Source organism: Gorilla gorilla, chromosome 11, assembly GCF_029281585.2.
Source record: "Gorilla gorilla gorilla isolate KB3781 chromosome 11, NHGRI_mGorGor1-v2.1_pri, whole genome shotgun sequence".
Lineage (NCBI taxonomy): Eukaryota > Metazoa > Chordata > Mammalia > Primates > Hominidae > Gorilla > Gorilla gorilla.
Genome location: NC_073235.2, coordinates 89,589,862 through 89,734,040, shown reverse-complemented (window position 1 = coordinate 89,734,040; position 144,179 = coordinate 89,589,862). Strand labels below are relative to the sequence as shown.

At 36.2% G+C, this 144,179-nt stretch overlaps 1 long non-coding RNA gene and 1 other non-coding gene across 2 annotated transcripts; one reads left to right on the top strand and one right to left on the bottom strand.

Annotated features, from left to right (window-relative positions):
- Positions 1 to 43,451: 43,451 nt before the first annotated feature.
- LOC115933809 (U6 spliceosomal RNA) lies at positions 43,452 to 43,558 on the top strand. Its single transcript, XR_004069663.1, has one exon. It is a non-coding gene; the product is annotated as a U6 spliceosomal RNA (small nuclear RNA).
- An 11,657-nt stretch (positions 43,559 to 55,215) lies between these two features.
- Positions 55,216 to 123,248, bottom strand: LOC129532141 (uncharacterized). Its single transcript, XR_008677772.2, has 4 exons — positions 123,151 to 123,248; positions 86,673 to 86,748; positions 56,817 to 56,876; positions 55,216 to 55,281 (listed from the first exon to the last, which is right to left on the bottom strand). It is a non-coding gene; the product is annotated as an uncharacterized lncRNA (long non-coding RNA).
- Positions 123,249 to 144,179: the final 20,931 nt, after the last annotated feature.

Below are 144,179 nucleotides of genomic sequence, written 5' to 3'. Positions count from 1 at the left end.
CACAAATGGTTGTTGAATAAATAAATGAATGAATGAATTCAACTGTTTCACCCTACTGCTTCTGCCAAGGTCGCCAATATTCTTTTACTTTTTGGTCTCTGAAGAATTTACTAAATCTGGTGACTTGACTTCATGAAACTCTCCTCCTTAACTTCTAAGACATCACTGAATTTTTGTTTCCCCATCTACTTTTGTGATCATTTCATCACTGTCACCTTTACTGACTGTTCCTCTTTTACACATCTCTTAAATGCAGGTTATTTACTGGATTCCCTTGCTCACCTCCTCCAATTATAGTCACTCTCTCTGGGTGATCCAAATCAGTGTCATGGCATCAAATATCACACTTATATTAAAGAAAGAGAAAGAGAGAGGGAAGAAGGTAAGAAAGAAAAAGAAAGAAAGAAAAGCAGGATTGGCTGTTGGAAAAACCAACCTAATATCCCAGTATCATCTCATATCAATATGTTTAAAATAGAACTATATACTTTTCCTACTGATATTGATCTCCCCCAGTATTCTACATTTAATGGTTGTTACTGTTTTCTGTATTTGCTTAAGCCCAAATTTTAGAAATCCTTTTACATTCCTCCCTTTTCCAGAGTATCTATGTTCAATTAATCTCTATAACTATTAATTTTTTCTCACTAATGTCTGTCCTGTCTTCCTTTCAACTGCCTTAGTTCAGTTCCTTAGAATCTTTCACTTAGAGCATTATTTCTCCCTCCTATCTGAACTCCTCTGGCTGAGGTTTCCTCTCCCTCTGTAGATACTCACATGCTGCCCCTAAATGTAATATTCTTTACCCAGATCATTTCACTTTTCTACCTAAGACCTCTCTGCCTCACCATCACTGTAGTGTAAAGCTTGAAATCTTTAGCCTGGAATGTTAGGTCTTTTGTAACCTGGTCATGACTTATTTCTCTAGTCACCATTTCTCCCTTTAGAATTTTGTGCCAAGCACACTTAACTCTCTGTTCTCTGAACACACCACTCGCTTTCAGAACACAGTGCCTGGAATATCCTGCTCTACCTCCTCCTCTTAAGAAACCGTTGCTCATCATTCAGCAGCAGTTCAAAAGTACCTCATCCATGGCCTTTCCTCACTCCCTAGGGCAATTAGTTGTTCTGTTTTCTTCTCCCGAAGGACTTGTACTCACACAGTGATTATAGCAGTGGTTACATGTGATAGTAATAATTGGTTTTGATATCAATATTCTACACTGTACTGTTTTATTTTTCTGTCCCTCCATCCCAAATTTAATAAATGCACAATAATTTGAATTTATACAAGCATCAATTAATGTTACATGTCAGAATTTTATTAAAACATCCATTTAAAATTATCGTATATCTTCTTTCAGCTTAAAATTATAGTGATCAATGTAATAATGATTTACACTATTTCAAAATGCTGGTAAATCCTATGTAATTTTAATTAAGATAAATTATTTATTTAAATAACTTATTTTTTAAAATAATCATATAATTTGCATGAGTATGCTAAGGTTTATCAAATCAAATTTCATCTCTTACTCTAGATCTTGGGATTAGTGCTGCAGGCCTTCATAGTAAGGCCATTAGTTATGATTTCTCTTTTTATTGCTATGTCTACAAATTACAGGTCTATCCATGTATTTTTTAAATATTTAAATATGATTTGACTTGAAGATTATAGATATGTGATAATTATGTTATAAAAAGTAAATATTCCTCAAGGAAGAATCTATTGGCCTCTGTTAGTAAAATCTATGACTTTAGTAACGGAGTTTTCTGAAGATATTATGGATTTCAAATATCTCCTCTACTTTCTTTCCAATTTCCACCTCAGTGTACTAGGAACAACCATAATTAGCTTCTATTCTAGCAATTACAAAATTTTTCCTGGTTTTGGTAATCATGTTTTCTTTAACTCATTCATTGATTCATTGAGTTAATGGAGTAAACTCTTTCAATATCTGTACTGTGAAGGTCCTGAAAGAGATGCAATTCATGGTGATTAAAGGCCACAGTGCACCTCCCATCACAGCCGTTACAGACTTCTCACATCAGGTTTCTCCCCTTCCCCCATCCCCTCCCCTCCCTTCCCCTCCCCTTCTCTCCTCTTCTTTTCTTTGTTTGTTTGGGATGGAGTCTCAATCTGTCACCCAGGCTACAGTGCAATGGCATGCTCTTGGCTCACTGTAACCACTGCTACCCGGACTCAAGCCGCCTGCCTCAGCCTCCCAAGTAGCTGGGATTACAGGCACCCAGCTGTAATCAAAATACAAAATTAGCCTAGCTAATTTTTGTATTTTTAGTATAGACGGGGTTTCACCATGTTGGCCAGGCTGGTCTCAAACCCCTGACCTCAGGTGATCTGCCCGCCTCGGCCTCCCAAACTGCTGGGATTACAGGTGTGAGCCACCACGCCTGCCCCTCACATCAGGTTCCTATTGGCCAACAGATTTTCAAGGGGTTGTGTTACTAAAAACACATCATAAAAGATTTTTTGTAATAAACAAGTTTTAAATGAAAAAAGAAATCAGTATACTGAGTATCATGAAAAAGAAATAAAGTAGGGAATTCAGTGGATAAAATAGCTAATAAATAAATGTAGTATAAAATTTCCAAAGAGTATATAGGAGGAGATTTGGAAAATATTATTTATGCAATTCCACTATGAAACTGTCTATCTGGAAGAAAGGGCAAATTTCACAAATTCAATAAACTTTTATTTGAAATGTATAAATAAAAGGAATTTCTTTTACTTAATTTTTTGCCCCCAAATGATGTGTTCTCTGATAGTGTGAGTGTATATGAAAGATACCACCCAGAACTATAATATAGAAATAGTTAACCAAAATTATAATTTTCAGGTCTATTACAATGAACACGATCATCATACTCCTTCATCCTGTGGTTTCTATAGTTGATTTATTTTGCCTCTAAATATGTATTTAGGTAGAAAGGTGAGAAAGAAAGAATATTTGTTTAAAAGTGTTCTTTATGTGGGTACCATGGAGAGACTATAGGATTCACATTTTTTTTTTTTTATTTGAGACAGGGTCTGACTCTGTCACCCAGGCTGGAGTGCAGTGGCTCCATCACCGCTAACTGCAGCCTCAACCTCCCAGGCTTATGCGATCCTCCCACCTCAGCCTCCCGAGTGTCTGGGAATACAGGAGCACACCACCATCCCTGACTAATTTTTGTAATTTTTGTAGAGATGGGATTTCACCATGTTGCCCAGGCTGGTCTCGAACTCCTGAGCTCAAGCAATCCACCCACCTCGGCCTCCCAAAGTGCTAGGATTAAAACGCAATTTTTTTTTAAATGAGAGGAAAGTAAATAACATTCATCAGATTCTCAAAAGGACCCATAATCACCCCAAAATTTAAGGTCCTAAAAAGCAGGGGGTGGAAGAGAGACAATGAATGAGATCAGAAAGGCCATAATTCCAAGGTAATAATTAAGAGTACTTTTGAAGCCCAAAATTAAAAATAAAAAGAATTCTAAAATAAAAGTTTATTAAAAAATTAATTGGCTCTCTAAAACTTTGCTAAGTGTTTTGTTTAATATTTGAAATACAGATAAGGGTATAATTTAAATAGAGTATTTATAATTTAAGTGTTCAATAATAGCATTTGCTACAAACAACTTTTGGGAAAGTTAGTTTTAAATCTACACCTAACAAAATCATCTCAGTCAAGACTGGCCTTGTGTATTCATACAAACTTTACACTGAAACCTGATTTTAGGATGCCTAAAACTGTAATTTGTATTGGATTTACTATTGAGGAGAATTATATATATATATATATATATATATATATATATATATATATATATATAATATATGCTTTACACATATGTGTGTGTAAATACATACACACACATATCTCTCCTTTGCTCATAGAGACTGTACATAGATCAACAAGATGTTTCAGAAACAAAAGCAAAGACATTAAAAACCATTCACCCATGTCATCATGACCTTATTTTCCCAAATGATTTAGAAAAAGTGCTAGTCAAATCAACTGCAATAATATTTGCATTAAAATTATTCAGTCATTTTTTAATATAGCATATGAGCCATTCTTCTTAGAGTTTTGAGAGCTTACTTAATAAATGAATTACAGCTCCTTTTTACTGAAGTCACTTCCTGATAAACAGCCAACATGAAGAAATAAATAAATATAAGGCAGTTTGTGAATTCCAGGCTTCTTGGCTAGTCATAATTGGTGTGTTGTTATCTTGGCTTGGGGACAATAGTTGTAATTGCTTTTTTCTAAACAGCTGAATTCAATCCAACCCAGAATGTCATAAGTTTATGGATCTGTTATGTAAAAATTGAGATTAGCAAAGAAGACAAATGCAAGTGGAATAACATTTTTTAAACCTTTCCTTTTTCTCCACCCTCCATTCTTGTTTCATCAAATTGGAATCATCCCGACTTTAAAGGAAACAGGGTGAACTGCACTTTCCCAGCCACTGTTTGTCCATCAAGTTAAATAAGTACATATGTAGCTAGAAAATGTCTTTCCTTTTGCATATGTGGCATTTTATGCATATTAAAATGTGAATTAGTTTGCTTAAAACTATGGTTACTACATCATTATAAATATATCTATGTACCACTATGGTAGATAAGTTTCTAAGACATATTTTAAATATGTCATAATTATTACATATCTTAAGTTAGAACTTTACTAGATTTGAACAAATAAAAAATTGTTGATCATTATATTGCCTTCTTTCAAAACAATATTATTAATTCAATGTAAATTAAAATTATATTTATAGTATTTGTTACTGTTCAAAATGATCAATAATCCTGATGAATTTTTAAATTATTCAATTTATAAAAGGAAATTGAAGAAAAAAGAGGGGTGTATGCTGAAGTAGAGAGAAAGAGAAATGTCATACACATAAGGAAAAATCTGAGAACATCCAGGTCTTCAGCAACAAATTTCAAATTTCAAGTATAAGAGAATATGCAGGTTAAGTGGAGATTTTTTAATAAAAGGACAAATGAGCATTGATGTGAAAAACAAAGCCAAAACATTGTAATGTGACTAACACTTTCACCAGGAATTCTTCTAATAGGATAGATAAGAGGGGGCAAATGAACTCAATTTTCTCTCAAAGAAATACACAGAAATATTTTGCAAAAGTTCGATTATGAAAAGAGTAAAAGAAGGAGGAGATAGGGAAGACTGAAATTTCATGCCAAAGGGCCTGGACAGATGATAGTTAAAATCACAAAAGAGAAGGGATAGTGAGAGAACACTGAAAAGAAAACAGATGGTCTGAGATCAAATATTGATAATCCATAGCAGAAAAGTTATTACTATTCATTATAAAATTATAACATGAGTATAGTGTATTCTGTGTCAACAACGTTTTTATTTGCATGTTGCCCCATTTAAGTTGGTAGGCAATAGGAATGACTACACAAGAGCAGTGAAAAGCTGAGGTCAACCAAACAGTAAATTATAATTTAGACAGGAAAAAATTAGAGAGCATTTAATACCATTTATTTATACTACTCTGTGCTCTGTACATGATGCTAAGTTTTCTAAATCTATCTTTTAAATCTTCACTATAAATATTTTTTAGATAGGCATTATGACTCCACTTTGCAAATAAAAAAACTGAAATTGACAGAGCTTTTGTAACTTTCTTAACATCACATAACTAAGAAATAGCAGAGGTAGCATTCATCTCAGATGTGACTGCATAGAAACACTTAATATATTAAAAAGTCTTAGTTCAATAAAAGCTGAGATATCTTTCTGCAATAGTAAAATTCAAATGTCTTGGCCACTCATTCCCCTTTTAGCACTGTACACTTTTTGTTAAAAAGTAAATGAATCAAAAATATCCTATAAATTCTATGAACTAAGAAAAAGATACAGTTAGGTAAATTCGCTTATTTAATGTGGTCTATATTTTAGACACTCTTCTAAGTACTTTCCAATGTAATCTTCACAACTTCTCTGATATTACAATAATTTCATTCCTACACTTGTCTTTGCAATACTCAAGGTCTCAAAGACAGAAGTAGGACACAAGGTCTGCATATTTCTCTCCCCTCAGATGGAGGAAAGTGACAATAATAATAGCAGCTAGCATTTTGTGTAATGCTTCTATATAAGATGTATCCTAAGCACTCTACATACATTAACTCAGTCAATCCTCACAATGACATTATAAAGTGGGAAAAATACTATGATCTTTATTTTATCAATGAGTAAAATAAGGTATAGAGTAGTCAAGCAGTTTCCAGAAGGTTACAGAGATGAAAAGCAACAGATCCAGAATGTGAGTGGAGGTACTCTGGACTAACTGTTCAAGTTAACTAACTAGCGTTAGCTAATGGTCTCAACCAACACAGTCTCAGAAACATGCTGAGGTCTGGGCTACAGAAAATGTTCATTTAAAGAAACAAAACACAAGAACAGGATAAAGAGCTACATTTCTACTTGTGCCCCACTCCCTACCAACAAAACCAAACAAAGTACAGAGAAAATTTACATAAGCTTCTATTTATATTTTACACATTTTTTGAAGTGTATGAGGGAAAAACAGATTTTACAAATATTAAAACAAAGAGCAGTTAAACTAAAAACACAGCTAACTCTTGTTAATATTTTTATATCTAGCACTGAAATGACAAGAAAGACTATAAGAATTTCTAATTTTACGTGTTCCAATCATGAATTTACCTAAATATTCAGACAAAGAGAAGAGGAAGAGAAGATGTTCTTTCGTTTGCTGGTGAAGTATGAGAACTATAGTTCTGAAAATACAAGTATCAATGAAATGTATACTGTTTATAAATGCCACATAAAATTAGTCCAGGATTTTTTTTTTTTTTACTTTCTGAAGGCAAAGGGGTGTGGTTTTGTGATTATCTCTATGCTTTTCTTTAATTAATTGGGGCTTCTTCCTTGTGGTGCAATAATGATATAAAAATTTTGAATCACAATTTTACATGGGTATAACCAACACATTAAAGAACGACCGAATTCTTAAAAAATTGTTTCTGCTAAATTCAGACTGACAATTGAAACATAGTATATAACATCTGTAATTTCATTTATAATTAACGCTTAGGGTCCAAACAAATATCAGACAAAGCAACACTGCATGCATAACCATTCAATTCTTCCCTAAGTCAGGTACTGTGAGAAGTTCCCTTAATGTGATTAATTCCACAGAATTCATATTAAAGTTATTCTGGTTTTAGCAGTTACTAAACTGAACTAAACTATCTTTCATCTCCTGCACTTTGCACATGACCACTAAACAAAGCAAATTCCAGAGCTGATAACATCCTTATTCTTGGCTGTCTCTATTTAAGTAAAAATATTTTTCTATAGATGATAACATGGCTTTCTCGGAAACACCAAAAATAAAAGAAAGCTGGTAATAGTATCTATGCTTTATATGAAGGAGAGTCTTTCTTTCACTCTCTTTATTTCTCTCTATTTCTGTTTCCATTTCTCTGTCTCCTGAAATCTACTATGGTTTAGTAGATCTTACATTTTGCCAGTGTCAGATTTTGAAACAAACATAAAGAATATTTCTTACATTCTTTGCTATGATCCTAAAAAATGATTTTTTTAACCTACATTAATTTATAAGTTAACTCATACTTTTACATTTATAATGTATTTGTATTAGTCTGCTTTTATGCTACTAATAGAGATATACCCAAGACTGGGTAATTTATAAAGGAAAGAGGTTTAATGGACTCACAGTTCCACATGGCTGGAGAGGCCTCACAATCATCGTAGAAGGCAAAGGAAGAGCAAAGTCACATCTTACATGGTGGCAGGCAAGATAGCGTGTGCAGGGGAACTCCCCTTTATAAAACCATCAGATCTCATAAGACTTATTCACTATGATGAGAACAGCAAGGGAAAGACCCACCCCCATGATTCAATTACCTCTCACCAGATCCTTCCCATGACCCGTGGGGATTATGGGAGCTATAATTCAAGATGAGATTTGGGTGGGGACACAGCCAAACCATATAAGTATTACTTTCAGGTTCTCTTTGGCAAGCCATCATTTGTAGGCTAAAGAGTACCCTTAGGATATGTTTCATGTGGTTAATGATTTTCTTGAAGATATCAAAGAAGCTGGATTTTATTGATATACCCATTTCATTAACTGACTCCTTATGAATTAGGGCAAATATTACTTCCTCAGAGCAATCTTTTCAAACACCTTCTTTAATGATTCTTTCTGTCCCTCTTTCTCATCCAGTTACTCTCCATTGTATTAGCCTGTGTTATGATTTGGCTCTGTATCCCCACCCAAATCTCATCCTGAATTATAATTCCCAATATTGGAGGTGGGGACTGGTGGGAGGTGATTGGATCATGTGGGGGTGGGGGTTCTAATGGTTTAGCACTATCCTCCTAGTACTGTCTCATGATAGAATTCTCATGAGATCTGGTTGTTTGAAAGTGTACAGCACCTCCCACTTCACTCTCTTCCTCCTGCTCCAACCATGTAAGAGGTACTTCCTTCTCCTTTGCCTTCCACCATGATTGTAAGTTTCCTGAGGCCTCTCGATCCATGCTTTTTGTACAGCCTGCAGAACTGTGAGTCAATTAAACATTTTTTCTTTATAAATTACCCAACCTCAGGTAGTTATTTATAGCAATGTGAGAATGGACTAATACAGAAAATTTGTTTTCTTCAATCATTATTATTTTTAATTCATTTGCTTATATGGACTGTTTGCACCTACTAAAATGTAACCTCCGTAAGATCAGGGATATTTTCTGTCTAATAATTGCTGTTTCATTAGTGTCTCATGATAGGAGCTCGCTTGAGCTCATGAATGAATAAATGAATGAAAATACTAATTATTGGTGACTATGATGTGGAATATTTATTTGTTTTAGGTATCTGATATCATTCTTATTTGCTGCACATCCCCATAATTTTCTACCTATTATCTTGTTTCACCAATTATTGGTGGCAACTTGTAAAGATATGCCAGTCAAGTAAAGTGTATGAGCATGAAACTAAAAATCAATATAACGAATTGTGTTGTTCTAATGGAAAACACTAAAAACTTCATGTATTTATTTATTGACTCAACACTTATTTATTGACTACTTCATGTCAGTCAACTTGCTAGGTGCTATGGTTACAGTATGTATAAAATAGATAAACATGCAGAGAGTGTATAGCTTTATGGAGCTTAGAATTTGTTTTGAGAGGGGTGGAATATAACTACCAATCAAATAACTAACATTGTATAGTATGTTATAGAAGGGGGAAGATAAGTGGTGTCTTACCTTACCTAGAGAAAGAGGAAGGAGGCTCAATAAGGCCTCTCTGTGGAAGTTATACTGAGAATCAGCTCTCAGTCAGGCAAATCAGCAAGTGAGAGGCAGTAGGCAGATTGTTCCAATAAGGGGATCTAAATTTGGAAATTCAGTTAAACTTGAGATCTACTAATGAATATACCCTGAATAATAAAACAGCTTACTGTACGTATACTATATTACATTAAAATATTTTCTCTAAATGATTATGCATAGACACAAGTGCATTATAGAGAACCAAAATAATTTATTAGTAGTATCTTCCAACTATCCTACAGAAGAAAAAATGTTTATAAGTGTGACTTAATCCTTTTGATCTCTTTGTGCTATTATGATAAGGATCATCTAATGGTATAATTTTAGAACATGAAGCATACTTTTATTAGCAGGAGGTCTCCTGTCTTCAGAAATGGATCTGTTTTCATTTTCATGAAGGGAGAATATTGACACATAGAATTCCCACAAAGTTACAGGAAATCAGAGAATTCTCATTGACAGTTTATCAAGAATAATCATTTGGACAACATTGGGTTAGGAAGATAAATGCTTCCCATTTTAGGTAGATACCTTAGCACAAATTGCCAATAAAGCACTATGGCCTGCCGTGGTCATTTAAATGAGTCATTTCTACTCCTTTGTGTTACCCCTCTTTTCATAACCAAATGGTTCCAAGACACCAGTAAGATAACATTAGCAACATGGACAACTTTCATTAAGGGATTGTCCTTCTGGACATCATTCAATGAAAGATGTCCACATTGCTAATATTATTTAAATCATTTAAGTCACCACGCATTTGAATCACCACAGCAGGCCATGGTCCTTTTTTGACAATTTGTGTTAAGGTACCCACATAAAAGATTTCTTTTAATGAAATAAACTAATATTTTAATAACAAAATAATTGTTTTACTATTCCTAATTATGACTTAAGCAAACAAATCCATTCTCTCTTATTAGAAATTATCATAGATTTCAGATCATTAGTAACTCTTACTATGAACTATGGGAAAAAATGGAGACAAAACTTTCAAATTTTGTATTTTAGGTTGTGCATTAAAATGTGGGAATATTCTTGTCTAAAGAAATACAAAATCTGAAAATATACTATGATAGTAAATATAGTTAACATTTTTCTAACATATATATTTCTTTTTCACTTTAAACGTAGTTGAGATTTTAACACAAGAAAACACTGAAATAATGGATATTTTAATATTGAAGAATTCAACCCAGATTTTTACAAGAAAGATATGCTTCCTATAAGGCAGAAGTGTTCCATTCCCATTCATATTGACTAAATATAACGTAAGATATGCGCTAGTTCAGAGAGTCATATTTTGTTTAAAAGAGAAAAAACCTTTAGCCTTCATCTAGATCCCTATAGTATAGCAGAAAAAAAAATTAAATATTAGTATAATTATGAGATATTCTTCCCTTTTTGGCATTTTATGATAACCTTAGAAAAACCTAAAGACCACAGTTTTTTATTTAAATGCACATATTCCTCTAAAGTGTATGAAGTGAGATATTTTTTCTCCCGAGAACACTTTTGTAAGCTTATCTTCTTCATCCTTTGTGGTACAGATAAATAGAGGCTTTATAATTTTTCCTTTCCTTTTGGCTTGGAGAACTGGGGCACCTTGCAAAGATTTGCAGCTGGCAAATCTTTTCTTAGGTTAATGAATATTCATCACCATTTGCAAAGATAAAAAAACCCTCAGTTCTTTTAATGCATAAGAGAGTTTGTCTCATCCCTAATGACTGCTTCTTGCTTTTGAACACTGAGTTACACTGGTAGAGAATTAATGAAAGAAAACTTCCCTACAAAGTATAGACAGAAAAAATGATTGAGTATGAGCCGTTGCAATTATAAAAACCATTTAATAATTTAATTTTTTAAAATTTTACAGTTGTAAATAATATTCTGTTGTTCTAGAATTTTGTTGTCACTTACAAGTACAGTGTATTGCATTAACATTAATAGGTATTCATCTTAAAATCACTTGAACGAATTCTGAAGTAGACTAAAAAATGCTCCCTTTGGACTTCAGCAGAAGAAACTAGTAGAAGACCATACCCTTAATTATTGAAATTAAGGTGTGCTTCATTGTCAACATCACCAGAATTTAATGGCAATTAATGTTCTTATTTGCTCTTCTGAGTAGAGTCACCAAGTTAATTATAATTACAAGTGTAAAACAAGAAGCTTTTAAAAAACTCTTACTATGTGGATATTGTGTCTAACATCATTAAGGTTTTGGCTAATGGTATTTTTGAATTAAAAAAAGATAGATTAAAAAACCCACTGCTGTAAAATAAAATTAAGTATAATCTCATTTAAGGCAAACAAGAATAACAAGAGAAAACAAATATTTATAATTAATTTCTCATTTGATTGCTTTGTCTTTTTTGCCATAAGGTGTTTTATATTACAAAGACAAAATCATTCCCCACTGGGATGTTGGTTCACCTAAAATATACAAAATGTAGTATATATTAAAAGAGAAAATTATAAAATTTTAAGTGTTTACTTAAAAATATGACCAGGTTATTACAATTAAAATAAATTACATAAAGAAGAAAAATGCATTTAATTATAAATACAAAAGATTGATACTTAACCATTGTATATAAGAATTAACTTATTCTTTTATGTTCCTAACATCTGAAGCCATTAAACAATTCTTCAGCATATCGTGCTCAATTATATAGTAATTATTTAGAAATGTTATGAGGCTGTTAACTGTTACACACACATACACACACACACACACACAAAGATCTTTAGACTTTCCTGAACAGTACAACAACAAACTATTTTTGTTCAGACACTTTATAGTGGGGGAAGCTATTTTTAGAGTGAATCACATCCTGGTCTTCAAAAACAATGGGATAAAACTGGATACTAAATACAAGGGCAATATTTCTACTCTGAAAAGGAAATGTGTGTGTGTGTGTGTGCACACATGCTCGCAAGTGCAATATCTTTCCAAAAATCTGTCAATGATTGACTGAATCCACTATATATTTTACAATCTGTTTTATCACCTGTGTACTATGCTTTCACATGATTCAAAGTTATTTGTTTTTATTGCTTCTCCTGAGTTCTTTCATAAATAATGTAATTCTACCTATTAGTGGTTTCGTTTGTTTTGAAAGTATAATTCTTGTTATTACCAAATTAAGAATTATTACTGTGTACAAATAATACACACCAACAGTATGTTTACTACTGTCATCCCATTTCTCCTAAGCAACACTGAAATTTCTTTTAAAATCTTAGAGAAGTGTGCCCTTTACAAAAGGAAAATAGAATTTCTGTAAATCAAGTGGTCTGAGACAGCTTGCAAACAGATGGGAAGTTCCTGCTGCTTTTGAACTTTTGCCATGCAAAGTTAGTACACACAGAAAAGCACTCTTCGATGCTCACTTCTTTGTGTTTTCTTCTAAATGGCAATGGTGTTGTCCAGATGTATATTCTAAATGAATTTGCGTTTTTAAAAAATACAAAGAAGTCTTGCCAAATCATAGCTTTAAAAATAATACAGATTGCAGTGAATGGCTGTTTCTAAGGTCAACATGACGTTCGTAATTTTTACTCACTTTATCCTCCTAGCAGAAAAAAAAAATTAAATTACTATATAAGTTGTTAATGGAAAGAAACATATGTTTTTCTTTCTTCAGGTTAGTTTTCCCTGTTTATTTAGGATTGTGTTGCAATGTTAAAGATATACTTCTGAAATTAATAGAAAATATAATTTATTATGTCATGGTCTTTGGAAAACTTAGGACATAAGTATAAAATACTTTTGCTCCAGTTCGAAACATTTCTTCAAATGTTTACATACTGGAAGCAGAAATAATAAACAGTACATTTTCAGAGTTTATGTTAGCCTTAATTTGTCAACAAAATTGCAGAAATATTATACTTGAACATTTTATACTTTAGCATACATTCATAAATGTATTGTTATTAAAATGGAAAGTCCTTTTAGGAACAAAGGGCAAATTTTGATTATGCCATTTAAAAATCTAAATTATATGGCTGCTTTCCATATAATCACTGAAAGCATTACAGACTTGGTTAAAACAGAAAATATTAGAAAAAAATTTTGGGGTACACTATAATAATTACTTTTTATTAATCTCAGAACTTTATGTTATATCAGCTAAAACCAAAATCAAGCAAAATATTCTTCAAGAGAAGAATGAATCCATAACAATTTATGATATGCTTTTTTTTCTTTTCTTTTTTTATTATACTTTTAAGTTTTAGGGTACATGTGCACAACGTGCAGGTTTGTTACATATGTATACATGTGCCATGTTGGTGTGCTGCACCCATTAACTCGTCATTTACATTGGGTATATCTCCTAATGCTATCCCTCCCCCATCCCTCCACCCCACAACAGGCCCCGGGTTCTGATGTTCCCCTTCCTGTGTCCAAGTGTTCTCATTGCTAAATTCCCACCTATGACTGAGAACATGCGGTGTTTGGTTTTTTGTCCTTGCGATAGTTTGCTGAGAATGATGGTTTCCAGCTTCATCCATGTCCTATGATATGCTTTTAAAATATAGATATGAAATTAAGCAATGGCTTCAGAAGGTTTATTTTTGGTACTTCAGTGGTTAAAATAATATTTCTCCACAAAGCCTTTCAACCATGATATTGGTATATGGGCTCTGTTATTAAATCAGTTAAAATGAGTAAGAGATTGCATAAAGCTTGCCTTCAGTAAGTAGTTCTCCTAACTTTTAATTTTAAAAGCAATATTAATTTTCTATCTTTGAACCAATATTAATATTAATTTTATATCTTTGAGCAATATTAATTTTCTGTATTTGAAGCAATATGTTTTAGACATGCTACTTCACTGAGCACAATATACACTGATTAAAATTTAAGAAAGAGAAATGTAAACAAGTGCAATAATGATTAGAAAGCACTGAGTGTGACTCAAATAATTCAGAGAGTAATCCAATAATTAAAATAACCTACAAAGTAAATATTTACATTTTGTGAGTGCCAAGGGAAAAACGTGTTTATTAGTAAAAAAGAAACCAAAAGGTTTTAATCTGGTAGGAGCAATTTTCTCTTTTGTCATTAGGGCTTTGAAAATAATAAAGAGAGGGCAGGGGAGAAGATGGATAGGTAAGCACTTGTAATGTGTATTTTAATTGTGGCTTTCTGATTATGCCCTTGTGCAAATATTATTAAAACAGCAGAAATGTTTAAAGTCCTGAGCATTGGCAGTTTTTTGACAGGCTTATGGGAGCGATAGAGCTTCTTAGGACTTACTTCCTCTAATAATAAGGCCCCAATTCAAAGAATCCCTCTGTCATTGCAATACAAAAATACTTGTGTTAATTTTGGCTGTAATGATCACTTTAGTTACAAGTAGACAGTGAACTATAATTTGGTTGCAAAATGTTATGCTCTATGACAGTGCAAAAAACATATTCATCTATACTGAGGTAAGTACTAATAACATACTCATTCAACAAAAATGCTGGAGAGCCAAAACACTATTCTACATTTACCTTTGGAAACAACCTCACTACAAGACGGGGAGAAAAGATGTATCAACCAAAAGTTTAATACAATGTTTTAAATTATACAAAGGAAATATATAAAAAATGCTGTAAGTGCATCAAATAGGAAGAAGGCAGTAAGACTACAAACAGCAATGTTATTAGTAGATCATTCTCAACTTTAAATGCCATACTAATAACTTTGGGCAATGAAGAAATATCAAAAGATTTGTTTTCCAACGGGACAAATCTCTTTTAGCCATGTGAGTTCTCACACTGATACTAGGCACGACAAGTCATCTTTAGTCAGGAGGAATGCTATCCAAGACTTCAGAATTAATCCCCACAATCCCATCCAAAAGCTATCATGTATCCAGACTCTCAACCTGTCCCCTAATTCTGGCTTCCTGCTGCTCTCCTTTTGCTGTGATACTTGGACCCTGCTCTTGGCCTTTGTTCTTTAGACTGAAACCTTAAAGACTCTCCCTCTACTCAACCTGACACTCCTCATGCTCATCTAGACTGGGTTATCTAAGAGTAGTCTTGGCTCTGGTCTCTCCTAGTAGTTCCTTCTTTGAGTATTGTTTCCCACACACAGTATCTAGTTATCCATGCCATGGAGAATTGTTTCAAAGATTAAAATGTGATAATGAGAGTGAAAACAATACTGCTTTTATATTCTTATAAAATTTTATATATTATATTGGCTACTGCCCTTGGTACAAAGACAGTGGATTAGTTTCTTGGTTCTCCTACACTTCTCTATTGCTAAATGTTGCACTCACTCTCCAGGGGTCTTTAGTCATACTCTTCATCTCACATCAGGGCACTTGGTCAAGTTCAGATTTTTGGCCTGGGCTGCACTTTGCTGCCCTCTTCTGATACACAATCATTATGCTTTTGATTTGACAAACTAACCAATTTTCAGATCTCTGTGGATTTAACTCTTTTCAGGTTTCTACTATCTATCACCATTTTTAATATTCCTGCCTATAGCAATTATTGCTCTTTCTATAATATTTAAGCAGGCTGAAGATGAATACTTACAGGATAAATTACTGTAACTGCCTACATTTAAATTAATGGCAGCAATAAAAGTTGTCCTGTGTCCATGATTATCTCAACTATGCCAAATTATCAGAAATGATCAATAACTAAAGGAGGATTCAAGTTAAAAGCATAGCTATACACTAATTACCATAAAAACATATTTTTCTTATTTGTTTGCAATAAAACCTTCTGATATACCTATTTATTCATTCATCTGCTCAACAGATATTTATGTTTGTTTTGTATCTGCTACTATCCTGTAGAATGGATACTTTATTTATTCATTCACTCAACAAAAATTTATGTTTGCTATATTTCTGCTACTAACCTGGAGAGGCACTGACTGAAATAACTTACAGTCTAGCGGAACAAATATTTGCATTTCAAAAAGTGGTACTGGGCGTATGTGAACACATTTTAGAAGAAGACTAACTGTGCCTGCAAAAGTCAGAAGAAAAAGCCTTTCTGCGTACTTATAGTATATTATCAAGAAAGAATGGAAGATATGAAAACAGACAAAGGAGGGAAAATCATTCTGGGTGGAAACAATGGCAGATTCAAAGATATGAGGGCATGACATGGAAAGAAATTATTATTTAATGACTATTACACAGAAAAAAATTCTGAGAAGGACAAGTAATAAGGCTGGAAAGAAAGACATGAGTCAGATCACAAAGCTACTTAAATTCTTGGTAAAAGATCTTAGATTTAAACCTGTAGTCAATTAAACAATAGGCAGCCATTAAAAGAGTTTTAGTACAAGAGTAGCATGGTTGAAATTGCATTTTGGAATTAAATATCTACTTCTTGACTTATGTACTGAAGTAGAGGATGACATGACAGTGGCAATTAGACTAGGGTTGCCAAAAGCAAAATAATTAGGACACATTTGGAAAATATCTTGAGTTTTAAGTAGAACAATGTAGAAAGCCATAACAAGATGAGAAACCAGAAGCAAATATTGTATTTTGACTACAGTGCAATAATGAACAGGAGATTTAGAGCTGTTAAAAAAATGCCATGTTCAGACATATCCATGTAGTTTTCTAAATTTCAAAGACACCAAGAACATTTCAGACATTTTTCAAGTCAGAAGATGTTCCTAAAGCTTATCTTATATGACAGTCAGCTGTTCAAATTCTTCACATTCCCCTTTGCCTACTAAAATTCAGGCTTTCAGTATTTAGACTTCCCTAAGATCTGTTCTCATTTACTCTCTTACTATTTCTTTAAATATTTTATGTCAGCCAAAGTGGATTTCATTTCCCCCTAAAATCACTGTGTTTTTTTGTCCTTCTCCTCTTCCAACCCCATTAATTTAATTTCTATCAATGTTTATGAACTATTTTAATTTTACTGCTTTCTTTAATCTTTTAGTTATGCCTGCATATGCTCTATCCTTTCTTGGTGTTGTCATGCTAGCTTGATTATTCTCTGTAAGATTCTTAACATGTTTAAGCTGTATCTATAGTTCTTTTTGTGCATTTCTGAGCCCTCTATCCTGATACTAAAATGTACTTGAAAATATGCTTCATATGAGTTACTTGTTTTTCAACTACTTGAATTTTCTGGCACAAGTCTGTGTCCAAAAGAATTCTCAAAAAACAATAACAAAGTGATAGATAAAAAGAAAAAAGTTGTGGAAGGAGGCAAATTACTGTCTAGTTTTAAATAATTCTGAACAATAAATCAATATGATGAGGTTAACGGAGAAAATAAATCTCTTTGTTAGCTGGAAAGTTTCATTGTTTTGACTCATAAAACCTCATTAGTCAACAATTTTCTGGTATGTAAAATCTCACGTATTATATAATTCTGGCCAAGTAGAGTAAATGAAATTCAAGGTGAGTTATGTAAGATTACCTTGGAAGCAGAAGCATCAAATCATAAGTGTCCTATGAGGAAACCATGTATAACAGATTCCATGAGAGCTCAATTTAAAAATATGTTTTTGCTATGATGAAATGCTATAGCGCCATCTTTGATGAATGAACACAGAAGCACATTCTCATACAAGAACAAGAAAGCCCTAGAGGGCCATCAAGTCAAGCTGATGTACCATTCAGGCACTGTTTTTCTTATTCCCATGACATCTATCTCCTGCATTCTTGATCAGCCCCAGTAACAGAAGCTCATTTTGCTGAGACATATCTCTGGGCAGTCTAGCTGAAGCTATTTCTTCCTCTCTCTCTCTCTCTGCTATTAGTTAAGAGTATTTTGGTATTTTATTGCTCTTTTTTTTCCAGACAGTGTTATTCAGTTTCTCATCAGTAACTCGTGTACACCAAAACCATCCCCATCTTTCAGCTTGATGAGAATTGACTGTATTCATCCAAGGGATATTTACAAACAAATGCTTGACAGTTTTAAGCCACTAAACTGTTATACTCTACACCTGTGTTTGAACTTTAATTACTTTGTAACTGTGGGACATATTTTAACAGATGAAAGATGAACAGATCTTCTGATAATTAATTTAAGGCTATTTATTTATCAGATCTCTTATCTGAAACACCAAGTGATAAAAGGCTGAACTTTTCGTCAGTAGAAGATAGGACTGCACAATTTTTTAAATAAAAGGTGATCACATTGATATGGTTTGACTCTGTGTCCCTACCCAAATCTCATCTTGAATTGTACTCCCATAATTCCCACATGTTGTGAGAGGAACTTGGTGGGAGATCATTGAATCATGGGGGCAGTTTCCCCCATATTGTTCTCATGGTAGTGAATAAGTCTCACGAGATCCGATGGTTTGATAAAGGGAAGTCTGTTTCCCTTGGCTCTCTTTCTCTTGCCGCCACCATGTAAGATGTGCCTTTCACCTTCCATCATGATTGCGAGGCCTCCCCAGCCACGTGGAGCTGTAAGTCCAATAAACTTTTCTTTTGTAATTTGCACAGTTTTGGGTATGTCTTTATTAGCGTGAAAACGAACTAACATACACATGTTTTGCAAAAATTTACATCCTCACTAATAAATCTGCAAAATAAGCATGGAATTTCAAATTAAGTATATAAAACAATATTATACATTAATTATAGATTGATATAAAATTATAGCAGACATAGGAGCGATAAAAACCAAGCTCTTAAACCGAGGCGGGCGGATCACGAGGTCAGGAGATCGAGACCATCCTGGCTAACACGGTGAAACACCGTCTCTACTAAAAATACAAAAAAATTAGCCGGGCGTAGTGGCGGGTGCCTGCGGTCCCAGCCACTCGGGAGGCTAAGGCAGGAGAATGGCGTGAACCCGGGAGGCGGAGCTTGCAGTGAGCCGAGATCGCGCCACTGCAGTCTGGGCGACTGAGCGAGACTCCGTCTCAAAACAAAACAAAACAAAACAAAACAAAACAAAAAAAAACCATCTCTGGGGAGAGACATAAATGAGGAAACTTTAAACTGCATCTCTTATGTTTTAATTCTTAAAAATGAGGCAGAGATCTAAAGCAAATATGACCAAATATAAAGTTATCAAAACTGAATATTTTGTAATGAAATGGCTTCTATGTATTAAAGCCACACTAACACCATTAAGTCTTTTGCCTCTTTTATTTTATAGAATAAAAACTGCAGCAGATAGGTTAAGTAAGATAGCCCAAATCGCCCAGCAAATAAACACAGAACTGGGCTGGAATGCAAGCATTTTGGCTCCTGAAGCCATGTTCTTAGTTACTACATTACACTAAATTACATTTTTTTATTTATTTATTTATTCAATTTTTCTTCATGCTTAATGTGGCTCTTAAAATATACAAAAACATAGAATAATCAGAATATAAATTAGTTTAGAAAGTTCTTTTTAAAAAATGTTTACATAGAAGCTTTGAAAATTTGTGCTATGATTTGTGAATAGATAGAAGGTTAATATGGACATTTGTAATGACTTTCATTCTCATGACATAAATTAGGCACTGTTTCACAGAAGTATATCTTTACAAGACGTGAAGAGTAGGAGCTTACGTATTTTAATTAAAAATGTCTAAATTCTGATTATTTAACAGGTTGATGCAGCCATCCTTTGGATTTAGAACAACTAGGGTATTTTTTTTCCACCCTGTTTATCTCTTAAAAACAATGGTTTGAGATTTTTCTCAAATGTCAGGGTAGGAATGAGGGGTATGATAATTACATGTTCCAAATCCAGAAGGTTAGATATTTCTGAATTATTTTAATGATGCCTTAATAGAAAATTGTTCAAATATATTTTTACCTGTGGTATGCAGTTGATTTAAACATTTGGAGTAATGTATGAAATTAATAGTAGAATGACTCCTTATCCTTAGTACTCCTCTACAAAATTTCCTTTCCACTGATATCCCACCAATTCCAGACACTTCAGTAGCCATAAAAATCCAATCTGTCTCCTATTCTCAGCATGAATACCATGCTCTTATTGGGCTCCCCATCTCTGTGTTAACATTTAGAACGTGCCTCCAAGCAGAAAACTGGATTCTGGGGTTTATCTCATTTATTTCCTTTATCTTAGGTATTATAGCTTTGCAACATTTTTGTTCAAAATCTGAAAACAGTTATTTTATACATTTTCTCCATCTTTTTAATTATTAATGTTGGAATGCGAATTTAACTATTTGTTATTTCCAGAAACAGAAATTGCCATTGTACATTTGAAATGATCAGAAAATATGCATCCTTGATACATGTCCACTACGTATAAATATATATGTAACATTAAATTGAAATTTATGGAATGATCAAGAGTTCACTAAGTTATTTTTATAACTACTGTCTAATCTTGGGCATATAATATATCCATTAGTTTTATTTTTTACTTTCTTTTATGGATTAAGATTCTTAGCCTTTCTGACTGGTGTGAGATGGTACTTCGTTGTGGTTTCGATTTGCATCTCTCTGATGATTCATGATGATGAGCATTTTTCATATGCATGATAGCTGAATGTATGCCTTCTTTTGAGAAGTATCTGTTCATGTCCTTTGTCCATTTATAAATGGGGTTATTTGTTTTTTGCATATTGATTTAAGTTCCTTATAGATTCTGAATGTTAGACCTTTGTCAGATCCATAATTTGCAAGTATTTTCTCACATACTGTAGGTTGTCCCTTTACTCTACTAATAGTTTCTGTCAGAATGGCTACTATCAAAAACTTAAAAAATAACAGATGCTGGAGCGGCTGTGGAAGAAAAGAGAACACTGATACACTGTTGATGGGAATATAAATTAGCTCAGCCACTGTGGAAAGCAGTTTGGAGATTTCTCAAATAACTTAGAACAGAGTTACCATTCAACCTAGAAATCCCAGAACTAGGCATATACCCCAAATAAAATAGATCATTATACCAAAAAAAAAAAAAAACCACACACACACATGCACTTGTATGTTCATCACAGAATATTCACAATAGCAATGACATGGAATCAAACCACATGCCCATCAATGGTAAATTGGATAAAGACAATATAATACATATATACTATGGAATACTACACAGCCATAAAAAATGAAAATATATCCTTTGCAGCCACATAGATGGAGCTGGAAGTCATAATTCTAAGTGAATTAACATGTAAATAGAAAACCAAATACCTCATGTTCTTACTTATAAGCAGGAACTAAACATTGAGAACATACATACATAAACATGGGAACAATAGACACTTAAATACCAAGAGAGAGAGGGATGAAAGGGAACATAGGTTGTAAGACTATCTATTGGGTACTATGCTTACTACCTGAGTGCAATATACCTATAAGAAACCTGCACATGTACCCCTGTATCTAAAATAAAAGTTGAAGAAAAAAAGATTCTTAGCCTAAAGTAGTTAAATTATTTGCCCAAGACCACATAGATGGGATTGAAACGTAGGCATTTAATGCTAATTTCTGTGTTCTTCCAAAATTGCATTATGCCTTCTTAGATGAAGAATGTAAAAAAAATTCATCTAGAGAATTAAGGAACATCTTCCCATCCACTCAAAGCTTTAGGAAGCTTAGACCTCAAGGCACATACTCATATTTCATCAACAGGTTTTAATTCTGACAGGCAAAGCTACAGGAGCCATCTGGAAAAAGAAAAGAAATTTTCCCACCCGTAGCTCCCCACTGACTTTAATATGACCCATGAATACTGTTAACAAATACCAGCTGTCTTCCCCACACAACATTTCACTCCTATTTGTTTGTCTTAGTTTTTTGCAACTATTTAAGGAGGAAAAAAGCATTAATCATTGACATCCTGACATATTGAACTAAAATAATTAGTTGGATTTGCTTTGTTTTGAGCTCTTCAAAGTCACTTGTATTCTTTTACTTGCAAAGAGTTAGAATTATCAGCCAAAATAAAAATAATAATAAATACTAATAATATATGATAATTGTTAAGGTTTAGGAAACAGCATTTCAGATGCAGTATATTATTAAAAATATACTATAGTTACACATAAGAGAAGTCATGTACCAGAATTACTGAATAATGACTGGTTTTCTCTTAGAGTTTTATTTACTAGATTAGGAAAATAAATTTTTGTCTCTTGGCATATATTTGTAAAGTTTTTCAAACTGTTTATAACAGTTTCTTTGTCTGTAAAATGAGTGGGTTGAATCTTTGAAGTCTTTCTTGTTTTTCATAATTCCATCAAGAGGTTCATCTCTATTGAAGGCAGTGTGCAGGCATCAGTGCATCTCTCACCTGCCCCTGGAACTTTTCCTAGGTAATACATGGATGGCCTAGGATTCATTCAAAAAAATCCGGACTGAAGTATCCTCTTTTCTCTTAGGTAGTCTTTTGCTCTGGGGAAAGTTGTTAACTATGTATGAGAAAACTAGTAATATATATTGGTTTCCTTATTGGGAAAATGAGAAGAAAATAGCTACTTTAAAAATAGATTTTAAAGAAGAAACAAATACATGAGAAAATACTTTGTAAACTTTGAAGTATCACACAAATGTGAGGAAGTCAATATAGCAGTAATTAAGAAAAAGAGAGAGAGAATAGTTTAAGCTAGGCTACACAGACATGTCATAGCAAAATGAACTTCTGTTATGAGTGCTGTTTAAGAATGCGAAGATAGAATCACGAGAATAAAAAAATAGTGCATACCAACAGGACAATGTTGACTTGCTCTAGGAAAGAGGTCATACTTACACTACTACCTACAATTTTATTAATTTTGTGATAATTAAATGTCATTTTGCAAGACTTACCCACCTTTCGTACATGTCAAATAACTGAGTAAAATTGAAATATGATTGTTATTCTATATGCATCTTTCAAGTTTTCAATGAGGACACTCATTCTGCAATTCTAACAGGGAAAAGGCATTGTTTTTAGTTTGTTTTTCAGTAGGGAGAGTCATTTCAAAAGCTTTTACTTAATCTTTCTTTCTTTAATAGCTCTCACTCCACAGAATAGGAAGCCATGTGGGTATTGTGTCAGTTATTAAATATGATCTTCCAACAATTCAATGCAGATAGGGAAAATATCCACAGGTTGCTTCCACGGACCCACTAGGTTCACTATAAGATGGAATTAGTACCAATCATTATTTATTTCTGTCACCAATAACTCCTCTGTCTGACCAGGGGGCCATAATTATGGCTCAGATTCCCAGTGAGTAAGGTCAATTCTAAGCCATTTTTTCTAAAACTCCCATAAAGGTCTGAGTATTTCCATTTTCTAATGCACAATAATTCTGAAGAATGGCCATCGGTATCTTCAGAAAAAGCACTGAGGAAAATTAACAGTACATACTTGTGGTCATGTTTCAGGTCTCTTCTCTAGGTTACTGTCCTCACCTTCATTCAAGAAGTTCTAAGTCTTTGTACTGGCAAATGAATGTAAAGGGGCTAAGTTCTTGAAACTAAGTCAGAGGCTATGCCTGTTTTAATGACTCAAGTCATGTCATGTTTAGAGTTATTCTTTAATATAAATCAATAATATTTTTGTATATTGTCCATATATTTCAGTCCCAGAAATTGAACAATTAGCCAGTGCCTCAGGAAAATCACTCTGGTCATTACCCAAGTCCTTCCCTTCATGGTGACTATGCTACTGTGCTCAACTTGTCTGTTCGTTAAGCACTACCACTCAGTCTTTCCCATTTCAATCATTTCCACTGAGAAAAAGTAATAAAATGTTTAACTGGATTTTGCATCACTACCCAAATTTCAGAGAGCAAGCAATGCAAAAGTGTCCAAGATTTTTCAATTCACTGGTAAAGAGAATGTTCTCTTGACCCACTGTGGGACAGGAGGAAAAGTGATACATGTTAAATTTATTCTAACATCTCTATCACCATAAGTCTTTGGATGTGGGATCTAAGCTTCATTAAATATGAAAAACCCTTGAGTCAAAGTTTGTCAATCAACTAAGTACAGTTTTAGAGCCACTCCTAGCTGCTTCTTAAAATAGAATTTCTATTCCAAGAATTTCTGTTCAGTGTACTAATATTTATAAATTTGATGCAAATGTTATGTTTTACCATCTTTGGTCTAATATTATGAGAAAACTCCCATACATATTCTTCAAATTTCTGCCAACAAAACCTGAGATTTTATTTTTTTTTTTCAAAAATCAGTGCAATTACACTGTGTATAAGTGATCTCTTCCCAGGTTAGATTTTCATATAAAAACAATTGAATTGTTAATTCAATTTTTTTGTAAATTTTTCATCCACAGTATCAAACTTTTAGTATAAATTTTATTTACAGCAGCCTTGGGGCAATTCAAGAAAATAAATAATTTTAGGGCAATTCCAGAAGCACTCTGGTTGTTTGACAACAACTTGAGCTGATTAAAATATTCAGCTTGACATTTTTCCTCCATAATCTTTCCAGTTAAGTCATAGGCAGCCACCCTAATGCTCCATTTATTCATTATTTACTCAACTATGATCAAGAGCAACAGACCCTTGACTTTCCAAAATTTTGTCTTCAATGGGCACTTCATACCAGATAACTACAGCAAACAACGTGAATGACTATTTTGCTACTGCCTACTTCTGACTACCAGCTTTCAATGTTTCACTAGCAATGAGGTTGTCTCTGTATTTAAATTCAATTAGATAAAATCACAAATCCTAGATGATTATCATTGTAGATATGTTTCCTGACCTCATTCTTGATACCAATAACAATATCAGTCAATGTTCCGTTAGGGGGGAAACAAAGTTCCAAAAATTTTAAGTCTTGAAATTGGTTACAAAGCTTTTCATATTGTTGAAATACCAAATGGTAAAAATGATATGGGAAAAGCCAACAGGAGTAGAAGGACTTAACCCAAAGTTCAAGAAACTGTTAACAAGTCTGAGGCTGATTTACTAGAAAGCTGCTATTCCCTCTGTTCTTGTTGGAGGAACATAAGAATTTCTCATTTTATGAACAAATAACTGCCCTTTGAGCAAGATATCAGGGGCCTGCACACCCACTGACACTGTGAAAACTGTCACCAATGTGTTGGAACCCAAAGTTGCTCTCAGTTATCTGCTCAGGCCCACAGTCCCACAGGATAGCATAGTGGAAGTTGGAAGGAAATGGTTCTTCTTTCCTTCCAATATACCATCAGTGCCACCTATAAGTTTAACCTAACAGGAAGCCAGAGAGCATAAAATTAGTTTTCAGTCTTCTAGTCCCAGTGATAAAAGAGTATAAGTGGACAAGGATAAACATGAGCGATAAGACACTATTGGGCACACAGAGAAAGAGTAATTCTTAGCTGGAATTTCATAAAAATCTTGTCATTATTTCCAGTATATCCAAATAGTCTCACTAGTGTTGTATTCAGATACTACTATCTGTGTACTAGTAATATATGGGTATATTTAAATCTCAAAAGCATTTAGTAGTTCTGATTTACAATTACTATAAGTATCATTAGGTGTGATTGCGGCTAGTATCTGTGGTAAAAGAGAACTGAGTGAGTCTAGTTGCCTGGGAAGTTGAATCACAAGCCCTTTGTGGAGAACTAAAGACCTTGTTAGAGAAATGAAGGTTTACCTTAAATCATGCTAATCTTTAGTATACAGATGTATTTTCAACAGTGACTGCTATTCACAAAGACTAAAGAAGTAATATTTAGCAGAAATTTTGTCAATGAGGTTTGGACTAGCATCTTTATAAGTGATGTGAAATAATAAGAGACACTAGATTGGATGATCTAAAATTCGTTTGCTTTAGTTTCTTATTTTTCCACTTATTTCTTTAGACATAACTGTGGGAATGGTACTTTTATCTATTAGGAAATGAGGTCTTGCAACTGCAAGAAAAAAAATTACTGGGTGGAAAAGGACAGTCACAGTGAAAATTAATCAAAGCCCAGAAAATTAAAACTCTAAGAAATAGGTTTTTGGAAGAAGTAGTGTTTCTTTCACTGGAATTTCATCTTAGTCTCTAGGTTTGGAATATCCCTATGGAAGTTGCCTGAAGCTGAGAGAGCCTGGGGCTTCTATAACAAGATAAACACCTTTTTGAAGGGAGACCTCTCCCAGTGTGGTTTAAAATCATGTCATGGCTTTTGGACAGCTGACATGAACTGACTAGTGTCCCAAAAAGGCAGAAACCAAAAAGCTTTTATTTTTTGTTTGTATTACATGTTCTCTGTGTATCCAGTTCATTCCAAATATTTCTGAGCCTTAGCTGGGGTCTATGACAGACTAAAGCATGAAGGAACCAAAGGAAGCCCAGTAATATTCACTGGGCTCAGGGTCTATTATTTTCCATTGATACAGTGGAAATGGAGCTTAGAAAATACATTTCTATATTATCTCTGGTATTTTATAAATGTATCAGGTGTGGGGCTATTTTTGTGAACCTGATTGTTCTTGAGATTTCTGAATAATGGAAGGCATAAGAAACAGGATTAAATGAATCAAATTTGGATGTGTTGAAATGGCTACACCCATTTCAGTGAAAGTAACCCATGATGCAAATGCTGTAGAAGGAATCTGGACCACCCAGATATCTGAGCAAAAATCTTTTAGAGATAGACAAAATAAGACAGTAAAAGAGAGAAGAGCAATGGACTTTGGTTACTTTGGGATTTTACTTTATCCAGAGATGAGAAGTTTCATTTTAAGGACTTTAGCATCTCTGCGTGGTATCTGGAAGTTTTTCAACTTTGCTGTTGAGTTGGAGTGGTACGAATATAGGTGATCATAGCCTTTTGGGTTGGGGTGTATAATAATCTGTTTTCACAAATGCTTAGACATGGAGTTTACTGGCACTGGTTTAGCTGAAACTAAAGTGATAATGTGTTTCCCATTCGCTGTTACTCATTGTGCTTCACTTATTTGGAAAATGATGTCAGGAGAGAGGGAACTGGCAAAGCAGGACTTAGGCATATCAGAGATCTAGTCAAACCCTATCAATCACCATCAAACAGTACACTTATACCCAACAGTTAACAGTAATGAATTCTGCTAAGAGTTCAAAGAGGAGGAAAGTTGAAGGTAAAGCAGATTACACATTCAGAAATTCGTTTCAGTAGAGAAGTGATAATAAAAGACAAATTAAAGAGGTACATAAGTTATAAGAAAGTAGAAACAAGTCTATTAAAAGCCTTCATTAAGAATAGAAGTTTATGTAGAATAAGATTACAAAGAATGGCAGAAAGAATGAAACTTTTTCTTTTTTTTTTGCATGAAAACTTTCAAAAACATTTTTGGTTTTAGAAGAGAGACCCAGAAAGTGAGAAGTTTAATATGCTGATGAGAAGATACCTGGTCTAACGAATGCTTGAAGAATGTATTGAAGGAATTCATCAAAAGATTATTCAAAATCAAAAGATAAGCAATTATTCTTTAAGTTGGATGAAGGAAAGGAGAAAAAAACACACAGGGTAATGAAGGAGAGAATAAGCACCTCATTCAGCAAGGAATTAAATGTTTAGTGCATGAAACAGTTTTAACTTTTAGAAGTGTTAATATGGTCAAGTATTATTAGTTAAATTTCCTTTATAAATATTATTATAATTACTCTCTCCTTATTAAGGAAAAATTGTAATGGACAAAGTTTGAGTTATTTTTATTAATTTGATAAATTTTGAGAAGCAAAGCATTAACTCATACTACAACTTTTCTTGGACACTGTAAGGTTAAGAAAGGGAAAAGATATTCTGAACAAGGGTTTTCTTATTACTCTTCAGATTAAATAAATCCCAGTATCCCTTGCTGTAACACAAACAAATCGATTTAAAGGAAGATGGTTATAAAGTAGAATTGAGCTTCCCATTTTATAAACACATGACACTGCACTATTCACAACAGTCATGTTTTTCAAATTATTTGTGCTTTGAAAAAGTTTTGGGCAACATTTATTTTCTGCACACATCATGTATAAGCAGTATAATTTTGCTTATGATTTACAAAGTACTAATTTATTTCAAGAAAATAATGCATTTATAATAATTCAGTCTTATAAGAATATATTTTCTGTATAGTATTATTAATTACAGAGCTCTCCCATTCTAACCTAATTCCCTGACCGTGAGGTAGGCACCATTATCATCAGTTTGCAGATAAGGAAATGGGAATTGTGATGGTTAATACTGAGTGTCAACTTGACTGGAATGAAGGATGCAAAGTATTGATCCTGGGTGTGTCTGTGAGGCTGCTGCCAAAGGAGATTAACATTTGAGTAGCGGGCTGGGAAACACAGACCCACCCTTAATCTTGGTGGGTACCATCTAATCAGCTGCCAGTGTGGCCAGGATATAAAGCAAGCAGAAAAAAACGTGAAAAGGCTAAATTGGCTCAGCCTCCGAGCCTACATCTCTCTCCCATGCTGGATGATTCCTGCCCTCAAACATTGGACTCCAAGTCCTTCAGCTTTGGGACTCAGACTGGCTTCCTTGCTCCTTAGCTTGCAGATGGCCTATTATGGGACGTTGTGATGATTTGAGTTGATACTACTTAATAAACTTCCCCCGGCTTTTTTTTTTTTTTTTTTTTTGAGATGGAGTCTCACTCTGTGGCCCAGACTGGAGTGCAATGGCACAATTTTGGCTCACTGCAACCTCCACCTCCCAGATTTAAGTGATTCTCCTGCCTCAGCCTCCCAAGAAGCTGGGATTATAGGCACCCACCACCACGCCTGGCTAATTTTTGTATTTTTAGTAGAGACAGGGTTTTACCATGTTGGCCAGGCTGGTCTTGAACTCCTGACCTCAGGTGTTCCACCTGCCTTGGCCTCCCAAAGTGCTGGGATTGGAGGCATGAGCCACCACGCCTGGCCACTAAACTTCCCTTTATATATACATCTATCCTATTAGTTCTGTCCCTCTAGAGAACCCTGACTAATACAGATTTTGGTACCAAGAGTGGTTCTAGAGGAACAAAATACTAAGGATGGAGTTCTTTCGTTGGTCTTGGGGTTTTTGGAGCTGGCTGCTTAATATGATTAGACCCCAAAATGCTAAGGGCTCCACCTCTAATAGTGTGGAGAAACTAATAGTCCTTGGTGTGAACTGTTTAGAGAGTTATGCCAAATAAATGCATTTGACACTCCTGATTCACTGCTTGTGAGAGGAAAGGAGTTTAGTGACTCTATATATAATACCTTTGACTGTATGTAGAAAATGAAGGAACATAATGAAGTTGGTTGGTTGCTCCTAAGTTCACTGGACAAAGTGATGAAAGAAAATGAACTCAGGGATTCTAACTCCTGGCTTCAGAAGCAGATACTGAGCTTCAAATCTTCTAGGATTGCCCTGAGTCTTATCTCCTGTAGAGAAAGAGCTGAAATTGTGGAAAGGCAGACACAAACTCTTATCATGTGAGTGGCTGACCTGCAATGAAAGGTGCATGCACAGCCTCACCAGGTGTCTGTTGAAGTGAGGGCATTGATTGGAAAAGAATGGGACCCTGCAACTTGGAACAGGGACATGTAAAAGGATTCTGATGAAGCTGGGGACACTGAGTTTTTAAACTACGACGAACCATTTCTGCCAGAACAAACAGCTTCCCCATCCCCAGTAGAGGCAACATCCTCTCCAACTCATGCTGCCATCAGACTTTCCACCCTTGTCTAAGGAGATAAACTCTGTGTTGCCTGAGGCAACAGTGATGGCCTCCCCTGAGACAGTTATCAGGCAAGATAATGTTGATTCTCCTCAGGAGCCACACACAACACCCCTGTTTGCTTCTAGACCTATAACTAGACTAAAGTCCCAGTGGGCCCCTAGAGGTGAGGTGCAGAATGTGACCCATGAGGAGGTGTGCTACACTCAAAGAACTGCTTGAGTTTTCAAATTTATATAAGAAGAAATCTGGAGAACAGGTATGGGGATGGATATTAAGGGTGTGGGATGATGGTGGAAGAACATAGAGTTGGATAAGGCTGAACTTATTGATTTGGGCCCACTAAGTTGGGATTCTGCATTTAATGTTGCAGCTTGGAGAGTTAAAAAAGGTTCTAATAGTTTATTTGCTTGGTTAGCTGAAATATGGATTAAAAGATGGCCCACATGAGTGAACTGGAAATGCCTGATATCCCTTGGTTAATGTAGGGAAGGGATCCAAAGGCTTAGGGAGATTGGGATGGTGGAGTGGATTAGTCTCTTTAAACCTACTTATCTCACCTGGGAAGGTCCAGCAGATATACCCTTGACCAATGTTTTACAAATCTTGAAAGTCAGAATGGAAAATAATATATTCAAAGTGCTGAAGTTAAAAAAAAACCAAACTAGCAAATTGGAATGGTATGTCTGGCAAAAATTTCCCTCAAAAATGAAGAAGAGTGGGAGTCAGAGCAAGATGGCAGAGTGCAAGTCTCCATTGATTGTCCCACTCAGAAGGACACCAATTTAACAACTACAAAAGAAATGCACCTTCACAAGCACTAAAATTCAGTACTCACAGTATGTGATTTTAACTTCATGTCACTGAAAGGGGCACAGAAGGGGAAGAAAAAAACAGTTGAACCTCCAATATCATCCACCCCCCACAACCTCAGTTCTTCACTCCTCCACAGTGGTGGCATGATGTGGAGAGCATTTCTGTGCATTGGGTTAGGGAATATTTCCAAATTCATTCTATGAATCCAGTATTACCCTGATACCAAAACCACACAAACACACTTCAAAAAAAGAAAACTACTAGTCAATGCGCTGTTGAATATTTATGCAAAAAGCCTCAACAAAATACAAGCAAACTGAATTCAACAATACACTAAAAAGATCAGTTATCATGATCAAACAAGACTTATCACTGGGATGCAAGGAAGGAAGGTCATTATCATGTATCATGATCAAACAAGACTTATCCCTGGGATGCAACATACACATATCAATTACTATGATACATCGCATTAACAGAATGAAAGACAAAAACTATATGATCATTTCAATTGGTGCTGAAAAAACATTGGATACAATTCAACATCCTTCATGATAAAAATTGTCAAAAAAACTGGGTATAGAAGGAACATATCTCAACATAATAAAAGCCATATATGATAGACCCCCAGCTAGTATCATATTGAAAGGGGAAAATCTGAAAGGCTTTCCCCTGACGTCTAAAACGTGACAAAAGTACCCACTTTCAGCACTGTTATTCAACACAGTACTGGGAGTCCTAGTTAAAGCAATCAGACAAGAGAAATAAATAAAGGGCATCCAAATTGGAGTGGAAGAAGTCAAAATATCCTTGTTTGCAGATAATATAATCTTTTATTTTAAAAAAACCTAAAGACTCCACAAGAAAACTATAAGAACTGATCAATTCAGTAAAGTTGCAGGACACAAAATCAACATACAAAAATCATAGCATTTCTGTATATTAATGGTAAAAAAATAAATAAATAAATAAATAAGAGGAATCCCATTTACAGTAGCCACAAATAAAATAAAAAAACCTAGGGATTAACCTAACCAAAGAAGTGAAAGATCTCTATGATAAAAACTATAAAATACTGATGAAAGAAACTGAAGTGGACACCAAAAGGTAAAAGATATTCCACGTTCATGAATTGGAAGATTCAATATCATCAAAATGTCCATACTACCCAAAGTAATCTACAGTTTCAGTACAATCCTTATCAAAATACCAAGGACATTCTTCACAGAAATTAAAAAAAAATCCTAAAATTTATATGTAACATCAAAAGACCCAGAATAACCAAAGCTATTTTAAGCAAAAGGAACAAAGCTGGATGAATCACATTACCTGACTTCAAATCTGGTGCTACAGCAACCAGAACAGGAGGGTATTGGCATAAAAACAGTTACACAGGTACCAGCATAAAAATTAAAAACACACCAAAAAATAATATAAAAAACCAAAGAAATAGAATGGAAAACCCATAAACAAATCCACACAGCTACAGTGAACTCATATTTAACAATGGTGCCAAGAATATACATTGAAGAAAAGATAGTCTCTTCAATAAATGATACTGAGAAAACTAGATATCAATATGTAGAAGAATTAAACTTGACCCCACTCTTTCACCATATACAAAAATCATATTAAAATGGATTAAAGATGTAAATATAAGATCTCACATTATAAAACTACTATAAGAAAACATTGGGGAAAATCTCTAGCACATTGGTCTGGGCAAAAATTTCCTGAATAATACCCCACAAGCACAGGGAACCAAAGCAAAAATGGAAAAATGAGATCACACTAAGTTAAAAAGCTTCTGGACAGCAAAGGAAACAATCAAGAAAGTGAAGAGACAACCCATAAAATGGGAGAAAAAAATTGCAAACTACCCATCTGACAAGGGACTAGTAACAGAATACAAAAGAAGCACAAACAACTCTATAGGTAAAAGTCTAATATTCCAATCAAAAATGGGCAAAAAAAGTGAATAGGCATTTGTCAAATGAAGACATACACATGACAAACAGGCACATGAAATGATGCTCAAAGTCACTGAACACAAGAGAAATGTAAATCAAAACCACAATGACATATCATCTCACAGCAGTTAAAATGGCTTATATGCAAAAGTCAGATAATAACAAATGCTGGGAAGGATATGGAGAAAAAGGGAACTCTTGTACACTATTGATGGGAATACAAATTATTATAACCACTATTGAGAAGAATTTGAAGGTTGCTCAAAAAAGCTAAAAATTGAGCCACTATATGATCCAGCAATCCCACCGCTGGGTTCCTACCCAAAAGAAAGGAAATTAGTACATGAAAGAGATATCTGCACATCCATGTTTGCTGCAGCACTGTTCACAATAGGTAAGATTTGAAAGCAACGTAAGTGTCCCTCAAAAGATGAATGAAAATAGTACTCTAAAAGAAAAGAATTAGATCCTGTCATTTGCAAAAAACATGGATGGAATGATGGAATGAAAAAGTATTATGTTAAGTGAAATAAGCCAGGCACAGAAAGACAAACGCCCTATGTTCTCACCTATTTGTTGGATCTAAACATCACAGTAATTGAGCTCATGGAGATAGAGAGTAAAAGGATGATTACCAGAGCTGGGAAAAGTAGTAGGGTAAATCAGTAACAGAAGGAAAACTGAAAAAAAAATAAATGTGAGGAAATTAAACAACATACTCTTGAATAATGATTGGGTCAAAGAAGAAATCAAAAGAAAATTTAGAAAATATCTTGTATGTAACATCAAATTATATGTAACATCAAAAGACCCAGAGTAACCAAAGCTATTCAAAGCTAAACAAAGATGAAAGCACAACATATCAAAATTTATGGAATATAGCAAAAGCAGTACTAAAAGAGAAGTCACAGTGATAAACACCTACCTAAGAAAAGGACCAGCCTGGGGAACATAGCAAGACCTTCTCTCTACTAAAAATTAAAAAAATTAGCCAGTCATGGTGGTACACACTTGTATTCTCAGCTACTTGGGAGACTGAAGTGGCAGGATCACTTGAGTCCAAAGTTCTAGGTTCTAGTGAGCTTTGATCATGCCACTGCAATCCAGTCTGGGCAACAAAGTGAGACCCTGTCTCCAAAAAGAAAACAGGAAGAAAAGAAAAAATACATAAAACGGCAAATTAAATTTAAAAAACTAAACACAAATTTAACAGAAGGAAGAAAATAAAGATTAGACTTATATAAGTAAAATAGAGACTAAAAGAAAATTGAAAAAAATAATAAAACCAAAAGTTGAATTTTTAAAAACATAAAAAATTTAAGAATGCCTTAGCTGAACTAAGAAAAACAGAGAAGCCTTAAATAAATAAATTCAGAAATAATAGACATTACAACTTAGTCTACAGAAATAAAAAGGATTATAAGAGACTAGCATGAATAATTATTCTCCAACAAATTAGATAACCCAGAAGAAATAAATTTTTAGAAATATACAATCTACCAAGACTAAGTAATGACTAAATAAAAATTGAACAGATCTATAACTAGTAATTACATAGAATCAGTAATAAAAAATTCTCCAACAAAGAGAAGCTCAAGAACTGATAGCTTCACTGGTGAATTCTAACAAATATTTAATAAACTAATGCCAATTATTTTCTTCCAAACCCTTTCAAAAAATTGAAAGGGAGAAAACACTTCCAAACTCATTTGATAGAGCAAGCATCATCCTGATATCAAAGCCAGACGAAGCCACTATAAGAAAATTACAGGTCAATATCTCTAATGAAAAAAGATATACAAATACTCAACAAAATAGATCAAACTGAATTTAAGAGTATGTTGAAAGGATCACACATCTTGATCAAGTAAGATTTATCCCTGGGATGCAAGGATGGTTCAACATACAAAAATCAACATGATATACCATTTTAATGAAGAATTTTTAAAAGTCACATAATGATATAAATAGATGCTAAAAAAAATTTAACATAATTTAATACCCTTTAATGATAAAAAAATTCAACAAACTAGGAGGAGAAATAAACTAGTTCAATGTAATAAAGGCCATATATAAGAAGCCCACAGCTAACATCAAACTCAAGATTAATTCTGAAAGCCTTTCTTCTAAGATGAAGAACTGTCCTTCTAAGATGAAGATGCCCACTCTAGCCACCTTCATTCAACAGGAAGTCAATAGGGGAAAAAAGGCTTCTCAAAAAAATAAATAAAATTGCCCCTGCTGCTCTGCCAGAGCACACTCTCCTACAGTCCCCCAACACCATTGTGTTGGCATGCACAAGCAGACCTATCACCCTGCCCTGACTTGTACACACTAGCACGCACCCCACCACACCCGCCACTGTTGGTGTGAGTGCATGGGCACAAACACCATTGCCACTCTTGAACTGGCACTCACAGATGCTGCTACCTGGCCTTGGTTGGTGTCCTACCCAGTTGATGCTTGAAGACCCTGCCAGGTCACCACCACCACTAATGCACAGATGCTGCTGCCCAACCCCATCAAAGAACTTTTGATGATATCTCCCATTACAGTACAGTTGACATAGAGGAGAAACACCTTGACCCCTCCAACTCAGCAGGTACTTAACCCGGAGGGGCCAGAGAACAAAGCTTTGGGCTGGTACCAACCCCTCAAAGTTAAAGCATACAACCTAGGAGTACTCAGCTGAGCCTTATCCTCTGAAATCTTCTTGAAATGAAGCCAGTTGACTGAACCCACTTTATATGACAGTCACTCCCTCAAGGGTATCAAAGAATATAAAAGCAAAATCCCTATCCAAAGGACAGCAACTTCAAAGATTAAAGGAACATCAGCCCACACACAAGAAAGAACCAACACAAGAACTCAAGAAACTAAAAAAGCCAGAGTTTCTTCTTACCTGCAAGCAACTGCACTAGTTCCCCAACAATGGTTCTTAACCAGGCTGAAATGACAGACATAGAATTTGAAATATGAATAGGAATCAAGATCATTGAGATTTAAATGAAAGTTGAAATCCAATCGAGGGAATCTAAGGAATCCAATAAAACAATATAAGAGCTGAAGTGGAATATACTCATTTTAAGAAAGAACCAAACTGATCTGATCGAGTTGAAAAACTCACTATAAAAATTTCATAATGTAATCAGAAGTATTAACAAAATAGACAAAGATTAAAAATCTCAGCGCTCACACACAAAAAACTGGCTCTTTGAATCAACTCAGACAAAATAAAAATAAAAATAAAAATAAAAAAGAACAAATGAAGCCTCTGGGAAATACAGGTTATGTAAAGACCCCAAGCATACTACTCATTGGCATCCCTGTAAAAAGAGGGACTTCGAAAACATATTTCAAGATATTGTCCATGAAAACTTTCCCAACTTCACTAGAGAGGTTGATGTTCAAATTTAGGAAATGCAGAGAATCCCTGCAAGATACCGTATGAGATAACCATCCTCAAGACACACAGATATCAAATCCTCCAAGGTCAAAATGGAAGAAAAAATTTTAAAGGCAGCCAGAGAGAAGAAACAGGTTGCATGAAAGGGAGCTCTATCAGGCTAAAAGCAGATTTTTCACCAGCAACTCTGAGCCAGAAGACATCATGGGCCTATACTCAGCATTCTTCCCCTCACCAACTTTATAATGGGATTACATATATTTTTTTCCTGTTGAGTTGTTTGAGTTCCTTGTAGACGATGGATATTAGTCCTGTGTTGAATGAACAGTTCGCAAATATTTTCTTCCTTTCAAGAGGTTGTCTCTTCACTCCGTTGATTTTTGTCCATATGCTTTTTAGTTTAATATAGTCCCATTTATCAGTTTTTGTTTTTGTTGCCTGTGCTTTTTGAGGTGTTAATCATAAAATATTTACCTAGAACAATGTCCAGGAGAGTTTTCCCTGTTTTCTTCTAGTATTTTTATAATTTCAGGTCTTAAATTTATGTCTTTAATTCATTTGAATTGATTTTTGCATATGGTGATAGACAAGGTCCAGTTTCATTCTTCTGCATGTGACTATCCAAATTTTCCCAGAACCATTTACTCAAGAGGGTGTCCTTTTCCCAGTGTAAGTTCTTGTTACCTTTTCCAAAAATCAGTTGGCTCTCGATGTGTGGCTTTATTTGTGGGTTCTCCATTCTGCTCCATTGGTCTATGTGTCTATTCTTATACCAATATCATGCTGTTTTGGCTAGATAGCCTTGCCACATATTTTGAAGTCAGGTAATGTGATGTCTCCAGTGTAGTTATTTTTGTTTAGAACTGCTTTGATGATTCAGGCTCTTTTATGATTCAATATGAATTTCAGGATTTTTTTCTGATTTTGTGAAGAATGATGTTGGTATTTTGACAAAGATTGCATTAAATGCATAGATTGCTTTGGGCAATATGGTCATTTTATTGATATTAATTCTTCTAAAACATGAGCATCAAATCTTTTTCCATTCGTTTGTGTCATATTCAATTTCTTTCATCGGTATTTTGTGGTTTTCCTTATAGAGGCCTTTCACTTCCTTGGTTAAAATTATTCCTAAGTATTTTGTTACTTTTTCGTAGCTACTGTACATGGGGTTTCTTTCTTGATTTCTTTGTTGGCTAGATCGTTATTTTGAATATAGAAATATTACTAATTTTTTACACTGATTTTGTATCCTGCAACTTTACTGAAGTCATTCATCACAACTTCAGTTTTTTTTTTTGGGTGGAGTCTTTAGGTTTTTCTAGATATAATCTAAATATAAATAAATATAATTAGAAATGGCAAAGGAAACATTGCCACTGACCCTGCAGAAACAGGAAAACACCCTTGGAGACTATTACAAACACTTCTATAAACACAAACTAGAAAACTTAGAAGAAACGGATAAAATCCTAGAAACATGCAACCTCCCAAGATTGAAAAAGGAAGAAACTGAAACACCTAACTGACAAATAACAAGTTCTGAAATTTAATCATAACAAAAGGCCTATCCACCAGAGAAAATCTGGACCAGATGTATTTGCAGCTGAATTCTACCAGACAATAAGGAAGATATGATATAAATTCTATTGAAATTATTCTAAAAAACAGAGCAGGAGGATTTCCTCCCTAACTCGTTCTATGAGGCTAGGATCATTCTGATACCAAAACCTGGCAGAGGCACAATGAAAAAAGAAAACTTCAGGTCAATATTCCTAATGAACATAGATGGAAAAATTCTCAACAAAATACTAGCAAACTGATTCCATCAGTAATTCAAAAAGTAATCCCCCATGATCAAGTAGGCTTTATCCTTGGGATACAAGGTTGATTCCAGATATGCCAATCAATAAATGTTATTGATCACATAAACAGAACTAAAAACAAAACCACATGATTATCTAAATAGATGCAGAAAAACTTTTGATAAAATTCAACATCGCTTCATGTTAAGAACCCTCAACAAAGTAGGCATTAAAGGAATATACCTCAAAATAAGAAGCATCTATGACAAACCCACAGCCAACATCATACTGAATGGGCAAAAACTGGAAGCATTCCCCTTGAGAACCGGAACAAGACAAGAATGCTCACTCTCACCACTCCTATTGAACATAGTAGCAGAAGTTGCAGCCAGAGCAATCAAGCTAAACAAGGAAGTAAAATGCGTCCAAATAGGAAGAGAGGTAGTTGAACTATCTCTCTTCACAGATGATATAATTTTATATGTAGAAAACTCCATAGTCTCTGCCCAAAGCTCCTAGATCTTTTAAACAAATTCAGCAAAGGTTCAGGATACAAGTGTACAAAAATGAGAAGCATTTCCAAACACCAACAATATCAAAGCTAAGAAGCACGCATGCACACACACACACACACACACACACACCAGAAATAGAGCTAACCAGGGAGGTGAAAAAGCTCTATAATGAGAATCAAGAAACACTGCTGAAAGAAATTAGGAATGACACAAACAAATGGAAACACATTTCATTCTCATAGATAAAAAGAATCAGTATCATTAAAATGGCCATACTTCCCAAAGCAATGTACAGATTCGATGCTATACCTACAACAATACTGATTACATTTTTCACAAAATTCTAAAATGCATATAGAACCACAAAAGAGCCTGAATAGTCAAAGCAATTCTAAGCAAAAAGAACAAAGCTAAACCATCACATTACCTGATTTCAAACTATAATAAAAGGATACAGAAACCAAAACAGCATGGTACTAGTACAAGAACAGACACATAGACCAATGGAATAGACTAGAGAAGCTAGAAATAATGCTGCACACCTACAGCTGTCTGATCTTTGACAAACCTGACAAAAATAAGCAATGGAGAAAGGACTCTGTATTTAATAAATGGTGCTGGGATAACTGGCCAGTCATATGCAAAAGATTGAAACTGGACTCCTTCCTTATACCATATACAATAATTAACTCAAGACAGATTGAAGACTTAAAGTTAAAACTAAAAACCCTTGAAGACAACTGTATTATTTTGTTCTTACATTGCTATAAATAAATACCCAAGACTGGGTAATTTATAAAGGAAGGAGGTTTAATAGACTCATTCCACATGGCTGGGAAGGCCTCAGGAAATTTACAATCATAGTGGAAGGGAAAGAGGCACGTCTTACATGGCACAGGTGAAAAAGAAAGAGAGAGAGCACATGTAGGAGGAATTCTCAAATGCTTATGAAACCATTAGATCCCATGAGAACTCACTCACTATCATGAGAACAGCATGGGGGAAATTGCCTCTATGATCCAATCACCTTCCACCAGGTACCACCCTTGACATGTGGGAATTATGGGGATTATAATTCAAGATGAGATATGGGTGGGGACACAGAGCCTAACCATATGAATAACCTAAGAAATTCCATTCTGAACATAGAACCTGGCAAAAATTTTATGATGAAGATACTAAACATAATTGCAACAAGAAAGAAAATTGACCAATGTTACCTAAATAAAGAGTTTCTGCACATCAAAATATAAACTATCAACAGAGTAAACAGACAACTTACAGAATGGGAGAAAATATTTTGCAAACTGTGCATCTGACAAAGGTCTAATATCCAGAATGTATAAGGAACTTTAACAAATTTACAAGCAGAAAACAACCCCTTTATAAAAAAAAAAAAAAAGGACATGAACAGACACTTCTCAAGAGAAGGCACATGTGGCCAAAAAGCATTATGAGTGCTCAGCATTACTAATCATTAGAGAAATGCAAATCAAAACCACAATGAGATAGTATCTCACCTCAGTCAGAATGGCTACTATAACAAAGTCAAAAATTAATATATGCTGGCAAGGTTGAAGAGAAAAGGGAATGGTTATGTACTGCTTGGTAGAATCTAAATTATTTCAGCCATCATGGGAAGCATTTTGAAGACTTCTCAAAGAACTTAATACAGAACTACCATCTGACCCAGAAAATGCATTATTGGATATATATCCAAAGGTAAATAAATTGTTATACCATAAAGACACATGCAGGTGTATGCTCATTGCAGCATTGTTCTCAATAACTAATACATGGAATCAACTTAGATGCCCAACAGCGATTTGATAAAGAAAATGTGGTACATGTGGTACCTATACAGCATGGAACACTATCCATCAAAAAAAAGAATACCATCATGCCTTTTGTTTGTAGCAACATGGATGCAGCTGCAGGCCATTTTCCTAAGCGAATTAATGTAGGAACAGATAACCAAATACAGCATGTTCTCACTTGTAAGTGGGAGCTAAACATTGGGTACATATAGACAAAGAAGGGAATAATATACACTGGGGCCTATTTGAGGGTAGAGGATAAAAAAACTATCTATCAGGACTATGCTTATTAGCATAGTTATATGGGTAAGTTGCATGTACACCAACCCCTGCAACATGCAACTTACCCATATAACAAACTTGCATATGTGCCCCCAAACCTAAGTCCCTGTTTGCAGATGACATGATCTCATATACAGAAAACTCTAAAGACTTTTTAAAATCCTGTTAGAAATAATAAACAAATTCAGTAAACTTTCAGGATACAAAATCAACATACAAATATCAGTTGTATTTCTTGCAACAAAAAAAAAATCTAAAAGGGAAATTTAAAAAGTAGTCCTATTTACATTAGCATCCAAAAAGAAGTAATTAAAGGTAAACTTATCCAGGGATGTGAAAAGCTTGCATATTGAAAATTACATAATATTGTTCAAAGAATAAAGAAGACATAGGTAAATGGAAGGACATACTGTGTTTGTGGCTTGGAAGATTTAATATTGCTAAAATGTTCTTATTACATAAAGCAATGTACAATGTCAATGCAACCCCTATCAAAATCTCAATGACTTTTTGTTCAGAAATAGAAAAAAAATACTAAATTTAATATGGAAACAAAGAATCCCATAAAGCCAAAACAATCTTGAGAAAGAACAATCCTGGAAGCCCCATACTTCTGAAATTCAATACATATGACAAGACTATAGTAATCAAGAGAGTAGTACTGGCATAAAGATAGACATGTAATCCAATCAAATAGAATAGAGAGCCCAGAAATAAACCCACACATGTATAGTCAAATGATCTCCAACAAAGATACCAAGAATACACAATGGGGAAAGGATAGTCTTTTCCATAAATAGATTTGGTAAAGTTGAATATCTACATGCAAAAATGAAAATGGAATTTTATCGTATGCTATATGCAAAAATCAAGTCTAAGTGGATTAAAGACATAAGACCTAAAGCCATAAAACTCCTAAAAGAACAGATGAAGGCAAATCTTTATAACACTATATTGGCATCAAAAAGTTGGATATAACATCAAAACCACAAGCAACAAACACAAAAATAGACAATTTGGAATATGTCAATCTAAAAGTTTATGTGCAACAAAGGAAACAATCAACAGAGTGAAAAGGCAACCTACAGAATGAGAGAAGATATTTCTAAACTGTATAAGTGGTTAATATCCAAAATATACAAGAAAACCATAAAACTTAATTAAAAATACACAAAATAAGTATATGAATAGACATTTCTTCGAAGAAGACATGCAAATGGCAACATGTATATGAAAAGATTCTCAATATCACTAATCAGCAAGGAAATGAAACTGAAAACAATAGTGAGATATCACCTCACATCTGATAGGATGGGCATTTAAAAAAATAGAAAATAACAAATGTGGGATTTTTTTGTTGTTTTTTGTTTGTTTGTTCATTTGTTTTTAACAAGATGAAGATTAGAGGCTTTTATCAAGTTTCAACCACTTGGAAATAGCAAAATACTATGTAAAGATCAAGCCTGTGAGCTTCAATTCAAGAAGGAAAATGAGAATTTACCAGAAGAGCAAAGGACACTTCAGATCCCAGGGAGGAGAAGATGGGAAAAGAGTGTTCATCTGAGAAAAATCAGCCCTCTTCCTAAGGCAATAGAGAGTTTCTCCCAGTAAACAGGATAATATATGTACCAATCTGCATTAGCTGCAGCCAAATCTTACCTATAAGTACCACCTACTGGCCTGGAGGTTGAATGGCACAACACAGTAGAAAATCTGCTGACACAAGCGCACAGCACTAGAGAATGAGATAAGCTTCCTGTGACTTCTGTCACCCTAGCTCCACTAGAGGCTATGAGCCTGCCCACTTGTCCCATACATCACAACTGGAATCAATATTTGAAAAAAACACCACAAAAGGCTATCTGTAACTAAGAAATTTATAGAGACTCTTTGCTGCTGAAAGTACCGAGAACCAAAGCCAAAAGACCCTATACAATATACATTATATATATATACATATATATCCTTATATATGTATATATATGTCTATATATATGTATATATATGTGTGTGTGTATATATGTGTATATATATATGTGTGTATATATATAAGCAGATGAGATTAGGAGCCTATTTTTAGTCTCTTTATGTATAAAAATCACCAGTCAAGGATTTCATATCTTACCAAACAAAGCTTCAAAAATGAAGCAAAACTAAAGTCTCTCCCAGACAAATAACTACAAAGAAAATGTATTACTATTAGACTAGTCAAACAAAAATACTCAAAGAATTTGTAACATGGAAACAAAAGGATGATATTCACTATCATAACAGGATACATAACTACAAAGCTCACAGCTCTTATAAAGCAATTACACAGTTGAAACTCCAAGGCAACTAGCTAGCAACACTATGACAGGAACAAAACCTTTCATATCAATATTACTCTTGAATATAAATGGCCTAAATGCTTTACCTAAAACATACAAAATGGCAAATTGTATTTTAAAGAAAAAAAGACACGACTTGCTACCTACAAGATAGTTACTCTTGGCTAAATACTACAGACAAAGTAAAGGAGTAAAAAAAGACATATTATGCAAATGGAAAACAAAAATGAGCATGACCAGCCATCTTCATATCACGTAAGACAGACTATAAACCAATATCAGTAAAATTTATAGAAAGTAGGATATTAGATAATGATGAAGGGTTCAATAGAAGAAGAAGATTTAGCTATTCTAAATATATATGCACCCAACATTGGAGCATCCAGTTTCATAAAACAAATACTACTAGACCAGGAAAACAGATTCATAGCAATAAAATAATAGTGAGTAACTCAACACCCTACTGATAACACCAGATTATTGGGGCAGGAAATCAACAAAGGAACTCTGGACATAAGTGACTATAGAGCAAATGAACCTTACAAAATTGATGTACAAAAGTCAGTAGCATTTTTAATACATCAATAATGTTTGGTGCTCTCTTCAGTAGCACATATACTAAAATTAGAATGATACAGGAAAGATTAGCATGGTCCCCGTGCAAGGAGAATATGCAAACTCATGAAACTTTTCCTATTTTAAAAAAGTAATATTTGGGCTGAGACCCAAATCAAGAACTCAATCACATTTACAATAGTCACAAATAGATGATATACCTATAAACACATTTAAGCAAGGAAGTGAAAGATTTCTACAAAGAAAATTACAAAGCACTGATGAAAGAAATCATAGATGACAAACAAATGGAAAACATTCCATGCTCATGGGTTGGAAGAATTGATATCATTAAAATGATAACACTGCCCAAAATAATCCACAGAGTCAACACAATCCCTATCAAATTACCAACATCATTTTTCATGGAATTAGAAAAAAACAGTCCTAAAGTTCATACAAAACCAAAAAAGAGCCCAAAGAGCCAAAGAATTGCTAAACAAGAAAAACACATCCAGAGGCATCATATTGCCTGACTTCAAATTACACTACAAGGATTTAGTAACTAAAACAATGTGGTACTGGTACAAAAAGAGACACATAGATCAGTGGAACAGAATAAAGAACCCAGAAATAAAGCCACATACCTACAACCAACTGATCATCAGTAAAGCTGACAAAAATAACAAATCTGAAAAGGACATCCTATTAAAAAAATGTTGTTGGGAAAATTGGCTAGCCATATGCAGAAGAATGAAAATTGACCCTTATCTCTCACATTATACAAAAATTAAGTCAATATGGATGAAAGACTTAAAAGTAAGACCTGAAGCTATACAAATTCTAAAAGAAAGCTAGAAAAAACTCCTCTGGAGATTGGTCTAGGCAAATAACTTATGATGAATACCCCAAAATCAAATGAAACAAAAATAAAAATAGACATGGGATTTAATTAAACTAAAAGCCTTCTGTACAACAAAAGAAATAACAGAGTAAACAGACAACCTACAGAATGGGAGAAATACTTGCAAATTATGCCTCTCACAAAGGACTAATATCCAGAATCTATAAGGAATTCAAAATCTCAATAAGATACAAACAACAAACCCCATTAAAAACTAGCAAAGACATGAACAGATATTTATCAAAAGAAGAAATGATAAGTGTAAAACAAACATAAAAATTGTTCAACATCATTAAACATCAGAGAAATATAAGTTAAAACCACAATAAGATATTATCTCACAACAGTCAGAATGACTAGAATTAAAACTCAAATATAACAGATGTTGGCATGTATGCAGAGAAAAGGGAATGCTCATATACTGTTGGTGGGAATGCAAATTAGTTCAACCTTTACGGAAAACAATATGGAGGTATCTCAAAGAACTGAAAATAGAACTCCATTCAACTCAGCAATTCCAACACTGGGTATTTATTCAAAGAAAAATAAATTATTGTATACAAAAGACACCTGCACTTGTATGTTCATCACAGCACTATTCACAATAGGAGAGTCATAGAACCAACCTAAGTGTCTATCCAATGGTTGGCTGGATAAAGAAAATGTCTGTGTGTCTGTGTGTGTGTGTGTGTGTGTGTGTGTCACATTTAATATGGCATATCACATCAATAAATGTTGGTATTTATTGATGTAATATACATATATACGTATATGTATTATATATATATTAAATACCATGTACACTCACACATACACACACACACACACATACACACATAAAATGGAATACCACATAGCCATAAAAAAGAATGAATGTCCTTTGCAGCAACATGGATGGAGCCGGAGGCCATTATCTTAAGTGAACTAGCTCAGAAACAGAAAATCAAATACCACATGTTCTCATTTATAAATCAGTGCTAAACAATGGGTGCACATGGATATAAAGGTGGAAGTGATAGACACTGGTTACTCTGAAACAGGGAAGGGTGGGAGGACAGGGAAGACTGAAAAATTGCCTATTGGGTACAATATTCACTATTTGGGTAATGGGTGAATTAGAAGCACAATCTCCACCAGCACATAACATAACAGTGTAACAAACACTCACATGTAATCTCTTTATCTAAATTAAAATATTTTAAAAAAAAGAAAAGAAAAGAACAAGTGTTGCTGAGGATGTGGAGAAATTGGAACCCTTCTGCACTGTTGGTGGGAAAGTAAATGGTGCAGCTGCTTTGAAAAACAGTACTAAGTTTCCTCAAAATTTTAAAAATAGAACTACCATATGATTCAGCAATCTCACTTCAAGGTATTGATCTATATGAATTGAGATCAGGGTCTCAAAGAGTTAGCTGTGCTCACATGTTCATTGCATTAGTCATAATAGCCAAGATGTGGACTCAACCTAATTGTCCATCAACAGATGAGTGGATAAATAAAATATGGTAAATATATACAATGGAATATTATTCAGTTTTATGAAGGAAGGAAATTCTGTCATATGCTACAATGTGAATGAAACTTTAGGACATTATACTAAGTGAAACAGGCCAGTCACGTAAGGAGAAATGTTGCATGATTACACTTACATGGGATATTTAAAGTAGTCAAACTCACAGAAACAAAGTAGAATGGTGGTTGCCACGGCCTAGGAGGAGAAAGAAATGGGGAGTTGTAAAATGTGTGTAGAGTTTCAGTCAGGCAGAATGAAAAAGCTCTAGAGATGTGCTGTGCAACAATATGCATTCAATTAACAATACTGTACATACCGTACACTGAAAATTTTGTTCAGAGAGTAGAATTCATGATATGTCTTTTTTTTTTAACTACAATAAAGAAGTCATGCGAAGATGTGTGTTTTGTCCACTGTTCCCTTCATGGGCTTGGGCCGTGGCTGCCAAATGTTAGGTACTCCATGTATATTTCCTGAATGGACTGATGAATGAATGAACACACATCCTGGCCCCAAAGCCAACTGAGACTGATAAAATCTCAAAGTACAATTGCCTTCTTAAGTGGCTGGTGGTGTGGGGCTCATAAGAGTTTTAAATCCAGACAAACCATGTTTTGAATCTGCCTTCTGACCCTCCTCCTCTGGGTGACCTTGCATAAGAGTCTCTGGAGCTGTTTTCTCATTATCTTGGGGATAGTAACATGTATCTCCAAATGTGGGACAAAATCCTACTGGATGATATGCATAAAGCTCTGAGTATGCTGCCCTGCGTGGAGTACATGCAGCACTCCTCAACCCCTTAAATACGAGAATTATGTTCTCCATCACCATCACCATCCACATTCTCATCAATAAGCCTGCAACACCTTGCCCCTGATGACAAAGCTCTGTATTCACATGATCTCACCCAATCACTGTAGCAGAAACTCTAGAGAAAGAGGGGCCAAGGTGGCTCCTTTTCTCATTTTAAAAGCACATCAGCTAAGACTATGGGCACATTGACTCAGCATCACACAGGGAAAAGTAGCAATAGGTGGACTGATGGATACCAAATCTCATGATTTTGTTCCAGCTTCATGTCTCAATCTCCCCTCTTACTTCCCCTCCCACTAATCCAACTACCACCAAATGCTGTGGACTTTACCTGCTAAACACCTCCAGAGGCTTCTACCTCCTGGAGCAGGCCAGCTCCTCTCTCACCTGGCCTCCCGCCTTCCTACTACGTATTCACACTGCAGCCTGCAGGACCTTTCCAAAACATGAATCTCACCGTGCCTCTCACTGCCTAGAATCCTTCATGGCTTCATGCTGCTCTAGGGTTAAGACCTTTGCATGGCTGGCAAGGGCCTCGGCATTCTGAGCACGAATTGTATCTCCGACTTGTCCTGCATCTTGCTCCTGATTGTCTGTTGGATTTATCTGTATGCATCTCCCACTGGCTACCAGAAAAATGAGACTTGCCTAATGTACCCCATCAGAGTGCAGTTGTGGGCTCACTGTACACGCATGGGCTTGCCTGTGAGCTCCTTCATTATATCTTTCCTATGAGGACAAAGCCCAGCCAGGCTGGTTTACTACTAGATAGAACAGTACCCAGCATACAGCAGCTGCTAATTGTGTTCATTGAATACATGAATAGATGAACACATAAATAAGTGAAAGCATACATGGGCACATGCATATATACTTCTGCACTTGGAGCCTCTGTGCAGGCCTTGACAGGGCTTTTCCTGCAGCTGACAAGGACAAATTCCAATACTCAGGCTGGTCTCAGCCCCTACCCACACCTTCTTCCTTTACCCTCAGACCCATCCAGCTCCTTTCTTCTTAAAGACAGCACACAAATGCCTGGTTGGCATTTGTGGTTGGCTGGGCCCCATGTTACCTGAGTGGAATTCTGTTCCATGACAGTAGTCCCTTGGGAGAAATCCAGGAGAGCAAACTGCACAGGAACAGCTTCCTAGAAAATTGTAAGATTTGAAAGTTCTTTTAATGAATTAAATGGAGAAGAAAACTCCCGAAGATGGATAAAGCAGTGAGGACTTTCATCACCCTTCGGCCTTTTAAAATAAAACTACTTTTTAAATTGTGGTAAAAAATATACATAGCATGACATCATCATGAACCATTTCCAGAACTTTTTTATCTTTCAAAACTAAATCTCCATACCCATGAACCATAACTCCCTATTTCCTCCTCCCCCAGCATTCTACTTTCTGTCCCTATGATTCTGACTATTCTAAGTAGCTTCTGTAAGTGAAATCATACAATATTTGTCCCACGGTGTCTGACTTATTTTACTTAGCTTGATGCCCTTGAGGTTCATCTGTGTAGTACCATGTTGTCAAAACTTTCTTCCTTTTGAAGGCTGAATAATTCTTCCTTGTGTGTGTATATCTCATTTTGCTTGTTCATTCATGTCAATTGCAATCCACACTTGGGTTGCTTCCATCTTTTGACTATTGTGAATAATGCCGCTATGCACATAGGTGCACAGATACCTGTTTGAGCCCCAGATTTCAATTCTTTTGAGTATATACCCACAAATGGAATTGCTGAATCATGTAGGAATTATATTTTTAATTTTTTGAGGCACACCATTCTGTTTTCCACAGTGGCTGCACCATTTTACATTCCCACTAATACTGAAAAAGGGTTAAAATTTCTCCACATCCTCCCCATCACTTGTTTTGTTTTTACAATGGCAGCCATCATAACAGGTTTGAGGTGGTGTCTCAATGTAGTTTTGATTTGCATTTCCCTTATGATTCATGATGTTGAACATCTTTCTGTCTGCATTTTTCATTCTTTGGAGAGATATAAAATAAAAAGTCCTTTACCAAGTTAAAAAAAAAAAAAAGGTCATGTTTACTTCATGGTGCTTTGTATGATTTTCTTTCAATCATCACTGATGATACTTAAAGATAAATTATTATTTGTACTCTCCAGTATGTTGCTTATACTTTCCAATTTTTAAAACATTTAAAACAGCTAGATTTAATGACCTATCCTAAGTTTTTTTGTTTTTGTTTTTGTTTTTTAACAGAGCAACTCATTCAATCTATTTACACCAGTTTTTTTCTTCCTCTTGTTAACTTCATAATTTCTTACTGACATTGACCTCTCTCACACAATACTTTTATACTCTACTTACTTATTTATAATGTTTATGCTGTTATAAAATATGTCTATTGTCAACGCTTGTAAAACATATTTTATCTACATGTCAAAAAATAACTCTTGCCTATTTCACACAAAGAATATTTTTGTATGGCATTGAAATTAAGTTCTCATATATTCTCAAGCTTGACTAGGGAATTGTTTCTTCCCATTTAACTTCTTGAACTTATAGTATGATGCGAACCTTAATCTACTGAAGTATATATTAAAAATTAGGAAAAACAGCTCTATTACATTCTTACGAATGTTATCAGAAATGTCATCACTGAAACTTCAGGAAAGAAAGTGACAGATGATAAAGGCCTACTGATATAATCCCCACTCACTATTTCCACTCACACCCCTTCTCTCTCTCTTCAGCTCTCCTATTTCCCACACCAATGTGCCCGTCCCCACTAGAAAAAAGGGAAGGCTTTCAGTGAAAGAAATGTAATGTAGCTAGCCATTGAAGGAACCAGGAAGACTCAGCCCTGCACTATCACAAGGAAACAAATGTGAGAAAAGATAAGAAAACTCAGTGAGAATGCAGTAGGAAGAACCAAAGAAAATTGTCTAAGCAACAGAACAGGACAAGAAAACATACTTAATAGGAGGAAACAGGCACAGTTCTTGAGCAGTGAATAATAAGAATTAGAGGCCATCTAGGTTTCTGATTTTGGAAATAATGTTTTATAGAGTAAAATCTAAAACAGAAAGCAATCATTATAAACAATTTTCTTCCCTCCAAAAACTTTTCACTGGGCACTCTGCGATGCTAATGTCGTAATTACTGCCTCTAACTCTGCACCTCATTCACAAGTGTTACCGGCAGCACATGCCTTAAGTGAGCCTCAGAGTGTAGTTTTCCTTGCAGCCCTCCACCTCACCCCACAACAGAATAGTCACACTCTGAAGTTCCATAAACACAAGGCTGGGGAAATTGCCTCAGCAAAAAGTGCCTGCTCTCCAACCTACGCTGTCAGTCTAACAAATGACCATGTTACAGCACCCTCGTTACATTATCCCTCTACCTGTGCTCAAACACTAACCCCTCATACATCCTTAACGATTTTGTTGCAATAAGTATCCTTCTTCTTCATGATTAATTCCTCTTTTCCTCTTTCTTTTCTTTTTTGTTTTTCTTTTCTTCTTTTTTTTTTGTGTGTGTGACTATTTCTTTTGGAACTGGATCAAGCAACAAACAACTCCCTCAGTTTTATGATTTCCTATAACATATTCCCATCTGTTTCCGTTCCTCAAAGTTGAGCATCTTGAGCTTTCTACATGCATTGTCCCTTTTTCTTATTCAAATCTCCATGCATTGCAGTCCACCTTCTTCCCCACTACAAAGAAACTACTTTCACGCAAATTTCCAGTGACTGCCTGGATTCAAAGTGCAATGTACATATTTAATCACTCTTCTTCTTTTCCTTCTCTATGACTTCTCTTTTCACTTCTCATGATGTCATTAAAAAATAGCATCTTGGAACCCACCCAGCCCTTGATTTCCAAGACACTATTTTCTATTATTTGGGTTTTTTGTTGTTTTTCTACTTAATATTATCTTTGATTTGTTTTCCCCAACATTCTTTAAAGACAAATGTTTTGCTCTTCTATCCTTAGTTTTTTTTTCTGTTAATTATTTACATTCTCTCTGGCTTTAACTAAAATGTGTACACTAATGATTTCACATCTTTTTTAACAGTATAGAAATTTTTTTCCAAAATTTAGAGCTGTATTTCCAAATTCCTGCCATACTTCAACACTTGGAAGTAACATTCATGCTTAAATTCAGCATGGCTAACACTGAACTTGTCATCTCCAATCCTGTTTCTATTTCAATTGTCTTCATCTTGGGTAATTGCATCATCTACTCATCTAAGTTGAAAATGATCCTCAATACTGTCTTTACCAAATCCTTCCCTCAACCATGTGTTATTAAGCCCTGTAGATTCTACCTCCTAATTATTGGACCCCAGCCCTGCTGCTTTCAATCTATCATCAATTTATTCTTAATGTTTTTAAAAAATCATGTTGAAAGTAAAATGAAAAGGGTTTTTGTGTAAATACCTCCCAGGAGCTCTCACTATTTGTGAATCTTCAATTCATTTAATACTACTGAGTTTCTAGCTTCTTAAATCTTTAATGGATGAGAAAAGCAACCTCTTTACAAGGTTAAATTAAATCATGCATACACAAGTGCCTGCCTCTGGGTAAACTCTCAACAATATTATTATTATCATCATCATTAACTTTACTGCTATTATTATGACTTACCCTGTTTTAAACCCATGGAAGTGCTACAGATTTTCTTTCAGTGTTCTTTATCATCTAATTACGAACTTCTCTAGCCTCATTTTCTTATGCTCTTTGACAGAAGCCCTGCTTTTAGTGAGGTGCTTTTTCTTCTTGTTTTTCTAAAATAACTACTCAAATTCTTGTTCTTCTTACATAACTACTGGAAAATCTGTCAAAAACTCATTTCAAAAATTACTTATTCCAGAAGGACTAACAAGAAAAGATGCACAAGGAAACATTGCAAAGAGACAGAATTTTACAGAATATTGAGACATATCTTAATTGGGGTGGAGGTTTCACAGCTGAATGTCAAAAGTCATCAATCTGTAGAGTAAATGTGTCCATTTTATTATATGTAAATTACACCTCAATACATTGATTTCAAAATGATTTCATACAGAACCTCTTCAGTAACTCCTTTCTTCCCAGGCTGAGATATGTGACCATATGTGAGTGTCCAGAGTGCATGCATACAATCTCCGCATAACACTTATTCTATTTTCATCTTATTAAGTGCCGAACTTACTATGAATCTCCCTATAAATTATAGGACACTCTTTTCTAAATCTTTAGCTCCAGCATCTTGTATAAGACCTAAACACAGCAGGACTTCAAAGCATGTTTATGGAATCAGTGAATTAATAATTACACATTGAGTATTTTAAATATGTGTTACCCACAAATGTCCTTTACTTTCATACTTTTGTCAAATTAGTACTCATTTTTCAAAATTCCACTTGGGCATCTTCTTCTACATGAAGACTTTTCTATCCCCTTCCTTGTTACAGTACTTTCCTTTTTCTTTTATTTCAGCTTTTGTATATGGGGCAGCTTTGGGGAATGGTTGGGGAATTATTAGAATCTGTTATCAGAATACTAGGATCAACAGAGATGAATACAAGAATTAAAAGAGGAAAATCCAAGTAAACAGCTTAGACTAGGATAACCTGAAAGTTGAAAAGAAGTTAGGTAAAGTAATGCTTTAACTTAAGGCTATGCTATCTTACTGGTAAGTGTATTATTGGTAAATAATTTACTCAGCTGACATTTTAGGGGTGTGAGAATTAGGAAAGACTGATTCATATTATAAATTCAGATTGAAATTTGGTAACATTGTAGAAATATCTGAGTAAGCATTTATAATTGATTGAAAGATTAAGATCACATGTTGTGTGACATATCTAATTCATACAATCAAATATTAGAATGTTGCACATAATTGCTAGTTAATAACCACTTTATTTGATCATAAGATTAATAATCATATTAATGTTTTGAAATTAAAAAGTTAAAATATTGCATATTGCATACAGGACTTATTTTCACTTTGTGGGAAACAAACAAGTAAGGATCAGTTAAGGACTGTCATCCATTCATTACAAAGAATATCTGTGCAGCACTGAATACCAAGGACATCTTGAACTGGGAAAACTGTGATGAGAATATGGGACTACACATATCAACTGCATGTCACTTCCAAATATACCAAGAACCTTGACCAGAAAGAACCATAATGCCCACTGGACAGAGGCACTTACAGGGCGTATTACTAATAAATACCAGCCTACAAAGTACCAAGCAGTGTGATCCTGTAAGAAATACATCCCTACCAGCAGGCAAGGCTCCTGGGGTTATAGATGGGCTAGGGGGACCATTTTATAAACATGAAGAATATAATGTCAAATGACCTGGCCTCAAGGGAACATATAAGTAGTCATGTGACTGACAGTTTGCTTTAATAACCCAATCACATAAAGTATCTTTATTCTAGAACTAGGAAGAGACACAAAATCCAATATCCAATATATTCTCCCCTATATTATATATATATATATATACACACACACACACATATATTTATACACACACACACACACACACACATATATATATAAAATGAATTGAGTGGCCAAATAAGTTGTAAATGAATAAATGATGCATAATATTGGAGAATAGCTCCTTGTGTTAGAGAAGATAGCTATTTTTTTATTTTCCAACTTTTATTTTAAATTAAGGGACACAGGTGCAGGATGTGCAGGTTTGTTACATAGGTAAACATGAACTATGGTGGTTTGCTGCACAGATCATCCCATCACCTAGCTATTAAGCCCAGCATCTATTAGCTATTCTTCCTGATTCACCACTCCTCTCACCCCACCCCGTCCTCCAACAAGCTCCCGTGAGTGTTGCTCCCCACTATGTGTCCATGTGTTCTCATCATTCACCTCCCACTTATAAGTGACAACATGTGGTATTTGGTTTTCTGTTCCTGTGTTAGTTTGCTGAGGATAATGGCTTCCAGCTTTATCCATGTCCCTGCAAAGGACATGATTTTGTTCCTCTTATGGCTGCATAGTATTCCATGTTGTATATGTACCACATTTTCTTTATTCAGTCTATCACTGATGGGCATTCCATGTCTTTGCTATTGTGAATAGTGCTGTATGGACATACAAGTGCATTGTGCATGCATGTTTACACTAGAATGATTTATATTCCTTTGGGTATAGACCCAGTAATGAGATTCCTGGATCAAATGGTATTTCTGCCTCTTTGGGGTCTTTGGGGAATCACCACACTGTCTTCCACAATGGTTGAACTAATTTACACACCCACAAACAGTATAAAAGCATTCCTTTTTTTTTTTCAATAACCTCAAACACACCGGTTGTTTTTTGACTTTTTAATAATAGCCATTCTGATTGGTGTGAGATGCTATCTCATTGTGGTTTTTATTTGCATTTCTCTAATGATCAGTAATGTTGAGCTTTCTTTCATATGTTTATTGGCTGTATGTATAGAAGACAGAATTTTTAAAATCTCAAATGTACCAATTATTGTTTATTCCAAGCCTACAGTTTTTCCTAAAGGAAAACCTCTAGATCTCCAATCAATGTAATTTTAAATCATATTTAGACCCACATGATCCAGCCTGTACCACAGATTGAACTAAATAAAAATGGATAAATCATCCAAAGGCAGCTAATCCTCAGATTTAACAGTCATCTATGATGTCTAGCATGGAAGTGAGATTAGCCAATAGGATTATCAGGTTTGAACCTGACTTGTCAAATGAAGGCATCAAGGTATTTGATAGATGCTGAAACTGAACAGTCATTAGAAAGAGAATACAGAGTGAGGGGATAGTTGTAAACGGCTTGATAAACTGAAGCTATAAGAGTATCAAAATTATAAGTAAGAAAACTAATGATATAGAGAAAACTACAAAGAGGGTAAAAAAGCTCAATGGTAAACACAGGAGTATGGAAATGTGCAACTATGTCTCAGTTATTTTAAAAAGCCACCAATTCTAATATCCATGGGCAGCTCCATTCTAATAATCTGTTTTTGTGTCCAGCTTTTTCTGGCTTCTCCATTTATATGTGTCTTCCCAACAACCCTATAGTCTCCTAAATTAATTAAGACATAGCTTCTTGAAACAAACAAACAAACAAAAAAGCTATACATTTTAGGCATCCAAACACACAGTTGCTGACTAATGCCATATTTATATAAAATATAGAAAAAAGTTAACTTTCTAAGAAACAAAAATTGTATTTTTATAGAAATTGTCACCCATTATCATTATAGTATTTTAAGCACAGATTTTTTTAATCCACTGAAGAAAAATTACAGCGAAACCAATTAACTCCCATTATTTCCTTTTTCTACATGACATGAAAGTCTGCACACAGAACTTTAACTTTTAAGTCTCAAAGATAGTCTCTTCATTCTTTTCATTTAACAAAAAACAACTAAAGCTCTTGATATAGCCAGAGAAAAAACAATACTGTGAATGCCAGTGTTCACTATGAAAATCTTGCTTTAAGGTACAAAGATATCAAAGATCAGTATCATATAGCCAATATAATTCCTAAAACTTTGCATTCACAATTTTGTAAGGAACAGAAATTCTTATGATACATTCACCTAGTATATCACGCCAGATTGAATATTTCTTCCAGTAATTTCTGTGTATTTAGGTATTGGGATACCTAAAATAAAACAAACACAAATGAATATCTACTGTTTATACACTTCAAAAAATCAAGGAACAAATGCTTCTTATGTTCGATACAAATTCCATTGTATACATGTGTGATATCCTGTTCCATGACACAACTGGGTGGGATCAGGGAATTATACAATAGGTTGTAATCATTTTATCTGGGTGCTCTCATTCACTGGGTCAATGCTATTTTTTTTCCCATGAGAACACTCTATAGCAGTAAAGCACCAAATGCCCTCGCCTCTCCTGACTAAAATACAAGGTATTTACAGTGTAGGCCATATGTTATCCTTTTCACAGAAAGAAAAAGATACAAAGTTTAGATCTTTCAGAAATAAATGGTACAATTCCATGTCCTAGCCACTGTATCTGTGGAGCTTAGGAGGTCTTGCCCTCATCCAATCACTGATACTTTGCTAACTTCTTCTAAAGCATTATGCCAGAAGATACCATAATAAGTATCCTAGACTTCTGGAAAAAAAGGAAAGAAAGAAAGAAAGAAAGAGAGAGAGAGAGAAAGAAAGAAAGAAAGAAAGAAAGAAAGAAAGAAAGAAAGAAAGAAAGAAAGAAAGAAAGAAAGAAAGAAAGAAGGAAGGAAGGAAGGAAGGAAGGAAGGAAGGAAGGAAGGAAGGAAGGAAGGAAGGAAGGAAGGAAGGAAGGAAATTTAGCCCTAGAAACAGTTTATTTGAGCTGCTGTAGCCCTTCTAATCTCTTTGCACCACCCCTGGGCAAATGGTATACTTGTTTTACTATCCTATATCTCAAGGAAAATTCTTCTCCAAGCTTTTACGTGCTTTAAAATTTGTCTCCACTTCCAAGCTCCTCTCTCTCCATACTCATCTCCCTAAAATACAAAGTACTTTCTTATATTTTATTATTCACTTGTCCTAAGGGTGAAATTATCAGGCCATGTGAGTTGGAGCAGCTGCTTTTTATATATTTGGAGGACTTTTTTTTAATTAATAGGTCCTGAAAACCCTCAAATTACAGCACACAGCAATCCTTTTTACCAAGCTTAGCTAACTCAAATATTAAATAAATAGATAGTAAAGAATGGAAAATTATTTTTGTTTTGTTTTGTTTTAAGGAAATAAATCTTTTTCTGCTTCAGATAAGGCAACTACATGTTATGGTTAATTCTCTATCTTATTTATCTTTTGAACCTATGTATTTCTGGGACAATGACTGAACATCTCATTGGAAAATAATAAATAAATACAATAGAACAAATTATATTTTTCCAACTATCAGAGAAATAAAATTACCAAACATGCATGGCTGTTATAACACAAATGAGAGTGAAATAATTATAGGTTCAGAAAGAGTGAACACTAGTATGCTTATTTAAAGTGTATTTAGAAAATATGACCAGCAAGTTAAAGGTACAAGTTTCCGGATATTATTTGCTTGTGATGATTTCAAAGTAAATCATCCTTACCCATATATGTTTTTACAGTCAGCATGAATTTTGGATAAAAGCTCTGATATAATGAAATGACTTTTAAACTTTCAGAAACTAACCTTTCGGAGTCACTGTCAGGAAATACGGGTAGCTGTTAGATGGAGTCTTTGTGCACCAGTCTGTGAGAAAGAAAATTCTTATTTCCACCAAAGAACAGGTAAAAACCTTAAAATATTTCTCATGAAATGCTTTAATGCTTTCAACTGTCAACCCAGAAGAAGGTATTCAAAAGAAATTGCGGAAAATAAATGTTTTATGAAACATAAGGAAGAATACAAAACATCTCTAATTAACATGCATAAGTGCTTGATAGTCACCGTGTATAAGGCAAGCTCATGTAATGGTTGGATAGTTATTCATACATTTGATCAATCATGCCTTTCTCATAATAAAGATAAATCCTTATTGTTGATTGAATAATCTGGTTATAATATTGGCATAAATGGTAATCCATATATTAAATGAAAAGAAACACCTTAATTAAGCCACTATCGCACAGAGCTTTTTGAGGTCACAGGTCTTTTTATTTGCCAATCATATTTGTTAGTCAAAGAGGAAAATAAAATTTTTAAATGTGAAAGCAACATTTGTTTTTCCCAAGGAACTATACAAAAAAAAGTGCCCTCTGATAGCCATGTGTAACGAGAGAGAGAGAGAGAGAGAAAGTGAGAGAGTGAGCAAGAGTGAACTAAAACACTTCTTTAGATAAGGCACAGTACTTGAAAATACAGTCATGTATTGCTTAACTATGGGGATATGTTCTAAGAAATGTATCATTAAGCAATTTTGTAATCATGCAAATATCATAGAGTGTACTTAGAAAACTTAGATAGTTTAGCCTACTATATACCCAGGCTCTGTGGTAGAACCTATTGCTCCCTGACTACTATCCTTTAGATCATGTTACTGTACTGAATGTGGTAGACAATTATAATACAATGGTAAGTATTTGTGTATTTAAACATATATACATCTAGAAAACATATCGTAAAAATTGTGGCATAAAAGACATCATAAAAATTGTGGCATAAAAGATAAAAAATGGTACACCTGTGTATTAGTCTGTTCTTGTGTTGCTATAAAGGAATACTTGAGACTGGGTAATTTATAAAGAAAAGAAGTTGAATTGGCTCACAGCTCCGCAGGTTGTACAAGCTGGCATCTGCTCAGGCTTTGGGGAGGCGTCAGAGAGGTATTACTCATGTAGAAGGTGAAGCAGGAGCCAACATGCCACATGGTAAGAGTAGGAGCAGAGAGATGGCTAGGGGAAGAACCACACACTTCTAAATAGATCTTGCAAGAACTAACTCGCTATTGTGAGGACAGCACCAAGCCATGATGTATCTGCCCCCGACGACCCAAGCACCTCTCACCAGGCACCACCTCCAACACTGGGGACACGGGATTTGGGTGGGACAAACATCCAAACCATATCTACTTCATAGGGAACTTACCATGGAGCTTACAGGACTGGAAGTTGCTGTGTGGGTGAGTTGGAGAGTAAGTGGTGAGTGAACGTGAAGGCCTAGAATGTTACTGTACACTACTGTAGACTTTAAAACACGGTATACTTAGACTAAGCTAAATTTATGAAAAATATTTTTCTTCAATAATAAATTAAACAGCTTACTGTAACTATTTACTTTATAAACTTTTCAATTTTTTAACTTTTGACTCTTTTGTAATAACACAGCATAAAACATAAACACATTGTACAGCTGTTCAAAACTATTTTCTTTTTTGTATTCTTACTCTATAAGCTTTTATCATTAAAAAAATTTTTGTTAAAAACGAAGACAAAACTCCACACATTACGCTAGGCTTACACAGGGTCAGGATCATCTACATCACTGTCTTTGACTTCCACAGCTTGTTTCACTAGAAGGTTTTCAGGGACAATAACAGGCACAGAATTCTCTTTCCCTATGATGACAATGCCTTTTTCTGGAATATCTCCTGAAAGACCTATGTGAGCCTGTTTTACAGTTAATGTATTTTTAGTAAGTAGGAGTACACTCTATAATAATGATAAAAAGTATACTTTAGTAAATGCCAAACCAGTAACATAATGGTTTATTATCAAGTATTATGTACTATATATAAGTGTATGTGCTATTATTTTATAGGACTGGTGGCATAGTAGGTTTGTTTACACCAGCATCACCACAGACATATAAATGTGATGTGCTACAGTGTTACTGTGGCTACAATGTCACTTGGTGATAGGAATTTTTCACCTCCATTATAATCCATGGAAACAGCATCTTACATGTGGTCCCTCATTGACTGAAACTTTGCTGTGCAGTGCATAAGTATATAAATGAATATACTAATTGCTTCCCCTAGAAAATATGCTTTGTCTATGTTGCTATTAATAGCAATCTTGCCTTAAAAAAAATCTGTGTTAAGGAAGCCTCTCTTGAATTTAATAAGGTTGGGGGTCCATAATACAATAATCTGAAATCAAAAATGCTCGAAAATTTTGGAGCATTTGACATGACAATCAAAGAACATGTTCATTGCAACATTTTGGATTGGATTTACAGATCTGGGATGCGAAACTAGTAAGTACAATGCATGCATTCCAAAATACAAAAACAAAAATCTAAGATCTGAATCATGTCTGGTTCCAAGCATTTCGGATAAAGGACAGTCTATGGATACAGTGATTAGTCCTATTAACTCTATAATAAGAGGAGCTATTTGAAATTTTTAAAACTTTGCACTTGCAGATATACAAATATTGGGTTAAAACACAAAGCAAAAGTATCGTAATTACATAGTCTTTAAAAAAAATTTATTCTCAAAATTTGAGACTATATTAGCTTAGCACCAAACCCTTTCTGCCTCACCCTTCTGGGTAGTGCTGTTTCCTTATTGAAAAATGTTTTTTGACCTTATCTCATAAAGTCATGTTAAGATATTCTCAATGAAAAAATGATTTCACAACTATTTATTTTTGATAAACTTTACGCATTTGATATTATCTGCTTCCTTGCAATTTTGTTTTATCAAAACAGTTTATATGAACCTAGGATCAATATTTACATTCACCAAATTTTTACATACTTCATTTTAGATGAAATCAATTCAGTCATTTGGCATTTACTTCCAAGGCACATTTTGTAACATTAGCTGAAGATGCGTTTTATTGCCCTTCGATAACTAGATATAAACTGTCACACATTTGAAAATTCATCCTAATTAGCTTAGAGTTATATCTTTTTAGCTTCTAGATTCTATTTCACAAATATACTGTAAAAGTTAATAAAGTATATGGTTTTAAGGTCAAAATATTAACTACATATATAGATATATGTATAACTTTATGTAACATACATGTATTAACTGTAAAGCACTTTACAAACATAAATTATTAGTATCATATTTCCTACTCATCAAAAAATATCAAAATGGTTGCATACTTCAATTTGTTTTAATACTCTGAAGAAATTTTAAGAAAACAAATTTATTGGATTATCTCTTCAACAGTTCTCTAAACTTTAGTGAGTCCAAAATATACCTGGCAGGCATCTTAAAATGCATATCTCCAGGCCAGACACATAGACATTTAGATAAGCATGTCATCTATGGGAGCAATAAATCTTCATTCCTAACAAAAATTATAAGAGAATTGAGTTATAGACATCCATGGACCTTAGTCAGAGTATCACACAAGAATACAAAGTAAATTTTCTAAAAAAAGTATGTTTTTTAGTTAGTTTAAGAAACTTCTCCAAAGCTCAGAAATGTTAAGAACCATTGCTAGCATAACATAAATTCTATGAAATATGTCAAGCACATTTGTAAATATAAAGGGAATGAAATAACCTATGTGTGGTATGCTGTTCATTTAATCCTCAACTTCTAATTATTTATAATCTTGTTTTAAAGAACTGTACATGTACAAGAAGGAATTATAGCACAGAGCAAGATGGTATAAAATGGAGTGCTAACTTGGATATGATTAGGGAATAAATTATATTATATGCACAACAAATATGCTTGAATTACATTAACTTTGAATAATCAGTGAAGACTTCATAAATAGAAATTGATCTGGACTTCAAATAGCTGAATGGCTTTCTGTAGAAGAAGAAAAAAGAAAAAAGTGGGGCCAACGTGAAACACACGAAAAGAAAAGGCTTTCCACAAGAACTAGAAAAAATAGAGTAAAAGAAATTACGGCTTAGAGCAAGAAAGATCAATAGTTTGTGAACACATGAAGCCATTCAAACAGAAAGGAAGTTCACTAATTAAAAAAGAGTATTACAAGTCCTACAGAGACCATGTAAACAGAGTACATATTAACATACCTGAAATGATGGATAGCATTTGTGTAGCTAAACATATATACATCTAGAAAAGATACCATAAAAATAATAATCATTTGACTTTAGGAGCTGGTATAGTTTGACTTTAGGGGCTTGTATGGTTAAATTCAAAATATTAATTTTCCTCTGACTTTATATATAATTTTCCTCTGATTTTAATAATGGGAGAAAGCCTTTGGATGTAGAAAACAACAACAAATTAGAATACTTTTCTAGTGTTCATTGACTTTAAGAGTTAATGGATTAGTTAACTGCCACCTTCCCAGATCTATTGTAGAGATTCTACCTTGAGTAGTTTTTAAAACATAAGCCTTGAAGAAATATGCCTTTAAAAGTAAAGCTTACAAGGCTGAGTTTGGCTGGTATGCTCTAAAGCAGTGGTTTTCAAAGTAAGGACAAATGGGGCTTCTTTCCATTGCCTCGGGAAGCATTGTCTGTTGCTAGTGATATGGTTTGGCTGTGTCTCCACCTAAATCACAACTTCACATCTTGAATTGTAGCTCCCATAACTCCCATGTGTTGTGGGAGGTACCCTATGTGAGGTAATGAATCATGGGGGTGGGTTTTTCCCGTGCTGTTCTTATTGTAGTGAGTAAGTCTCACAGGATATGATGGTTTTATAAAGAGGAGTTCCTCTGCAAACGCTCTCTGTTTGCCCGCCGCCGTTTAAGATGTGACTTTGCCCCTCCTTTGCTGTCCGCCATGATTGTGAGGCCTCCCCAGCCATGTGGAACTGTGAGTCAGTTCCATTTAAACCTCTTTCCTGCTTGCAGTGAGCTGAGATCGTGCCACTGCACTCCAGCCTGGGTGACAGAGCGAGACTCCGTCTCATAAATAAATAAATAAATAAACCTCTTTCCGTTATAAATCACCAGGTCTTGGGTATGTTTTTATTAGCAGCGTGAGAACAGACTAATACAATTAGTAATATTTAAATACCATAATTTTTAAAACCCAAAATATCTACCTTTATGTTAGTTACATAAACTGACAACTTTTTTTTTCTTTTTTTTTTTTTTTTCGAGATGGAGTCTCGCTCTTTCGCCCGCCCAGGCCAGAGTGCAGTGGCACAATCTTGGCTCACTGCAAGCTCCGCCACCTGGGTTCACGCCATTCTCCTGCCTCAGCCTCCTCAGTAGCTGGGACTACAGGCGCCCGCCACCACGCTCGGCTAATTTTTTGTATTTTTAGTAGAGACAGGGTTTCACTGTGTTGGCCACTGACAACTTTTAAAAAGATTTTTAATTAAAACATCCTAGACCTGGAATTTCATTATCAACAGTGATACTGAGTTGTGACTCTGCAAAGTATAGAGAGTATGTGAAGATATTAGGCAAGGTCCCTGCTTTTGGGGGATTAAAAGACAAAATATATAAATTAGTTCTCAGTCATCTTTTCATCTCCATGTTTTGGCAAAAGGTAGTCACTCAATAAATATTTATTGAATGAATAAATGGTGACTAGAAAGACCAATAATAAATACAAAGTACCACAACCCAAGTGTAACTAAATTATAGACTCTGTAATTCTTCATTCTATCTAGGCTGTCAATACTAGCCTCAGGAAAGTAATGTAAGGTATATTAGACTCCAAAGGGGGCAAAGGACTTACATCAATGGCAGAAAGAGAAGAGAATTTTAAGGGAACCTCTGCAGGCAAAAGAGTTCAAACAAACAGCCAGCCAATTTGGCTGGAGCAAAGAGTGTACTAAGGAAAATGGTGGAAAATAAATTCAATGCGTTCCCTAAAACTATCTAAATATTTTACCAAAAAGCAGTTACAGACAGTCCTCAGTTCATGAGTTCACCTTACAATTTTTTGACTTTATGATGGTGCAAAGGCTATATGCATTCAGTAGGGACCATACTTCCAGTACTCATACAACCACTCTGAATTTCATTTTCCGTACGATAGTCAATAGATTACATGAGGTATTCAGCACTTTATTATAAAATAGGCTTTGTGTTAGATGATTTTGCCTAACTGTAGGCTAATGTAAGTGTTCTGAAGACGTTTAAGGTAAACTAGGCTAAGCTATGATGGTTGCTAAGTTAAGTGTAATAAATGCATTTTCAACACAGCATTTTCAGCTTATGACAGGTTATGGGATGTCAGTTCATTGCAAGTCGAGGAGCATCTGTATATTTATTTGAAAGATTTTTTTAACTATAGTATTTGTCATTGTTTTAAATCATATAATGTACTTTGTTTTTCTCAAAGGGACACTGAGCAAGCATGTATTTGTTTTGTTTTGCTTAGTTATGTTTCTTTTCCTAAGTACGCTTGAAGTACTGAGTTATAGAGCTAGATGGAAGTTGGACTGCAGAGGGTTTTGAATAATAAATCCAGGAATATGATAAGATCCTTACACAATAGGGAACCATTTGAGGGGAATCTTGTTGATAAGATTATTCTGTGCCAATGGATTTGTTAAAGTTAGTGCTTTTATAGTGGTGGCAAAATGGATCCTTGGAATGGATGAAGTCCAATGTTTCAGAACATGTTTCCAAACATGTTTACATGTCATTATTTCTGGCCCAATATGTTTAAGACACTCAGGTGAATATTTGTCATTCTCCAATGACAAAAACTGTTTCCCATTTCAGTAATTTTAAATTTCAATAAAATATTAAAATTTTGGCCACAATAGAAACCTAAATTAAATGAGAATAGCCGGTTTATCTTTCAGCTATGATGGAGTTGACTGTAATCTTAGCAACCAAAGGTTGCATCTGAAGAGACATATCTCTAGATAAACTGATTTGCTGAGATGGCACAATATTGTTAACAAACATCATATAAGGGGTAAATAAGAAAATGAGATCACGAAGTATTGTTAATAAAATTATTGTCTTGTATCTTTTATATGGTATTTAAAAAGAGCATAATTCATTACAATGTTTTCCCCATTTACTTAAAGAACAGTAACATTTGATTTAACCTTTAAGTGTGTGTATATATACATATATATATACTTATATATAAAATTAAAAAAAATTTTAAATAACCTACTACAATTCCCTTTGTGCTAGAATATAATTCCCTACTTTCCAAAATTATCATTCACTTCAGAACATATTTTTGCCAGGGTATTCTCTTTATTTCCAAATACATGACCCACAGAGATATTAATCCTCTGATGGTAAGTCAACATTAGAATAAAGGGGAAAAAAAGGAATTTTTCTCAAATGCATATTTTCTACCCTTTTCCTAGAGAAAGAGCTTTGTCTTTTTTTGCTTTATTTTTGTTCTATTCATAAATACTACTACAGTATTTTCTTTGTAAAGCAACTTCGTAAATATGTATAAATGAACTGAAAGAACTTCCAACTACTCCTCAGACTGATGTAGAACTTCAAATTTTGCTGTAAATCATTTTTAGAATATGATTAAATTAAAGTAACCCCTCAGGGGAGAAATTTAGTGGTCGTTCACCTAAATAATTTTTTGTGAAGGTCAGTAGCCAGAGAAAGTTTAAACTATAACAAAATAATTGTATTGAGGTATTTTTATAGGACTTAAACATTTTGAATATAACAGTTTTGAAATTTTCAAATTTTGAAATATACTATGTAGACTATAAAGTCAAATCCTCATTAATTTGAGAGACAGAAATCTAATACAACTTTTAATAACATAAATTTTATTTTGTCATTTTAACAATTCCTTTACACTGATTAATATTATTTTAGATATGGAATCTTTTTAATATAACATAATGCATGACTTTAAATTTTTCATTTCTTAAATCAACCAGTTTTTGTGAGCACATCCTAGATATTGGACACTATGAATGATACAATTAGAAGACATTGATTTAGCCTTCAAGAAACACCAAATCAAGCAGTGGAAATTAGAAGTTTACTAATAACCACGAGTCAAGTCAGATAATTATACCATTAAATGAATGTAGGTAAAATGACACAAAGATTAGAGAATGAAATTATCTTCAACTGGGAATCAGGACAATTTTTTTGAAAGAGTTGATATCTGAGATGACTATCGAAGGTGAAACCAAAACAATTGGGGATGAAGATCATTTCATAGAGGACAGGAGAACAGAGGCAAAAAAGAAAACATGGAAAGATGGAAAAACATACAGGGAACATAAAGTTATTTATTTGGGTTTGAGAACTGAATTCATAAAATGCATTCTCATGCAAGATGAAATTGGAAAAATTGGTTGGAATTTGATTTTGGATGGGATAACTACATAATCTAAAATAGGACAACTTTGAGAGTAAAAGGGGCATGGTTAATAATTATACCAGGGCAACAGACAGACTGGAATAGACTATCTCAAACATATCAGAGTGTATGGATAGGCTATTTATAGGAGGTCTTTAATCCCAGACTGGTGTGTTTAGACTTAGTTTTATAGGCAATGAGGACTAAAAAAGTACTGATATATATCTATAAGTTGCTTTAAAATGAAAATTGTATCTAATGGGAAAATCAAATAATCATGAAGAATAGTTAGGAGTCTATGGAAGGTAATCACCACTCTTTCTGAATATAGCATATTCATAATCTATTATATAACATTGATTCCATGGAACGTTTAGTAGCAATGGGTAATAACTAAAACAGATTGGCCAAGAGTTCAAGAAAGTGGAATTACTTGACTGAAATCATTTCTATCCCTAACAGACATTTAACCACTATATAGGATATACAGGAAACTACCTCATTTTTGTTTTCAAATGTTTTCAAATGAGGTAATTTTCTGAAACCTTGGTTTTAACATTCTTTCTTGCCCAATATAATTTCTCAAAATTTAAAATGTGTTAAAGTGGTATAAAAATTTATCACTATTTAACCCATTTATTTGAAGGCTAGTTATAAAAGACAAAATTAGCACCAATGCCCCAGCCTGCTTTCTTGTTTCTATAACTACTTGCATGGTATTTCACTGATATACGTATGTCCTTCAAAATTCTAAGGCAGTTCAGCTATTGAATTTTACATTGAATTTTCTGTTCATCTATATTTGCTTTTTGTAAAATGTTTTGGGGCTTTGTACAGAAGAGACACATAAAATTGTAGATACCTGAAAGCAAAAGAAATTTGACTCCTTTCATGCCTTGCATGACTGCCCACCTTATTAAGATATTGAGTAGCTAATTCTTGTGAGAAGCCATTTGATCTATGATTAAAATAGTTCATGAAAGGAACCTAGTAGTACAAATGCAATTCAAAACCACAAGAAATTTCCTCTAATACTAAAAAGTAAATATAGATGTTATATAAAACTGATAATGCATAAAAGGAGAACTATAAACACCTAAACAACTATGAACTATATTTTTCACACAAAAAAATTAATTTGCTCATTTTACAAATTCTGAAATTTTAATGCATTATTGACTTATTCCAAAAAAATAGCAACAACAATGAAATTTTGAAAGGATAAATAGCTATTCCTTGTTTAATAAAAAATGTATGAAAACTCAATCTTACAGTTTACAAAAATACTTTGTACCTGGAGCAAATTAACCTTGAGGATAAACTTCAATTATTGTATAAAAAAGTGCTGTTTTCACAGATCCTAATCTATAGAATATTTAAATAATGCAATTCACATGCTTGATCTAATAGACATATATGGAATAGTCTACCCAATATCTTGAGAATATTCAATTGACTCAAACAAACTTGAAATATAAAGTTGATCATGAATAAGCTATAAAACAAGATTTAACAAAATTCAGAGAATTGGTTTTACAAAGAATCTATTCTTTGCCCATATGCAATGGTTAGAGCCCAAAAACATGATATTAGTATGTAGTTTTAAAATGCATGAAATAAAAAATTTAAAACACTCCTAATTTAATTTCATTTTGGAAAGAATAATAGACTGTCAACACTAATAATACAAAATAAAAGAAATCAGAAATTATGTACAATTTACATAAGTTGTCAAATAAAAATATTAATTTATTAATTAAGAAATAAAGATTACAACCAGAACACCATTTTATGCTCACAAGACAAGCCAAAATTAGAAAGTCTGATAATACCAAATATTGGTATCAGCTACAGAGCCACACTCTGATAAGCTTATTGTGTATATTTACATTACTGCTTAATATCATGCTCTGACATTATCTATCACATTTCATTGATTTTAAGATGCATCTTATTTTTGCATCTCTGTAAAGATAAAATATCCCAGCAATCCAACTATAACTTACTCTGGCTAGAGATATGTTTGCACATAGAATGAGACATTTAAAACAATAGTCACAAAATAACTGCTTTTAATAAAGGGAATTCAGCCGGGCACAGTGACTCACACCTGTAATCCCAATACTTTTGGAGGCTGAGGTGGGCGGATCATGAGGTCAGGAGTTCGAGACCAGCCCAGCCAACATGGTGAAACCCCGTCTCTACTAAAAATACAAAAATCAGCCAGTCATGGTGGCGGGTACTTGTAGCCCCAGCTACTTGGGAGGCTGAGGCAGGAGAATCTCTTGATTCTCACTGGGAGGCGGAGGTTGCAGTGAACAGAGATCACATCACTGCACTCTAGCCTGGGTGACAGAGCGAGACTTCCTCTCAAAATAAATAAATAAATAAATAATTCCTCAAACTATACAAATGTTCATTTACAAGGGAAAGATAATTCAGTTTTGCAAAAGAGTACAATAGAAAATACAGGGTAGTGAAAAGAAATTAGTGGCACTTGTATTTCATGAATAACTTTCACAAGCACAATAATACTGAACATTAATAATACTGAAGTAATATAAATACTTTCTGGTACTTTTTTAAAGTAGCAAAAGTAAACAATATTTAGAAGTATATATATAGAAATAAATATATAATATATATACACTACAAATACAAAAAGAGAAAAAAGTCAGGAAGAAGGCTACATCTAATGAGTAGAAAGATAGGGTGTTTGAGTAGACTTTAGTTATATTGATAATTTCTACTTAAACTCTGTGATGGGTTTTTAAAAGTTTGTATTTGTGATATTATTCCTTACATCATTTTGATGGTATTAAATATTTAATGATACATTTTTAATGTTTAAAAAGGTTACTGATTGTGGCTTAAGACTGCATGATGCCAAAATATGCAGATGTCAAGGGTTTTCAAATGTTCTTATTGTAGCATTATGAAGGGAAAACATCTGAATGATGTCTCCTTGAAAATTTTATGTTTTATACTTTTTGGGTCATTGGACTTATCAGTATAGCTCTTCTACTCCAAATCACATTGCCAAGACATCTGTCTTTTTGCTGTCTTCTTGTCATTGTACTCTTAGGATTGTTTATTTAAAAATAATGTGCTTATTGAAAAAAGTCATCTTTAAAAATGCACACTTCATGAAAATAAAGCAGTATAAAACAAAAAAGCAAATCTCCTTCTGAAGCTCATGCCCTAAAGGCAGCAACTGGCAACAGATAACTTTTTTATAAAATTCCAGAATTTTTTTGTGCTTATTAGTAGAAATGAATGTCTTTTTGTAAACCCAAGTAGGAGCATACTATAAATACTGTCATACATTTTTATTTTTTTACTTATCTTGATGATCCTTAATAAACAAATATATCTATTTTGCTTACTCTTGAAACAGTTAAAATCTCACAAGATTATTTGTTTTTGAAGTTTTGACAGGGCTAACCTATAAAATATTTGAGCCTGGTGTCTTTTTAGGGATGTAGGACTTTAATGTATTTTTCTTCCATAACAACTGTTCTCTTTAGAATTTCTCTCTGGGATCAAATTTGTTTACCCTATGTTTTCCTCTAATGAGTTAATTCTTCTAAAATTTTAAATATATTTACTAAAATTTCCATCAATTTTCTCTTTTGGGTAATTTTCTAATTACTATTATTAATTTCTATGTGGGCTTTCTCTCCTTTTTCCTAATTGTGATAGGTGGTAGTATGCCTGTTCACTCCATCAAAAAGCCATTCATGATATATGTATCAGCATAAGAATATAAATATAAAATGTCTGCTTTTATCTTACATTTTGTGGTTTTCTTATTTTTTTTTCTAATGGTTTGAATAGAATGCTTGCCATATTTTTAATTTTTTTTATTTCTTTTCTTTGAGATGGAGTCTCACTCTGTCACCCAGGCTGGAGTGCAGTGGCACGATCTCGGTTCACTGCAACCTCCACGGCCAGATTCAAACGGTTCTCCTGCCTCAGCCTCCCTAGTGACTGGGACCACAGTTGTGCACCACTTCGCCTGGCTAATTTTTGTATTTTTAGAAGAGATGGGGTTTTGCTATGCTGGACAAACTGGTCCGGAGCTCCTGACCTCAGGTGATCTGCCCACCTCAGCCTCCCAAGGTGCTGGGATCACAGATGTGAGCCACAGCACCCAGTATTTTTTTTTTTTTTTTTTTTTTTGAGACGAAGTCTCACTCTGTCACCCAGGCTGGAGTGCAGTGGCATGATCTCTGCTCACTGCAAGCTCCGCCTCCCGGGTTCACGCCATTCTCCTGCCTCAGCCTCCAGAGTAGCTGGGACTTCAGGCGCCCGCCACCATGCCCGGCTAATTTTTTGTATTTTTAGTAGAGATGGGGCTTCACGGTGTTAGCCAGGATGGTCTCAATCTCCTGACCTCGTGATCCGCCCGCCTGGGCCTCCCCAAGTGCTGGGATTACAGGCGTGAGCCACCCCGCCCAGCAGCCTTATTTTTAATTCTAAATTTTATAGATTAACACTATGAGTTTTCCTCTGAACATTTCTACTTAAACCATATTTTACATAGTGTAGAATGTAATTTAAAAAATATTTCCTAGAACATATATTTACATGTAATACATAATATAATGTAGAATATATCCTAGGAAATATGTATATACTATGGACTGAATGTTTCTATGACTCCAAAATTAGTATGCTGAAAATTTAACCCCAGTGTGATGGTATTAGGAGGTGGGGCTTTCAGAAGTTAACTAGGTCATGAGGGTAAAGTCCTCATAAATGAAATTAGTGCCCTCATAAAAGAGATGTCAAGAGCTCTCTCTCCTTCAGCCATGTGAGGATGCAGCAAGAAGATGACTATGAAAAAAGAAGTGTGCCTTCACCAGACACCAGATCTGCCAATACCTTGATCCTGGACTTCTAAGTCTCCAGAACTGTGAGAAAACAATGTTTGTTGTTTAAACCACCGAGTTTATGATATGTTTGTTATAGCAGTCTGAACAGACTGAGATAATACGTACTTTCACATATATATATATATGTTGTGTGTGTGTGTGTGTGTGTGTGTGTATATCTCCTAGATTTTGTACCATTTTGTATTATGTTTTACCCTTAATTAAATTAGCCAATTTTGGAAGAAAGTTGGGGTTTTTGTTTCTGTTGTTTTTAATCTGGGTCTTACTTTTCAAATGTTTGTTGGGGTTCATTTGTCTTGCTAAGTTGAATTTCAAATGCACGTTGATAAAAGAATTTGATTTGCATAATTTGTATTTAGTAGATATAAAATAAATGGAGGCATAAACCCTTGAAAAGATAATACTCTATTTTATTAGTGTTCATTCTATATCTTAGTGATAATCAGTATCATAGTAACAATGATAGTCATTGTCTGGCTGAGGCAATGACAAAATCATAGCTCACTGCAACGTCTATTTCCCAGGCTCAAGTGATCCTCCTGCCTCAGCCTGCAGAGTAGCTAGGACTTCAGGCATGTGCCACTACATCCAGCTAATTTTTTAAATTTTTAGTAGAGACAAGGTCTCACTATGCTGCCCATGCTGCTCTCGAACTCCTAAACCCAAGCTATCCACCCACTTGGGCCTCCCAAAGTGCTAGGACTACAGGCATGAGGCAACACACCCAGGCACCACTAATTAATTTAGATTTGCATGTTTCTTTTAGGTCTTCATTATCGTTTTTCTTGCAATGTGCCTCAGTTACTAAGGTGTAGCTGTGCTTCTTGCATATAGTGGCATGCACTTTCAGTCATATTAATTAAAAGCTATAATTCTGACTCTAAAATTAGTTTTCCTAGTGTTAAATCCGTATTATATTATCTACTAGCTATAGACATTAACCAAGCTATGATAAAAAGATAAAGATAAAATGAGACAAGAGAATTAAAAGTTCTTAGATCAGTATATGTTATCTAATAAGTGTTCAAAATTATTTGTGTAAGTTTTTAAGCAGCTTGTATTTCTTTCATGCCATCTAAGATGGACTTTTTTGCTTTAATATTATTTATATGCTAACATATTTTTCACATATGAAATACATTTTTGGTTTCCATGGTTCTTCCATGGAACCATTTGGTTCCATGGTTCTTTCCTACTCAAATAATTGTATCATTATTGAAATGATATTTAATTTGTGCATAAGAGGCAGGGAGAACTCACATTTTCATGGTGTAGAGCAAGGGTTTGCAAACTATGGCCCATGGAACTTACCTGGCAAATGGTCTATTCCTATATGACCAGTGAGATGGGAATTTTAAAAAATATTTAAAAGGATTGTTTAAAAAAATCGTATGTCGCAAAAGCATAAAACATTTAGTTTCTGCTTTACAACAATGAAAAAATTACCAAACTGATTTTAGAGCCTTTCTATCAAATAATGTAGCATAAATTTTCGTTTGCTTAAGTCAGCGTTCCAAAGATATTAGGAACATTTAGGCCTACACTGGCTGGGTTCAAATGCCATCTCTGCCATCTACCATATATGTGCATTTGCAAGTTTCTCTAAAGCTCAGTTAACTTATCTATAAAATTGAAATATTACAATAGTTACAGAATTGTGATGATTAGCTTTGTGCTAATATATGCAGAAAACTCAGAGGATGAGTGGAACACAGTAAGAGCTTGATAAGTTTTGTTGGTTATTGCATCGTGCTGCTCTTTAAAGCAACACATATTATTAGAGACAAAAGGAAATTTCATAACACAGCTTCAAAAGATAACAAATTTCTTTCAGTAATTATTGGAACAAGCAGAGAAAATCTTACTAATTTTAGAGATTTACTTACTGATTAATCAACTTTACCTAGTCAACCTATGTAGAACATTCTACTTACAACAGCAATGTATTTTTTAAGTACATTTCAAACATTTGCCAAAATGAACCATATGCTGTCCCATAAATAAAGCCTCAATTATTTAATTATTTTCATAGAAATAAGCCTCAATTATTTAATTATTTTCATAGAAATAAAGCCATACTTGCAGTGAGCCGAGATCACACCACTGCACTCCAGCCTGGGCAACAGAGTGTGACTCTGTCAAAAAAAAAAAAAAGAAAAAGAAAAAGAAAGAAAGAAAAGAAAGAAAGAAAGAAAGAAAGAAAGAAAGAAAGAAAGAAAGAAAGAAAGAAAGAAAGGAAACCATACAAATGATGTTCTCTGACCACAGTGGAATTATTAAACTAGAAATAATAAAGATAACTAAAAATCTTCATGTTTGGAAATTCAGCAGTATACCCAATCCAAGAGTCAAAGAAAGAATCTCAAAATAAATATTTAAATATTTTGAACTGAAATGTAATGAAAAACAACATATTAAAGCATGTAGGATGCTGCTAAAGCAATGCTTAAGAGAAAATAAAAAAGGGTAAAAAAATCAATGATCTCAACTTTCCATCTCAATCTCAAAAAAGAAAAAAATGCAATAAAACAAAGAAAGAATAATATAAGAATACATAAAGTAACTAATATGAAGAAGAAATAAAAGTCAATAAGTCCAAATTTTGAATTTTTCAAAAATATTAGTAAGAGTAATAAGTGAGAGAGAAAATAAATTGTCAACAGAAAAAAAGTGGCTATCACTACAATTCCTACAGAAACTGTAAAGCCAGTAAGAGGCTGCTAACAAGTGGGGGTTTTCCCATAAAGGCAAGGTTTGTTTAACATTTGAAAATAATGTGATTCATTAACAGAGAAAAAAAGAAAACCATATGGTCATCTCAATTAATAACACGAGAATATCTGTTGGATGGTTTGTAACAAAGGATAAATGCTTGAGGGGATAGATACCCCATTTTCCATGATGTGATTATTACACATTGCATACCTTATCAAAATATCTTGTATACCCTATAAATATATACACCTACTACGTACCGACAAAAATTAAAAATAAAGATTGTTTTTAAAAAAGAGAACATCTGATAAAATTCAACCCTCATTCATGAGAAAAGAAACAAATACACTAGGATATAATGGACCTTCCTTAATTTGATAAAGTATATCTACTAAAAATCTACAGACAGCATCATAATAATGATGAAATACTAATCTGTTTCTTTAGTACATAATGAACAAGATAAAGATGGTAAATACTAATCATAATCTCAATTCTGTTTGCATAGGGTTGAGCCAACTAATCTTGCTATTCGTTTTCATTTCTTATTTTGGTAGTTTTTGCTTTACCCTCAACAGCTTTCCAAATACTTTTGAATTAAATTAGTTAAATGTTCATCTACTTTATTATCTCTTTTGCCAAAAATTTCTTCTTGAATGTATTTATTATTTTGGACATTTTTTCATTGCTTCATTATGCTAATATTTTATAATTAATAATTATTTATACTTTCTTCAAATTTATATTGTAGTTCTTTTTTTATCTCCCAGGTTAGAATCCTTAATTCACTTAGTTTTTTTTTCATTTCCTTCATTTTATTTAAATGCAGACTGTTCTCTGAGCAGTTGTGTGTTAGAACAAATTATTTTGCATTTATTTTTTCCCAGCCAGCAGAGGTTGGCTTCTAGACAGCAGTTTACAGAGCAGAGCCCGTTTTTCTTCCTCAGATTGCAAACATATCTAATCTGTGTGAATCCTCATTTATTTTATTTTATCCTGCTTCCTTTGGGCCAAAGTAGAGTTGAGAAGCTCCTAACTTCATCTGTTCTCACTTTTCTATTCCCATTATCCAAAACATGATATTGTCAATTTTGTGCAGAGTATAAGCCTCATACTAGGGAGAAATTTGCTTTGCAGAATTTGTTTTAAACCTTCAGTTGGGGCATCATATTCAGCCACATTTTGTAATGTGTTTTGAGTGTACTGCATTTGCAATTTAGGGTTAGAGACAGGACTTGGTTTTTCTAGTAATTGCAATGTGAGGCAAATGGCAATATCATATGAATGTCAGACTTTATTTCAGGTTAGACCAAAATATCAGTGTTAATACTGGCATATTTTATTTAAAAATCTGTTCAGAATTTGTAAAGAAATAAGTAAAACTAAATAAGCAATACATTTCTGGCAAATAAAGGTATAAATATATTCTAAATCATCAAATAAAACTAAATAGGTAAAAATATATTGGTAAACTAAATGGGTTTAAAAAAAAAAAAAAGCATTGGCCTAAGGAGCAGGAAAGAAAGGTCTGTTGGGTCCAGAGTATGCAGATCATCAAGATATAGACCATGTGCTGTGGCCTTGGTGATCTGGTGTACTCTGTTCCCAGTAGGCCTGTGCCTCCTGCTTGACCAGGATGCCCTGAGCGCCACTCTGAACAGCACTCTTGCTCAAATTCCACTCAAGTAGCCAGTGACAATGAAATGGATTTCCCTGCGACCTGTCCAGGATTCATTTGTGGAAAAATATTTCAGCTTGTTAAATTTAAGAACTGGCCACCCATCCTTGGCCGTCACCTTGACCCCCTACTCTCCATAAAGCCACACTCCAAACTTGGTTTAGGAATTTTCATCTAACTTGGCTCAGTATTCTCCAACACCATTTACCTGAAAAACTTTGCTAAAACTGTGAATGTGAAAGTAGGATGAGAATAAGCAAAGTATGGGAGAGTTAAGAACGAATGTAGTATGAAGATTTAAAGAGAATGAAGGGGGAAGGAAAATGAGATGGTTTAAGGTTATTTACAAGTAATTTCTGCTGACTTTTTCATTTTCAAATAATTATTTCTTATATTTGACAATTTGGGACACATCTTTATGAACATTTTAAAGAAAGATGAACTGTGTGCCAGTAGTCAGTAACAATTTCACCATTTATACTCTCTCCTCTATTACAAGAGCCAGAAGCCTTGAAACCGTATTTCTCATAATGGTTAGTAGCATGATTCCAGAATAGAGTTTTCCAGCGAGAAGCAATTATGCAAAATTTGGAAAGAAAGGCGAGGCAGAAGCCATTTTTGCATTTGAAGAAGTGTAGGCCAATATATGAAGATGCAAATATGAGACATTGCCAGTGATATCTGAGACTCCTTTCACAAAATATCTCTAATTCTGCAAATAACTCAATTCAATGGTATGAACAGTTGATATAGACTATTTAGGTTTTTTCCTGCTATTCCTGTATTTTCTGGACCTATTCTGGCTTTCCTGAGATTTGTACCAATAGTCTTCCAGTACTTTTATTCATTTCTAATTTTCTATTTTAAATCACTTACTGCTTGAAATATTTGGAGAGGCTTCCATTTTCCTGACCAAATCATAGCAGACACAGACCACAATATATTTATTGACAGAACCTCTAAACTTTGCTTCAACAAAAGCAATTATTTTTGTTCATCTTAAGTTCTTCATATACAGGTAAAAGTTCTGATATAAATGTTAAATGTATAACTTGTAATACTATATTATCATATTCCATATGTTTAGAAAATATTTGAATGAGAATAATAATTATATTGCAATTTAGACTTGCCATAACATAACATAGTTGCTTACTGCAATTCTATAAAGCACACACCTGTCTGGGTTGAAACTGCCCATTATTTTACAAATAACAAAATAATTGGTCTTGAGCTACAGATGTAAATTATTTAGAAACTAAATTTTAAATTGACAAAATAATGTTACTACACCAACAAAAATACATTTTTCAATGCTTAAAATATCATGGTCTGGTGGAATGCTTAAATATGGACAACTGTTATTGCAATCACTAATTTCAATGAAATCTGAGTTTGTATTTTTTGCAATTCTCTCAGATATTTACTGGCTATTACTAAGAGGAGAATGGAGAAATTATATCTTTTTCTTTATTTCTTTCTAATCTATCCCTTATTCCTCAAATCTTCACCACGTATAACCCAGGTAGCCAGTCATCATTGAATAAAATTAGATAAATGTGGAATAGAATGTGTGGATTTTTTCTGCAGCTAAATTTGAAGGGTTATAGTTTTTTTGCTACAAAGTGGGTAATTGCTAAAAGAATAATGTAAAGACATTTGTCATTCTTTTTAATTTAAAACTATTTCTTCTCTTAACTCATAATAAATATGTATAGTAAAGAACATTGTTATTAAAAGGGGGAACTTGAAAACAGTCTTTAGAGAATCTTTTTATCTCCCATACTATTTACAAACTTTATGTCAAAGTGTTATCAAACCTAATGATGGATTAAACAGTGAATAAAACAATTTATGTAGGAATAGTCATCAATTGCTTTCTTGGAAATATGGATAATTTATAGCTATTTGTATCTAAAAATATGTAGTACTGCATTTTAATAATATATTACATATTTATTAGAAAAATAAAACAATAGTTCTGTTTTTCTGTAACAAATTTTTTAACGTCTTCATATGATTATTTAAAAAATGTTTCATCAGAGAGGATTGTCTGGTAGAAACATCAGAAAAATTAATAATTCTGTTGGTAGAACATGACTGAGGAACTTGAGAGAAAAATGAGATTGGAATGATTTCAGAAAGCATGAGTTTAAGAAAGTTTTACACTTTTTTCATGTATCTCAAGGACTAAATCATTTATTTGAAATTTGCTTATTTTTAATATAGAAACTCACTAATTATAATACAGAACAGAATATTGCCATGACTCTTTTTCAGTGGATACAAAACAACAAGGTCTTCTGGGACACATTAGTGTGGTTTCAACCTGTTACCCTGGCTAGCTAATGAAACCATGTTTAGGGATATTAGAGATATAACACCTTGTTAAGGAATTAATTTTAGAAATATTGAGTAGAATATGTTGTTTTACTAAGGAAATTATTAAGCAGAATGTAGGGTGTTTTCCTATATAGTTTCCCAAGAAACAATAGAGATATTTATCAAGTGGTTTTGATAAATGAATATTATTTGAGGCACTGTATTATATTTTATCAGTTTAGGAAAAGAACATAAATTGTGGGAAACAAAGTTTGCAATAATATGCCATTCACTGTTTTTCAAAAATCGTTGCTCTCTCCAGGATGCATTGTTCAATGACAGATTCTTTCTGCATGTTGAATATGTGGTATTCTTAACATTTTCAACTTTTCCCCTTTATATATTTATCTAAACTATTTTGACTTTTATAGTTGAATTTCTATTGAGATTTCAAATAATCTTTGTTTATTTCTTACCTCATTAAACTTACATTTGAAGAGTTATCAAGGCAATTCTATTTCTGTCAAAACTCATGTGTGTATCAATTTGTCAAAAAAAAATTTAAATTTATAGATAGAAAGCAAAGAAGGCCTCTCCTTTAGGTCAGCCTGGTGCATAGTACACCAGGATTGGGAAAAAGAAATTTTATAAAAACTGAAATAATGAAAAAAGATTATGTAAAATATGTAGGGTTTTAAAGCCATTCCCCTCAGGTTTAACATATTTAAAAACAAAAGGTATATTTGCTGCTTTTCTATGAAAACTAGTTTTCTTTGTAGAAAACTAGTTGCTTACAAAACTAAACATAGTCTTACCATAGAACCAAGCAATTGCTTTCCTAGATATCTACCCAAATGAGTTAAAAGCCATATCCACAGAAAAACTTGCACATGAATTTTTATAGAGGGTGTATTGCCAAAAACTGGAAGCAACAAAGATGTCCCTCAAAAGGGCAAATGGATAAAAAAAATTGTGGTACAGTCAGACAATGGAATATTATTCAGCAATATAAAGAAATGACCTATCAAGTCTCAAAAATATGGAGGAACTTTAAGTGTCCATTGCTAAATAAAAGAAACCAGTCTGAGAAGGCTATATCTTGTTTGATTCCAACTACGTGACCTGCAGGAAAAGGCAAAACTACAGAGACAGTAAAAAAGATCATTGGTTGCCAGGGGTTCAAGTTGGGAGAAGAGACATAAATAGGTAAAACACAGGGGATTTCTAGGACAGTGAAACTAGCCTACAAGGTACCGTAAAGGTGGTTATGTGACATTATACACTTGTCAAAATCCATATGACTGCACAACACAAAGAGTGAACCCTAATATAAACTATGGATTTTAGTTAATACAGTATTTCAGTATGTTGATTAACTGCAAGAAATGTACCACAGAATGCAAGAGGTTAATAATAGAAGAAGCTGTGAGTGAGGGAGAATGAGTATATGGGAACTCTATATGATCTGCTAAATTTTCTGTAAACCTAAAATTGCTCTAAAAAATAAGTTCTGCTAATTAAAAACATTAATCAGTAAACAATATAAATAATCAGCTCCACTGAAAAGTTAATTTATTAACTAGGGTATAGTTCCCAATTTAAAAACAGGTCATATTAAAAAATGCACTTAACTAAAATTAAGTTAAATGCACTTAACTAAAATTTATACAAAACTTTGCATACTGTTTTCTTTGTAAACAATGTAACAAATAACTACCATCAGAGTGAATAGGCAACCTACAAAATGGGAGAAAATTTTCACAACCTACTCATCTGACAAAGGGCTAATATCCAGAATCTACAATGAACTCAAACAAATTTACAAGAAAAAAACAAACAACCCCATCAAAAAGTGGGCAAAGGATATGAACAGACACTTCTCAAAAGAAGACATTTATGCAGCCAACAGACACATGAAAAAATGCTCATCATCACTGGCCATCAAAGAAATGCAAATCAAAACCACAGTGAGATATCATCTCACACCAGTTAGAATGGCAATCATTAAAAAGTCAGGAAACAACAGGTGCTGGAGAGGATGTGGAGAAATAGGAACACTTTTACACTGTTGGTAGGACTGTAAACTAGTTCAACCATTGTGGAAGTCAGTGTGGCGATTCCTCAGGGATCTAGAACTAGAAATACCATTTGACCCAGCCATCCCGTTACTGGGTATATACCCAAAGGATTATAAATCATGCTGCTATAAAGACACATGCACACGTATGTTTATTGCGGCACTATTCACAATAGCAAAGACTTGGAACCAACCCAAATGTCCAACAATGATAGACTGGATTAAGAAAATATGGCACATATACATGATGGAATACTATGCAGCCATAAAAAATGATGAGTTCATGTCCTTTGTAGGGACATGGATGAAATTGGAAATCATCATTCTCAGTAAACTATCGCAAGGACGAAAAAACAAACACCGCATGTTCTCACTCATAGATGGGAATTGAACAATGAGAACACATGGACACAGGAAGGGGAACATCACACTCGGGACTGTTGTGGGGTGGGGGAAGGGGGGAGGGATAGCATTAGGAGGTATACCTAATGCTAAATGACGAGTTAATGGGTGCAGCACACCAGCATGGCACATGTATACATATGTAACTAACCTGCACATTGTGCACATGTACCCTAAAACTTAAAGTATAATAATAATAATAAAAAAGTAACAAATAGTAATTTGTGATCAAACAAAATTAAATCTATATAATGTCAAAATAAGTTTTATTACAAAATATTTTTATATGTATAATATACTAACAGCCTAAATATATTTTCATTTATCTTAACATATTTTATTTAAAATGCATATAATGTAAACCCATGTAATATGAACTAATGGAGAAAGAAACATGTTCTAATAACATATTCTCAACGTTTCCTTACAAATGCCTTTCTCTTTCAAATGGTTCCATTTACTAAAAGAAAACAGTTTATATGCATCTTAAAGCAAAAATGAATAGATAATGAAATGCATGTAACATTAGAGCCATTCAAATATCAGTTATCAACATATTCTTTATCACTTGTCTTCAGTCTGATAGCATTAAGGGACGACTTAAGATTTTAGGTCTCTTAAGCCAAGCTGAGCATCTTTCACTCATCTGAGGGATATTCAGACCTGTCTCCTCACAGTTTTGGGGGAAGAGTTGGGGCAAGGATATGAGCAAGTGGGAGAAAATAGTGGTTTCCTGGCAATCACAAGTCCTTCATCTCTCTAATATCAGTGTATAAGCCTCCCAGTTCCATAGAGGCCAGGGTACCCAAAGTTTGCTTCTAGTGCAGCAGGGCAAATAGGTTCATTGTGTAACTTCTCCCTAATTCATGAGAAGGGAGGAGGGATGATTCATTTACATGTCATCATTTCCTAAAGTATAATTATCATTTCTGCAAAAAAGAATGATGGTAACGGTAGGAGATTAGTCCACCAAGACTGCTTCCCATCACCTACTGAAACTTAATTTCTTCTCACATGCGAATGTTCTTAAGTCAATGCACATTCCACTCACAACTTACATATATGTAGACGGAGTCTCTGTCACCCAGGCTGGAGTGCAGTGGTGCCATCTCAGCTCACTGCAACCTCTGCCTCCCGGGTTCAATCAGTTCTCCTGTCTCAGCCTCCCAAGTAGCTGGGACTACTTGGCTCCCGCCACCACACCTGGCTAATTTTAGTATTTTTAGTAGAGATGGAGTTTCACCATATTGGTTAGGCTGGTCTCGAGCTCCTGACCTCAGGTGATCCATCCACCTCGGCCTCAAAAGTGCTGAGTATACAGGCATGAGACACCATGCCCAGCCAACTTGTATATAATTGCAATAAATGGAAAAATCCATAATGTCTAAATACCTTTTCAGGAGGCATTAATTTGAACACATTCTTCTTCAGACATTTTTAGATCTCAGACCTATGAATTCAGTATCTAGTAACATAATTTAATTCTTCATGTCTCAAAAGGCAAAAAAAGTAGGTAAAATGTTTGCTAATTATTCCTATTCACAGAGGTGGTAACAGTATAGTGATCGAATTCAGAATATGTTAATTTTCTATTTATTTGATGAGGAGAAATTTATCAAGAAACAAATTAAGTGCAATTACAAAAGCACTCTATGTACTCATATTTGAATAAAATACTTTGAAATAATTACTTGAAATAGGAAAGTACAAGATATATATTTAGAGAAGTAGTATAAAATATACACAAGTGGTTTTGTTTTTTTAATTCATTTTTGATAAATGAATTTATAGAAAAGATTTTGTTCAAGGTCAATTTTCATGGAATTAATTAGTGAGATCAAAGACTATTTTAAACTTAGGTGGCAGATATTATGTAGCAGGACAGGAAGTCCAGAAGCCTGGAATATGAATCAGGAAGGAGTGAGGTCACAGAGAGAGCAGAGTTGGGAGCTGAGGGGGTGAGTGAGGCTTCTTGCCAGAGTCCATAGTCCCAGGCTTAATTGTTCATCCAACTTTGTGATTTATCCAACTTTATCTGTTTCCATTATCATTACCTCTTCTAGGTATGACCTGCATCTCCTTCCTTACCTTGTTGAAATACAGAAGAGATTCACAGTGTAGTAAATAGAATAATGATCTCCTGAAGATGTCCACATCCTAATCTCCAAAACCTGTGACTATGTTAGGCCAGCAGTCTCCAACCCTTTTGGCACCAGGAACCAGTTTAGTGGAAGGCAATGTTTTCCATGGATGAGGGTTGGGGGTGGGGGTGAATGGTTTTAGGATGAAACTATTCCATCTCAGATCATCAAGCATTAGTTAGATTCTGACAAAGAGTGCGCAAAGTAGATCCTTTGCGTGTGCAGCTTACAATATGGTTCACGCTCTTATGAGAATCCATTGTCACTGCTAATCTGACAGGAGGTGGAGCTCCGGCAGTAATGGTTGCTCACCTGCCATAGGCTACATGGCAAAGGGGAATTAAGGTTGCAGATGGAATTAACATTGCTTATTACCTGTCTTTGTTTCGTTACAACTGCTAGAATAAAGAATGTGGAGTGAGAAAAAGGGGCATGTTGTCTTGTAATGAGTAAAGTCATCAACTAGATATTTTAGAATGGTGTTCTAGTTCTCAGACACTAAGTAGTTGTATTAGTTTCTCAGGGTTATCATAGAAATTACTACTTGGTGGCTTAAAATGGCAGAAATTTTTTCTGTCATAGTTCTGGAGGACAGAAGTTCAAAATCAAAGTGTTGGGGGGTCGCACTCTTTCTGAAGTTTCTAGAAGAGAATCTTTCCTCATCTGGTGACTCCAGATTTTCCTTGGCTTGGGGCTGCATAATGCAGGTTTTTGCCTCTGTTTTCACATGGTCTTTTCTCCTGTGTGTCCTTTTCCCTGCTCTTCTCTTATAAAATCACTTCTCATTAGATTTATGGCCCATGATAATCCAGGGTAATCTCTTCACGGCATCGTTATCTTAATTGCATCTGCAAAGACTCTTCTTCCAAACAAGATCACATTCACAGGTTCTGGTGGACATATCACTTGGGAGGCTACCATTCAATCCACTACACCAGCTTTGTGTCCTTTATTCTCTGTGTATTTTGCTTTAACATCAAAAGAGATGGGGGAGGGAGGTGAGAAGTAAGAATAGTACATTTAGATAACCATTAAGATAGTTTTCAACTTTTGTAGACCCCCTGGTTTACAAAACTTATAAAATCTGACAATAAGTAATATTGGTAAAGATTTGGAGCAGTAGTAACTCTTAAAGACTAAGAGAGGGATTGTAAATTTACACAATGAGTTCAGAAAACAGTTTGGCTTTATCTACTAAAGTTGCAGATGCACACCAATAATTCCATCCTAGGTTTATAATCAAGGGAAAATCTTGTACATGAAGCAGGAAACATACACAAGACCATTCATCTTGTCCATCAGCAGCAATATAGACAGCAATAAAAATAAATACATAGAGCTATGTAGGGCAAATCGAATATCATGAACATTATATGGAGTGAAAGAAACATATGTAGTCCATGAAGCATATGTATAAAGTTGCAAAATAGGCAAAATTAAATCATATCTTTTAGGGCTCTGTATAAGGTGATAAAACTGTAAAGAAAAGTAACAGGATTATTGTTTTAAAAATCATACTTCTGGATAACTTCTTTAAGAGGGAAAGTGGGCTTTGGGATTATACAGCAGCAGCTGGGGAGCTTCCAAGATGCTGGTAATATCTTATTGTTGACTTCAGTGGTGATTACAGGGGTGTTTGCTTTATCATTATTCTCCCAAATAAGCATATATATTTTCTACGCTCTTCTTTATGTAGGCTGTATCTCATAATAAAAATAATAAAAGAATGAATGAAAGAAATAGAAGAGGAGATAGTAGTCTATGCTTTGACAGCTTTTGAATGTGATGGAAAGGAGAGAAGATGGCAACAACTACAGAAAGGCAGAGAAGTAAGAGAAGTTTCATTTTTCTTACATTTAGATAATCTGGACTAAGTTTCTAGTGGTGTCAATAAGAAAGGGAAAAAAGAGAAAAGAGTAATGTTTTGATTTCAGTTTAAGAATCCTATTTATCTATAATCCTCTAAGAATCAGAATGTAAAGAAATAGAGTGGTGCTGAAGATGCTCTCTGTGGCTCCTGGCACTAAAGTAGGGTTGCTGTAGCACTCGACAAAAGGCTGGTACCAGAGAGACACCTCCATATGGGATTCCTTCCTCTTTCCTCTTATCTAGAAGTACAGCCAGTCCTTTGTTATCAGACCCTAATCTAGAATGTGCTGAAATAATGCTGAGATAAAGAATAAGGACTGGCTGTCTTATGGATAGGGTTTGGAAGAGTTGGGGAGGTAGGACATCATTGGCTTTTGCTATGTACAAAAGGTGGAAATGGAAGGAGAGAAGGGGTGAAAATCCCAACTGGAGCAACAGGGGAAAAAAAGAAGCTCTTGTGACCATATGGAGAGAGGTAACGATTATCAAATAAAAATTTAGAATGGGTTTCTGCACTCTCTGTTCTTGCAAAATTGAAATATACTGCAGTCATTAGGCTGTCAGTAAGCTGTAATGAAGTTAGGAAAATTTAATGCAATACATTAGCTCAATTGAAAACAGAAGTATCAATTTGACTTTAATTGATGAATAGCAATGAGATATTCTTCTGAAATGGAAGATTAATGTAAACTTGGTTTCGAAGTTGAAATACAAATTCAACTTCTGTCAGACTGGGGCAGCATACTTAATCCTCTTCTGAAGAATTAAACAAAGAGCCAAGTAGCAAGGTAGTGTTTTTCTGTACATTTATTTGTTCAATAAACATTTACTGGGCATTATTTTTCAGGAACTTCTTAAGGTGCTAGGGATTCAAAAAAAAATTTAAAAAGACATGGTCATATGTGTGAGTTGGATAACAGGAAGGTGGGGCATTGATTAGAGATGAGCAAATCCATTCAATATAATATGGTAAATACAATGATAAAAACGACTATCGGACTCTAAAACACAGGTTAAGGACACCTCACCTAGGTTTGGTGCATAGGGGAATGAATAGTAGTAGTTAGACTCCACGACACGAAAAATGAAAGTGTATTCTAGGCAAAAGAACTTGAGTAAAGTGGAGGTATTGAAAAACACTGCAGTGTGTTTGTAAGAGAAATACACTAGCTGTTCAGTGCTGCTGATACACAAATATTAAGAGGGGAAAATGATAAACTAGGTTGTAGAGTTAGGTAGGGGGCTTCATCTCATAGGGATTTACACTCAATGTTAAAGATATTATTCTTTACACTGTGGTCAGAAAATATATTTTTAGCAGGGACATGGCATAGTCAGATCTGTATGTTAGGTAGATCATTCTGAGAGCTCTGTGGAGTTGAGAGCTGACAGAAAATACTAATACTTACAGCAGGAGAAATCAGTTGTAGGGCTTTGGAGCAATCCAAGAGAGAAATGGAAATCTGAACTAAGGTGGAAATGTTGGAGATAGAAAATCATGTGATTGAGTAAGGAATCCCTCAGTTTCAAGTGACAGGGATTTCAACCCAGAATGCCACAAACAGAAGAAATAAAAAGCCCAGATATAAGCACAAATTGATAAGAGGCACAAATGATGCCATTATGCTATCCCCAGCTTCTGTGTTCCAGCTGTTCTTCTCCCAATTGAGCTCTATTTTTAGGCATTTTCGTCTCCTGTGGTGACAAAGTGGAAATAAGAGCTCCAGTCTCATAGCTCAGTAATTCCAAGCCCAATAAAAGAGCTTGTTTTGTAACAAATTGTATAAAAATCTTGAGATTTTCTTGGTTATACCAGCAAAAACCACATGCAGAACCATGAACAATTCACAGTGACAGACTGTATATAATGGATGAAGAAAATAGAGTCAGAGGACTCGAGTTTCTCCAGCATTTAAAAAAAAAAAAGTTTATAGTGAATGCCAAACAATACAGCATGGAGGAATGAAGAGTTAGGTTCTGTTGCCCTTGAGTAAGATATACAAACATTCTACGAAACCTTGGATCCAGTAAATAAGATGGGTTAAGGTTCTTTTTCTAACCACCACCGCCAACAAAAAACCCAACCTTATTGCTAACGTTCATTTTATTTCCTAGCCAAAAATATATATATTCATAAAGAAATGAAAAAATGAGTCTAAATCTTAGAAGAGATCTACATTGCAGATGGTTTGGTTTGAGTATTATCAAAATATGTATGGTAATTAGACTTGTATGTGATCACCAGGAAGTGTGAAGGATAAAAAGCATGCCATATTGAGGAGAAAATATTGGTTTATAATGATAATTATTATTGTACATCACTATATTCCTGATTATACTCATGCACTATTTCATTTATTTCTTACAACAGTTCTGTGAACTCCATTTGAAGTATGAAAAAACCTAGGCCCCAGAGATTTTTTTCATTTTGTAACTTTTTTCTTGCCCAGGTCAATATTAGCAGGAATAATACAGCTTAAATTATTAAATTATTGGGGAAGAGTCTCAGCCCATGTTACTTGTCACAACTTATCAAGATATAAAATCACCAATTCAACTGTTAAGGCACTTATTAAAACAACCATCAAAACTGTTTTCAGGAATTTTATTGCTTGATTCAACATTTTGTTCCATAAAATGAAAATTAGTCAATGTCATCACCTCCCTTAACATTGGTAGAAGCTGCCAGGGGTACTTATGCAGATATAGAATACTTCATTCAAAAAAGTCATTGTCAATTCTATTTATATATAATACATTAATGAAATATGAGAATAGTCATCTATGGGCGCAGAATCACAAAATTTTGAAAAATAACTTTGTAAACTTATTTACCTTTTTAGAATTTTGTTATGAAAGTGCTGTTACCTAATATAATGTTTTGAAAATGTTACCATTTCTCACGCTTAGGCATTTCAAAAAAAAAGTAGAGTTACAAAAGATGTATTTTTTTCTGTACTTGCTTGTTTAGAGTTTATAACATAACAGAGAAAATAAAGTATGCTTATACAAATATAGGGGCTTATTTTTTTCATAAAAAAAGAGCAGAAAAATTATACAAGAAATATTTGTTGGATTTACCATTACTGAATGTGAACTGAGTTCAGCTAATTTTAACTCAAGCAATTTATTTTATTTGTTTTGGGGACTGAGAACTTGTTCTTTTTTTCCTTGCCTGTATGCATTCTCATCGGGGGTGCACTTTCACTATGAGGTTCTATTATTTGCATGCAGTTATGTTAAAGAGGCAAAATCATGCAATGTGCCTCCCCATGAACCACCAAGTCTTACCCTCACAAAAGCTGGTTCTGCTTCATTGCTGCTGGAACATTCTCTCCTTCTTCTCTTTATATTCTCTTTTTCTTCCCTGTAGGAAATTTATGCATTTAAAGAGAATAAAATAGATCCTGGGGGTCTCATTTATTCTTGCTTGGTTTATTTTGTTCCATATAACACCTCACACATTTCTTATAAATTAATAGAACTTATTCATTAGGATTTTTCTTCTGTTGTCACTTCAGCATATTTTCATAAATCATAAACAGTTATACTAAAGGCCATAGCAAATAACAAAATATTAGCTTCCTAAAAAAAAAACCAGAAATCTTTTTCACTCTATAGTCTCATAAAACATTCACTGTATTTAAACTGGTTTAGGGAAATAAATTTTGAAAATATGATCACTTTAATGAGCCAAGATAGGGCAAAAGACAGCTCCTTGAGGACATTCTCACTTTCTAAGGTTTTTTTTTTTTTTTTTTTTTTACTGAATATACTGAATAGTACAGTATTCTTGCAAACTTCTTGTAACTCTGTAACATCTCTGCTTCATTTTCTTCACAGGTGAGAAAATAATCTTCAGATGCCCCCAGTTGATCACTTTATCTTCTTTCTTCTGAATTATACTCTAAGGGAATTTTTCACATATAGCACTAGTCCTTTAATGCTTTGTGCAATCAATTTTTTTAATGAAATGTGTTTGAAAAATGTGGTACACATTTGAAAATTCATAATGCACATTGGCATTCTTAGAACTCGGAACACTTGATTCACATATTTAGATCAATATCCCCACTTGGATGCTCCTTTTACAAGAATTTTCAAAATCAGTAATTTCCAAAACTACCTCATGCTATCAAACTAAATCTCAGGAAATGGCACCATCATCTACCAGGGTATCCTTATAGTAGCAATAATTCTAAAAGGCCCCAATGATCTAGACCCTTTTATAATCTTCTCTCCCTGACTATGAGAGACCTTTGAATATGATGGGAGATTAGTTCCAAAATTAGGTTATCTGATTAATCAGGGTTCTCTAGAGGGACAGAAATAATAGAGGGACAAAAATAATAGGTCCCCTCAGAACCTGCTCGAGCCCAGTCACACATATACCACTTCCATTTGATGATAGACTGCTTCTGTGCATGCCCCACTTTAGGGCTAGATGGGTCAGAAAACACCCAGTTCATGATAGGCAGTTCAGGTCATATGGAGACTTGATGACACATAGTCAAACGTTCAGTTTCCGCTAAAGCCCAGGAACAGGCCAAGAGCTGCCTCTCAAAAGGAGAGTAGTTATCTGCAGAAGATGGTAGGGCCTTGCTCTAAAATCCTAGAGGCCTCTACTGTGATTCACCTATGGGGACCTGCCAAAGGCTCCAAACAGCACCCTTATCTGCCACTGACATCTCAGCCACCATTGGATCTTCTGGGTCATATAGCCCAAGTGGCAGAGCAGCTTGCACAGCAGCCTGGACCTGCTGCAGAGCTTTCTCCTGTTTTGGACCCCACTCAAAACTGGCAGCCTTTTGGGTCGCTTGATAAATGGGCTTGAGTAACACACCCAAATGAGGAATGTTTTGCCTCCAGAATGCAAATAGGCCCACTAGGCATAGTGTCTTTTTCTTGGTTGCAGGAGAGGCCAAATGCAGCAACTTATCCTTCACCTTAAAAGGACTATCTCAACAGCCCCATACCACTGGACACCTAGAAATTTTACTGAGGTAGAAGGTCCCTGAATTTTAATTCAATTTATTTTCTATTCTCTGACAAACAAATATCTCACAAGTAGGTTCAGTGTGTTTGCTACTTCTTGCTCACAGGATCCCATTAGCATAATGTCATCAATGTAACAGACCAGTGCGATATCTTGTAGAAGCAAAAAGTGATCAAGGTCTCTCTGAATAAGATTATAACACAAAGCCAGAAAATTGATATACCCCTGAGGTTGAACAGTAAACATATACTGCTGGCCTTGCCAGCTGCGGCAAATTGCTTCTGTTGAGCCTTATGGACAGAAATGGAAAAAAAAAGGCATTTGCCAAGCCAGTGGCTGCATACCAGGTGCCAAGAGATGTAATTTGCTCAAGCAATGAAAGCAAGTTTGGTACAGCAGCTGTAATTGGAGTCACCATTTTGTTAAGCTTACAGCAATCCACTGTCATTCTCCAAGATTCATCTTTCTTCTGCACCGGCAAAATGGGAGAGTTGAACGGGGATATGGTGGGAATCACCACCCCTGTGTCTTTCAAGTTCTTAATGGTGGCACCAATCTGCAATCCCTCCAGAGATGCAATATTGTTTTTGATTTACTAGTTTTCTAGGTAGAGGCAGGTCTAATGGCTTCCATTTGTTCTTTTCCAACATAATAGCCCTCACCCTACCAGTCAGGGAGCCCAGGTAGGGGTTCTGCCATCTGCTAAGTCAATGTCTATGCCAATTATGCTTTCTGGCACTGGGGAAATTACCACAGGATGAGTCCATGAACCCACTGGATCCACTGTAAGTCAGATCTGAGATAAAACTCCATTAATTACCTGACCTGCATAAGCCCCTACTTTAACTGGAGGACCACTATGACATTTTGGGTCCCCTGGAATCAACATCAGCTCAGAGCCAGTGTCCAGTAGTCCCCAAAATGTTTAATCATTTCCCTTTCCCCAGTGCACAGTTACCCTTGTCAAAGGCTGTAGATATCCTTTAGAAAGAATGGGGGAAATATTGACATGATATATTGTCAGTAGTGTATCTAGAAAGTAACTAACTTGCTTTTGATTTTACAGGCTCATAGGTGGAAGGGACTTGCCCTGTGTCAGATGAGACTTTGGACTGTGGACTTTTGTTAATACTGAAATGAGTTAAGACTTTGGGGGACTGTTGAAAAGGCATGATTGCTGTTGAAATGTGAGGACATGAGATTTGGGAGGGGCCAGGAGTGGAATGATACGGTTTGGCTGTGTCTCCACCCAAATCTCACCTTGAATTCCCACATGTTGTGGGAGGTACCCAGTTGGAGGTAATTGAATCATGGGGGCAGGTCTTTCCCCTGCTGTTCTCATGATAGTGAGTAAGTCTCACAAGATTTGACGGTTTTAAAAGGCAAACCTCTTTTGTAAATTGCCCAGTCTCTGGTATGTCTTTTTCAGCAGCATGAAAACTGACTAACACAGATTCCATAGGAGGGAGATTCTGTGATCCTGTCTTTGAAGATAAAGGAGGTCAAGTGGCAAGTAATGCGCATACTATCTAGTTATTGAGAGCAGCCCCCTGCTGACAGGTAGGAAGACAATAGAGACCTCAAATTTACAATTCAAAAGTTGTTCCACCAACAATGTTAATGAGCTTGGAAATGGGTTTTTCCCCAGAGCTTATAAATGAAGACACATGACAAATTTCTGCTTTCAGCCTAATGATACCTGGAGATTCCAGCCACATTGTTCTGGACTTCCACATAAAGAACTGTGAGGAAATAAATGGGTGTTGTTTTAAGTTGTTAAATTTATGGTAATTTGCTATACAGCAAAAGAAAACTAGCATACTTACATTCTGCATCACTAATTCCTATTGATTCAATTTTCTAATTTGCCCACTCTCCATCTCATTAACCAGCATCCTAGTCCAAATCACCATTAACTCTTACCTAGACTGCTAGTCACCCCACAGACATATCATCTGAACTATCCATTCTCTACATAGAGTATTCTTTTACAGACAAATTCTATTACTGTCACCTCTCTCCTGCTTTAAAACTGACAATGACTTACTATTTCTCTAAGAATAGAAGTTTTTAAAAATCCTTAACCCAAACTCTGCACATCTGTTAGGTTGGTGCAAAAGTCATTACTTTACACCAACCAAGTAATTTGCATTTGCTTTTACAATAAAAGTAATGGCATAAACCGCAATGACTTTTGCACCAGATTAATGTGTACTCTGATCTCATGCCCCTTCCCTTTTTTTCACATGACAGTCATACTGGTAATTTTTCAGTCCCAGAATGATGTTTCTTCCACCTCCTGTTCCTTTTCGTGGAATACTCTCCCCTCTTCTTCAACTACTATTTCCCTGAGTCAATGCTTGTTAATCATGGAGACACTATTTAAAATTAGGTCCTCTAGGGAAATTTCCTTACCCTACAGGTTATTCTAGTCCTCTTTTTATATGATGTTGTAGCACACATAGCTTACTCTTCCCCCATAGCATTTAAATATAATTATTTACATGCAATTTTTTAAAGTAAGATCTGTATACATTCTTCAGTATTGCCAGTATTATGCACCAAATACTGTGTCAGATGGACTATGTGTGAAGCAGCAACTTATGACATATTTAAATGCATCAAAAGTAGAATCTCCAGAGCATTTCAACTGCCCCTTTTCTTTAACCCTCCCCATCACATATTGCCCGAATGACCTTGTTAATATGCAAAAATCAAAGCTTGTCACTTGTTATGGTTTGGTTTGCCCCTGTCAAAAGTCAAAACCCATGTTGAAATTTGATCTCCAATGTGGCAGCACTGAGGAGTAGCCAGTGAGAGGTGTTTGTGTCATCGGGATGGATTCCTCATGAGTAGATTCATGCCCTCCTAAGAGGGTGAGTTCTCACTCTCTCAGGAATAGATTACTTCCCAAGAGAGCAGGTTGTTAAAAAGAGTCTGACTCCTTGGTTTCTCTCTCTTGCTTTTCACTACGTGATTTCTTTGCACATACCAGCTCCCTTTCCATTGTCCACCATGAGTTGAAGCAGTAAGAGGCCCTTCACCAGATGCAGATGCCCCATATTGAACTTTCCAGCCACCAGAATTATGAGCCAAATAAGCCTCTTTTCTTTATAAACTAATCGGTCTCGGGTATTCTGTTACAGGAACACAAAACAGACCAAGACATCTCTCATTCTATAAACTGTTTAATGTTTCCCTGAGGCCCAGAACTTTTATAAAGGAAATAGAGTAGGGTGATAGGTATTAAAAGATAGTTTTCTAGGCTAATCCAACTGTATTAGTCTGTTCTCATGCTGCTACTAGAGACATGCCTAAGACTGGGTAATTTATAAAGGAAAGAGGCTTAATTGACTCACAGTTCAGCACGGCTGGGGAGGCCTCAGGAAACTTACAATCATAGTGGAAGGGGAAGCAAACACATCCTTCTTCACATGGTGGCAGGAAGGAGAAGTACAGAGTGAAATGGGGGAAAGCCCCTTATAAAACCATCAGATCTTGTGAAATCTCACTATCATGAGAACAGCAAGGGGGAATTGCCTCCATGATCTAATCACCTTTCATGAAATCCCTTCCTCAACACATGGGGATTACAATTTGAATTACAATTCAAGATCAGATATGGGTGGGGACACAAAGCCAGACCATATCATCAAACTGTATAGTCAAAAAGAAAGAAAGTACAGCCAAGTTTGTATTTTGATCTCATTTCAGAGTATTGTATTTTGTAGAAATTAAACACATCCACATTTCTGATGCATAATATATGACTTGGCTCTGTGTCCTCACCCAAATCTCATCTTGAATTGTAATCCCCATGTGTTGAGAGAGGGACCTGATGGGAGTGATTGGATCATGGAGGCAGTTTCCCCCATGCTGTTCTCATGATAGTGAGGGAATTCTCATGAGATCTCATGGTTTTAAAAGTCTCAGTTACCCCTGTGCTCTCTCTCTCTCCTGCTACTGCTGTGTAAGACATGCCTTGCTTCCATCTTTGTCTTTTGTAGTGATTGTAAGTTTCCTTAGGCCTCCCTGGCCGTGTGGAACTGTGAGTCAATTAAACCTTTTTTGTTTATAAATTATCCAGTCTCAGGCAGTATCTTTATAGCAGTGTGAAAATGGACTAATACAATAACCAGTGTATTTGCATTAATTTTAACCATTCTATTTTGTGTATTCTATAACGTATATCTTGTGTGGTTTATTTTCCTTTAATGGGTTGAAAGTATTTCATTTTTTCACTTACCTATCTAGAAATATTTGATTTTTTTTGTTAATGGTAGCTAAGCAAAAATTTTTATGCCCACTTAATCTTGTATTTTCTATTAAAAATCTAGCATTAATTAGTCTTTGACTTCCTATTAAATAAAGCAAAAGTCTTTGTGAGCCTTTAAACCCAATACTCCAAAACACCTGTGCACATTCACTTGTACACACAACTTGAATGCTGTAACCCAGAATTTTAGTTAATAATTATTACCATTTTTCTTTAATGTCATGCATCAATAGTAACTTAGATATAACTATAGATTTTACAGCTATTTAAATGTTACTGCCTGTTGTTCACCATTATTCCATGAATTCTACTTCATCCTTAGTCTTTAATTTATTTTCTTATTTTACTGGTGTGCATTTTTATCTAATTATCTCAAGTAAGGCCTGAGGGTGGTGAACGCTGAAAATATCTCTATTTTCTTCATTTCACCTACATGCCAATGTTTTCCTGAGTGTAGGAAACTAGACACAACACAGTGTCTGCCTTAGTACTCTGTTGATACTGCTTCATTGTCTTCTAACAATTAGTCTGACTATGAGACATCTGATGTCAGCTTGGTTTTTCATTTTTTTGCAGGAAACCTGTTTCATTTTTTCTGAAAACCGTTAGTAACGCTTAGCTTTGTTAGGTGTGGCCCTTTGGTTTACTCACTCGACTCAGGATACTGTTTCCTCCCTCAACCCTCATTCCACACCATACTGCCCACTCCTAGCTAATGTCTTTTCATTTTTTTTCAGTTCTGGAAAACTGTATTATTCATTTAATTTTTTCCTCTCTACCATTTTTCAGTTTCATACTTCAGAAATTCCTCCGATATATACACTGAAACCTTTTGAAGTGTCTTCTATGTCTCTGAACTTTTATGTCACACTTTCATTTTTCCTCTCTTTTTAATTTATTCTGAAAGATGACTGCAGTTTAGTTTTTCAATTAATATGTACTTACTAACTGTATTTATTTAACTGTACTTATTTTAGCCCTTCTTTCAAACCTTAATTTTAATGATTTTTTTTTTTTTTTTTTTGAAACATAGTCTTGCTCTGGAGCGTAGTGGCATGATGCTGGGTCACTGCAACCTCCACCTCCCAGGTTCAAGTGATTCTCCTGCCTCAGCCTTCCAAGCAGCTGGGATTACAGGTGCCCACCACCACGCCTGGCTAATTTTTGTATTTTTAGTAGAGATGGGGTTTCACCATGTTGTCCAGGCTGGTCTTGAACTACTGACCTCAAGTTATACGCCTGCCTCGGCCTCCCAAAGTGCCAGGATTACAGGTGTGAGCCACTGCGCCCAGCCGGGATTTTTTTATTTTTAAAATATATGACTGATCTCTCTCCAATGATTCTTATTTTATAGATGTGATAGTTTAATATCTTCTTTTGTTCATGCTGTTAAATGAAAACACTCTTCAGGATATTATCCAGGAGAACTTCCCCAACCTAGCAAGACAGGTGAACGTTCAAATTCAGGAAATACAGAGAACAAAAACAAAGATACTCCTCAAGAAGAGCAACCACAAGACACATAATTGTCAGATTTACCAAGGTTGAAATGAAGGAAAAAATGTTAAGGGCAGCCAGAGAGAAAGGTCGGGTTACCCACAAAGGGGAACCCGTCAGACTAACAGCGGATCTCTCAGCAGAAACTCTACAAGCCTGAAGAGATTGGGGGCCAATATTCAACATTCTTAAAGAAAAAAATTTTCAACCCAGAATTTCATATCCAGTCAAACTAAGTTTCATAAGTGAAGGAGAAATAGAATCCTTTACAGACAAGCAAATGCTGAGAGATTTTGTCACTACCAGGACTATCTTTAATTCTTTTCAACATTTGTGGCTAAGAGATTTTTTTCCAATGTCATTATAGATTTATTCTTCATTTTTTTTTCTTTTTAAACCAAAGATTTGGTGTAGGTAGGGAGGGTCTATTTACATTCGGAATCAGTTTGTTATTACTGATCTTCTGAAGCCTACTTCTGTCAACTCCTCAGTCATTCTCCGTCCAGCATTGTTCCATTGCTGGCTAGGAGCTGTGACCCTTTGGAGGAGAAGAGGCACTCTGATTTTTAGAATTTTCAGCTTTTCTGCTCTGGTTTCTCCCCATCTTTGTGATTTTATGCTGCTAATAATTAGCTTATCTCTATAAGACTGGGGAACCTTAGGCATGCAATAAAGTTTTTTAAAAGATAAAATAGTAAGTGATTTGCATAAGAGGACTGAAATATGAAACCCCTAGTTCAAAGTTCATTTTTTAGTTAATACTATATAACTGCTTTTGGATGTATATTTTACTCAGTTCTCTACCTGAAGAATTAGTAGCAGTTTTTTTATTAAATGCCAAGTGAGTAGTTAAAGAAATAACACAATTTTGTGCATTATAAGAACTTCCTTTATACTAGTAAGTAATTGATAGAAAAATAGTTACTGTCACATGTTCCTAGAGCCCAAGGGAATTTTGACAAAACCTGAACACTTCATTAGAAAATCATTAAGATGACAAAGTGAATCGTTCTTGCTGGTAAATATATTTAGAAATTCTTTTTTAACTGATAAGTGTAATAGAAGAACAGAAACTTACTATGTTATTAGTTGGAAATTTTAACTATTATCTGCAAGATATTTTATAAAGAGACAAACATGATAATCATTCTTTTCACTCTTTTCCACAAATTGAAATTCTTTATTCTCAGAATTCTTTAGCAAGAATAGTCATAGTTAAATAATGTCAAACACAAAATGACCCTAAATCACATATTCTTATTCATTTTGAATTTCCCCTCAGAAGTGAAGTGATCAGAATTAAATCACTGATGGCAAAAATAAGCCATAAAAGTATTTATACACAAGAAATACAATTGTATTAAACTGCCATATACATGCTAACAATAGATTTTATTAAAGATATGGTGATAAAATACCCATTTAAAGTATCATAAAACAGAAATTTATTCAAAAATATTTTACAACCGAAAGAACAACAAAATGTGTTTTCTTCTGGTCCACATTCTTTGAGGACTTAGGACATGGACTTTGTTCTAATGTGGGATATGTATTAAAAGCAGCATATTCCATACATGTTAAATATAATGAAAATAGCAATTTATTTAGAAAAATAATTAGAATTAATGGTAGCAATATTAGTTAGCCTGTATCGATATATTCCTATGTGACTATGTATTAGGTTTGGGACCTTCTTATGTATTATTTTATTTACTCATCACAACAATGGGAAGGTCTTATTTCTTTTCATATTTTTAGAGGCAAAAACTGCAATTTGGGGAAGTTAAGTAACTCTATCAAAGTGAACAAGTTTAGAGGTAGGAGAACCAATATTTGCACTCAGCATCTTCTGTCTCAGTGTTTCTGTTGTTATTACTATGCTATATAGCTACTGGCTTTTGAATAATAGTTTCCAGTTTATCAACTTCTTTTGTATTGCCAAAGTAAGATTGCTATATTAATTTTTCACTACAAAAGGAGGCAACTAAAAAATAATAATAATAAGCCTAGTACTCATGTACTAGTAAATTAATGCACAGAACCATCTCTTGGGCATGTGAAGAATAATAGTGTTCCCAATGCTGATCAAAGTTTTGAAATTAGACCAGGTATAATGTGTCAGGACATCTGCAACCTTGATTCATTGAAAACCTAAGTGTGACTTCAAAACTAACATAGTTCTTTATAAACTGCTTTTCATAAATTAAGTCAAGTTTTCAAGGCCTGTGATGGATAATTTTATGTGTCAACTTGACTGGGCCATGTGTGCCCAGATATTTGGTCAAATATTATTTTCAGTGTGTCTGTGAGGGTGTTTTTGAATGAGAATCACCTTTGAATATGTGGACTGAATAAAGCAGATTGCCTTTACTAATGTGGGTGAGCCTCATTTAATCAATTGAAGTCTGGCGTAGAACAAAAATACTGACCCTCCAGCAAATAAGAAGGAACTCTTCCTGCTAGACTGGAGCTGGGACATTTTGTTTGTTTGTTTCTGTCCTTCAGACTCTATGATACAACATCAGCTTTTCTTCAGTGTGGAGCCTGTTGGCTTTCAGACTGGAACCTACACCACTGGTTCTCCTGGAGTTCCCATCAGCTCTCCTGGGTATCTAGCTTGCCAACTTCAGAGCTTGAGATTTAGCTTACGTAATTTCATGAACCAGTTCCTTATAATCACTCTCTCTCTCTTTCTTTCTGTGTGTGTGTGTGTGTGTGTGTGTGTGTGTGTGTATGTGTGTATGTAAACATATACACATCCTATCAGTTTTGTTTCTTGGAAAACACCGGCTAATACAAAGCCTTTTCCTTTAATTTGTAACATCCACATTTCTTCAAGCCAGGGATATGTTTTAATTAAGATTAGAATACAATGTTCTCAAATTCCTTTTGAAAAATAGGCGTGATTAATCCTCCTTCGTGACTGAGCTAGACCATGAAAGCAGATACCATCTTCAGAATTGCTGTGGCAGCATGAACACAGCAAAAATACAGGAAAAGGAGCCACAAGTTTTCATCCTTGACTTGCTGTGGAACCAAGCCACAAGCTCTTCAAGGATGCTGTTCTTTGAAGTAAATTTATTCAGTGTGATGACCCCTAAGACTACTTCATTTCTAAAGGCCTATTCATTATCAATCATATGTTTAAACTCCACTTTGGTTCTTGAACCATTCTGTTTGAGGAAAAACTCTCTAAAATCATGTTTTTCCACTGCTTTCACACTACAACCAAAATAACAGTCAACACAGAAGAAGACGTCTGTGACAAAACGTGTGGGGGTCTTTCTTCACAAACCAAGCAACAGACACCCTCTGGGTGTCCTTCAGTTCAATTCTGACACCATCTATTTGGAGATCCCAAAGGTTGGGGGCTCAGTCCCCAAGACTGCCCCCACGCAGATACCATTCACAAGTCTGGGCTTCTGGAACTTCAGATGAACTCTTCAAATTGAGATCCAATTGATCCCTACTTTAGGCTTGATTAACTGGCTGGGGCAGCTCACAGAACTCAGGGAAACAGTTACTAATGTTTATAGGTTTATTATAAAGGATATTACACAGGATAAAGATGAAGAGATATGGGGCAAAGTATGGGAGAAAAGGCATGAAGCATCCCTGCCCTTCCTGGGTGCACCACCCTTCAGGAACCTCAACGTGGTCAGCTATCCAGAATCTCTCTGAACCCTGTTTTGTTGTTGTTGTTGTTGTTGTTGTTATTGTTGTTGTTGTTGTTGTCTATGGAGGCTTCATTACCTAGGCATGATTGATATCTGTGTGGAAATATAACTGGACAAAAGCACATGATCTAAGCCTAGCAAGGCCTGTCTATTCAGATTTTTCTTGGCCTCTATGTAGCATTTCTTCCTCTAAGATATGGAGCAGGACCCTTTCTGGAGGGTCTTTTGACCCACAATCAGATTAGAGTCCTGTCATGGGCAAATGAAAGGACAATAGGAAAGGGCAGAGAGAGAGAGAGAGAGAGAGAAATTCTGTTTCCTGAGGCCTACTCCCAAGACGTAATATACTCAACATTATAACAAAAGACTGTAACAAGGGCCATAAGAGTTATAAGCAAGAATCGTGGACAAAAACCAACACATACACATAATCATAATGTCCCAGGTTCTTTACTATTCTCCTTGTCATTTCACAATGTCCCCAACCCCATTCCCTTCTGGAAATTAAACTTTTGCTGTTTACAGTGTTGTTCTGTAGATCAACAGCATCAATATCACCTAGGAAGTTATTAGACATCCAGAGCCCCATATCCCAACCCAAACCTGCTAATTAGAATCCGGGTTATAACAAGGCCTGTGAGTGATTTGTCTAGACATTAATATTTAAGAATTGTTCTAGCCCAAAGCTACTATGGTTCAGTGAGAAAAGTAAAGAGATTTAACCATATTACTAATATTGTAGTTTTACATTTTATGGAGGTCTTTTAGACCATGGACTCTGCAGACAACCCACTCATTTCACATCCCACCTTTACCACTTTTAGCTGTGGAATAAAAATAGGACTGTGAATATAAGTTGGTTTGCTTTAAACTGAGTAACATTTGTAAAGGTTAGAAGAGCGTCTACTTCATATATGTGTTACATATTAGCTTTATTGCACAAACATTCTTCATATCCCATCACCACACACTTCTGGTTTCAAACTTCAGTTATATAAGCGTCTTATTCTTGTGAGAGAATGTGTCTAATTGATATTCTAACAATGTCTAATGTCTCTAATTTTTTCAGACTTTTGCTTCTCTGCCTTGCTTTCTTCTTTCTCTTTTTGTCCTTTTCTCTTTCTTTTCCCTCTCTCTCTTTTTTTTTTTCTTCTTTCATTTTGCGAAGTTGAGTGCCTCTTTGTCCCTCCTCCCACTCTGCCCACAAACATTCTTTGTGGTATAAACCTCAGGGATACTTTTGAAGAGGTATGGAAATGTTTGGCTCCAAATTGTAATTCTGTTGTAAGCCAAAGGCAGCAGCGTGAGTGCTGCAGTATCCCAAAAGAAAAAAAAAAAGTACCTAGTGGGTTACATTTATTATTCCTTTTAGAATTGACCTTCTCTGTGGAAGAGCCTTGGGGAGACAGCAGAGCAAATTCAATGGCTCAGGATTTGGAATTAGAAATTAGGCATGCAACTTCTGTCTTTACAAACTCTTACTAACCATGTGGCCAAGAACAAGTTTCCTAATTGCCCTGAACATTGACATACTCATCTGTAAACTCTTACAGAGTTACTCTAAGTGTTCTAAGAGACAATGCATGTAAAGTGCTTAGCATAATTCCTGAAACTTAGCAAATTCTTACATATGTTAGCTCTCAACACCATTTTTATTATTATAAACAGTATGAATCAATGAAGCAACAAGAGATAAATTGCTCTCAAAAGGGCAAAGCCCAAATATACAAGTCTAACTCATTAAAATGACTTATATTTTCTCCTTCCTTTTTCTTTAAATTTTGGTTCTTGCCTGAATTTTTAACTTGAAACTCTCCATCTTGCACAGAGTAGAGTCAGTCTTTCCCCTCATTTTCTCTCTTTTTATTCCTCATTCTTGCTGTAACTTTCTCTTCCTGTAATTCTTTCTTCTTTAATTTATTCTTCCTACTTTCCACTCCATCGAATGTTTTTAGTTGTTCTTGTCTTTCTAGAAATTTTCAGTTAGCTTTTTCACATGTATTTTTCTAAGAAAAAATTCTAAAATAATTTTTATGTGTCCCTATGTCATTAATTTTCTGTGTTCATCGTTGTATGTGATATCTCTGCAAACTGGCAATTTTGATAGTTTAATGATCCTTCAATATTCATCAGTCTTAATGCTTTTGTGATTTAAATTATTTTACCCTCTTTGTGTGATGACATATTGTAAGAGAGGTTAAAAATCTGTTCTTGAGCTTATTTGATGATCTCTCCACTAAGTAATTTGTTTTGCCTTCATACATTTCATATCCATTTTTAAAGTACGTATGCTTACTATAATAACTCAGTTGTGTCCAAGAGAATCTAGTATAATCTTTTTGCAGATCTAAGTTTTCCACTATGTAGGATAAACCTTTAATCTAGAGCTTAAATTATAAATGCATTGAAGTGTCTACCTAAGTAACACAGCTATCTCCTTTTAGCATTTGTGTATATATGTTAATAACTATGGTGAATATGAAGTGTTATTTCATGTTACAATAAAAATAAAATATGAGTTGAATATTTATTGAAAACATAATCTCCAATTTCATTAATGCTTCATGAAAAAAATTCTGTCATTTTCTCAATTTATTTTTTGTTGCTAATGATTCTTTGGAAAGCCCAAAATTAAACCCAAGTGGCTTCTTGGTCAGGAAAATGTGAGCTAAGTAGTATTGGCATGTGGTGCTAAACACGTGCAAGACAAAAAAAAAAAAAAAAAAAAAGCGAGAGAATTAGCCCTGGAGATTACAAATTCTATATAGAGTTTCTTCCTTAAGCAATGAAATCTTTCTATGTGTTTTTATGACAAGTAGAGAAGAATTCCAATGGGAAGAAATTTAATTTCGTTTCTATGTCAATGCTGCTCTCTCAGTGACCTCTCCTGGCCTTTCTCAGAGGTATCTGAAATCAAAAGTTGTCAGTTGGCTGAATGAGCCAGTGTCTTACTCATAAAAAGCCATAATTTAATATTTTAATATCATATTTTATGCTACAATTTATTAAAATAATTAATAGCATTTCAAATAAAATGAGATATTTCTATATTTAAAAAATTGTCCAACATGTCTAGAAACAATGATTACCTTATAAGTACTATGTTTCCACTAATGCTATTTCCTTAGGACACTACTTTTCAGGTAATCCTGTTTTATAATCACAGAGAAATCATCTGCCAAAATCCTTGCTTATTTTTCTTTCTCTATCTTTCTGAAATAAAATGTCATGGTAAGTATAGAAGCCCCAACTTAGCAACACTTCCTGTAAATAAAGGAAATGATGTCTCGTCCCAAGTGCTTCACAGCTACTATTAAGGCAGTGGAAAATCTGCAAAGGAAATCTTTTGAAATTAATCAGTAGTAGCTTTGGGTGGAACCCTATAAAACATCCTTACCTTTCTGTATTGGTTTCTCAGTTAAGAAACTTAACACCAGTGCCAACTGGAATGTTATAAAATGTTGTCCACACAAATACACTTAGGTCTTATATGTTATAATTAATTATATATGAAATATATATATATATTTTTTTCTCCATGCCTCATGTTTCCATGCACTAATTACATTGACTGAATGGCAATAATAAATAATGTTTACATTAAAAGAAAATTATGTTTTAGCATAATTTTACAAATACTATTCTTGTGTAATTTAAGTGATTCTTTTTCCCACCTATAGCCAAGTTTCCCAAAGAAGAAGATTTTAAAAACACATATTTAATTTAATTAATAATATGACTGAACAAATAAATATAGTTTTTTTAACATTTAAATTCAGGGGTAAATGTACAGGTTTGTTATATAGGAAAACTCATGTCATGGGGGTTTGTTTTACAGATTATTTCATCACCCAGGTATTAAGCCTACTACCCATTAGTTATTTTTCCGGATCCTCTCCCTCCTCTCACCCTCCACTCTCCAGTAGCCCCCAGTGTCTGTTGTTCTCCTCTAAGTGTCCATATGTTTTCGTCAATTAGCGCCCACTTATACGTGAGAACACGTGGTATTGGGTTTTCTCTTCCTGCATTAGTTTGCTAAGGCTAATGTTCTCCAGCTGCATCCATGTCCCTGAAAAGGACATGGTCTCATTCCTTTTCATGACTGCATAGGATGCTGTGGTATATATGTATTCCTTATCCAGTTTACTGCTTATGGGCATTTATGTTGATTCCATGTCTTTGCCATTGTGAATCATGCTGCAATGAACATTTGCATGTATGGGTCTTTATGATAGAATAATTTATATTCCTCTGGGTATATAACCAGCAATGGCACAGCTGGGTCATAAAATAGCTCTGTTTTTTGGTCTGTGAGGAATCACCACATTGTTTTCCACAATGGTTAAACCAATTTACATTTCTACCAACAATGTGTAAGCATTACTTTTTCTCTGCAACCTTGCTAGCACCTATTATTTTTTGACTTTTTAGTAATAGTCATTCTGACTGTTGTGAGATGGTGTCTTATTATGGTTTTGACTTACATTTCTCTAATGATCAGGGCTGTTGAGCTCTTTTTCATATGCTGTGTTGCGTGCATAATATATATTTAGGATAGTTAAGTATTTTTGTTGAACTGAATGCTTCTTCACTATTATGTAATGCCTTTCTTTATCTTTTTTAATCATTGTTGGTTTAAAGTCTGTTTTGTCTGAAATTAGGTATACAATCTCTGTTTTTCCTATTTTCCATTTGCTTGTTATATTTTTCTCCATCCCTTTATTTTGACCCTATGGGTGTCATTGCACGTGAGATGGGTCTCTTGAAGACAGCATGCCAGTATGTCTTGGTTCTTTATCCAGCTTTCCACAGTGTGCCTTTTAATTGAGGCATTTAGCCCATTTGCATTCAAAGTTAGTATTGGTATTTGTGAATTTGATCCTGTCATCATGATGTTAGCTGGATATTACGCAGACTTGTTTGTGTGGTTGCTTTATAGCATCACTGCTTTGGGTACTTAAGTGTGTTTATGTAGTGGCTGGTAATGGTCTTTCCTTTCCATATTTAGAGCTTCCTTCAGAAACTCTTGCAAGTTGGGTCTGGTGGTAATGAATCCACTCAGCATTTCCTTGTCTGAAAAGAATCTTATTTCTGCTTTGCTTATGAAGCTTAGTTTGTCTGTATATGAAATTCTTGGTTGGAATTTCTTTTCTTTAAGAATGTTGAATGTTGACTCCCAATCTCTTCTGGCTTGTAAGGTTTCTGCTATTTGTCTGATGACCCTTTCTTTGTAAGTGACTTGAACTTTCTAGCTGCCTTTAACATTATTTCTTTCATTTTGAACTTGGAAAATCTTATGATCATGTGTCTTGGGGATGATCTTCTTGTGGAGTATCTTCATGGGGTTATCTGCGTTTCCTGAATTTGAATGTTGGTCTCTCTAGCTAGGTTGGCTAAGTTCTCATAGATAATATCCTGAAATATGTTTTCCAAGTTGCTATACTCTCTTCATCTCTTTCAGGGACACCAATGAGTCAATGATTTGGTCTTTTTACATAATCTCATATTTTCTGGAGCTTTTCTTCACTTTTTTTCATTCTTCTTTCTCTTTTCTTGTCTGAATTTCTTATTTCAGAAAGCCTTTCTTCAGGCTCTGTAGTAGTCCATTTTCTTGCTGGTGATAAAGACATACCCAGGATTTGGGAATTTATAAAAGAAAGAGCTTTAATGGACTTACAGTTCCATATGGATGGATAGGCCACAAAATCATGGCAGAAGGCAAGTCACTTCTTACATGGATGGCATCAGGCAAAGAGAGATAATTTGTGAAGGGGAACTCCTCTTTATAAAAACCATCAGATCCCATGAGACATTCCCTATCATGAGAACAGCATGGGAAAGACTTGCTCCCATGATTCAATTACCTCCCACTGTGTCCCTCACACAATGTGTGAGAATTCAAGATGATATTTGGGTGAGGACACAGCCAAATCATATCATTCTACACCTGGCGTCTCCCAAATCTCATGTTCTCACATTTCAAAACAAATCATGCCTTCCCAACAGTCCCCTAAAGTCTTAACTCATTTCATCATTAACTGAAAAGTCCATAGTCCAAAGTCTCATCTGAGACAAGGCAAGTCCCTTCCACCTATGAACCTGTAAAATTAAAAGCAAGTTAGTTACTTCCTAGATACAATCGGGGTACAGGTATTGGGAAAATACAGCCATTCCTAATGGGAGAAATTGGCCAAAACAAAGGGGCTACAGGCCCCATGCAAGTCCAATATCCAGTGGGCAGTCAAATCTTAGCTCCAAAATGATATCCTTTGACTCCATGTCTCTCATCCAGGTCATGCTGATGCAAAAGGTGGGCTGATGCAAGAGACAGCTCCACCCCCGCAGCTTTGTAGGGTACAGCCTCCTCCCAGCTCCTTTCACCAACTGGTATTGAGTAACTGCAGCTTTTCCAGGTGTATGATGCAAGCTGTCAGTGGATCTGCCATTCTGGGGTCTGGAGGATGGTGGCCTTCTTCTCACAGCTCCACTAGGTGGTGAGAAGTCCCCAGTAGGGACTCCGTGTTGGGGCTCTGACCCTACATTTCACTTCTGCACTGCCCTAGCAGAGATTCTCCATGAGGGCCCTGCCTGTGCAACAAACTTCCACCTGGGCATCCAGGCATTTTCTTACATCTTCTGAAATCTATGTGGAGGTTCCCAAACCCCAATTCCTGACTTCTGTGCACTTGCAGGCTCAACACCATGTGGAAGCTGCCAAGACTTGGGGCTTGCACCCTCTGAAGCCATGGCCTGAGCTCTACATTGGTCCCTTTCAGCCACAGCTGGAGTGGCTGAGATGCAGGGCACCAAGTCCCTAGGTGGCACACAGCATGTGGACCCTGGGCCTACCCATGAAACCATTTTTTCCTCCTAGACCTCCAGGCCTGTGATGAGAGGGGCTGCCAAGAAGACCTCTAACATGCCCTGGAGACATTTTCCACATTGTCTTCAGGATTAACATTCAGCTCCTCATTATTCATGCAGATTTCTGCAGCTGGCTTGAATTTCTCCTCAGAAAATGGGATTTTCTTTTCTGTTGCACTGTTAGGCTGCAAATTGTCTGAACTTTTATGCTCTGCTTCCCTTACAAAACTGAATGCCTTTCACAGCACCCAAGTCACCTCTTGAGTTATTTGCTGCTTAGAAATACATTCTGTCAGATACCCCAAATCATCCCTCCCAAGTAAAAAGTTTCACAAATCTCTAGGGCAAGAGCAAAGTGCCACCAGTCTCTTTGCTAAAATATAACAAGAGTCACCTTTGCTCCAGTTCCCAACAATTTCCTCAATTCCATTTGAGGCCACCTCAGCCTGGATTTTATTGTCCATATCATTATCAGCATTTTGGTCAAAACCATTCAAGAAGCCTCTAGGGAATTCCAAACTTTCCTACATTGTCCTGTCTTCTTCTGCACCCTACAAACTGTTCCAACCTCTGCCTGTTACCCACTTCTGAAGTTACTTCCACATTTTCAGGTATGTTTTCAGCAGCACCCCACTCTACTGGTACCAATTTACTGTATTACTCTGTTTTCACACTACTGTTAAAGACATACTCGAGACTGGGCAATTTACAAAAGAAAGAGGTTTAATGGACTTAAGGTTCCATATAGCTGGGGAGGCCTCACAATCATGGTGGAAGGGAAGGAGGAGCAAGTCACATCTTATGTTGATGGAAGCAGGCAAAGAGAGAGAATCTGTGCAAGGGAACTCCTTTTTAAAAAACCATGAGATCTCATGAGATGTATTCACTATCACGAGAACAGAATGTGAAAGACTTGCCCCCATGATTCAATTACCTCTCACTGGGTCCCTCCCACAACATGTGGGAGGACACAGCCAAACCATATCAGGCTCTGAGATTCTTTCCTCAGCTTGGTCTATTCTGCTATTAACACTTGTGATTGCATTATGAAATTATTGTAGTGTGTTTTTCAGCTCTATCAGGTCAGACATGTTCTTATCTATACTGGCTATTTTGTCTGTCAGCTTCTGTCTCTTCTTATTGTGATTCTTAGCCTCCTTAGATTGGGTTTCAAAGTACTGCATCTCAATGATCTTCACTCCTATCTATATTCTGAATTCTATTTCTGTCATTTCAGGCATCTCACCCTAGTTCAGAACACTTGCTGGAGAGGCAGTACAGTTATTTGTAGGAAAGAAGGCACTCTGGCTTTTTGAGTTGTGAGAGTTCTTGCATTGTTTTTTTTTCCTCATTTTGTGGGCTGATGCTTCTTTAATCTTTAAAGTTGCTGACCTTTGGATGAATTTTTTTTTAAATTTTATCCTATTTGGTGACCTTGAGGGTTTGTGATATAACGTGGATTCAGCCTACTGAGTTTGTTTCTGAAAGATTTTAAGGGGCCAATGCTCAGCTCCCAATTCCTGGACTGTGTGCTCTAACTCTAGGGGACTTTTATTGGGCCCCAACTTTGTTCTCTGGCTCTTCGAGGTTAGGACTCTATTGTCTTCAGGGGCTGAGGTGCTCCCAAACCACAGGTCCCTACACTTCCATGGGTGGTGTTGGCCAAAGCATTTTGTAATGTGGTGGCAGCGGGATTGTCCTTGTTCACACGTCACCAGCAGTGGCAGCAGCAGTGTGCCAAAGTACATGCCTGTCAGGTGCAACAGGTAGCTAGTAGGTGCCAGTGTGCCTGCCTCCATGTGGCCATTCACCACAGTGGCAGAGACAGCATGGCTTTGAGGGGAGGGGGTAGCCTTGCTGCTGACTTTGCATGTGATTGTGCGGGTGGTGGTGGTAGCACAGGAGAGAGTGCTGGCAGGCACAGGTCTGTGTGCATTCTCTGTGGCTGTAGGCAGGGATAATTGCTCAGGGATGGGGAGGGCCTGCTGTTCTCTGTGCCTAGTTTCACTCACACAGCAGTGTTGGTGTAAGGGTGGGACACTGGTAGGGGTGTGGCTGGCAGGCTCTGTGTCTGCCAAGGATCCCACTGCGATGGTAGTCTGGCAGGGGGAGGGGTGCAGAGTGCACTGCCACTGCAGCTGTGACAGGGCAGGGTGGATGCATACATGTGCACTGGCAGGACAAGGAAGGCAAAACCCACCAGTACACAAATGTGCAGGCAAAACGATGTGGGGTTTTGCTGTGGGCCTCAGGGAAGCTGCAGTGTAGAGAGGGAGCAGGCTGATGTATGGCCATAGGGGCCACCCTGCCAGAGCTCTCTGCTAGTCAGCCATGGTCTGCCCCTGCAGAAGTTATGATGTGGGCCCCCAGGGCACTCAAGGCTGCCCTGCAAGCAGGTAGACTGAGGCTGGAGCCCCAAGAGAAGCCAGCAGACCAGGGGTGCTCAGGACAAACTGACCCCATCTAATGGGCAAGACTGGCCTGCAGAGTTCAAGTCTGACAGTTCCCCCAGGGCTAAAGTCTCTTGTGGGACCAAGTCGAGCCTAGGGAGATGGGCTTCCCTGGTGGTCCACTATAGACATTCCCGCACCAAACCCCCTGGGCTCTACTTTAGCTGCCTTGCTGCCCTTACCACACTTCTAAGCAGCTCTCCCTGCCAACTCGTGTGTCCATGGTGGTTGAAGTGTCTCCTCTTGCTAGGATTCCAGAGACTCATGGCGAGAGCAGGTTGCTCATTGCCAGTTCAACTTACTCGTTCCTAGTTCCTTAGAAGATGAAGGCACCATGTTCTCCTTTTAAAATCTGGTGCCCCCATCTTCTAATTGCTCAGGCTAAAAACCTCGAGGATAATCTTTGAATTCCACTTTCCTTCAAACTCACACCCAATCCATTAGCAAATTCTGTCTGCTCTGCCTTTAAAACACAAAACTCAACGACTTTTCACCTGACTTCATCTCTGACCTGAATAATTGTAGTAGTTTTACAATAATCTCCATAAATTTTCTTTCCCTTTATTATTAACCATATTAAAAATTAAGTCAGAACATGCCACTTCCTGTCTAGTATTCTCCATGGTTCATAAACTTTGAAAAAATCCCTTAAAGACTGCATTGTATCTAAAATTCTGTAAGTTCTTAATAGACAAAAGAACAACTGATTAGTGATTTTATTCAATCTTTAACCAAATATGTGTTAACTGCAATATTAAATGCACTTGAAAGCAGTCAGAGTTAAATTTTTAATATACTTAAGATTTTTGTAAATTATTTATTAGATGTCAAGTTTCAACTTGTGATTTGTAAAATTTATTTTTCACTAGTAAGATATACTTGCAAAGAACATAGAATACTTGTGTCTAGTAATCAAAGCATCTGTCCATAGGTTATGTTAAAAGGACACAGATCATTCGAAAGTACTCAACTCCTTTTCTTCATTTTGTTTTGTTTTTAATTAACAATCAAGACATTTATAAGAAACTAATAAATATTTACAAGCCCTTATTTTGTCTGAGGATTGTTGTAATATTTTACTTTCAGTTTTTGATGGATGGCTCCATCATACTCTCATAATCTGTTGAAGACGGTGCTATTATTTTCACTATTATTCTTATTTTATAAAGGAGTAAAGTGAAGCACAAAGGGGTTGAAAATATCTTAATAAGAATATAAACAAAGCAGTAACTAAGGACAAAGAAGAAAGTCATTAACATTAACTGGGGAAACATCTGGATAAAGTTAATGTCCTTTTTTTTGTCCTTGGTTACTACTTGGTTTATATTCTTATTAGGATATTTATCACCACCTGCTTTGAATATCTTAAGTTATGTATGTGTGTGTTCTCACTATATTAGCCTCCATAATAGCCAAGGTTTGTATTAATTTCTTATACATTTTGAGTTTCCCAAACATGTAGCACAATACCTTGTTTATAATTTGTAAGTGTTGTTCGTAATAGTATTTTAGTAAAAGTTTACTTACCTTATTGACTGTATAAAATCTCAACTATATTACAGTCATTCCTGCTTTGCTCAATGTGACTGGTGTCTCTCAACCAACCCTTCTCTTTTCCTGGCATGGGAAGCCTTTGAATACATTCCCTGGACTCCCTTGCCCGAAGGCTGCCTGTTAGTCACCTATTGTCAATGGGAAGCACTAAAATGGGAAGCACTAAAGAAGATTGAAAGTTAGGAAGAAAGACAAGTCCTTTTTTTTTTCTTCAGCTCTGGCAGTGCTTCCAGCAGTGGCTACTAGAGAAGCAGAAAAAGCAACACAGGCAAGTGCCATTTCCTCTCAGGCAACTTAGCTCCAGAAGTACAATAATCATGGGCTATGGGTAGTGAACTTGTCCCTCATTCTTCCTCAGCTTTATGGAGTAGCATCATCCTGCTGTTCCTAATTTTTCCTTCCTTGATTTGGCTTTTTCAACCTTCTAACATCTTTGTAGCTAATTCCTGCTGTTAAATTGCCTCTGTTTTCTATGTTCTGATTGAATACTAATTTGATACACCTCCCAAATGATACATGCCAGATCTTTATAACTGAATTTGAGTAAACGCTGTTCTTCCTGATTTGATGGTTAATATTAAGTGTCAACTTGACTGAATTAAAGGATGCAAAGCATTGTTCCTGGGTGTGTCTGTGAGAGTGTCACCAAAGGAGATTAACATTTAAGTCAGTGAATTGGGAGGTGCAGACCCACCCTCAATCAGGGTGGGCACAATCTAACCAGCTGCCAGAATGGCTAGAATAAAAGCAGGCAGAAGAACCTGGAAAGTCCACACTGGCTACGTCTTGTGGCCTCCATCTTTCTCCCATGCTGGATGCTTCTTGCCCTGAAACAACAAACTCCAAGTTCTTCAGCTTTTGGACTCTTAAACTTACACCAGTGATTTGCCAGGGGCACTCAGGCCTTTAGCCACAGACCGAGGGCTGCACTATTGACTTCCCTACTTTTGAGATTTGGGGACTCAGATTGGCTTCCTGGCCCCTCAGCTTGTAGACAACCTATTGTGAGACTTCACCTTGTGATCATGTGAGTCAATACTCCTAATAAACTCACCTTCATATATATATATCTATCATATTAGTTCTGTCCCTCTAGAGAACTCTAATACAGATTTTTGTACCAGGAGTGGTTCTAGAGCCACAGAATCTTAAGGATGGATTTATTTAGTTAGTTTCAGGGTTTCTGGAGTTGGCTGCTGATATGGTTTGGCTGGATCGCCACCCAAATCTTAACTTGAACTGTAGCTCCCATTATTCCTACATGTTGTGGGAGAGACCCAGTGGGAGATAATTGAATCATGGGGGCAATTTTTCTCATACTGTTCTCCTGGTAGTAAATAAGTCTCATGAGATCTGATGATTTTATAAGGGGTTTCCTCTTTCACTTGGCTCTCATTCTCTGTTGCCTGCTGACATGCTAGACATGACTTTGCTTCTCATTCACCTTCCACCATGATTGTGAGACCTTCCCAGCCATGTGGAACTGTGAGTCAAGTAAACCTCTTTACTTTATAAATTACTCAGTCTCAGGTCTCTCTTTATTAGCAGTTTGAGAACAGACTAATACTGCTGCTTAATGTGATTAGACCTCAAAATTCTAAGGAGTCTCTTTCTAATAGTATGGAGAACACTGATAGTCCTTGGCATGAACTGTTTAGAGAGTCATGCAAAATAAGTTTATTTGATGCTCCTGATTCACCCCTTATGAGAGGCAAGGAGTTTAGTAACTCTATACATAATACATTTGACCATATGTGGAGAACCAATGAATATAATGAAGTTGGTTGGTTGCTCCTAAGTTAACTGGACAAAGTGATGAAAGAAAATGATAAACTCGGGGATTCTCTTTCCTGGATCCAGAGGCATATAGTGAGCCTCAAATCTTCTCAGATTTCTCTGAATGGGAGAAATAACTTATCTCCTGTAGAGAAAGAGCTAAAGTTGTGGAAAATCAGACACAAGCTCTTATCATGCAAGTGGCTGACCTGCAACAAAAGTTGCATGCACGGCCTTGCCAGGTGTTTACTGTTAAAGTGAGAGCTATTATGGTGGGAAAGGACAAATGGAAGTCATTAGAGTTTCCTCTACCTAGAAAAATGGTACATCAAAAACAATATTGCATCCCTGGAGGGATTACAGAGATTAATGCCACCATCAAGGACTTGAAAGATGCAAGGATGGTGATTCCCAACAAAGCCCAGATCAACTCTCCTATTTGGCCTGTGCAGAAGATGAATGCATCTTGGAGAATGACAGTGGATTATTGTAAGCTTAACCAAGGAGTGACTCCATTTGCAGCTGCTGTACCAGATGTGGTTTCACTGCTTGAACAAATTAATACATCTCATGGTCCCTGGTATGCAGCCATTGATTTGGCAAATGCCTTTTTCTGCATTCCTGTCCATAAGGCTGACCAGAAGCAATTTGCCTGCAGCTGGCAAGGCCAGCAATAAACCTTTACTGTCCTACATCAGTGGTATATCAACTGTCCGGTTCTGTGTCATAATCTTGTTTGGAGAGATCCTGATGGCTCTTCCCTTCCACAAGACATCAGACTGGTCCGTTACATTGATGACATTATGCTGATTGGATCCAGTGAGCAAGAAGTAGCAAACACATTGGACTTGTTGGTGAGACATTTGTGTACAGAATGATGGGAAATAAATCCAACTAAAATTCAGGGAACTTCTATCTCAGTAAAATTTCTAGGGGTCCAGTGGTGTGGGGCCTGTTGAGATATTCCTTCTAAGATGAAGGGTAAGGTGCTGCATTTGGCCCCTCCTACAACCAAGAAAGAGGCACAATGCCTAGTCAGCCTATGTGAATTTTGGAGGCAAAACATTCCTCATTTGGGTGTGTTACTCTGGCCCATTTATCGAGTGACCTGAAAGGCTCCCAGTTTTGAGTGGGGTCCAGAACAGGAGAAGGCTCTGCAACAGGTCCAGGCTACTGTATAAGTTGCTCTGCCACTTGGGCCACATGGCCCAGCAGATCCAATGGTGTTTGAGGTATCAGTGACAGATAGGGATGTCATTTGGAGCCTTTGTCAGGCCCCCATAGGTAAATCAGAGCAGAGACCTCTAGGATTTTGGAGCAAGGTCTTCTGCAGATAACTACTTCTGCAGATAACTACTCTCCTTTTAAGAGAGTAGTTATCCAAGAGAGGCTCTTGGCCTGCTACTGGGCTTTGGTACAATCTGAACGTCTTATGGATCATCAAGTCACCATGTGACCAGAACTGCCTATCATGAACTGGGTGTTTTCTGACCCAACTAGGCCTAAAGTGGGGCATGCACAGGAGCATTCTATGGAATTCCATCAAATGGAAGTGGTATATAGGTGATAGGGCTAGAGCAGGTCCTGAGTACACAAGTAAGTTACATGAGGAAGTGGCTCAAATGCCCGTAGTCTTCATTCTTGCCACCTTGCCATCTCTCTCCCAGCCTGCACCAATGGCCTCATACAGAGTTCTCTATGATCAATTGACAGAGCAAGAGTATACAAGAACCTAGTTTACAGATGGTTCTGCAAGATATGCGGACACCACCCAAAAGTGGACAGCTGCAGCACAACAGCCCCTTTTTAAAATGTCCCTGAAGGACAGTAGCGAAGGGAAATCTTCCCAGTGGTGAGAATTTCGAGCAGCGCACCTGGTTGTGGACTTTGCTTGGAAGGGGAAATGGCCAGATGTGCCATTATATACTGATTCATGGGCTGTAGCCAATGGTTTGGCTGGATGGTCAAGGATTTGGAAGAAGCATGATTGAAAATTGGTGACAAAGAAATTTGGGAAAAAGGTGTGCAGATGGACCTCTCCCAGTGGTCAACAACTGAAGATATTTGTATATCATGTGAGAGCTCACCGAAGAGTTACTCTACCTCAGCGGAAGAGGATTTTAATAATCAAGTGGATAGGATGACTCATTTCTGTGGACACCACTCAGTCTCTATCCCTAGCCTCTCCTATCATTACTCAATGGGCATGTAAACAAATTGGCCATGATGGCAGGAATGGAGGTTATGCATGGGCTCAGCAACATGGACTTCCACTCCCCAAAGCTGACCTGGCTATGGCTACTGCTGAGTGCCCAGTTTGCCAGCAGCAGAGACCAGCACTGAGCCCTCGATATGGTACCATTCCTCAGGGTTATCAGCCAGCTCCTTGATGGCAGGTTAATTATATTAGACCTCTTTCATCATGGAAAGGGCAGTGGTTTGTCCTCATTGAAATAGACACTTACTCTGGATATGGGTTTGCCTATCCTGCATGCAATGTTACTGCCAAGACTACCATCCCTGGCCTCATGGAATGCCTTATCCTCCATCATGGTATTCCACATAGCATTGCCTCTGACCAAGTCACTCACTTTACAGCTAAAGAAATGCAGCAGTGGGCTTGTGATCATAGAATTCACTGGTCTTACCATCCTGAAGCAGCTGGATTGATGGAACAGTGGAATGGCCTTTTGAAGTCATAATTACAATGCCAACTAGCTGTCAATACTTTGCAGGGTTGAGGCAAAGTTCTCCAGAAGGCTGTATATGTATGCTCTGAATCTGCATCCAGTATATGGTACTGTTTCTCCCATAGGCAGGATTCACGGGTCCAGGACTCAAGGGGTGGAAATGGAAGTGGCACCACTCACCATCACTCCTAGTGATCCACTAGCAAAATTTTTGCCACCTGTTCCCACAGCATTACTTTCTGCTGGCCTAGGGATCTTAGTTTTGGAGGGAGAAACTCTGCCACCAGGAGACACAATGATTCCATTAAACTGGAAGTTAAGATTGGCATCTGGACACTGTGGGCTCCTCCTATCTCTAAGTCAAAAGGCTAAGAAGGGTGTTACAGTGTTGGCTGAGCTGATTGACCAGGGCTATTAAGATGAAATTAGTCTACTACTCCACAGTGGAGATAAGGAAGAGTATGCATGGAATACAGGAGATCCATTAGGCGTCTCTTAGTATCACCATGCCCTGTGATTAAGGTAAATGGGAAACTACAACAGCCCAATCCAGGCAGGACTACAAATGGCCCAGACCCTTCAGGAATGAAGGTTTGGGTCATTCCACCAGGTAAAACACCACGACCTGTTGAGGCTGAGGTGCTTGCTGAAGGCAATGGGAATACAGAATGGGTACTAGAAGAAGGTAGTCATCAATACCAGCTATGACAACATGACTATTTGCAGAAACAAGGAGTATAAACTTCATGAGTATTTCCTCCTTATTTTGTAAAGAACATTTTTGTGCATGTATACACTTGTATTAAGAAAATGTCCTCATTTTATTGTTTTTCTTTTTTCTTTATCATGGGGCATAAGATTTGTTGACTTCCTGTCAGCATTTAAGTGCTGTTTTCTTTATGAAATAGCATTTGGGTTGGGGATTGGTGTGTTTCTGGTTGTCAGAAAGATAGCTGTATTACGTAAGGTGTAATTATGACCTTACTATCATTTTTATTTGAAGATTATGTATGATTTCAGGAGACATGTATGGGTTCAAGTTGACAAGGGGTGGACTTGTGATGGTTAATATTAAGTGTCAACTTGATTTAATTGAAGGATGCAAAGTATTGTTCCTGGATGTGTCTGTGAGACTGTCGCCAAAGGAGATTAACATTTGAGTCAGTGAACTGGGAGATGCAGACCCACCCTCAATCTGGGTGGGCACAATCTAATCAGCTGCCAGCATGGCTAGAATAAAAGCAGACAGAAGAATGTGAAAGACTACACTGGCTAAGTCTTCTGGCCTCCATCTTTCTCCCATGCTGTGTGCTTTCTTGCCCTGGAACATCAGACTCCAAGTTCTTCAGCTTTTGGACTCTTAAACTTACACCAGTGATTTGCCAGGGGCTGTTGGGCCTTCGGCCACAGACTGAAGGCTACACTATTGGATTCCCTTCTTTTGAGTTTTAGGACTCAGACTGGCTTCTTGGATCCCCAGATTGTAGATGAACTATTGTGGGACTTTACCTTGTGATCGTGTGAGTCAATTCTCCTAATAAACTTCCCTGCACAAATACATCTATCCTATTAGTTCTATAACTCCAGAGAACCCTGACTTCATATAGTACCTTGGTACAGTATAGTGTATATTGACTACAGCATTCAGCTGGAGTTAAGATGGGATTCAGCTACTTATACCCAAGATACAATTTCTCGCTCTTTTATTCACTCACTCAACAAATATTAATCACAGTCCTATTATGTGTCTGACACTCTTCATATACTCCAGGGATAGAGTGATGGCCAAGACAGGCAAATACTTGCTTTCATGGAGCTCACCTTCTATTTTGTGAGAGACAGATATTAGGTAAATAAATCAACTTATAAAAAATTTTCTATGAGTAACATGTAATCTGTATAACATAATTTCAGACCATTAGATGGAGTGATATCTAATCATGGTAAACAGAATGCAAAACTCTATCACATGAAAATAGCATTTCACCTCTGTAGTCATTCTTCAAAAAGCCCATAATCCTAGTCTAATTATAAGGAAAACACCAGACAAACCCAATTGAGGGCATTGTATAAATTTCTGGCCATCATTACACAAAACTTTCAAGATCATCAAAAACAAGGAAACTCACAGTCTAGAGGATCCTAATTCTATCACAGTGATTCTCCCAATTTTATGAGGGTAATTTACTACTTTAATAAGGCTTTAGCTGATACATTAAGCTTTTATTATAAATGCTGCACTCTGGGCCAAAAATAGAATCAATTGGTTTTGCATATTTTAGACTCAATGTTTAGTAATCTATTCAAATGCTTTGAACGTTTAAGTCTCTCGAATCAGAATTTTTAAAGCAGTAAATGAAACATCTGCAATTATTGCTTAATCTCCAAAGAACACTCTCTTTTAATCAGTTAAATTCACTACATTTCAATGTTCAATTTCTTCAGGTACACTGTTTAACTCATTATGTCAAACTAATGTGTTTATGATTACTAGGACAACTAAATAAGTAAAATAAATCTCTTGGAGAAGTTTTCCGAACATAATTTTTCTTGGGGAATGCAGGGAACTGAAACCTTATAAAGCATTTTCACTATTTCCCTGGGACAGGTGGCAACAAAGGAGAAGGTAGAGGAGTCAGGTGACAGTTGATCTGCAATAAGAGTGATGATGAGCTTGCCATATGAAGAACTGGGGGAAAAAAAATTCCAAGCAAAGGGAAGAGCACATTTAGACAGGGAGGCTTTATTTATGTTGATTTCCTTTCAAAGTATCCTTCATTTACTGATTCAATTATTTATTTATGGAGAGTTCACAAGGCCCTAGACTTAGGGCTATATCTTTGACATATTTTTGCCTGTACATATTGGAGTCACACTCATGAAGTAGAAAGAAAGCAAACCATAGGATCACAGAGTTGCAGGTACCAGGAAGACATGTACTCCAATTTTCTCACTCTGTAAATGAGACAAGTGAGGACAAGAGTGGCTAAGGGACTAAAGATACATAGTCCCTGGCTCACAGACCCAGATTATTTTGCCCTCTCATAAACAACGTTCAAAATGGATCTACATGATTCAGTTTAAAATTCTCACTTTGAATAATTTAAATGATACTGGCCTAAAGAAATTGGTGATATGTTTTCACAATCAATTTCATTTCCCAAATGGGTTTATTACCAGTGTATAATCCCTACTGAGGTTTGCCACTTAAGATAAAATTAAACAATGCCATGTTTCCATTCAGTGGTAGAATCTTTAAAAAGAATAAATAAGTGTAACCTAAAATTAGATTTTGGTCAAGAGTGAAAACAGAAATAAGTAGATCATTATAACATGAAACCGAAATAAAGGTTAAACTAACACATAAACAGAATCTAAAGTATTTTATGAGTAAATTAGACTGCCTCACATGAAATGGCATATATTAATCAAAGCATATTATTAAAACATTTTCTTCTAAGAAACTAGAAAATAAAAAAGGGAATTCCATTTGTTATGCCTGGTGCAAAGAATTGTCTTAATCTGTCTATCATAAACAAGAAGTATCAAAGAGGAAACATTTTATAGAAATTACAGTAACACTGGAGGAGTCTCTCATCAGGAGGCACTTCCTACTATTGTTATGATTTACCAATTAACTCCTCTGTAAATCAAAGCTGGTCAAAATGCTATGATGAGACACACACATGTTTTTGAATTGCTGTATAATTGTCTTTTCAGGAACATTTGTAATATAGATTACATTCTCAATGGTTGCTTTCCCCAACAGAAACTGACTTGAAAAGTTTTTTTTCTTAAAAACTTCCTTTAGTGCATAGTTTTCTTACCTTTCATGTTTATTAGGGTGATGTGAGCAATATATTTATGTTTTCCATAGCACTGAGTCATGGAGGGAGAATAATTTAGTTCAGAATAATATGACTCAGTAATTAAGATTTATGGATGAATTATATGTACTAATTAGCTGACAAAATCCTATGAAAGATACTAGTCAATGTATGTAAGCAATTCTTAGAGGAAAGTCGTTTTGACTCCTATTGTCCTTATTTTCTCTCTGCCCCAACTCTTCCATTGACCTCTCCTGTTTGACTTTCATCCTCATTAATCTATTACACTGACTACTAAAAATAAATTAAAAACTTTAGTCTCTTTTTCCTAAAATTAAGAGCATTTATTGCTACTTTTTCTTAGCTTTGCTATGAAAATCTTAAAAAATAAAAATAAAAAATCTGGCTTCCTACCAAACATTCTTTTCATTGCTTTTCAGGTGATCTTATTTACGGAACTTTTGAAACATGCTGTGGGCCTCACCCCAGAGCCACACACTGAGACTCCATGTTAGATTTTCTACCCTTTTTTGGCTTCATATCTACAATGTGATAAACTCAGAGTTAGCTGATATAAATTTCCACATAATTAAATCAAGAAGCATCATTTAATGGATTCAACTGTATACATTGATGAAATAATTGTTCTATATAACTGTTTGAATTATAGTTGATGGAATAATTGTTCTATCCTGCATTCACATTGTTATAGAAAAGACATAACAAAGGTAAATCTTGTAAACAAAGCAATCACTCTTTCTCCTAGAGGTTAAAAGACAGGCCAGGTTAAGTTATAGCCACTGACAAAGCTGAAGTTTTTCATTCTATCTAGCATAAGCAATACATCTGGCAATTATACCAATTCTATAAATTTTGCCAATACCCACTTATATTGTAAAATAGACATTATAGTTAAAAAGAAGAAAAAGAAGGAGAAGATTATTGGGGTCTCTGATAATATGTAGCAACACCTGTGGAAAAGTTTCCTATGGATGTTTGCATAGTATTATGTTTCCAAAAAATTTATGACTTGGATGAATACACATGGAATGGTTTCTGTGCTTGCAGACTGCAATACGATTTGAGTAACTTGTTAGGCGTATCTTACTAACATAGCAGTAGTATAATTTATGACATTTGAGTTTTTTTCTTTAATTACTACATAGCTGATTTGACATAATCAGAATCACTTCAGAGTCTGAAAGTGATAACTCTTCTGGTACTCTATATTTGTTATTTTAAAGTGTATTATTTCATGAAGCTGGTAGTTTTAACAAATTTCTCTACAAAATTCTAAATTCTTTAGACAATTTTCATCTAAGACATTTGTATCCCCTGATAGTTGTTTATATTTATTTTTTTCCTTAAAGTAATTCAATAGTCCTAAATATTCAATAAGAAACTAGTAAAATAAATTTGGCATCACAGCACGCATTCTGAATTCAATGCAGTCTCATAAACTAGGCAATATGAATCAGAAGTCATGAATCATGGTGAGTTTACAAAGTTGTAAATAAGTTAGAAACAAGAACCCCAAAATGAGACTATAAGTAAATTCAAACCACAGATCATCATAATTCTATTTATCAATAGGCAACCAAAATGTCTGTTCCTGTTTTGAAGTTCATTGAAAAGTCAGTAAGAACCCGGCTTATGTGTTTTTCTAGACAACTCAGATCTAACTTATTTCAGTTTGTTGTTTTGAATCTTAGTTTTGAAACTTCCATGTCTCACTTTTAAAAGGTTAGCCTTTTAATATCTTATTTTAAATAATTTTAAATGTACAGACAAATTGCAAGATTAGTCCAAAGAATTCCCATATACCACTATACAACAGTTCCTCAATCATTAACATTTTAAGTCATTTTAAATATTTTTTCTCTCTTTCTGTTTGATTTCTATATTGATTCATGAATTCTTATTGAACTAAAATCAGTTAGTATCATCATTTCCTATGATACTAAAGTTGTGCCAGATGTGGCCAGTGGGGCACCCCTTCATCCTGGTGTGTCCTTTTGACATCATCATCTTGGAAGAGTTAGCTACCCTGATCATCAGGAAGAAGTAGGACTCCTTTTCAAAATGTGGGTCTGAAAAAAAAAAAATGTTGGCTAGATGACTTACTTGGGTGCCACTTATTTCTTTGCCCATGTTTGACTGTAAATTACAATTGTAGTTAGTAGCTGGAAGTGTATAGTGACTAGGGGCTCAGACTCCTCAGGGGTGAGGACTTGACACCCTTAGCTAAGACACTAAGGCCAGCTGATCAGTTCATAGCTGATGGTGAAGGTAATGTAGAATGTATAAAATAGGAGAAAACAAGAGTAGCAGTCCTAGCTTCAAAATAGCTGCAGTGGTAAGGACTATGGTTTGCTGTACTAACTATTCTCTTATACAAGTACCCCAGAAAAAGAGGCCCACTGATATTCTGGAGGAGTGGTTCAAATAACTTAAATAAAGAAGTGTCTTTTCCAGGATGGCCTTGAATCCTGCAGACTGTTGGACTTCTTCTCCCAACCTTGTTAAGTTTTATGATTGTGACAGGCCCCTACATCTTCATAAAGCTTACCATCCTCTTGACTATAAGTGTCTTACCAAAGTATTTGTGACGTATTGATTAACATGATCATCAACATCATTATATTGGTACAATGGGTCAATGTGATATTCTGCAGAATGTCCAGTTTCCTCCAAATTGTATCTGACAGAGAGGAAATCAAGGTAAAATAGCCCTAGGGCCAGACCATAAATGTGCTTTTTCCCATGCATTGATTTTCCCCAAGCCCTCCCAATCTCAATAGCCATCTGATTTCATAGTCCTTACAATTACTATTTCCCCTAAACCTTTCCAATATTGAGATACTGCATTTGTAGTATATCACTTACACTGTTTTCTGTTCACAACCAGCAAAATTTAGCAATTATTCTACTACATCATACCTGGTGCTATAAATACTCCATCTAGTGTCATTGATGCAGTACTTCTTTCCATATAATTAAACCAAGAAGCATCATTTAATGGATTTGACTGTATATGTCGATAAAATAATTGTTCTATATAACTGTTTGAATTATAGTTGATGGAATAATTGTTCTATCCTGCATTCACATTGTTACAGAAAAGACATAACAAAAGTAAATCTTGTAAACAAAGCAATCATTCTTTCTCCTAGAGGTTAAAAGACAGGCCAGGTGAAGTTATAGCCACTGTCTAAGCTGAAGTTTTCCATTCTATCTAGTATAAGCAATAAATCTGGCAATTATACCAATTCTATAAATTTTGCCAATGCCCGCTTATATTGTAAGATAGACATTATAGTTAAAAAGAAGAAAGAGATGGAAAAGATTATTAGGATATCTGATAAGTAGCAACACCTGTGGAAGTTTCCTCTAGATGTTCGCATAGTATTATGTCTCCAAAAAATTTATGACTTGGATTAATACACATGGAATGTTTTTGTCATTGATGAGGTCTTCATCGCCAGTAGCCAACTGGTCACCCAGCTACAAAATTTCCATTTAAAATCTGTTTCTAACACTACTCTTCATATCATCTGCCTTAGTTCAGACTCCTAGAAAACAGAGTCTGAAACCAAACTTGTGTGAAGGTGATTTATTGGCAAGTGCTCTCAGGAACCACATCTATAAGGGATGAGGAAAGGAGGATTGGGTAAAGGAGACAATGAACTACAGTGCAGTTGCAAGAGAGACCTTTGCTAAATCCAAGGGAGGCTCTGAAGCTGGGGCACCCTTCAGAAAAGTCCCAAATAGAAGTAAGGTGGCCAGACTTTGTGACCTCTTAGATGTGGACTGCCCATACATGAAGCAGCTATCTTTGACCAAAGGTAATTCCCCAAGAGCAATTAGCTATTAACTATCAGCAGAAAATACTCCTGGCAGCTGAAACTGATTGTCTTGGTACAAAGTGGGGTTGTGGTGGCACATCACATTCATGACACTATAGTTCATTAATCTTGTGAAGTGCTCCATTTTGTGAAAACATTACAATCTTTAAGTTAATTTTCTGTCAGTGTATTAGGTTTGCTTCCAGTGTTTTCCATTTGCAAGCCATACTGCTAAAATAGTCCTGTATTTTTGTCTTTAGGTGCACTTGAACGAAGATTTTTTTAGAAATCATGGGTCCAAAAGATATTTGTACAACAAAGTGTTCAATTGTTTTGAAAATAGTTAGACAAATTTTGACTCTTAACAGCAAATTTGATCCACACACACTCTCCAACATTTGATAGTCAGATTTCTTAAATTTTTCCCTGTCTAGAGGGCATAAAGTTATATCTCCTTGTATCTTAATTTTTTTCTTATAAATCAGTTTTCAGTATAAATTAATTAAATTAGAATTGCAGCACTCCTAATAGAAACTTTTTAAAAAAAGATTAAAATTAACTTCTTAAAAAAGATTAAAATATCTTTAAAAACTAATTTAAATGAATATGTGTTACAGCCAGCTGTGAAGCTCTAGGAATCTGAATAGAAGGGCATTTATTCTCAGACTTCAAAATATTATGAGCGCTTCAAGAACATATTAATTCTAAATGATTTGTATTTTCTTCATAATTGCCTCAGTATGGGTTTCTATATGCCTCTTCATTCTTTTGAAAATTATAAAAAACTTCTTTATTTTAAAAAAGTTTTATTTCCCATAGAATTTAAAAGAGTTTAACCATATTTTACCATTTGAATGTGATTTGCAAAAATGCTCTAGCTATACTGAATATCTACTTAGTTTATATATCTCTATTTCTATTCATGAGTATTGGCACTGAATCTTGAAATTGATATCAAGGAGCGCAGACTTTTTCTTTTGAAAAACAACTAATTTTTCTTACTGACTAAAGCAGATCTATTTTAATACTATATATTATTAAATATTATCTTTTAATAATTTAGATTATTAAATATAACAACAAGTCCTTATTTGGCATCTGACCAATTTTTAATTGACGTATACTAGTTTTACATATTTATGGGGTACATAGTGATGTTTTGATATACATAATGTATAGTGATTAGATCAGTATCATTACCATGTACATTATCTCAAATATTTTATCTCTTCTCTGTGTTCAGAACATTTCATATCCTTCTTTTACCTATTTGAAACTATGTATTATTGTTAAATATAGTCATCCTACAGTGCTATAGAACACTATAACTTACCTTTTTTATCTAGCTCTAATTTTATATCCTTTAACAAATCTCTCTGTATCCTCCTCTTTCTCCTACCTTCCAGCCAAAGAACAAGTTCTTTAACTATTTGGGAAAAGAAGTTGCTTCAGTACAATATTTGTGAATACCTCTGAGTTTGTTGTCTCTCATTCATCTATTCATTCAACTAATATATGTTGAACATTTTTCCATTCCACATGCTATGTAATGATGTGAAACTGCTTCACCCCTTCTTTTACCCAAACAATGTGCAAGAGAGTAAGAAAATGCCATTTAGACAACTCTCATATCATTACATTTTCCAATAAACAATATTATTTGATAAACACAAATAGCAAGCACTAGTCATTATATTCACATAGACATACTAAACTATTTCCAACAACTGACACTGTGTATGATACATTCAGCTCATCACATCACTCACTCAGAATCTACCTCCTAACAACTGTATCTTTGACTGTATGACTTGCAATTATACATTTTGTTGCTAACTTATACAACTTATCTGGGATCTGCGTGAATATTTCCTCCTCCCCTCACTCACCTTTTAGCCTGCCTTTCTCAACTGGCTTTTCAACCTGGACAAACTCTATAAATTACATTTCTTTTTCTTTTCCAAATAAAACAGTCTCAATCCAACTTGCTAGTTTAACTCTTTGCTTCCATTCACATCTACTTCTGATTTTACCTTGCCCTTTCACCACCAAGGTTATCTTTTGCCCTTTATCCTTTTTCAATTTTCAAGTGCCCTTCAACATTTCTTCCTCCAATGTATTTTCTCTTCTTTCTCTACATACATACATCAGGACCGTTCTATGACTACTCTCCTATGACTACAAGATAGCTTCTCCTGTGACTACAGGATGGTAAATTCATGTTTAATAACTAACTGTATTAGTCCATTCTCATACTGCTATAAAGACATACATGGGCCAGAGTAATTTATAAAGAAAAAAGTTTTAATTGGCTCACAGTTCTGCAGACTACGCAGGCTTCTGCTTCTGGGGAGGCCTCAGGAAACTTACAAAGGTGGAAGGCTGAAGGGAGAGCAATCATGGTCTTCACATGGCTGGCAAGAGAGAGAGAAAGTGAATGGGAAGGTGCCACACACTTTTTAAACAATCAGATCTCGTGAGAACTCTATTGTCACAAGACAGTACTGGAGGGATGGTGCTGAACCATTAGAAACCACCCCCATGATCCAATCACCTCCCACCTGGTTCTACCTCCAACATTGGGAATTACAATTCAACATGAGATTTGGGTGGGAACACAGAACTAAATCATATCAATAACTTTTTGTGCTCCAACACTTCAGTCATTGTTTTATACATTCTGCCCACTGTAAGCATTTCTTGATACAGTCGCTCCAATCCTGGAAACTATTTCATTTGTAGAGGGCATTTTTTTTATAATATAAAAGATACAGAGTCTCTATTAAATGTGATAATCAAAGATAATAGTACATTCCTTTATTTAAAATTTAATTTTATAATGACTTTTTAATTCCGTATATTAATCTGTTATTCAGTTGAAGAGCTAGAAAGCATTTATTTTTATGTTTTGATCAGATACTATTGATTCTCAAGAGAATTTCTTTCTTAAACTGCCTATCTGAAAATTTAGTGTAAGTTTTGCTGTTTTCTGTTGCTTCTGAAATTTTTAATATTTGATATATGTAGGATTGTCATATTTAGCAAATAAAGGTATAGCATGCTTCGTTAAATTTCAACTTCAGATGAATGACTTTTTTTAGGATAAGTATGTTCCATACAATATTTGGGACATAGTTATGCTAAAAATTATTCATTATTTGAAATTCACACTTAGCTTGGCATCCTATAACATATCTGGAAACCATAAATATATATCATCATTATTTAAAAACATAGTTTTATTTGCATATTTTAATAATATAACAAGAACATATTCTACATAATAAATTATCTCCAATAATTTCACACTTAACTTCCTCCTAGATGATACTGGTTAACTAATTGGCACATTAACTGAAGTGTGCAGAAAGATAATTCCAATAGAAATAGAAATTGCATGAAATATTTTGAAATTGTGTTCATGTATGATAAGGTTCTCCTCATGGAAAGCACCACTTTAAATGAATTTCATCATATTTGACTTATATTTCTCTTCTTTTACATTATTCAGTTCATGAAATACTTTGTTTTCAGGTTGCTGTAGGCTAATGTTTGTTTTCTACATTGAACATTTCAGTAATTCGATTCCAGCAAAAATAGATTTTAATTAGTCTATTTTCTCATGCTAACTCTCTGGGAATAAATAATCGTATCAATGTTTCAGAGTCATTGTTTTAAAGTTTACAATGAATAATTAGGACAGGTAATGTACCAACCTCCTGACATTTTCTGGGTCACAGATACTGTTTACAAGTTAATGAAAGCTAGCTTTTTTCCAGAAAAATAACATATACATTCACATGCACATACATTTTTAATTAAAATATCAGAGAATTTACAGATACTCTGAAGAACACTCATAGACCTCAGTTAAAAATCCAGAAAGTACAGAGTCAATGTAATGGGTAGGATATATAAAATTTATTAACCCACACTTACTGTTTTACAATACATTGAAATATTTTTCCCTGATTTTTTAATAAAAAATTATTCCAAGTACAAAGTAGCTCACATATTAAAACACGTATAAATCACACACATACACATTTCTTTAACTGTTATTTTTTATTTCTCTAACCAGCAATAACAAATTAATATTTAGGAATTCACCTCACTTTATGTGTGGGTCTCATAAGTAAGATAAGACCCTCACTTTATATGTGGGTCTCATAAGTAACAGTAAATCCATAAGTAGTGGATTTACTGTTTTGTACTTTAGTAATTATTAATATGTGCATATTTTAGCTAAACATAGGATTAAGTTCTCTGAAGGCTGGAAGAATATCACATTTTCTGGCACATTCTGTGGCCTTAATTAGCAGTTGCAAAATCATCTTAACTAATTTAGGGAAGCAGTTACCAGATAAAGTCTTGCTCTTCATACCTTATTGATTGATAAAGATATTTAAATTAAGGCATTTGACTTGGTTACCTTAAAAATGATGCTAGAAACAATGAAACTAATCTTATTAATGTAACTGCATATCCTTACAAAATGTATTTATATTGCTTTAAAGAATGTTAAGCACAACTTTGGGTGAAAATATAAAAATGAGCTCTTATTTTCTCATTTCAATGTGGGTTTTTTGCTAATCTAAATAAAAATTATTATGTAATTTGATGGCAATACACTATTTCCCCTTCCTTTCTTTTTTCTAAGATAAAAATAAAGCTCAATTTGTCTTGGGAGAGTGACATAACTAAAGTGCGCTATCATCAAGTAACCTAGAAAACCTGTCACACCTTTTGCAAACAGAAGGGCTATTTCTCCTGTAACGTTTCCAGAAGGTTGGCATGGAGAAATAAAAGTTGAGGAAGGAGTCTGAATATAACCAATCCTATGAGGCAGAAAGTACTTTCAGTTTGCTTCTATTTTGCAGGAGACTCTTTTGCCTTTTGTAGTTGAGACTATCCATGGCATAATATATTGTGGTTGCCCCCAAATGTGATTCATAGGCTCAAAAGCTAAAAGCACCCAAGAGATGTCTGTTCTTTTCATTCAGGCACATAAATATTCACCTTGATGATATACAGTCCCCAGGTGGTCTTGAAATCTTTGCCATTGTACATAAGGTGGTGCCTATATCTGGGAAGAGCATTGTCAGAAATGCTCCTTTAAGGAGTCTGTGACCCAGAAAACATAAAGACCATGTGCTTTAAATCCCTGAAGGTAATTTTTAGGAGGATTGTGTTCATTTACCACAGTAGAATGTTAATTAAGTGTTGTGTTGTACACATAATAGTCATTCTGCTACTGAGACAGTAACCCAATAAAAAGTCACTCACATATCTTTTTCAAGATGAATATTGCATATCACATGTGCTATCTAGGTTTTCTATTTTTAAGAGAATGTTTTAATAATACTATCTGAAATGTGATATTTCACATGAATGTACAGAATAAAACATGGAAAACATTAAGCCATTATATTTAATATAACATATACTTTCTGCCATGTAAAATTGACTGAAGTTTATATAAAATTTTTTTCATGTCACCTTAAACTTCTGTTAAAATGTACAGTCAATGAGACTGAAATATTTGGAAAGCAAAACATCTATGACCTTCAAATGAACTTGTTAATGAAACCATGTCATGAGTCAGTAAGAAAAGTTGATGACTAGATATGTTTTTGCTGTGATGAAAAAAGATAAAAAGTATTTAAATTGGAGATGTTAATTTTTTGAGCTCAAAAGGGCCAAAGCTGTCCTGTAAATATATTTTAAATAAGACAAAATTGTTCTTATAGAGTTGAACAGGCTTTAACATTTTAAAACTATATTTATAAAGCCCCTATATATATATATTTGCTATATTAAAATATAGGCTTAAAAGATTTAGTGTGTATACATACTATAAAAGTTATAATTTTAAAAATTTTATTTACTTATGTTTAATCCAATGTTTAGGAACTATTTATAGAATGGTGTAGATTCTGTGCTCTGCCAATTCAAAAAAATGCAACTCTAGTTCATATTTTTATTACTATCAAAAAATCCTATATTTTCAAAGTAAATTGCAAAGTAGTCAGAGATAAACATCCAGATTTCTATGATTTCAAATTTTGATAATTTAATTTATAGCCACATTATAATTTTACACGTGTGCATTGCATTTTTGTTTTTAATGAATCACTCACTCTACTCTGGACAGTTGCCTGTAGTGTATGATGGGAAATATAATTGGAAATCATCAGCCTATTATGTAACAATATAGAAGCAAGCAAGTAAAATAATTACCAAAAAAAAGGAATTATTATCTGCACAGATAAAAGTTACCTCATGTGAATAAGAATCAATGTTGGTTTAATCCTTTCCTTTTCATTGCACAGTTGCCTGTGGAAAACGGCTACATTAATGGGAATACAGAGCTATAAATCACAAGAAATAGGAAATGTACCTTCACACCACTAAAACAATACAGTTATAATAATAATCTTTTAAGAATGAGTGATACAGCAATTTTTTTTAGGTCATCAACAACTGAAAGCAGTAGCAGTCAGTCATTGTCTTCCTGCAGAATTTCCAGTTAAGATTCCAGCTGGCAGCTCTAAAAAGTGATTAAGGTTATCCCTTTACAGTGATTCACTCTGATTCTCAAAAGACATTTTAAAAGGCTACCATAGAATTTCTGTGTTTACATAGAGTACTGTCAAAAGGCACTACCCTCTCAGTGTACCTGGCTGTTGCTTGCTTGCAGTTTTCTTGCCAATGGATTAGGAAAGATAAAATGGATATCAAACAAGTACCATAAGTTTAATATATTCAAATATATTTAAACTAAATGAACATGTTATCCTACCTATATTTTCTTTTTTTTTCAGATTTAATTTTTTTTTTTAGATTAACATCTTTGTGTATATATATTTATTATTATACTTTAAGTTCTAGGGTACATGTGCACAACATGCAGGTTTGTTACATATGTATACATGTGCCATGATGGTGTGCTGCACCTATTAACTCATCATTTACATTAGGTATATCTCCTAATGCTATCCCTCCTCCCTCCCTCCACCCCACTACAGGCCCCGGTATGTGATGTTCCCAAGAGAAAGCAGAAAAGATCTAAAACTGACACCCTAACATCACAATTAAAAGAACTAGAGAAGCAAGAGCAAAAAAATTCAAAAGCCAGCAGAAGGCAAGAAATAACTAAGATCAGAGCAGAACTGAAGGAAATAGAGACATAAAAAACCCTTCAAAAAATCAATGAATCCAAGAGCTGGTTTTTTGAAAAGATCAACAAAACTGATAGACCACTAGCAAGACTAATAAAAAAGAAAAGAGGGAAGAATCAAATAGACACAATACAAAATGATAAAGGGGATATCACCACTGATCCCACAGAAATGCAAACTACCATCAGAGAATACTATAAACACCTCTACACAAATAAACTAGAAAATCTAGAAGAAATGGACAAATTCCTCGACACATACACCCTCCCAAGACTAAACCAGGAAGAAGTTGAATCTCTGAATAGACCAATAACAGGCTCTGAAATTGAGGCAATAATTAATAGCTTACCAACCAAAAAAAAGTGCAGGACCAGACAGATTCACAGCCGAATTCTGCCAGAGGTACAAGGAGGAGCTGGTACCATTCCTTCTGAAACTATTCCAATCAATAGAAAAAGAGGGAATCCTCCCTAACTCATTTTATGAAGCCAGCATCATCCTGATACCAAAGCCTGGCAGAGACACAACAAAAAAAGAGTATTTTAGACCAATATCCCTGATGAACATCGATGCGAAAATCCTCAATAAAATACTGGCAAACCGAATCCAGCAACACATCAAAAAGCTTATCCACTATGATCAAGTGGGCTTCATCCCTGGGATGCAAGGCTGGTTCAACATACGAAAATCAATAAACGTAATCCAGCATATAAACAGAACCAAAGACAAAAACCACATGATTACCTCAATAGATGCAGAAAAGGCCTTTGACAAAATTCAACAGCCCTTCATGCTAAAAACCCTCAATAAATTCGGTATTGATAGGACGTATCTCAAAATAATAAGAGCTATTTATGACATATCCTACCTATATTTTCAAATTCAGCCACCCAAGCCAGAAAGCTGGTAGCAATATTATAAGACTTGTTAACAATAAAATAATAATAATAGAAGTGTCAGCATTGAAATGACGTACCAACAATGAATGCCATAATATTTGGAGCATAAAATAAGGCCATTTCCACCTATTCTACTTCCAATGATTCTGTTACCTGCCTTTATATGCAATAGTTATAGCAGAAATTCCCTAGATTGGAAATAACATTTGCATTTCAATTCCAATGTTGCCATCTAATAGCTGTCTATTCTTGGCCAATTATTTTACCTTCCCAAGTTTTAATTTTCTCATTTACGTACTGCAAAAACAATACTAAATTTGTAAGGTTAATTACAAATGTTGAAAAGCCGCCTACTGCAGAGTCTAATACCTCGCAGGTGCTCATGAAATGCCAGCCATTTCTAGTATTAGTATCACCTAGGCATTCTAGCCTGACCTGTGGTAGCCACGGTGACAGAAGTTTGCGTTGCAATAAGAGTACGTAGGTATAATCAACGGGTTACCTGTCAGCTTCAGATGTGAGGAAAATGTGATTTGATTACAGACAGGGTACTCATTTTATGACATAATTGCATAGTACATAGCGGTTCCCAGAGGAAGTCCTTCTTTATTAGCCTAAGGTAGGTGGAAGGTACAAATTGAACTTGACATGGAAATGTTGTTTGGAATGGAGTATTTGTTTTGTGATGACATTATGTATTTATAACAGCTGATATTTTAATTTCCTGAGGTGAAATCTTTAACTGATACTGTAGTTTATTTTCTCATTGTAATATTGAAAAACAAATTGTACAATCCTAAAATATGTGGGCCAATACTGTTATAAAAGGGCAGCAACCATTGTCTTGCTGTTTTCTTGATTTATTTTTGCCAAGTTTGGCTTGAAATAGCTAAAAGGTTCTAACAGTATACAGGAGTCAAAGAAATTAAGAAATATTGCTGTATGTTGCACACAGGTTGCAGAAGCCTTTTCTGATGACTCCAGATGCCCTTGATAGGCACAGGAAGCAGGGAAATTCTGGGCAGAAAGGGGCAGGTCCCTAGTGAGGGCCCTACCCTCAAGGTGAAAAGCCTGAGATCACACCCCAAAATGAGAACTTACATCCCTGTTTTTCTGCTCAAATGTTGAATTTTTCAAAACCATCCTGGCCCAACCCTCTCCCATTCTGTCCCCCCAAAAAATCCAGGATCAGCTGGCAGAGAGAGGAGAAGCAGCTGGACACTGGAGACTACAGTTGGGTGTCAGAGAGAAGTGGCTTGACTTCAGAGGGACAGCTTGACAGTGTAGCTTCAGAGAGGAGTCTGGCCAGGAAGATTATTTTCCCTCTCTGTCCCCTTTTCAGCTTCCTTTCCCACTGAGAGCCACTTTATCGGCAATAAAATTTCCTGTATTTACCATATTAAATTCATTTGTGTGACCTCATTTCTCCTGGATGCTGGACAAGAACTTGGGTGCCACAAGTATGGGTGCAAAAGGCTGTGTGATGGTTAATACTGAGTGGCAACTTGATTGAATTGAAAGATACAAAGTATTAATCCTGGGTGTGTCTGTGAGTGTGTTGCCAAAGGAAATTAACATTTGAGTCAGTGGGCTGTGAAATTTAGACCCACCCTTAATCTGGGTGGGCACCATTTAATCAGCTGCCAGCATGGCTAGAATATAAGCAGGAAGAGAAGTGTGAAAAGAGAGACTGGCCTAGCCTCCCAGCCTACATTTTTCTCCTGTGCTGGATGCTTCCTGCCCTCGAATACCTGACTCCAAGTTCTTCAGTTTTGGAACCGGACTGGCTCTCCTTGCTCCTCAGCCTGCAGATGGCCTATCGTGGGACCTTGTGATCATGTGAGTTAAGACAATAAATTCCCCTTTATATGTATATGTGTGTATATATATATATATGTAACATCAGTTCTGTCCCACTAGAGAACCCTAATACAGATTTTTGTACCAGGAGTGGTTCTAGAGGAACAGAATATTAAGGATGGAGTTCTTTCATTGGTTTTGGGGTTTCTAGAGTTGTCCGATTAATATGATTAGACCCCAAAATGCTAAGGCTTTACTTCTAATAGTATGGAGAACACGGATAGTCCTTGGCATGAACTCTTTAGAGAGTTATGCAAAATAAATGCATCTGTCACTCCTGATTCATCCTGCATGAAAGGCAAAGAGTTTAATGACTCTATACATAATACCTTTGACCATAAGTGGAGAACCAAGGAACATAATGAATCTGGTTGTTCGCTCCTAAGTTCAGTGGATCAAGTAATGAAAAAAAAATAAAATAATGAACTCAGGGATTCGATCTCCTGGCTTCAGAAGCAGATACTGAGCCTTAAATCTGCTAAGATTACCCTGAGTGAGATCCTTATCTCCTGTAAAGAAAGAGCCAAAATTGTGGAAAGGCAGACACAATCTCTTATCATGCAAGTGGCTGACCTGCAATGAAAGGTGCATGCACAGCCTCACCAGGTGTCTACTATTAAAGTGAGGGCATTGATTGGAAAAGAATGTGACCCTGCAACTTGGAATGGGGCCATGTGAAAGGACCCTGATGAAGCTAGGGACACTGAGTTTTTAAACTCTGATGAATATTTTTTGACAGAAGAAACAGCTTTCCCATCCCCAGTAGTGGCAACATCCCCTCCCCAACCTGTGCTGCCATCAGCCTTTCCACCTTTGTCTGAGGAGATAAACCCTGTGCTGCCTGAGGCAACAGTGATGGCCTTTCTTGAGGCAGTTACCGGCAAGATTATGTTGATTCTCTTCAGAAGCCACCCCCAACATCCTCGTTTGCTCCTAGTCCTATAAATAGACTAAAGTCCTGTTGGGCCCCTAGAGGTGAGGCTAAGAATGTGACCTATGAGGAGGTGTGCTACACTCGAAAAGAGCTGCTTGAGTTTTCAAATTTATATAAACAGAAATCTGGAGAACAAGCATGGGAATGAATATCAAGGGTGTTGGATAATGGTGGAAGGAACATAGAGTTGAATGACACTGAATTTATTGATTTGGGCCCACTAAGTAGGGACTCTGCATTTAATGTTGCACCTTGGGGAGTTAAAAAAAGTTCTAATAGTTTATTAGCTTGGTTAGCTGAAATATAGATTAAAAGATGGCCCACTGTGAGTGAGCTGAAAATGCCTGAGGAAGTGATCCAAAGGCTTAGGGAGATTGAGGTGGTGGAGTGGATTAGTCACTTTAGACCTATTCATCCCAGCTGAGAGGGTCCAGAAGCTATAACCTTGACCAATGCCATGTGAAATAGATTTGTTAGGGCAGCACCTGTACCTTTGAAGAGCCCTGTAATTGCTCTTCTCTGTATGTCAGATCTAACAGTGGGAACCACAGTAACTCAACTAAAAATTCAACTACAATGAGAATAATTAGATTGTGAGGTAGCAAGGGCCAAGTGGCAGCACTCAACCATCAAATGCAAGGTGGGTGTAGCTACAGTAATGAATAGCAGAGGGAAACCAACAATCAGAATAGTCTGAGTTGTGTAGAGCTCTGGCATTGGCTAATTAATCATGGTGATCCTATAAGTGAAATTGATAGGAAGCCTACTGCATTCCTACTTAATTTATATAAGCAGAAAACTTCTAGATTGAAACCACAGAAGATTAATTCGAATTATTAAAAAAAAAAGAATCACAGCCCCTCAATCAATTTCCAGACTTGAGCCAGTTTACAGATCCAGAACCCCTTGAATGAATGGAAGGCCAGGTCCCCTTGAGGAAGGACCCCACTACATTACCAACAATTTATGCAGTGAATCTTTCTCACATCCTTCCCCAAGGAGACCTCTGACCTTTTACAAGGGTAACTGTGCATTGGAGACAGGGAAGTGATCAGACATTCTGGGGACTACTGGACACTCACTCTCTGCTAATGTAAGGCCTACCAGAAGCAATTTGCCTTCAGCTGGCAAGGCCAGCAATATACCTTTACTGTCCTACCTCAGGGGTATATCAACTCTCCAGCTTTGTGTCATAATCTTATTCAGAGAGAACTTGATTGCTTTTTGCTTCTGCAAGATAACATACTGGTCTAGTACACTGATGATACCATGTTGATTGGATCCAGTGAGCAAGCAGCAGCAAACATGCTGAACTTATTGGTGGGATGTTTGTATGTAGGAGGATGGAAAATAAATCCAACTAAAATTCAGAGAACTTCAATCTCAGTAAAATTTCTAGGGGTCCAGTGGTGTGGGGCCTGCTGAGATAGTCCTTCTAAGGCGAAGAATAAGTTGCTGCATTTGGCCCCTCCTACAACCAAGAATGAGACACAATGCGGTTGGGTGTGGTGGCTCACGCCTGTAATCCCAGCACTTTGGGAGGCCAAGGCAGGCAGATCACGAGGTCAGGAGATTGAGACCATCTTGGCCAACATAGCAAAACCCCATCTCTACTAAAATACCAAAAAAAAAAATATATATATATATATATATATATCAACCAGGTGTAGTCCCAACTACTTGGGAGGCTGAGGCAGGGGAATCACTTGAACCTGGGAGGCAGAGGTTGTAGTGAGCCAAGATCGCGCCATTGCACTCCAGCCTGGTGATAGAGCAAGACTCCATCTAAAAAAAAATACAATAAAGAAGAAAAAAAAAAAGAAAGAAAAAGGCACAATGCCTAGTAGGCCTATTTGAATTTTGGAGGCAACACATTCCTCACTTGGGTGTGTTACTCTGGCCCATTTATTGAGTGACCTGAAAGGCTGCCAGTTTTTAGTGGGGTCCAGAACAGGAGAAGGCTCTGCAACGGGTCCAGACTACTGTGCAAGTTGCTCTGCCACTTGGGCCGTATGACCCAGCCAATCCAATGGTGGTTGAGGTGTCAGTGGCAGATAGGATGCCATTGGCAGGCCTCCATAGGTGAATCACAGTGGAGACCTCTAGGATTTTGGAGCAAGGCCCTGCCATCTTCCGCAGATCCTATGCTCTTTTTAAGAGACAGATCTTTACCTGTTACTGGGCTTTGGTGGAAACAGAATGTTTGACTATGGGTCATCAAGTCACCATGTGACCAGAACTGCCTGTCATGAACTGGGTGCTTTCTAATCCATCTAGCCATAAAGTCAGGTGTTCACAGCAGCACTCCATCATCAAATGGAAGTATATACATGATTGGGCTCTAGCAGGTCCTGAAGGTACAAGTAGGCTGCATGAAGAAGTGTTTCAAGTGCCCATGGTCTCCACTCCTGACACCTTGCCTTCTGTCCCCCAGCCTGCACTGATGGCCTCATGCAGCATTCCCTATGATCAGTTGACAGAGGTAGAGAAGACTAGGGCCTGGGTTACAGATGGTTCTGCATGATATGCAGGCACCACCCAAGGTTCGACAGCTGCAGTACTACAGCCTCTTTCTATGACATCCCTGAATGACAGCAGTGAAGGGAAATTTTCCCAGTGGTCAGAAGTTTGAGCAGCACACCTGATTGTGCACTTTGCATGGAAGGAGAAATGGCCAGATGTGCAATTATATACTGATTCATGGGTTGTAGGCAATAGTTTGACTGGATGGTCAGGGATTTGGAGGAAGCATAATTGGAAACTAGATGACAAAGAAATTTGGGGAAGAGGTATGTGGATGGACTTCTCTGAGTGGTCAAAGACTATAAAGATGTTTGTTTCCCATGTGAATACTCACCAATGGGTGACCTCAGCAGAGGAAGATTTTAATAATCAAGTGGATAGGGTGACTTATTCTGTGGACATCACTCAGCCTCTTTCCCCAGCCAACCCTGGCATTATTCAATGGGCCCATGAACAAAGTGGGCATGGTGGCAGGGATGGAGGCTACACAGGCTCAGCAACTTGGACTTACACTCACCAAGGCTGACCTGGCTATGGCCACAGCTGAGAGCCCAATTTGCCAGAAGCAGAGACCAACACCGAGCCCTCGATATGGTACCATTCCTCGGGGTGATCAGCCAGCTACCTGGTGGCAGGTTGATTATACTGAACCTCTTCCATCATGGAAAGGGCAGTGGTTTGTCTTCAATGGAATAGACACTCCAGATATGGGTTTGCCTATCCTGCATGCAATGCTTCTGCCAAGACTACCACCCATGGACCATGGAATGCCTTATCCACCGTCATGGTATTCCACAAGGCATTGCCTCTGACCAAGACACTCACTTTACGGCTAAAGAAGTGTGGCAATGGGCTCATGTTAATGGAATTAACTAGTCTTACCATGTTCCTCATCATCCTGAAGCAGCTGGACTGATAGACTGGTGAATGGTCTTTTGAAGTCACAATACAATCCCAAAGCAACTAGCTGACAATACTTTCCAGGGCTGGGGCAAAGTTCTCCAGAAGGCTGTGTATGCTATGAATCAGCATCCAATATATGGCACTGTTTCTCCCATAGCCAGAATTCACAGGTCCAGGAATCAAGAGGTGGAAGTGGAAGTGGCACTACTCACCATCACCCCTAGTGATGCGCTAGCAAAATTTTTACTTCATGTTTTTAGGACATTTTGTTCTGCTGGCCTAGAGGTCTTAGTTCCAGAGAGAGGAAACCTGCACCAGGAGATATAACAAGGACCACTGAACTGGAAGTTAAGATTGCCACCTGGACACTTTGGGCTTCTCCTACCTTTAGGTCAACAGGCTAAAAAAGGAGTTACAGAGTTGGCTGTGGTGACTGACCCAGACTATCAAGATGAAATCAGTCTGCTACTCAACAAGGGAAGTAAGGAAGAGTATTTACGGAATAGAGGAGATCCATTAGGGCATTTTTTAGTATTACCATGCCCTGTGATTAGGGTCAATGGGAAACTACAACAGCCCAATCCAGGCAGGACTACAAATGACGCAGACACTTCAGGAACGAAGGTTTGGGTCACACCACCAGGAAGAAAACCACGACCTGCTGAGGTGCTTGCTGAAGGCAAAGGGAATACAGAAAGGGTAGTAGAAGAAGGTAGTCATCAATACCAGCTACAACCATGTGACCAGCTACAGAAACAAGGACTGTAATTGTCATGAGTATTTCCTTATTCTTTTGTTCAAAACATGTTGGTGCATGTATACACTCATATGAAGAAAATATCTTCATTTTATTTCCTTTCTCTTTTATCGTGTGACGTAAGATTTATTGACTTCATATCAGCATTTAAGTATTGTTAAATTTGTGTAACAGTATTTGGGTTGGGAATTGGTACATTTGCAGTTGTACAAAAGATAGTTGTATTATGTTAGGCATAATTATGACCTTATTACTGTCATTATTTGAAGATTATGTGTGAGCTCAGGAGATATCTATGGGTTCAAGTTGACAAGGGGTGACCTTGTGATGGTTAATACTGAGTGTCAACTTGATTGGATTGAAGCATGCAAAGTACTGATCCTGGGTGTGTCTGTGAGGGTGTTGTCAAAAGAGATTAACATTTGAGTCAGTAGACTGGGAAACACAGACCCATGCTTAATCTGGGTGGGTACCATCTAATCAGCTGCCAGTTCAATCAGTATATAAAGGAGGCAGAAAAACGTAAAAAGCCTTGACTGGCTTAGCCCCCAGCCTCCATCTCTCCCCTATGCTGGATGCTTCCAGCCCTCAAACATTGGATTCCAAGTTCTTCAGTTTTGGAAGTCAGACTGGCTCTCCTTGCTCCTCAGCCTGCAGACGGCCTATTGTGGGACTTTGTGATCACGTGAGTTAAGACTTAATAAACACCCATATATACATATATATATATACACATATATATGTATCTCACATATATTCCATCAGTTCTGTCCCTCTAGAGAACCCTGACTAATACAGTTTGTCACACTGACCCTCCACTGAGCTGTTAACACTTAAGCCGTCTGCAGATGGCAGAGCTAAAAGAGTACTGTAACACTTCTTCTGGGGTTTCAGGGATCATGGGTTTCCCCCTCAGATGCTGCCACGGGGCTGGTACAGAGTTTGCCCCTGCCAGTGCCCAAAAGCACTCTCCCCAGCTCTGCAACCTGCATGCTCCCCATCCGGCGAGGGGTGGAGTGCAGCAGATCGGGTTGAGTAGAATTTGCTCCTGCTGGCACCAAAGCAGCCAGCTAGTTCCAGCACCTGTTACCTCCAGTTCCCACCCATGAAAGAGTCAGGGAAATATCCTGCTTCATTTGGGGTCTGCCTGGAATTCACCAGAAGTGTAAGTAAATGCAGATCTGTCGGATCTGTCTCTTGTCTTCAGACTATTGTCTGAGCTATGCCACTTGCAGAGAACAGGATGCAAACCTGCCATCTCTTTCTTTAGGATGAAAGGAATGCTGGCTCTGTTTCCTAGGCTAGACCTAGATGAGGTCTAGCCATCATGTGGGACCAGAATGAAGTCCTGGGTCAACTGAAGGCATCTGACAGAGGCCATTGCTCAGTGTTGTAACTTTCCTTTGAAATGGGTCCTATCTCTTCTTTTATAATGTGAAGTGTTTTGCCACAAGCTGCAGAAATATTACTAGGAAGAATGAGTATTTGGCCCAGCTATCAGATCTGCAATTCATAACAATATGATTTCTGTCGGTTCTTAGAGGTTCCATCCCCACCCTCACCCCAATAGCTTCAGGTGCGTGCAGTGCATGGCAGCGCCCTCCTCACCCTCTCCCCTCCCAGCTGGAGCACTTGGGCATGTTGGCAGCATGCATGTGCCATGCTTAATGGCCACGCTGGATGGGAGAGAAGCACAGCTCCCGCCAGTGACTCAGGGCAGCCTAAGGAGCCAGGGACACCACGCGGCCAGCTGGCCAGTGTTTCCCACTCACAGGCCCCATCCGCCACCCACCCATAGAGTCTTTCCTCCCCTGGCCGAGGAAGGAAACACTGGCCGGTCTAAACCAGAGGAGGGATACAATGAGTAAAGGAACCCATCTGCATACAGCAAGAGGTTCTTTCACCTCTCTTAAGCTTTTTTTTCCCCTCTTTCTTTTCTGTGCAAGAGAGTTCTTTTCCTACCTCATCACTCTGCTTATGATAGGGAGGTAACAGAGGAATGACCCCAACAGCTAATAACTGATAATTTGGCAAGGTCTGTCAGGAACTTAATCTACATAAATTCATGCTCCCCCGAGACATCTTTTTGTCCCAAACTCAATTCTAAATTTTAGGTTGAGGCCCTAGAAAGGAAAACCAGATCTGAGGAAGCCAAAGCCAGGCCACAGGTGCGGTGTAAATGAGTAGGACTAATTCCTACTGATTAAGCCACTGCTTCATGGAAGGAGGCCATTTTCCATGGCATAGATAAGGCCCAGGGAACACAAAGGCTGCCAACTGTAGGGGGAATGGAGGCATAGGCCCTCTCTGTCTCACAAGTGCAGGCTTCAGTGGCACCCATGGAAGGTATCTGTCTAAGATCGCCAGGTCTTGGGGATAAAAAGAGAGAAAAGAAAGTGGGGACACCCATTTTCTCTCTCCCTCACACCCTGGGTTATTACTGAAAGATGGAAGGGAAATAAGGGATGCCTATTTCCCTGTGTTTCAGAATGGGCCACCAGCTATCTTCACAATTCCCAGTCTATACTCCTCTGGAGTATATCCTGAGTCACTGGGACTACTTTGACCCTCAGACTCTGGAGCAAAATCACCTCAAAGTCCCTTGAACAAAGGTTTGGCCAAATTATGATCTGCAGGAAGGACTGGTTTGACCTCAGGAGGGAATCATTCATTTTGATACCATCCTGTAGTTAGACCTTTTCTGTAAATATGAGGGCTAACGGTCTGAGGCCCCATACGCACAGGCTTTCTTTACTTTGCAGGGTAATCCAGACCTTTGCCAACATGGTAGGATTGATCCAGCCCTCCTGTTTGCCATCTCAGGAGAGGCTGCAGGGGTAATCCCAGGGAACTAAAGAAATGAACCCCACAGGCACCTCCAGAAGGGAGCCAGGTTCCTCCAGCCCTGCTCCTCTGGGTCTACCACATCCTTTCTATCCAGTTTCTCTCTCTTGCTTGACCCCTCCTAGAAATCCTCACTTTAGACAAGCCCCAGCCTCACTCTTAGCCCTCCAACAGATGCCTGGTGATTTTGGCCCCAGTAAGGTCCAGGTCCCCTTCTCGCTACAGGACTAAAGACAAATTAAGGGGGATCTTGGCAAGCTTTCAGATGACCCTGACAGATATATGCAGGCTTTCCAGAATTTAACCCAAGTATTTGAACTCTCCTGAAAGATATTATGTTACTTTTGAATCAAACTCTAACACTGAGAAGCAGGCTGCTCTGCAAGTGGCAGAGAGATACGGGTATGAGCTTTGAATCACACATAGTGTCAGGGAGGGAGTAAAACTTTATCCAGCTAGAAGTGAAGCAGTATCATTGGATGACCCTAAATAGGATCTCAGTGATGAGATGAGAGAATGGAAGAGGAGACACTCTCAAGTGTGCATAATGGAGGGCTTAGGTAGGTCTAGAACTCAGCCTCTCAATTATACCAAGCTATCCATGATAGACCAGGGATTTGATGAGAATCCCACTGCCTTCCTGGAGAGACCTTGGTAAGGCACACCTCTCTATCTCCTGATTCAGCTGAGGGACAACTAATCCTAAAGGACAAATGTATTACTCAGGCAAAGCTCCTGATGTCAGGAGGGAGATGCAGAAACAGGCCCTGGGACTAGATAGTACTTTAAAGAACTGCCTAAAAGTGGCCAGCTTGGTCTTTTATAATAGAGAAGGGAGGTCCAGGAGAGAGAGAGGAAACACAGAAAAGAGACAGAGGCTTTAATGGCAACCACACAAGCCCCAAAACACCAGAATTCCTGAGATGCCCTGTTAACTGCTACAGATGTGGTAAGCCAGGACATGTTAGAAAGGATTGTTCAGTCAGCATGAGGAACCTGCCTTGACCATGTTCAATTTGCAATGGGGAGCACTGGAAGGTGGACTGTCACCAGGAACACTGGTCATTGGATGCAGAGCTAATCTCCCAAATGCCCCAACAGGACTGATGGGTCCCAGTTCTCCTCTTCCCAGCTCCAGTGGTCCAGACCACTATTATCATCCAGGAGCCCCAGGTAGTTCTGGAAATCGAAGGAAGGAAAGTGGACCTCCTTCTGGACACCAGGGCTGGTCTCTCAGTTCTCCTCTCCAATCTGGGCCCCCTCTCCTCTCTTAGCATGACCATGAGGGGCCTCTCAGGAAGGCCTTTAACCTGATATTTTCCCCAACACCTTAGTTGTAGTTGGAAAAACCTCTTGTTTACCCATACCTTTCTAATTATGCCTGAAAGCCCAACTCCACTGTTGGGCAGGGATATTCTCTCCCATATGGGGACCACTATTATGATGGCCCCAGGACAAACTCTTTGTCTCCCCCTAGTGAAGATAGACATTAACCCAGAAGTTTGAGCCATTCACTGCAAAATTGGCCAAGCCAGAACCGCCATAGCAGTCTGGGTCCACCTTAAGGATCCCACCTTTTTTCCTAACCAGAAACAGTATCCCCTGAAACCAGAAGTTAGGAAAGGACCAGAAGCCATCATTGATATCAAGGTTTCAGGGCCTCCTCAAACCCTGCAGTAGCCCTTCTAATACTCCAATATCAGGGATACAAAAGCCCATCAAGGAATGAAAACTAGTTTAAGACCTCCGCCTTGTTAATGAGATTGTGGTTCCAATTCACCTGGTGGTTCCCAATCTGTATACCCTCCAAGCTCAAATACCTGAGGTAATTAAATGGTTCATGTCCTGGACCTGAAGGATGCTTTTTCTGCATACCATTACACCCTGACTCCCAGTATTTGTTTGCATTTGAGGATCACTCTCAAACCAAACCAAACCAAACCTCCCAGTTAACCAGGATGGTGTTACCTCAGGGATTCTGAGACCACTCCAACTTGTTTGGGCAGGCATTGTCAGGAGACCTCTCCAAGTTCCTCTATCCTCAGGTTAAAGTTTTACAATACATAGATGATATTCACCTCTATGTTCCAACTGAGGAAATCTCTCAGGAGGGTGGTAAGGCTCTTCTTAATTTTCTGGCTAACAGAGGATATAAGGTTTCAAAATTTAAAGCTCAGCTCTGTCAGACTTCAGTGAAGTACCTAGGCCTGATCTTGTCAGAGGGAACCAGGGCATTGTGCTCAGAAAGGATTAAGCCCATCTCCTCCTTCCCCCTCCCCCAAAACCCTGAAGCAACTGAGGGGGTTCTTAGGCATTACAGAATTCTGCAGACTATAGATACCTACATATGGTGAAATAGCTCATTCCTTTTATCACCTAATAAAGGAGACCCACTCGACTAATACTCATTCTCTAATTTGGGAACTGGAGGCTAGAAAGGCCTTTGACCAACTAAAATACACATTGCTTAAGGTACCAGCCCTTAATCTCCCCATAGGGAAGACATTTAATCTTTATGTGTCAGAAAGAAAGGAAATGGCCCTGGGGGTTCTAACCCAGGCCCAGGGTCCAGCCCAGCAGCCTGTAGGCTACCTAAGTAAGGAGCTTCATTAAGGTAGCCAAAGGATGGCCAGCCAGCCTCCGAGCATTTGCAGCAGTAGCCTTGCTGGTACCAGAGGCTACTAAGTTAACCATGGAGAATAACTTAACTGTTTACACTCTGCATAATGTGGCAGGACTGCTGTCTTCTAAGGGGAGTCTCTGGCTAACAGACAGCCACTTCCCCAGGTATCAAGCTCTGCTATTAGAGAGATCTGCAGTTCAGTTAAGAACCCATCCCTCCCTAAATCCAGCCACCTTCCTCCCAGAGGAAACTAGGGAGCTTGAACATGACTGTGAACAGATAGTAGTACAAACATATGCAGCCAGAGAAGACCTCAGGGAAAACCCCTTAGAGAGCCCAGACTGTATTCTCTTCAGAGACGAAAGTTATTTTGTAGAATAAGGGATCCATAAAGCAAGGTATGCAATAGTTACTCTAAATGATACTGTTGAGAGCAGGGGTATGTCTCTCTTCGGGCACAAGTGCTCAACTAGTCAAACTAATTGCCATCAGAAGGCACTCAAATTAAGCACAAGGAAAGCAGTTAACATTTATACTGATTCTAAGTATGCTTTCCTAGTTGTCCATGCCATGCCAATATCTGGAAAGAGAGAAACTTCCTCACAGCTAACAGGTCTCCCATTAAATACCATCAGGAAATTAATACACTATTATCCTCAGTTTTCCTCCCACAGGAGGTGGCAGTAATACATTGTAAAGGCCACCAAAGAGAGATGGATGAAATAGCCAAAGGAAATAGGTTGGCAGACCAAGCAGCTAAATCAGCAGTGAGAGAGCCCTAGATTTCCGATCTACTTGAAGCTCCACTGATCTGGGAAGGGCCCATTAGAGAAATAAAACCTCAATATTCTCCTGTGGAAACAGAATGGGCCACCTCTTGAGGATACATCTTTCAGTCCTCAGGATGGCTACAATCAGAGAATGGCAAGCTTCATCTACTGGCTACGAACTAATAGAAAGTTCTTAAAAGCCTTCACCAGGTCTTCCACCTAGGTAAGGATAAAACCTATCAATTGGCCCAGAGACTGTTATATTAGGTAAAAATGTTATACAAATAGTTAAACAGATTGTTAATGCTTGAGAGACCTGCCTTAAAAACAATCCCCTCAACCGATGTCTTATTCCTCCAGGAACCCAGAGGATAGGAGGCTAGCTGGGGGAAGACTGGCCAATGGATTTCACCCATATGCCAAAGGCAAGGGGGCATCCAGTACCTTCTAGTATGTATAGATACCTTCACTAACTAGGTAGAATCATTTCCACGTTAGACAGAGAAAGCCTCTGAGGTGATAAAAGTACTAATGAGATAATTCCTCACTTTGGACTCCTTAAGTACCTGCAGAATGATAATGGCCCCTCATTCAAGGTGGCTGTCACCCAGGGCGTCTCAAAGGCACTAGACATATGGTACCATCTTCATTGTGCTTGGAGACCACAGTCTTCAGGAAAGGTAGAAAAGACAAATAATATTATCAAAAGGCACCTCAGGAAACTGTCTTGGGTTACTCATCTCCCCTGGACAACCCTTCTCCCCATATCCCTACTACATATTAGAAACACTACTTCAAAGCTAGGTTTGAGTCCCTTTGAAATGATGTATGGACAGCATTTTCTCACCAATGATTTCTTGCTAGACCAAGAAACCTCTGATTTGATTAAACATATAACTTCTTTGGCCCATTTCCAACAGGAACTGAAACAACTAACGAAGGTCCAATCCCATGGAACTAGGGGCACCTCTATTCAACCCAGGAGACCTAGTACTGGTAAATGTACTTCCTTCCCTTTCTCCTTCTATGAAGCCAGATTTGGAGGGACCTTATACTGTACTTCTTTCTACTCCTACGGCAGTGAGGGTCACTGGAATAGATTAATGGACTCATTATACCTGAGTAAAGGCCTGGGAAGCCAATGGAGTTACCTCTGTCAACCCTGAAGAGCACCCAAAGTACCAATGTAAGGACACTGGGGACATCAAGCTAAAAATCACAAAAGATTAGTGTTAATAATGAAACTTAGTTATTATTTAATTAGTGTTACTAATTAACCTTTCATTGATATCCTCTTTATAGTCTTGCTGTCCTTACTTCATTTTGTTCTATACCACAGGCATACAATGTTGCTTTCAGGATGATTAGTGTATTTCACTTCTTATTTCAGTAATCTTTGGCATGAAATACTCTTCTTTTAACTCCTCTTTGTAAAATACACATATTTGATCCATGCATACTTAATCTTGATAAACTTGTTTTTTCTCACCTAGAGGCCATCAAACTCCAAGCGGTTAGGCAACCAGAGCCTCAGACAATGGCTCCCTTTTTCCAGGGACCCTTAGGCAAACCTCTGGGAGGAATCCGACTACCATTTTTCCTCAAAACAACACCCCCTTTCAGCAGGAAGTAGTTAAGACCAGTCAGCATTCATATTCTTTTTTTTTTTTTTTTTTTTTTGAGACAAAGTCTCGCTCTGCCACCCAGGCTGGAGTGCAGTGGTAAGATTTTGGCTCACTGCAACCTCCGCCTCCCGAGTTTTCAAGCGATTCTCCTGCCTCAGCCTCCTGAATAGCTAGGATTACAGGCATGTGCCACCATGACTGGCTAATTTTTGTATTTTTAGTAGAGATGGGGTTTCACCATGTTGGCCAGGCTGGTCTCAAACTCCTGACCTCAGGCGATCCGCCTGCCTTGGCATCCCAAAGTGCTGAGATTACAGGCTTGAGCCACCATGCCAGGCCATCATTCATATTCTAATAGCAGTTAGATGTGCCTTTTCAGAGTGAGGAAATGATAGGACAGGAGGCAGGGAAATTCTGGCCAGAAGAT